We start from the raw sequence: 144,179 nt of genomic DNA on the forward strand, positions 1-144,179 counted from the left end.
CTTTGTGATTTCTCTTTCCCCAGAAAAGGCCATAGGCTTGGGCCAAACCCAGTCCTCAGCCTGCTGTTGGAATGGGCAAATGTCCTTAGTGGGGAAAATGACTGGAGGTCATCAGCTCACTTACCCAGGGCAATCCCTTCTCTGAAATTTTAACCTGGTTCCTGTTGTTCCCACAGAATCTTGCTACCATTCTGAAGTTAATCTTTCTGTCTTCTGAATAATTTCCTGATATATATATATATATATATATATATATATATACACATATGTATATGGCACATATATGTATATATACATATTTTACAATTTTTGTCATACTGTTTTACAATTTATTTATGTCTATGTCTCTTAGTGATTATTCATGGGGATATATTATATCATTTCATTTTCACAACACCTAGCATAGTGACTGCTTTCAGTACATAATTAATAAATTTTGTTGAATTGAAATATGTTTGGTTTATGGACTAATCTGCCACTTCCTTAATCCTGACTAATTTTGGAATGTATTTTCTTAAGTTAACACATATTTTAAAAATAAGATAGAATACAAGACAGTGATGAATCAGATATGAAAACTTCCTTAAGACACTTAAAGTCTAGGGTAGAACAAAAGGCATAATGACACCTCTGAAGTGTCTCCATTCACAGAGGGTTTTTTATTAATTGTCTGAGGGGTGAGGAGTTTCTGGGTGGTACATTTCCATTTCATAACTCTCTTCTACCTCTTTCTCCTGGATTCCATTTCTTCTGGTATTTTTCCCATCAGGCTTGAGAATTTCAGAAATGTAGAGCAAGCCCGCTAGCTACATGTTTACTTAAGAAAAAGTTCTATATAAGATTGTTTCTCAAACTTGACTAAAATATAAACCTCCCTTAAAAGGAAAATATTTTCATGGATTTCTAGTGTTGTCTTAACTTGTTTTTATTATAATGTTAATAAAATATGTTTAAGAATAAAAGTAGGTATAAACTCACTAGCTCTTTTAGAACTAAAACACCAAAACACATTTATAGATTATATACATAAATGTAGAACTTATTTTATTAGAATTAAAATATTAATTAAATGTGAAAGATGATGTCAGTTTTGAAATTTAAATGCCAATTTTGAATTTAATAGCACAAATACGCATTTGCTCGTTTTATATTTTACTTTGTTTTCTTTTCTATTTATTTTATTATTGAAGTATAGTTGATTTACAATGTCATGTTAGTTTCAGGTGTACAGCACATTGATTCAGTTTATATATATATATATATATTATTTTTCAGATTCTTTTCCCTTATAGGTTATTACAAAATATTGAGTATAGTTCCCTGTGCTGTGCTATACAGTAGGTCCTTATTGGTTATCTATATGTTTTACTTTCTGTTTACTTGATTTTATTCTTTTGAACAGCTCAGACTAATTTTTGGATATTTTCCCTATCCCTACCATTTTAATTTCATTTTTAATAGAAACATGTTTGTAACTACCAAAACATTATTTTAGTGGGCCAATTAAATTAATGTTGCATTGTAAAGTGTAATACTGGAAAAATTAAAGGACCAGTTAAAAAACTCTTTATTTTATATTTACTACTATACATAGTGCCAATGAACTTGTATAAGTTGGTATGTAGAAACAAATGATCTGCCCAATATATTTGCTTGCAACTTGATTTGACTGTTTGGGCACAGATCAGGGTGCGTTCAAGCCCAAGTCTAAGTTTTTTATTGCTGACATCCAGTCAAAATTGCCAGCACCCAACATGTTCTCTGTGCCCCTATAAACATTGTTGAGCTTTGCTCTGGGATGATGTTATGTTAGAAACAGTTTTACCCTTTGGGATTTACTTTTAATATTTGTTTGGAAGAACTAGAGAGCATTTAGTTTCGAGCTAATTTAGTCCTACTGCTGAGACAAGAGCCTTCTGAAAACTCTACCTAATACCCCATGAATTATGAGATTTTTCAGCCTAGCTGGTGAGAAGACACACTAATTTCAGCCCTGTGTGAGCTCCAGGTACTGTGCCTTCTAGAACATTCTTTTTCCAGGCCCAAATAGTTTCCTTACACTTGCTTATCAGTACTTTGCTGAACACTCAAGGGGTTCCCTCTGTATATCTCCCAAGGTCTTTCTCTTTGGGCAGCTCTGCCCTTTATAGTACTTTATCCTGGGAACTCTAGCTTCCTTGGTCCCCCCAGACTTCCATGCTCCACTAGACAGTGTGCTGGGCCCTGCCCGAAGTCTCACTGCCTGAGCCATGTCCCAGAACCTCTCCCTCGATGGTTGTAGGGGCTTGCCTTACTTACAGTTTCTCAGTGATCACTGTTCTTCACTGCCTGATGTCTATGACCAATGCCTTGAAAACCATTGTTTCAAATATTTTGTCCAATTTATTGATTGTTTCAGGAAGGAGGGTAAATCTAGTCTCTTAACTTCATCCCAGTTAGAAGCGGAGGTGCCCAAGCTCCTTACATCTCGTGGCTCCTCCATTCTCAGTATAAAGCTTGCAAGATCTCTGTGCTCTTTTCCATCAAGCCATGGAAAGAGAAAGAGCATGGAGGATCACATGCAAGTAATTTTTATGAGTCACGTCTGAAAGGGGTTGCTCATGTCTGTGCCATCCCCCTGGCCAGACATCGATCACATGGCCAAACTGAAAAAGGAAATGGTTTTTGGTGAACGGCAAGCCGGTTTCTGCCACATTGCACTTTTATGGGCACCACATACCCATTTTACTCTTCCTTCCACATAATAGAAGACACTTATTCTGTGTCAAGGGAGATAGCCATCCAGGTATTTATGATCTTTAGGTAATGCTCTTTATTCTCCATTGAGTCTGAATATACCTTTAATTATCTTGCAGCATATGAAACAACAAATTAAATTATTTGCTCCCCCACGCCCACCCAATATAAAGTATTGGAGCAGAGATGGGTTAGCTACAGCTCAAGCTTCCGTTCAGACCAAGAAAAGAGTGGGATTCTACTAAAGTCAGTGGCCCATAGCGATGGTGAACATTCTGTCAGGCAGGCTTGAGGAGGCCCCTTTCCCCTAACAAATGGGGGAGGTTCCTTGACTAGATTTTATTCTTCTTTCTGAAAAGAACTTTTTCAGCTGTTGTTTCCTGCAGGCCCTGAGTCCTCCTTCTGGAAGGTACTTCCCTATTAATTATCCTCCCTGACCTTTTACGGTGACAGTTGAAATTAGTCTGGGAGCAGTCCTTTCTCAGGGGTTGCATAGATTTCATACTTCTTTTCTGTTCTTGAGATTTTGGAGCCTGTATGTGTTGGAGGCATGTGTGGTCAAGATATCTTTAGTATTAGTTCATGACTTCTTCTGTGTGTAGCCCATGCATGATTCTGCATGCTTTCTTCTTCCACAAGCTATTATATTTTTGCTTCTTCTTCTTGGCCAGAACTCAGTCACATGGCCAAACCTAACTGTGAGGAAGGCCAGGAAATCATACAGTCCACTTGCATCATCAGGAGAAAGAGCTAAAAACTTTGGTGAACAGCTAACCCGTTTCTGCACAGACATCAATGCTGTGGAAGGTAGAGTAGGAAGATTGGAAGAATGGAATCCTTGATATCCTTGAGCTACTCAATCAAGTGTCACTGTATCACCAGAGTTTTCAGTGATGTTAGCTAACATTCTTTTTATTGCTGAAGAGTTTTAGTTGTATTTTCTACTACTTGCCGTGCCAAATATTGTAATTCATACAGTCGCCAGTTGAATTTTCCATTGACATCATCTAACAAACACCCCCTGATGACTTCCTGTTATCTATTTGTGTAAAGCACAGTCAGAATGTTTAATGCTTGGGTTTCCAATAAAGTATCTGATGTATCAGGCTTGGATCCTGGGAGATTCAGTTTGGTCCAAGGGATGAGGCTTCAAAATACATAAGACAGGAGTTTGGGGGCAGGCTAATTCCAGGTTTGAGAGTTAATCTTGCAGTAGAAATGTGGTATAGGATGTTCCACTAGGGTCTCAGAATCTATAACCACATCTTTGAACTTCCCTAGAGCAGAAGAAAATCTACAGATTAGTCTCTGGTGCAAAGTTGACTTCAGTTTTTTGTCTGTTTGCTTTTTCCATCTGAGAGATCACCTGAGTCCTAATCACACTTCTTGGTGATACCCAATCTGAACTCATGTCTTAAACTAATTTCAAACAACCTTACTTTCCAAGGCCAAAATAGAGCTAAGCATAGTTTCACTTTCTGGTGTCTGCCTCCCTTTGTTTCCTTTAAAAGAAGAGAAGCTCACTTTCCCATTTCCTTTTTATGCTTTTGGGAATCATTCATTCATTCGACAAATGCTTACTGAATGTCTACTGTGTATCAGACTCAGCAATGTAGAGAAAAGCCACATTGAGCAACTTCCATAAATCAGGAAGCAGAAAAGCTCATAGAGCATTCGGGCAATATCTAGCATGGTACAGCGATATTAAGGGAAAAACAATATAGGCTTTGAAGTCAGGTACTATTGAGTTTAATCTCCAATTTAATTACTTACAAACTGTGTTAATTATGAAATTAAGCTATCCTTTTCTGTGCTTCAATTTCTTCATTGTAAAAATGTGGATAATACCGTTATTTCAAGGTTAGATTAACAGCTAAATGGTACAGATTTAGTGAAAATGCGTGAAAATGCTTGGCACAGAGTAGGAGTACAATGAACCCTCTCTTTTTTCCTCTTTTTTTTCTTTCTTCTCTCTCACCTTCCCTCTATTTTCTTTTACCTTCTCTTCCTAATTTTCTGTTTTCCTTCCTTCTTTTCCAACACCCTAATTTCCTAACTACCTTTTGCAGGTAAACATGCTAATGGCAAGATTTCCACTCTCCAAGATTAAACTGAAATCCCAACAGATACTCCTCAGCACAAATACTCTGGATTATATGCCCTTTAAATATCTAATCAAGACTATAAATAAAACTATCCCTTATGAAATCTGTACTTCCTTTCCTTCCTAGACTACTGCATGGATAGTTTTTTCTTCTGACTCTAAAAGTAACACATCACTGGCCAGATGGGATGATGTCTATTGCTACTTCCCAGACATATCATGGGAGGGTTACTGTAGAGAGCAAACAGACATCCAAAATAATAATCACAAAGGGCTAAAAACTAAAAAAAATGGCAATGCAAAACATTTTATTGGAAGACAGAAAAGCATGAGGATTTAGCAAAGTTTCTAAAGCTGTTTATTTATCTAATTGACCATACTTGATAAAAAAATTACTATTTGGATCTACTTCATTTTAACAAATAATTATAATAGGTGAATAATGAAAATAAATAGGTTTGATTCTATTTGCTGTATCTTCATCTTGAAATACAGTATTCATTTTAGTGCTCTAGAAATTGAGTATATCATATATTATCATATATTACATGTAGCATTTTATAAAGGATATTTTTGTGTCATTTATTTGTTGAATATCACCCCAAATTCAATCTTTAACTAAAAAAACCTTTTAGTCTTTATTAAAACGTGTGAAATGCTTTGATGCATTCAAGATAAAGAGTGCTAAGTACTAAGTATAATTAGATGTAGAAAATTTGCATGTGCTAAAAATTATGTTCAAACACCACATTGATTTTTTGTAAAATTCACATTTTGGATGAACTCCGAAAATATATGAAAGATAATTTATATAGCTCAAGAAGACTATTTTTATTACTCCCTATTTAATTTTGAAAAAAAAAAGCAGAGGTTTTATTATCTTTTGGAAACAAAATGATATTTTCTTAACATGTCATTTCCTGTGATACATCCCTTCCTACGTAATATGTTAAAAATAAGAAAAAACCTCATTAAGACTCTAGTGATGTTATATTTAACGAGCTCTATTTGGGTTGAAAAGTGATAATTTGCTAAGCTTCATCTTAGATATACTTTTAAGGGACAGTGATCTGATTGTTTGGAAAAAATGTATTTCATAAAGTTTGAAATGAAGGAAATCACCATTATGTAAACAAGTAGAATTAATAAATCAAGGTATATATATAGTATTGTTATAACTGTATTTATATATCTACATATTACATATACATTCCAAAAATAGAAATTAATAATAAAATAACATGCAATATAATGTTGGCAGTGATTGTGTTAGATGATGAAATTTTGGCTGATTTATTTTTTCTACTTTCTATATTTGCCAAACTTCCTAAAAAATGCACCTATATGAATGTATAATAGAAAAGGAAAAATAGCTACTATTTGTCTCAGAGAGTAGTGAATGAAAATTCAACATTTAATATATGTATTAGCAGAAGCATTTATGATTTGCTAGTAACTCTCCAAAAATAAATTTTCTTTTTGGTAATTATATTTTGTTCCTTCAAAAGGTGGACAGTAGTATGTTACAGATTTGTGAAGAGAAGTTCAGAAAATTATTACTATTAAGCAATAATAGTTCATATTTTTTGAGCACCTACTACTTTAATGCATTAATGTAGTACTCAGAACAACCATATAAACTAGCACTATTTTTATCTCCATTTTACAGGGGAAGAAACTGAGGCACAGAGAAGTTAAGTGTCTTGCCCATGGTCACACAGCTAATAAATGGCAGCAGCAGAATGAACCCAGGTGGTTTGGCTCCCGGGTCAAACTGAACCAGTATCCTCTGCCTGCAGGTACCAAATGTCTGCTCTGTGCTCTTAAGTTTTGATTTTGCATCATTGCTTAATGGAAAGGATGAATACTTCAGATCTAGACGGTTCTGGGTTTAAATCCCAGTTCAAGTATTTACATGTACTATATTTTTGGAAAAGGTATCTAGCCTCTCAAGCTGGATTTCTTCATAAATAAATGGCAATAATGGTACTAGTCAGCCATAAAAAAGAATGGGCTTGAATTACATACTGGATACAGACATGAAAAAATCTCCAAGACACATTGTTAAGTGACTTCCCCACGATTATACAGGTAGCAAGTGGTAGAGCCACAGTTCAAACTTAGGTCTGCTTGAGGCAAAAGCAGTGTTTTAGACTTACAGAGGGGCTGGGGAATCAATTCTAGTTGGCAGAGTTCAGTGATGCTTTCTTAGAGGAAGTTGAATTCTTTTTGTCCTTTAGGTTTACCATATGAGCTATAGAGTTCTTTTAGCCCTATAGCGTAAGCCTTATATTTAGTTTTACAGTAGAGTATTGGTATTCAGTCTTATAGCAGAGTTCTTTTCCTCTTATAGTATGGGCAATAGGAGTACCAAGAAGTTATAACTTACTTTTGTATAGAGATCTCTTCAATTTCCTAAACGATTGCTTAGTCATTTATCTGATTTGATTTTTACAGCCAGGGAGGATGATAATATTCATCACATTTTACTGCTAAAGCATCTGAGGCTCAGAGAGATCCAATGATAGCTCAAGGTCACACTCCTAGTGAGTTATAGAGCTGAGACTAGACCCAGTAATTTGTCTTTTTCAGTGGAATTTGAAGAAACATGAATGCAAAGTTGAGAGTTACCACTGGCCTCCCAACTTAGTATGCCCCAGGGATCTGTTATGTATGTTTCCTTCTTTCCGCTGAAATGACCATTACTTTCCTTGCTGGGACCCATAAATATAACCTTTTTAATAATGCTTGTCAGCCCAGTGTTCCAAATCTTGTTTTTCCTAGTCTGTATAATAAATGCCAGGTGGCACTAGCTAATTAGCAAACAGCAGACAATGCACATTGATACATAACTCTTATTCTTCCAAGGCCCCTATTTACTGCCAGTGACTTGTGACCTCACTGTGAACCCAGATGCCATAAAGCTACCACTGTGATTGGGGTTAGAATACATGTAATCTTCTTAGCCTTAGTTGAAACTGTGAAAATCCCTTTCATCTTCAATTATTATTTATTTGGCCCATTACTCTAGAGGGCAAGGGGCTGTCTAATCCTCCAGGCTGAGCCTCAGGAGTCGGTTTTAGTAGGAAAGAATGCCAGCCTTGCATACCAGGAGCTTGGAAGACTGGGCCATGGAGCAGAGAGGCCACGACCCCCATGGGGCAGGAGATGGGGAAGCTTCAGGGCCTTGCTTGTCTGATGGATATTTTCCAAGGGAGCTCCTTTAAAAATGACTCAAGAAAAGCTCCTAGCAATGTAAAATTTTCCTAAATGGAAGAGAATTCACAAAATGTAAAACCTTTTATTAAAATAACAAATAATAAACTGAGGTGCTAAGAGTGACCCAGGAGGCACTGGTTCAGGGGATTCAGCTGATTGAAATACTGCCTTCCCAAAAGATCTCAAGTCGGCAAAGCCAAGGTGTGCTCGTTGAAGATGCACAGACTCTATCCCAGAACAGCTGAGAATGTTGGAAGATGTGTTTAGCAAGACCATATGCCCAGATTGAATTACCTCAGAGGAACTCAGCTTTAATGAGTCAGTGGTAAAGGCTTGGCTGAAGTACTGTTTCATCAAATGGAGGAAGCTGCAGCAAAAAACCTAACACTTGCCCTATGGGGCCTGGAGTTTTAGATGTATACGGCCCTGATCTTCCTGAGACTTCTGGAGGTCCTCGTGCCATTTTATTTTTGGAATTTATCATGGAATTATCAGCTTCAAGAAATCTAACAGGCAAGTCTGGGGGGCCTCTGATCTTCCTTGTGTCTCTGTTCCCTATAGGATAAGCCAATTTGTGCAACAGTATGCCTTACCTGGCGAAGATAATCCCAGCTGTCTAGATAAGCATCTCGTCTCCGAGGCTCACTGGCTGAAGGAGGCTGCCACCAGTCTGTATGACTTCTGACTCAGGAAGACTGCTGCTGACAAAGATCTGGAATTCAGACGCTGATCAACAGAAAGATATTTCCAAACAACTCTACTGGTTAGACTTAGTCTAAACAGACCAAAGCTAAGAGTTTTTTGTTGTTGTTTTTTTTTTTTTTGGTAAGAACAGCAAAAACAAGCTCCCACCTTTCCTCATTGTCACATTTTCTGTATTTCCTTTGAGTTCTTCCTAACCCAACTTTCTGAAATAAAGATGGTCATTTGATGTGGGGTGGGGGGGCGAGGGATTATTGGGGAGCAGCAGAAACAAGTCACTTTCTCCTGCCTCCCAGCTTTCCTCAAGTGAAGTTTACCTCAACGAAAGGGTCTTCCAACAATAATACAATTTAAGAATTCCTGCTCCCCACAGGCCATCTATTACCTGTTTCACAAAACACCTAGGTTATTGCTGAGGCCTGGGCATGTTAGGGCTTGCACGTCTATATGCAACCTACAATTCCAGTGCTGTTTAAACACTTCCAATGTGGTGCACTGGTGGGTGGGAAGTGCTGGGTAGTAAATTTTCCAATAATTCTCAGGAAGCTCCCATGAGATTGTTACGAGAAATCAACTTAATTGATCAAGCTGTATATTTATGTTTTAGGAAGCTGTCACATTTCTTAAAAAAGTAGATAAATAGATCTAAACATCTCCTGGAAATCGACTAATAAAATACTCTCAATGGAAGACTTGGAAAAGCAAGCTGAGGAAATCTTCCAGAAAGCAGAATAATGAGACAAAAAGAACAAAACAGTAATTGTAAAAAGTCTTAATAATAGTAACAATGCTTCTGGAAAATCACGTGCATGGGTATCTAGGTGTCAGAAATTACTTAGTGACTTAAACAAAGTATATTATGTAAAATTTCAAAATGCCAAAAGTAAATAAAAATAAATAGTAAATCCTAAAAGATTTCCAAAATAATTATACATTAAGTTTCACCAATTTTTAAGTCAGTATATGTATATTGTAGAGAATTTAGAAAAGCATAAAGAACAAAAATCACCAATAAGTCTATCATTCATATTTCGTTGTTTCCTTCCAGCTATATGTATAATCATGCACATATGTTAGCAAAAGAGGGATGAATATATATATGTATATATACATATTTGTTTCATACGTAATTTTATACTTTGCTTTTTCCAAAATAATGTTATATTCTAAACATTACATGGCTCTAAATATTCTTTATAAACATGACGTTTAATGGCTGTAAATATTAAATTTTATGGATATGACATTGTCTTTTAACCAATTTTCTATTCATTGGTACTCAGATTGCTGCTAAAAATAGTGCCGCTTTAAATAGCTAGTGCATAAACCTTTGAAAGACTGTCTGATTATTTCTTTAGGATGGATTCTGACAAGCAGAGTAACTGTTTAAATGGCATTAACTATGCGTTGGATAATTATGCCTATATTTAGGACTCAACGCATATGGCCAGGTTATCTTGGAGAAGGTCTAAACAATTTAGAGAAGATATTCAAAGGGGGTTGCAGGGGTGTGAGGTGAAGTGACCAGGTTGACTTGGGAGTTAGTAGCAGAATCACAAATGGAACACAGTCCTTAAAACTTCCAGTCCAGCAGACTTTGGACCCCCCACCCCCTTCCCATTGCTTTCTGTAGAAGCTGGCAGCAATGCTCAAGTTCCTTGTAGAAAAAGACAGGCAGCATATAGCACCCAGGACTCAGAGTGTTTGGCAGTAATATAAGACATGGTTTCACATCGTTCGTATTTTCCATTCTCACTGAAACATTTACTGACAGTCTGTGCCAGTCAGCTTGTAAATGAAAGTGGGGTCCGGCTGCTCGCCGCTCAAAAGCCAATGAAGAGGACAGGCTGGTTGACTGACTCCTGAGGAGGACCTTCAAGATGGTGGAGGAGTAAGACATGGAGATCACCTTCCTCCCCACAAATACATTAGAAATACATCTACATGTGGAGCAACTCCTACAGACACCTACTGAACGCTGGCAGAAGACCTCAGACTTCCCAAAAGGCAAAAAACTCCCCCACGTACATGGGTAGGCAAAAGAAAAAAGAAGAAACAGAGACAAAAGAATAATAATGGGGACTGCACCTCTGGGAGGGAGCTGTGAAGGAGGAAAAGTTTCCACACACTAAGAAGCCCTTTCACTGGTGGAGACAGGGTGTGTGTGGGGGGGGAAGCTTCAAGCCACGGAAGAGAGTACAGCAACTGGGGTGCAGAGGGCAAAGCAGAGAGATGCCCGCACAGAGGATCAGTGCCGACCAGCACTCACCAGCCCGAGAGGCTTGTCTGCTCACCCGCCGGGGCACGTGCGGCTGGGAGCTGAGGCTGGGGCTTTGGAGGTCAGATCCCAAGGAGAGGACTGGGGTTGGCTATGTGAACAAAGCCTGAAGGGGGCTAGTGCGCCACAGCTAGCTGGGAGGGAGTCCAGGAAAAACTCTGGAACTGCCTAAGAGGCAAGAGACAAGTGTTTCAGGGTGCATGAGGAGAGGAGATTCAGAACACGGCCTAAATGAGCTTCAGAGATGGGGCACGAGCCATGGCTATCAGCGCAGACACCAGAAACGGGCATGAAATGCTAAGGATGGTCCTGCAGCCACCAAGAGTCCTGTGTGCAAGCACTGGTCACTATCCACACCTGCTGTCCCGGGAGCCTGTGCAGTCCGCTACTGCCAGAGTCCCGTGATCCAGGGACGACTTCCCCAGGAGAACACACGGTGCACCTCAGGCTGTTGCAATGTCACGCCAGCCTCTGCTGCCACAGTCTCACCCTGCATTCCGTACCCCTCCCTCCCCCCAGCCTGAGTGAGCCACAGCCCCTTAATCAGCTGCTCTTTTAACCCCCTTCTGTCTGGGCTAAGAACAGACACCAGAGGGCGACCTACATGCAGAGGCGGGGCCAAATCCAAAGCTGAACCCCGGGAGCTGTGCGAACAAAGAAGAGAGAAAGGGAAATTTCTCCGTGCAGCCTAAGGAGCAACTGATTAAATCTCCACAATCACCTTGAGGTACCCTGCATCAGTGGAATATGTGAATACACAACGGATCATCCCAAAATTGAGGCTGTGGACTTTCGGAGCAACTGTAGACTTGGGGTTTGCTGAATGCGACAGACTAGTTTCTGATTTTTATGTTTATCTTAGTATAGTTTTTAGCACTTGTTATCATTGGTGGCTTTGTTTATTGGTTTGGTTGCTCTCTTCCTTTTTTTAAAATTACTTTAGTTTTTTATTTTAATAACTTTTATTTTATTCCTTTTTTTTCCTCCCTTTTCTTCTGAGCCACGTGGCTGACAGGCTCTTGGTACTCTGGCCGGGTGTCGGGCCTGAGCTTCTGAGGTGGGAGGGCTGAGTTAAGGACATTGCACCACCAGAGACCTCCTGGCTACACGTAATATCAATCGATGAGAGCTCATCCAGAGATCTCCATCTCAATGGTAAGACCGAGCTCCACTTAATGACCAGCAAGCTCCAGTGCTGGACACCCTATGCCAAACAACTAGCAGGACAGGAACACAACCCCACCCATTAGCACAGAGGCTGCCTAAAATCATAATAAGTTCACAGACACCCCAAAACACACCACCAGACACGGTCCTGCCCACGAAAAAGACAAGATCCAGCCTCATCCACCAGAACACAGGCACCAGTCCACTCCTCCAGGAGGCCTACACAACCCACTGAACCAACCTTACCCACTTGGGGCAGACACCAAACACAAAAGGAACTATGAACCTGCAGCCCAAGAAAAGGAGACTGCAAACAGAAAGTTAAGCAAAATGAGAAGATAGAGAAATACACAGCAGATGAAGGAGCAAAGTAAAAAACCCACCAGATGAAACAAATGAAGTGGAAATAAGCAGTTAACCTGATAAATAATTCAGAGTAATGATAGTAAAGATCATCCAAAATCTTGGAAATAGAATAGAGAAAATACAAGAAATGTTTAACAAAGACCTAGAAGAACTAAAGAGCAAACAAACAATGATGAACAACACAATAAATGAAATTAAAAATTCTCTAGAAGGAATCAATAGCAGAATAACTGAGGCAGAAGAAAAGATAAGTGACCTCCAAGATAAAATACTGGAAATAACTACTGCAGAGCAGGATAAAGAGAAAAGAATGAAAACAATTGAGAACAGTCTCAGAGACTTCTGGGACAACATTAAATGCACCAATAGTTGAATTATAAGGGTCCCAGAAGAAGAAGAGAGAAAGAAAGGGACTGAGAAAATATTTGAAGAGATTACAGTTGAAAACTTCCCTTATATGGGAAAGGAAATAGTTAATCAAGTCCAGGAAGCGCAGAGAGTCCCATACAGGATAAATCCAAGGAGAAACACACCAAGACACATATTAATCAAACTATCAAAAAGTAAATACAAAGAAAAAATATTAAAAGCAGGAAGGGAAAAGCAACAAATAGCATACAAGGGAATCCCCATATGGTTAACAGCTGATCTTTCAGCAGAAACTCTACAAGCCAGAAGGGAGTGGCAGGACATATTTAAAGTGATGAAAGGGAAAAACCTACAACCAAGATTACTCTACCCAGCAAGGATCTCATTCAGATTTGACGGAGAAATTAAAACCTTTACAGATAAGCAAAAGCTAAGAGAATTCAGCAGAACCAAACCAGCTTTACAACAAATGCTAAAGGAACTTACTAAGACAGGAAACACAAGAGAAGGAAAAGACCTACAATAACAAACCCAAAACAATTAAGAAAATGGGAATAGGAACATACATATCGATAATTACCTTAACTGTAAATGGATTAAATGCTCCAACCAAAAGACATAGACTGGTTGAATGGATACAAAAATAGCACCCGTACATATGCTGTCTACAGGAGACCCACTTCAGACCTAGAGACACATGCAGAGTGAAAGTGAGGGGATGAAAAAAAGATATTCCATGCAAATGGAAATCAAAAGACAGCTGGAGTAGCAATTCTCATATCAGACCAAATGGACATTAAAAGAAAGACCATTACAAGAGACAAAGAGGGACACTACATAATGATCAAGGGATTAATCCAAGAAGAAGATATAACAATTGTAAATATTTATGCACCCAACATAGGAGCACCCCAATACATAAGGCAAATGCTAACAGCCATAAAAGGGGAAATTGACAGTAACACAATAATAGTAGGGTGCTACTATTAGCACCCCAATTTCACCAATGGACAGGTCATCCAAAATGAAAATAAACAAGGAAACACAAGCTTTAAATGACACATTAGACCAGATGGACTTAATTGACATTTATAGGACACTCCATCCAAAAACAACAGAATACACTTTCTTCTCAAGTGGTCATGGAACATTCTCCAGGATAGATCATATCGTGGGTCACAAATCAACCCTTGGTAAATTTAAGAAAATTGAAATCATATCAAGTATCTTTTCCGAGCACAATGCTATGAGACTAGATATCAATTACAGGAAAAATCTGTAAAAAAATAAAAACACATGGAGGCTAAACAATACACTACTAAATAACCAAGAGATCACTGAAGAAATCAGAGGTAATCCAAAAATACCTAGAAACAAATGACATTGAAAACAGGATGACCCAAAACCTATGGGATGCAGCAAAAGCAGTTCTAAGAGGGAAGATTACAGCAATACAATCCTACGTCAAGAAACAAGAAACATCTCAAATAAACAACCTAACCTTACACCTAAAGCAATTAGAGAAAGAAGAACAAAAAAAACCCCAAAGTTAGCAGAAATCATAAAAATCAGTTCATAAATAAATGAAAAAGAAATGAAGGACACAATATCAAAGATCAATAAAACTGAAAGTGGTTCTTTGAGAAGATAAACAAAATTGATAAACCATTTGCTAGACTAATCATGAGAAAAACGGAAAAGATTCATATCAACAGAATTAGAAATGAAAAAGGAGAAGTAACAACTGACACTGCAGAAATACAAAGGCTCATGAGAGATTACTACAAGAACTATATGCCAATAAAATGGACAATCTGGAGGAAATGGACACATTTCTTAGAAAAGCACAACCTTCTGAGACTGAACCAGGAAGAAATAGAAAATATAAACAGACCAATCACAAGCACTGAAATTGAGACTGTGATTAAAAATCTTCCAACAAACAAAAGCCAAGGACCAGATGGCTTCACAGGTGAATTCTATTAAACATTTAGAGAAGAGCTAACACCTATCCTCCTCAAACTCTTCCAAAATATAGCAGAGGGAGGAACACTCCCCAACTCATTCTATGAGGCCACCATCACCCTGATACCAAAACCGAAGATGTCACAAAGAAAGAAAACTACAGGCCAATATCACTGATGAACATAGATGCAAAAATCCTCAACAAAATACTAGCAAACAGAATCCAACAGCACATTAAAAGGATCATACACCATGATCAAGTGGGGTTTATACCAGGAATGCAAGAATTCATCAATACACGCAAATCAATCAATGTGATACACCATATTAAAAAACTGAAGGAGAAAGACCATATGATCATCTCAATAGATGCAGAAAATGCTTTTGACAAAATTCAACACCCATTTATGATAAAAACCCTCCAGAAAGTAGGCATAGAGGGAACTTACCTCAACATAATAAAGGCCATATATGACAAACACACAGCCAACATCGTTCTCAATGGTGAAAAACTGAAACCATTTCCTCTAAGATCAGGAATAAGACAAGGTTGCCCACTCTCACCACTATTATTCAACATAGTTTTGGAAGTTTTAGCTACAGCAGTCAGAGAAGAAAAAGAAATAAAAGGAATCCAAATCGGAAAAGAAGAAGTAAAACAGTCACTGTTTGCAGATGACATGATACTATACATGGAGAATCCTAAAGATGCTACCAGAAAACCACTAGAGCTAATCAATGAATTTGGTAAAGTAGCAGGATACAAAATTAGTGCATAGAAATCTCTTGCATTCCTATACACTAATGATGAAAAATCTGAAAGAGAAATTAAGGAAACATTCCCATTTACCATTTCAACAAAAAGAATAAAATACCTAGTAATAAACCTACCTAATGAGAAAAAAAGACCTCTATGCACAAAACTATAAGACACTGATGAAAGAAATTAAAGATGATAAGAACAGATGGAGAGATATACCATGTTCTTGGATTGGAAGAACCAACATTTTGAAGATGACTCTACTACCCAAAGCAATCTACAGATTCAATGCAATCCCTATCAAACTACCAATGGCATCTTTCACAGAACTAGAACAAAAAATTTGACAGTTTGTATGGAAACACAAACTATCCTGAATTGCCAAAGCAATCTTGAGAAAGAAAAATGGAGCTGGAGGAATCAGGCTCCCTGACTTCACACTATACTACAAAGCTACAGTAATCAAGACAGTATGGTACTGGCACAAAAAGAGAAATATAGATCAATGGAACAGGATAGAAAGCCCAACAATAAACCCACACACATATGGTCACCTTATTTTGATAAAGGAGGCAAGAATGTACAATGGCAAAAAGACAGCCTCTTCAATAAGTGGTGCTGGGAAAACTGGACAGCTACATGTAAAAGAATGAAATTAGAACACTCCCTAACACCATACACAAAAATAAACTCAAAATGGATTAAAGACCTAAATATAAGGCCAGACACTATAAAACTCTTAGAGGAAAACATAGGCAGAACACTCTATGACATAAATCACAGCAAGATCCTTTTTGACCCACCTCCTAGAGAAATGGATATATAAAAAAATAAAGAAAGAAAGAAATGGGACCTAATGAAACTTAAAGCTTTTGCACAGCAAAGGAAACCATAATGGGACGAAAATGCAACCCTCAGAATGGGAGAAAATATTTGCAAATGAAGCAACTGACACAGGATTAATCTCCAAAATTTATAAGCAGGTCATGCAGCTCAATATCAAAAAACAAACAACCCAATCCAAAAACGGTCAGAAGACGTAAATAAACATTTCTCCAAAGAAGATATATACAGATTGCCAACAAACACATGAATGGATGCTTAATATCACTAACCATTTGAGCAATGCAAATTAAAACTACAATGAGGTATCACCTGACATTGGTCAGAAAGGTCATCATCAAAAAATATACAAACAATAAATGCTGGAGAGGGTGTGGAGAAAAGGGAACCGTCTTGCACTGTTGGTGGGGATGTAAATTGATACAGCCACTATGGAGAACACTGTGGAGTTTCCTTAAAAAACTAAAAATAGAACTACCATACAACCCAGCAATCCCACTACTGGGCATATACCCTGAGAAAAGCATAATTCAAAAAGAGTCATGTACCACAATGTTCATTGCAGCACTATTTACAATAGCCAGGACATGGAAGCAACCTAAGTGTCCATCGACAGATGAATGGATAAAGATGTGGCACATACATACAATGGATTATTACTCAGCCATTAAAAGAAACGAAACTGAGTTATTTGTAGTGAGGTCTATGGACCTAGAGTCTGTCATACGGAGTGAAGTAAGCCAGAAAGAGAAAAACAAATACCGTATGCTAACACATATATATGGACCCCCCCAAAAAAAAAAAAATGGTACTGAGGAACCTAGGGGCAGGACAGGAATAAAGACGCAGATGTCGAGAATGGACTTGAGGACACGAGGAAGGGGAAGTGTAAGCTGGGACGAAGTGAGAGAGTGGCATGGACATATATACACTACCAAATGTAAAATAGACAGCTAGTGGGAAGCAGCCGCATAGCACAGGGAGATCAGCTCGGTGCTTTGTGACCACCTAGTTTGCTTTATTTTGGATGCCAGCAACTGTCAGAGAGGGTGGACGCCTGTCCAAAGGCCAATTCCACCCCCCCACCCTTGACAATCAGCGGGCAAGAGCTTTTATAGACAGAGGGAGGAGGCTCAGACAGTCATCTTGAAACTGGTCGTCAGTGGTCTGACCAGCGTCATCTTGATTGTTTTAGGTACAGTTAATATGCAGTTCCAGGGTCGGTATGTTTCCATTTCTCTGAGGGCAGTTGTCGGAATTGTGGCAGCTTATGTCATGGCTACAGCCTGGTCATCATGTAATTAACTTCTTCCAGTTGGTGGGGGTTTCCGTGTCTGTAAGACAGCTCACAGGATATGGCTCAGAATATTACCTATAGCACTTAAGGAGGAACTAAAGCTCCTTGACTTTGCTTAATGACTGAACTATTTTTATTTGGTCTCCTTTTGCTGTTTTCCTTCGTTTCTGCATTTTCTCACTTCTCTGATTAAACTTATTCTTTGGTTAAAGTTTTTCCACAAAAGCAGGCTGAGGACTTGGGGTGGGGGGGGGGAGGAAGGACCATAGGGTCCTGCTCTGTTTCAAGGACATTTAATGCAGCCTAGCCTGAATGACAGAATGTGTCTTGAGCCCTCAGGTGGGGCATGGCAGGGGCTGTGCCAGGTGCTGGTAAGGAATCACATTGGAAGGATATAGACTGGGAAGAAATCTACAAAAAGAGTGCATACAGGACATAGACAGTGAGAGGGCATATATATAAACTGCTATTACATAGGTGTACTTGGGAGGGGGATGACCTCTTCCTGTCTGACTCAAGGAGATTTATCATTTAGGATTTGCTTTGGCTGCATAGAACAGAAAATGCAACTCACCAAAGGGTTATACCTCATTGTAGTTTTGATTTGCATTTCTCTAATAATTAGTGATGTAGAGCATTTTTTCATGTGCTTTTTGTCCATCTGTCTATCTTCTTTGGAGAAATGTCTATTTAGGTCTTCTGCCCATTTTTGGATTGGGTTGTTTGTTTTTTGGATATTGAGCTGCATGGACTGTTTGTATATTTTGGAGATTAATCCCTTGTCGGTCACTTTGTCTGTAAATATTTTCTCCCATTTTGTTGGTTGTCTTTTCGTTTGTTTGTGGTTTCCTTTTCTGTGCAAAAGCTTTTGAGTTTAATTAGGTCCCATTTGTTTATTTTTGTTTTTATTTTCATTACTCTAGGAGGTGGGTCGAAAAAGATCTTGCTATGATTTATGTCAGAGAGTGTTCTGCCTATGTTTTCCTCTAGGAGTTTTATATCCAGCCTTACGTTTAGGTCTTTAATCCACTTTGAGTTTATTTTGGGGTATGGTGTTAGGGAGTGTTCTAATTTCATTCTTTTACATGTAGCTGTCCAGTTTTCCCAGCACCACTTATTGAAGAGACTGTCTTTTCTCCATTGTATATCCTTGCCTCCTTTGTCATCGATTAGTTGACCATATGTGTGTGGGTTTATCTCTGGGCTTTCTATCCTGTTCCATTGATCTATTTCTGCTTTTGTGCCAGTACCATATTCAGAATGGCCATCATCAAAAAATCTGCAAACAATAAATGCTGAAGAGGGTATGGAAAAAAGGGAACCCTCCTACAGTGTTGGTGGGAATGTAAATTGATACAGCAACTATGCAGAACATAATGGAGGTTCCTTAAAAAACTAAAAATAGAACTACCATGTGATCCAGGAATCCCACTCCTGGGCATATACCCTGAGAAAATCATAATTCGAAAATATACATGCACCCCAACGTTCATTGCAGCACTATTTACAATAGCCAGGACAAGGAAGCAACTTAAGTGTCCATCGACAGAGGAATGGATAAAGAAGATGTGGTACATATATATGATGTAATATTACTTGGCCATAAAAAAGAATGAAATAATGCCATTTGCAGCAACATGGATGGACCTAGAGATTATCATACTAAGTGAAGTAAGTCTGACAGAAAAGGACAAATATCATATGATATCGCTTATATGTGGAATCTAAAAAAATGGTACAAGTGAACTTATTTACAAAAAGAAACAGAGTTACAGATGTAGAAAACAATCTTATGGTTACTGGGGGGAAAAGGGGGAGTGGGATGAATTGGGAGATTCAGATTGACATATACACACTACTATATATAAAATAGATAACTAATAAGGACCTACTGTATAGCACAGGGAACTCTACTCAATACTCTGTAATGGCCTGTATAAGAAAAGAATCTAAAAAAGAGTGGATATATGTATATGTGTAACTGATTCACTTTGCTGTACAGCAGAAAGTAACACAACAGTGTAAATCAAGTATACTCCAATAAAAATTTTAAAAGAAAGAAACAAAGTGTTAAATAAGATAGAATGTATTCCTCTCACACATAAAATAAGTTCAGAGGTTGTGAGTGGAGGAGTGCCCCACTGAAGAAGTACTTTATTTTTAATGACGATTGAGCTGGGAATGGTGACAGGTCCAAATAGGGAAGATAGAGTAAGGGAGATATCCTTAGGAAACAGCTGCTTGATGAGATATCAAGAAGGACTGAAATGAACAGGATAGGATGAATGCAAGAGATTCTGGAGGGAAGAATCAGATAATTGGTGTCTGAGTGGAAAAGTAGGGCACAGCAAGAAGGGGAAAAAATGACATCAAGGTTTGGGAGGGCCGCATCTTTGGGGGAAGATAAGTTTCCTTTCAGGCATATGGACCTTGTGGGGAAGGCTTCGATCAGTTTCTTGAGAGCTAAGCCTGGGCTGCTATGGCAGTCACTCCAGGACAGTGTAGGGACCTCGTGTGAGGTTCTGAAGTGTCAGCCTGATTATGCCGCCCGTGAAGTGGTGCTTTGGTTCTCTCAGGAAGGCACACCTCTCAGCACTGATAAGTGGAATCAGGATGAGAAATGTTTGGCTGGAAAATTACTGAAACCTAAAACACTGATACTCTGTATCAACTGGAGAGACCTAGAAAAAAATCGTTATGATGATTGCTGGGAATCCTCCTCTAAGACCCATTCAGTGCACATTCTTTTTTTTTTTTTTTTTTAGTTTTTTTTTTCTTCTTTTGAAAACAATAATGTTACCTGTAAAAATAAATGTGAAAATATATAATAAAACAAAGCAGTAACTTTATCATCCAGAGATCATCTCTGATAACATATTTCTATATCTTTATGTGTGTGTGTGTGTGTATGTTTGTATAATGGAAATTATGTATTTTATGCCAAACTGGGTATATATTTTGTAATTTTTTTTCCAATTTTAAAATGCTGTGAAAAAACATTGTGAATATCTTTCCAGGTAACTCAATATTTTTCTTAAACATCATTTATATAGGTTGTATAATATGCCATCACGTATTTAAAACATTATAATATTTAACCTGATACATATTTAGAAAGTGCCTGTTGTTTTCCAATGATAAGCAACGTTCATGAAGTTAAAGTTTTATAAATCTCTCTCTCTGTAATGATTGATTATCATAAATTCCTACAGATAGAATTTTTAGGTCGAGGGGCACATACATTTTTAAGGTTTTTGATACATATAACCAAATTTCTCTCTAACAGCTTTTTCTTAAATTATAATCCCACCAGGATCATGATAGTGTCCATTTCTTCGCACCCTCATCGCTATTGGATATTTTTAGTATTAAAACATATTTGTCAGTTTAAAAAGTGAAAAATGTCTCATTATTGTTTAACTCTTCTACTTCTGTTACTGTGAAAAATATTGTTTAAATAATAAAATATTATTATTGGCTTTTTGTGTGGTCATTTATTTGTATCCCTGTTCCTTTATCTATTTGGATATTTTAAAATATTTTACAAGAGCTTTTTTTAAATATATATAGTGTATTCTATTTTTGCCTGTCTTAAATGTCAGACATTTAAGCAGAAAAAAATCTTCCCCATTTTGCATTTGCTATTTGTCTTGCTTCTGGTGAGTTTATATATATATGAGTGTGTGTGTGTGTGTGTATCTAAAATTCTTTTCCTTTTTATGATTTCTTCCTTTTGCATAATGCTTAAAAATCCTTTGCCCACAATAATATTGAATGGATATTCACCTCTATCTTCTAATAGTACTTTTAGGGAGTAGAAGAAATGCACTAAGGGATCTGAGATAGAATCAGAAGACTCAGGCTGCAGGGATGTTTGGCAATAAGGAGGCAGGAGTCACGTGTGACTGAGTTTCCAGGCTTGGTAGACTTTGCGGAGGGTGGGACCAATGACTAAAACCAGGAATACAGGAAAAGGAACAAGTCTGTTAGGGTAGATAATGACTTCAGCTTTGCACATGTTACATTTGAGATGTCCTCCAGAAAGCCTGGTAGAAATGCCCAAAAGGCAGCTGGAACAAGGGTGTGAAATGCATGAGCGAGGCTGGGGTCTTAAGTACAAATATAGAAATCATCAGCAGACACTTGATAGTAGAACAGCATTTTCTTTTCAGTGCATATCCTGGGCCAAACACTATGCCGTGCACTTCACTGCATTACTTCCTTTAGGCTTCTGACAACTTTAGGAGGTAGAAGTTATTATCCTCATTTTATACACAAGGGGACAGGCTTACAGAAGTTAGATTACTTTACTGAGGTATTACGCCTGGTTAGTGGTGGGCCTCACATGTGAAATCAAATAAGATGGTCTGATTGCTGAGTTTAATCTCTAGCCCGGTTTTCTCTCCTGTCACGGGAGTGGATGAACTCAAGCAGGCAAAGTCGGAGTCCCAAGGGTGGAGAATTGCCCTCTGGAGTGGTGGTCAGCAAGGAAGGGGAGAAGCCAGTGAAGGAATCTGAGAGGGAGATGGAGGGATGGAGGGTCAGATGCACACGCTGACTGACAGTCTAAGCAGAATGCCCACAGTTTGATGACAGGGGCTTATATTTTATGTATTCCTGTAGATAAATGAGACCCCACTCCTGACCCTGACCCTCAGAAAAATCTGTCACAGTGCTTTATGCCGAAAATATTTCTTGATTGGACCCTGATGGTGTGTCAGTAACTTTCCTGAGTTATCCTCCGAGCGAGAGACCGTACCAGTCGCTGTGTCCCCACTTGTTATGAATGAGGGGCTCATTCACGGGAGAATCTCAGTATTATTAAGCGATTGACTTCTCTGAGAGTAACAGCGGTAGACTCCTAGGTTTATACCCTCTACACAGGCTGGGTAAGATCACTCCCACGAACGAATAGCATGCCACTTTTTACTTGTGCTGCCCTTCTCCCTGAGTTGTTGAATGACTGTGAGATATATCCTTATAACTTTGAATCATACATTTTTCTTTTCCTCCTTTATTAGATATTTCCCTACATACTTAGGACTTTGTAAAATATACAGTCAACCCCTTTTCCTTACAGCCTGAATATTTTTAGCAGTTTAGCAGAAACAAAGCTGGAGTAGAAGTCTGGGCCTGGAATTTATCACATGCAAAAGGAATGTGTTAGAGTAGGAAAAGCATAGATTTAGGAATTAGGAGTTATAATTTTCATTCTGTCACTTTTGGGCAAATTATTTAAACCCGTTGAGCCCCATTTCCTTTATTATAAAGTGGGGGTTTATACTAACAGAGTGATTGTGAGGTTTAAATAAATTAGCCAAGATAAGTGGCTTGGCACCCAATACAAGGAAACTGAAATTCTGAGTTCATACAGAATCATTTTGCTCCATGTTCTTCTCAAATGCTTGCCTTTTGCCCATTCCATAGCTCATTTCCACTCATTTCGTGTTAGGTGGGTTAGAAGGAAAATGAGTCCTAACTCACCATGTCTGTCCAATGCAAATCTAATGTGTGCAGCTACGGTACATGATTTCAGTTGTTGATAAATCTATTGCTGGCAATGATTTAGGGCATAGTCTGGTTTTCTTGGTTCAGATGAATGGAGGGTTCAGAAACTCCCTTGCAACCATTTTCTGATGATAATCAATAAATATCCTATTACAGCTTTTCTTTCTGGTGAAAAAGTCCAACATCAAAATTCTTGTAGACTGAAATGTACTCATTTCAAGCACTTCCCGTTCAGAATCCATCTTGGCCTCTTTCCAAATAATCTAAAAAGTGTTGTGTACTTCCAGACAACAGCTGCACCTCTGAATCAATACTGGATGTAACTCCCATGGCAAGTTAGCACGGGTTTTAGACAAGCCTACTAGATGAAAGGGGAACTCTTTGAAGATAAGAGAGAAATGAGCCTCAGCCTTAACTTGGCAGAGCTAGTTATTAAAATAGTGATTTAGGAGATTTTTCAAATGCCACTCTTAGTTGTAGATCTCATTTGAGAACTCTAACCCTCTGCTTCAGGTATGAACATTCTTTAGGACAGCCCTGGCTTGTTCCTGTGGTTTGGTGTAATTATTAATAGCGCCCCCATTCACTTTAAAGAATCTTGGTTTTGATGATAAAAATTTACGGTCTCCTCTCACAGGCCTTTTCAGAGTAAAGTCCATCTTTTTGAAGACTGCATTGATCTAAAAAAAATTACCTTACCTGTCCTACAACAGAGTATTTGGCACTCTGTCTTACAGTCATTTAAATATTTCTTCAGAACAATAATTAAGAACTACAAAAGCTAATGAATAACTCCTTATGGCTCTCATTGCTGAAAGCAAATAAGGTAACTTCCTAGGGGCTCACCTTACACAGCTGGTCTGGGAGGGAAACATGAGGATTTCAAGTTTATGTTTGCAAAGCCATTTCCAATGATTTAAATTAGTTTTTCCACTTCATATGTGTGAGTATATGTCCCCACACTGGACAAAAAGGAAACGGAGTCTTAGAGAAATCCGACTCTGCTGTCTGGAGTACCATTCATCCTTGAATTCTGAGCCTTTGTGGTCTCATTCCCCCTTTAGAGACTCGGGTCACCTGCCTTCCTGTTCTTCAGGAGAGGGTGTGCTGTGGTTTAGCAATTTGAGGGTAGTAAGATTGTCAAAACATCCCCGGAGATGCTTTTAGAGTTACTGCGGAAAGCAGGTTTCCATGGTGCAGGGCGGCTGCTGGGAGGAGTAGCCACATGGCACAAACCCAGGTCCTTTCTCTCTGGAGAGAAGGAGGGCCGGCTTGTCAGGATAAAGCCGGGCATCCTTGCGGACAGTCTGAGGCAGATGGAGTCGCAGGCTGAGACAAATGGGTTCTTATGAAGCCTCATAATCTGGGAGTACACGGAGGACAGAAAGACAAGGATGGTCTACCTGTTAGCTAATGCCCTTTTCATCTAAAGAAGCTCTAGCCTGAATCTAGTTTATATTCTGTTCCCACCTACCTGCCTTCCTGTTTGCAACCTAGCTCTGAGTAAAGGAAATAAGTTCAAAGCAAAGCAAGGGAGCACAGAAAGGTTTGCCCTCCAAAAACATGAGCTTGGAGAGCCCTTATCTTGGGGAGAAAATATACAGCAGCTGAGGAGAGAAGAGAGCCATGAAACCAGAAAGGAACTATGGCATAATGTTTGCTTTGAAATGGCCCTTCCACAGCCTTTCTCCCAAATCTCCTTAAGTGGGGCTGGTGGGGGGATGGAGTGCAGGATAGAAAACTCCACCTCTCGGGTAATGGTGCCATGGTGGAGGTAATTAGAAGGCTGGGGTATCACTCTTGCCGGAAGATGTCTAGAAGACCCAGAATTCTGAAATTTTAAAGTCAGAAGTACTCCCCAGAGATCTTGCAACCCAACTCCCTCATTTTACTTAGAGTCTTTCAGGATTTTACTGAACTGCTAGCCTGGGGTACTCACCAAGCTGCTTCAGTCTACAACATTTAAGAATTATAAACCGAGAGTCATTTCTTCCCACTGTGAAGCATGGTCATGAGACCTAAATGAGTGACTCTGGAAACAAACTGCAGTGCTTCCTGCCTAGCCAGGGAGCTCACTCACCATGCTTGGCGACTGTCCCCAGAGAGGCGGTGAAGGAAAGCTGAAACTTTAGGACCCGGTCCTTAATTTTGCATTCTTTTGCTTAAAGAGTCCCCTCCCCTCAAGTGTATAAGCTTCAGGTCCCAGAAAATCTGAATTTTGGTCTGCCTGCCCCACACAGTAAATCTAAACATCTGATGCTCCAACAGGCTCCTGATCAGAAGACGAGACCAGGTGAGAGAGGATGACTCAGCTGGATTGGCTGGGGAAACATGCTGGGGCCTGTGAAGAAGTTGGATCAGGCATAGCGTGGAGAGCTGGCTCACATGATGTCTCAAACTTCCACCCCCTCCTTGCTTCAACCACCATTAGCTTCTTTGCTTTCCTTTCTTTGTTTCTTTTTTTTGTTAACTTGTGAAAGCTTTACTGTTTTAAATTAATTTTTAAAAACAGACCCAATCTCTAATCAATGTACAATGAATGATCTAGTTTTTCCATTTTGGGGGGTCAATTTTGTTAGTTGTGTTTTTCAAGGAATTTGCCCATGTTGCTTAAATTTCCAAATTTATTCACAGAAAGCTGTTCATAATATATTTTCATTATTTTTTTTATGTCTATAAGAACTGATACTGACAATTTGTGTTTTCTCAAATTAGTTCTTGATCAGTGTACTAGGTGTTTGTCAATTTGTTATTTTTTACAAGGAACCACTTTTTGGCTTTGATGATTTTCTTTTTTATATTTGCTTTTAATGCCATTGTTTTGTACTCTCATCTTTATTTTTTTATTTTATTCTACTGTTAAAAATATTAGCTTCTTGCCCAGACCAAACTTGTCTTTCAGATCTACAGAACCAGAATTTTAGATCTGGTGGGGTCTTATTTTGCCATCACCCCTAGTTTTTTGCAGGCTCTCAAAATGGCTTAGGCACCTCAGGTTCCTGATCCACCCACCTGCTCCCATTCATGAAGCCTCAGTGTTGGCCAATGCTCTAAGCAGACAGACTACGTGGTCCACTTATTAGATATAACCTGCCTGGTGTGTCCCTGTGTGGGTAGAAATCAACTAATATATTACAAATTGTGTTTATTTTTCAGTTGTCTGTCTCTACTCACAAGAAGGTAATGCTTTTGAGACTAGGAATCTCTGTGTTATTCCTTATCATCCCAAGCACGAATATATATCTGTTAAAAGAATAAATGGGAAAAAAACCAAAACAAAACTCTTTCATACTGAAAGATTTAAGTCTGAATCTGGCTTTCTCCTCACTGGCTGTTTGACCCTAGGTACATTACTTAAAATGTCTAGGCCTTGGTTTCCTCATTTGTAAAATGGGAAGAATAATGGTATCTATTTGTTTTTTTTTTTTCGGTACGCGCGCCTCTCACTGTTGTGGCTTCTCCTGTTGCGCAGCACAGGCTCCGGACGCGCAGGCTCAGCGGCCATGGCGCGCAGGCCCAGCCGCTCCGCGGCACGTGGGAGCCTCTCGGACCGGGGCACGAACCCGCGTCCCCCGCATTAGCAAGCAGACTCTCAACCACTGTGCCACCAGGGAAGCCCACAATGGTATCTATTTTTAAGACTGCTGGGTCGATTAGGTGACATATGTATAAAACCTGGCACATAGCAAGTGCTGGATAGATGCTTGCTAGTATTACTACCACGTAAAATAATCTGACTAGTTGTTTAAATTGTCTTTCAATGCTGCTCAGAGCTTTTAGGATAGGAGAGGTGGAGGCTAAAAGCATGGATGCCCTCAGCATTTACAGCCCAATTATCTTCCTGGTTAGACGATTACTAGTTGAATAGGTGTGAAGGTGCTCAGTGTTCACACCCGCAGGCTGCTGACAGGTCAGGATTACCATTACCAGATCGCCAAGGAAGAAAGGAGGCTGGGGCAGCTGAAATGACTTGCACAAGGTCACTCACCTCGAAAACCAGGGCGTGCCGGACCCAAAACCAGCTCTATGCCTCTTGAAATTGTAGTACCTGCTGCCTTGCCTCCACGCTCTCTCTGCCATATGGGATGGTGGCGGGGCCCATGACCTCAAGAGCCCTGTGTTCAGCCAGGCTTTTTACTACCGTCTCGGCAATTCACTTAATTTTTTTGACGCTCTCGCTTGCAAAACTTGGAAAATAAAAACCACACCTCCAAGCTTTGTGGCCAAGATCACAGGCGAGAAAAGCACTTCGGAAACTGTAAAGTGCTGTACGAATAACCTCTGCAAAAGGCATTTGCCTTGAGGCCCCCTAACTTATCGGGCCCGGGAGGCGCTCGGGTCTCCACCCCTCTCCAAGGCCGCGCGGCGCGGGGTAGGAAGGAGGATTAACCCCTGGGCTCCTGTCTGGGCGTTTCTCCAGGCGGCCGCGGAGGAGTTCCGCCCCTCGCCCCGTCCAGTCCCGCCCCGCCGCCTCCGCTCTCTCTCGCCCGCACTCGCGCTCCGCTAGTCTCTCCCGCCCAAGGCCCAGCTGCGCTTCCCCGGCCCGCACTGCAAAGCAAGGCGCGGCTGGCGGGCCGCCAGGATGCAGGTCCCGCACAAGGAGCACCTGTACAAGCTGTTGGTGATCGGCGACCTGGGCGTGGGCAAGACCAGCATCATCAAGCGCTACGTGCACCAGAACTTCTCCTCACACTACCGGGCCACCATCGGCGTGGACTTCGCGCTCAAGGTGCTCCACTGGGACCCGGAGACCGTGGTTCGCCTGCAGCTCTGGGACATCGCAGGTGAGCAGCGGGGGAGGGGATGGGGGCGGGAGCGCTTCGCAGCGGGTCTCCAGTCGCTGGGCAGCGGCTTGCGGCCAAGTGGGAGACCCAGATCTCCTGGGCGCTGCGCCGCAAGAGAATTTTCCCGGTGGGCTGGAAACTTGGTGTCAAAGAAAACAGTTTCTCTCTCGCGCGCAGAAATTTCAAGTGCATTCACTGGAGCTTTGGGGCTGTTGCTTTATCTCCCTCCCACAGCCTCCCCTGGGATCTCTCGCCCCAGCGCGGGCCTCCCGGGGGACCCAGAGGGAGAATACCCGGAGTTGCATTCAATTCTTGGTCTCCAGCTCATTTTCCGGGCACGGGCAGTCCCGCCGGTGACGCGGCCCTGAGTGTCCTGCCCGCCCTTCTGTGCTTGGGCCATCGACGGGAAGCCCCTAGACCGGTTCACAGCGGGAAACAGGAGAGTTCCAGGCTAGAGGAGTTTACCAATTCCAGTTTCCAACCTCTCACTGCATTCCAACTTTTGCTACCCCCCTTTTCTACCCTTCAATCAAGCAAGTTGGACGTTCTCTGCTTTGAGAAAGCCGAGGAACTTTCTGTGTATGTATTGGGGGTAAAGTATTATTTCTCTCTCTCTTTCTTTCTGTCTCTTTGTCTGTCTGTCGCTCTCTCTCTCTCTGGCTCTCTGTCATCTATGAAAAGGAGACTGAGTATTATTTTAGGGCCATTTTTGTCTAAGGGTCTATGACATTAGCCACAGATTTCTTGATTTGTCCCTAAAGTTTTCACTGAGAGGTCTGGAAAATGAGAAGCATCTTTACAATGTTTGAAATCAGAATTTGATTCCTAGGGTTTGTACCAGAAGTTAGGCCTTCAGTCTAAGCTTGGGGTATAAAGAGTGAGTCCTTGGACAGAGGCTGTTGGCAACCTGGGCATGTCCAACCCCTCATTACAGTTACCGGCCCTGCCACTCACTTAACCTGCTCAGTGGCTCCAGAGAAGTCCCTTCAGCTCAGCTGCATCCCTGTTAAGTTGGAGAGTGGTTGGACAATGACATCTTAGGACCCTTCCTGCTCAGAAGTTTTAAGGTCCTCTGGGATTCCCTGTGAACCCCTTCAAATAGTCTGCTTCACTTCTGTCTATTTCATAGTCTGTGGCACTAGGAACCTTTATAAGTGCTGGACCCAAACTGACCGCTTCTCTTGCAGAAAACAGGTTCACTTTAGCTGGTGCGTTTGACTGGAAACTCTTTATCATGGCCTGAAGCGAGAACAAATGTGGAAATTTTTCAAAAAGGCGTTTCTGCTTCTGGGGACTCCAGTGCCTCTTTAATCATGAGCTTCCAGGTCTTCTGATAAAACTCTTGGCATCTGAACAGATTCATGCCTTTGGTGTCATTTTTAGCAGCTCTAGTAGCACAGGGGTTATCAGAGACCAGAAGGTGTCATTGGCCACTATCTGATTGGGCTTTATACCTAGAAAATCCTCTATGAGTCTGTGCACTTCGTTGCTGCTTGTTTCAGTGTCTGACAACTCTTTCGGCTGCATCAAAGTCTCTAGGACCGAGGTTCAGAATTAGCTTACTGTTTGAAGGGGATGTAGCTGTAATTTAGATTTTTATGTGAAAAGCAAATAATGATGTGACCTCAGACATGTTACATAATGTCTGTGGGTCTCAGTGTCATCACCTAACAGGGACAATAGTAGGGTATAAAGATGAAGAGCCTAAATTCCAGAGTCGAACTGCTTCTGTCTGGATCCCTGTTTTACCCCATGTGTCCTGGGCGATTTTAGGCAAGTTCCCTAACTTCCTGGTGTCAGTTTCCTTGTCTGTAAATAGACAGAATGCTTTCTCTCAACAAAGGAGCAAACAAGAGATGAGCAGCCAGCAAATGCTCGCTAAACCCCTTAGTACTTACTACCTAGGAGAGCTGCATGGATTGTTGTTAACACGAGCTACCAATTTTTCTGAACATGTATAAATGCTAGGCAAGAAGGACGTGATATAAATGTGCTCATTAAACCTTATTAAATGATAATTCCTGGTAAACAATGAGCACATATAATCTATTCCAAACATCCAGCACTATTTTTCAGCTTTGTCCATATTACAACATGCTGTCTTGAGCAATTTCATTCCCAGGGTTCGAAATACCTCCTGAGTCATGAGTCAGTTCTGAGGTGGCCATGGAGGCTATAGTCGCAGAAGTCTGTATAAGTAAGAAATCTGTGGAGCCTTGGAAAGTTAGTCCTACAGATACAGTGGCGTGCACCATCTCTGTAGGGAAGCTTCGTTTTCCCGGAGCTCTGATGTTCAGTGCTAACCTGTCTTTGGCAGCTTCCAGCCCAAAGGCCCTGTGGGCTGAGTTAGAAGTTGGGCAGCAGGCAAAGCTGGTTGGGGGGAAGTTGGGCCATTGCGGGAAAGGGTGACTGGAGCGCAGTACTGACATGTTTCAAGCTGCATAGCTGGTCCTGTGAGGAGTGAGTTCATAGGGAATCCAGCCTCAACTTCCCAGCCAGACTTCAGTCAGCTAAGTGTATCTTATAGCACCTTCAGATCAGCCTGTCTGTCCAACCTCGGGGAATGCTTCTCTGTCTCCTTCGTGCTCACTTCTGGTGTGTGTCTGAAAAGAACAGGTCGTGAAAGCTGGGGGACTCGCGTTGAGATTGCCGGGAGTGTGGATGAGGTAGAGGGGACATGCCCTGTCTTGATAGGGTATCACATCCATCTGCTGGAGAGGGAATTTTTGCTCAATTAGACTTTTAATATCCATTTGGTTAAATGCCAAGTGGGGTCCTATTTGTTCAGCTAATTCCCATGATGTGTGTCTTGTGGCCACTTAGACGGGCCAGTCTGCCCCTGAAAAAAACTCCAAGAAGTACTTTTCAGGGCTTGTGAAGTAGACCTTTTTTTTTTTTTAAACATCTTTATTGGAGTATAATTGCTTTAAAATGGTGTGTTAGTTTCTGCTTTATAACAAAGTGAATCAGCTACATGTATACATATATCCCCATATCTCTTCCCTCTTGCGGCTCCCTCCCACCCTCCCTACCCACCCCTCTACTTGGACATAAGTACCGAGCTGATCTCCCTGTGCTGTGCGGCTGCTTCCCACTAGCTACCTATTTTACATTTGGTAGTATATATAAGCCCATGCCACTCTCTCACTTCATCCAAGCTTACCCTTCCCCCTCCCCAAGGACTTGTGAAGTAGACCTTTAAACCAGCGTGATGAATCCCACAAACCCCATAGGGGACAGCAGTTGCCCTGTATCCCAGTGATTCTACCGTAGAGGAGCAGCTGAGTTAGCTCTGGGTTCAGAAACTCTTGATAGAGTCAGAGAAGTTAAGTCACTTTGCCCAAGGCCACCCAACTAATAAGTGGAAGAGCTGGCTTTGAAGCAGGTCTGTCTGATTTGGAATCAAGCCATGCTCTATAACAAAAGGCCTGTGAGTGCCTGGTGCAGAGGTGGCCCACTGGGGTGATGCTTTCTTCCTTTTTAATGGCACTGCTTCTTTAGTAGATAGATTATTCTTGCCTTCTCTCTCCTATTTCTAACATGTTTTTGGATGTTAATCAGTACCACTGTGCAGAGAGTGGAAGGAACTGGAATGAAAATCTATTTCTGAAAATTTGATTCTTGGTTATAGGGTTTTTTAACTTTATAGAATTATCAAAAAAAAAAGAAAGAAAAGTTCACACTTGAGACTCTCCTTTCCTGCTCCTCTCCAAATCCTGATGCTGTGATTACTCCATTAGCACTTTCAAAGAGAACTACACAATTTTGTCTAGAACTCTTGATGTGATTTGGGAACTGGCAACAAGAATTAGGACAGTGATAGTAATAGTAGCTAACATCTTTTAGGCATTTATTCTTACAATTATCTGTGCATATTTAATTTTTAATTTTCCAGTAAAATAGTTGGTTAAATGGTAGTGCTGGAATTTAAAACGTGGCCATTGAATCCAGCACCCAGGTTCCTAACAGCTTTGCTCTACTTCCCACAATTTAAAAATAGAATATTTTAGAATACTAATTAGAATACTAATAAACGTATTATTACTTATTCTATCCATAAATTGTGGATATTCTAAAACTGGAATACTTGACATTGGGCAAATCATGAAACCCTGCTGGATCTGAGTTGCTCCATCTTTAAAATGGCAACTGTTTCATTTTCCTGTGATATCACATATTCATGCTGTGTTATCTCTTGCAGTCTCTATCAGCTTTAATGTAGTCTTACTGTGCCCAGTTAGTACGTGGCAGCTTATTCCAACTTCTTTACTTACTAGCTTTGTGACTTGTGCAAGTTACTTAACTTCTATTCCTTGGTTTCCTGTCAAAAAACTGGGGACAATAGCAGAATCTGAATCTTAGCGTTACAAGAATGAAATGAGTTAATTCATATAAAGCTGTGCCCGACACATTCGGAATGTTAGCTATTACTCTTGTTTTAATCGCTATTACAAACTACTTTCACATACATTTTCCTGCTTGATCTTCCCAGCGTTGCTGAGGATATTGACAGAGCAGGCAGTGTTAAGCCTATTTTGTGTGAGATCAAGAATCAGAGACCCAAGGTCACAAGAGCTCGCACATGACGGAGGAGAATAGGAACAGCAGGTCTGTTTAACTTCATCTTTTATGCATATCTATGAGAGAAATGACCAGGTCTGTTGGTCATCAGAAAACCTGATGCTAGACTTAACAAATACAGTAGAAAATAAATTAAGTTGGCAGGTAATTTAGAGAATGCTTCTTCCCCATGTGAAAGTTTCACTGCAAGACTCTCCTAAATAATAAATTCCCCTATATAGCTAAAACAAGATCCAGAAAAATATTTCCCTGCAGGGCACATCTATACTAACTTTCCCCACCTAAGCTGTGTGACAAAGAAGCATTGGAGGACATTAATTATCCAACAGGCAGAGTGACAGCGGGGGGTAGCCCGGGTCTAGAGTCAGAAGCCTGGAGACGCTGACTGCCCACACCAGTGGCCGTGAGATTCATCTGGTTCACACTGGTGTGTTGTTTCAGTGTCTGTAAAGTGCTTCCACATTGTGAAATTCAACTGAGGGAAGGGATTGGACTTGAGCATCTCTTCAATATCTGTTTCTAAAAGACTAATTCTCCAGGAAGTGTTAGAAGAAGTGTTTTAAATATCCACGTAATTAGATCTAAAAATGTAGAAAGAGCTAAATTTGGCAAACACTGTGTCAGGCCCAAAAGTAAAAATGCATGGCAAGTCTGGGCCACTTTCTGGTGGGCACTTTATTGCCTTGTTTCTAGCCTGGCTAATTATAGATTTTCTAAATACCGTGTGGATTAACATGCTATGTGCTTACAAGTAAATAGTATGTACACTGAACAAAACAGTGAACTTTCAAAGTGAGGTGAATGATGGGTGGGCAACACACCTCAGGGCTTCTTGCAGGGAGGTCATTAGAATCTCCATGTGTCAGAGACACAGGGGCATTAGGCCTGTGGGACAAGTCCCCTCATCTAGGCTTTAGAGGACTAGTTCCTCTAGACAAGAGGGCACATAGCAGCCTGACCAAGGAAAGCTAAGTCATTTGAGAGAAGGAGGGAATGCAGGGAGCACTTCCTATGTGTGTGGTTGGTTTCTTGAGCAGATGTGTATATTAAATGCCTGGTATGTGTTAGGCACTGTGCTAGGTGAGGGGAAAACAAAGAAGGCTAAAGAACTGAACAAGACTTGATTCCTGACCTCAAAAAGTTCACGGTTTAGTGGGCACGACAGCACAGAAGCAAATCATTGTAACGGTGAGTAAAGTGTACTGATATCGGTAACTCCAAAATACTCTGGTGATTCAGACGGGGTCCTGTCCACACCGCATCCATCCATTCTCTGAGCAGGTTGAACAAAGCCTCTAGCTAGTGTGATATTTCCTGTGTTCTTACCTAGCACAAGTTACTCCCTGTGAGGGACTTCAGGGCCACATGACGTGAGACAGAAGTTCATCCTCTGGCCCTTTTTAATTCCGTCTCCTTCTCCTGGGGAGCTCATGCATTCCCGAGGCTTTAAACTCTATGCTTATAACTACAAAACTGTGCTTATAACCTTGCCTTCTCACAAGCTTCAGGCCTACAATTTCGTCTTCCTGCTGGACATCGTCTTTATGATATCTCATATATATTGCAAGATCAGTATGTCATAGCCAAGTTGCATTAAAAAAACAAGATGGTTGGTTTTTTCTCTTAATAAAGTAATATATGCTCAATGTAGCAAAAATGGAAAGTGCAAAAGAAAACAACAATACAACAACAAAGGAATACAAGCAGAGAATATCTACCATCACACCATCACCCCCCTTTTTTTTTTTTTGCGGCAGGCGGGCCTCTCACTGTTGTGGCCTCTCCCATTGTGGAGCACAGGCTCCGGACGCGCAGGCTCAGTGGCCATGGCTCACGGGCCCAGCCGCTCCGCGGCACGTGGGATCCTCCCAGACCGGGGCGTGAACCCGTGTCCCCTGCATTGGCAGGCGGACTCTCAACCACTGTGCCACCAGGGAAGCCCCCATCACCCCTTTTAATGAAAGTAGTAAATGATGCTATTTGTAAACCTCAACTAGACATATCTTTCCACATACTGGTCTTCCTAGTTTATGTGAACTATACTACTTTTTACCCAGTCACTCAGACTTGAAACCTCTGCCGTCTTTTCTCCTTGTCTTTTGAGCCACACATGCTATCAATCTCCATGTCAGTTAGTGATTATGCCTCTCCTGTCACAGCCTTAGACCAGGGACAGCACTATTATTATGTACCTGTTTTGCTGTCATAGCCACCTGGCTAGTTCTAGTTTCTTCCTCCAACAGTTCTTATGTGTGCTAAGGTCAAGTTTATCTTCCCAGAACATCACTTTGGTGGTTCCCCATTGCCAATAGATTATAAACATCATGGTGGAAAGAATTAAAGTGGTTGGGATGAGGTGATTGGAGGGATGGTGACTAGAAGGAAGATAGATTCTAAGTTGTAGAGCTATAGAGGGAGGAGTTCATGGGCTCCTAGAAAGAAGGAGTAAATGGAGCCCTTGAGGCCCACCCAGGTCAAAAGGAAACCCAGGATCTGTTTCATTCTGGCTTTGTCAGAACACAGGTACTCTCACTGAGGGTCAAAATGGTACTTAAATATTTTGTTCTATTTTACTGCATTTCATTTAAAAGTCTTTTTATTTTTAATTTATTTTAATTTTTTAAATTTTATAGCATCTTTATTGGAGTATAATTGCTTTACAATGGTATGCTAGTTTCTGCTGTATAACAAAGTGAATCAGCTATATGTATACATATACCCCCATATCCCCTCCCTCTGTGTCTCCCTCCCACCTTCCCTATCCCACCCCTCTAGGTGGCCACAAAGCACCGAACTGACCTCCCTGTGAGATGCAGCTGCTTCCCACTAGCTATCTATTTTACATTTGGTAGTGTATATATGTCCATGCCACTCTCTCACTTTGTCCCAGCTTCCCCTTCCCCCTCCCCGTGTCCTCAAGTCCATTCTCTATGTCTTGCGTCTTTATTCCTGTCCTGGCCCTAGGTTCTTCAGAACCTTTTTTTTTTTTTTTTAGATTCCATATGTATGTGTTAGCATACGGTATTTGTTTTTCTCTTTCTGACTTACTTCACTCTGTATGACAGACTCTAAGTCCATCCACCTCACTATAAATAACTCAGTTTCGTTTATATTATGGCTGAGTAATTTCCCATTGTATATATGTGCCACATCTTCTTTATCCATTCATCTGTCGATGGACACTTAGGTTGCTTCCATGTCCTGGCTATTGTAAATAGTGCTGCAATGAACATTTTGGTACATGACTCTTTTTGAATTATGGTTTTCTCAGGGTATATGCCCAGTAGTGGGATTGCTGGGTCATATGGTAATTCTATTTGTAGTTTTTTAAGCAAACTCCATACTGTTTTCCAAAGTGGCTGTATCAATTTACATTCCCACCAGCAGTGCAAGAGGGTTCCCTTTTCTCCACACCCTCTCCAGCATTTATTGTCTGTAGATTGTTTGATGATGGCCATTCTGACCGGTGTGAGATGATATCTCATTGTAGTTTTGATTTGCGTTTCTCTAATGATTAATGATGTTGAGCATCCTTTCATGTGTTTGTTGGCAGTCTGTATGTCTTCTTTGGAGAAATGTGTATTTAGGTCTTCTGCCCATTTTTGGATTGGGTTTTTTTATTTTTTAATATTGAGCTGCATGAGCTGCTTGTGTAGTTTGGAGATTAACCCTTTGTCGGTTGGTTCGTTTGCAAATATTTTCTCCCCTTCTTGGGGTTGTCTGAAAGTCATTTTAAAACCTCAGGATTTGAGAGTTGTAAGATCTTGCCTGGGAAATTTATTCATTCAGCTGATAGGCATAGGGCTTTAGGGGGGAATGAAATGGGCATTGTTATGGAGTCTGATATTCTGGTGGAGCATAAAGATATTTAAAGATAATCATGGAGATAATTATTGACTGTTTTGATAAGTGCCCTGAAGGAGAAATGTCAGGTGCTGAAGAAGGTCAAAACGTGGCATCTGCCATAGCCATGTGTGGAGGTGAGGGGACGTGGTGAGGGCTGTGGGTAGTCCGGCATTGCCGGAGATTACAATGTAAGGAGGGAGGTGGTGAGAGGGAACGGCAGTCAAATTAGGAGAGGATGTATTTGCTAAGCCAATGGTTAAGAGTGATAGCTCCTTACATTTATCAATTTATCAAAGTAAACTTTGCAGTTTAAACAGCACAATGATCCTGCCAAATGGGTCATATTATTTCCAGTTTTATAGGTGAGGAAACTGGGCCAAGGGTAAGTAGAACATGGTGCCTGGTACATTATAGTTGCTCAGTAAAAGTGGTTTGGTGTTAAATAGCCAGTGGGGTTGGACCTTAGAGTCATTGCTCACCTGAACGCATTTTGAAGAGAGTTGTCTTGTGGTAGGTTTAGAGCCCGATTGCTCCCTCTTCTGAGAATTCGCTTTGGGAAGCCCTGCTTTCAAACCATTGAGAACCCTTTTTATTATTTTACTCTCTTTGATTCTGGGAGGGATATTCCCAGATGGATATGGTGGCTCCTGGGGTGGAATTTGGGTTTATTCTATCAAGGAAAGATCCTCACCTTCTAGGTGGGTGTACTAGAGTAGTCTCCATCAACTTGGCAAAGTCAAGTCTGAGACTCTAGCCTGGGGTTCCAAATTATTGAGTTCCCCTATTTTTTTTCAGCTGTTCAAGAGCTTCATTGAGAAGTTATGTTATCTTAAACTATTCATTGAAAATAACTCAGGTTTTTGTTTTTTGTTTTTTTTTTTCCGGTACGCGGGCCTCTCACTGCTGTGGCCTCTCCCGTTGCGGAGCACAGGCTCCGGATGCGCAGGCTCAGCGGCCATGGCTCACGGGCCCAGCCACTGAGCGGCATGTGGGATCTTCCCGGACCGGGGCATGAACCTGTGTCCCCTGCATCGGCAGGCGGACTCTCAACCACTGCACCACCAGGGAAGCCCTAACTCAGGTTTTAAATTTCACCATTCCCCACTCCCTTTAGTTTTCCATTCTTACATATTAATCAAATCCTGTCTTTTCTACCTTGACAAATAACTCTATCTTATCCCTCCTTTCAGTAGCCATGTCTTCTTCACAACTTATCTGAACTACTGTAGCATCATCCTGATGCCCATCCCTTCCTCAGGCTTTCCCACCCATCAGCTTGTCATCTACAGAGGTGAGGCTTCTTAGCATGGCATCATTCTCCAGTTAGGTGTTCTCCAGTTTGGCATCCTTCAGTGGATCCTCATCACTTTCGGAATGAAAGACTAAACATTTCAGCATGAAATTCACGGCCTTTCACGATCCGGCCTCTGTCACCCATTCCAGTCTCATCTCTCATATGTATGATTCTTGACCATTTTGGATATCGTATAATGCCTTCAGTTCAACCACCTTTCCCTTTATACTGTGGCTCATACAATTGCCTCTGGCTAACTACACTTTCCCTCTTATTTACTTAGATAGCTTCTATGGATCCTCTGTCACTTACCCGTCTCATCTCCTTCAGGAAGTCTCTTTTGAGTCCCTGTGACTGAGGGAGATACTGTTTATCTCCTCTCATAATATACCATGCTTACTTCAGATTAGAAGTCCTCTACTACTGCATTGGAATGCTTTTTCCTTCCAGCTGTAACCCTAGTACTTGGTACTAGTGGGTACTTAATGAGTATTTGTTCAATAAAAATTTTTAGTCAACTATTTCATCATTGCTCTAAAAATTTCTTTAATAAACAAAAGAAACTTTTTGTTTATGAACAAAATACAAGCTTTTTCATGCTTGAAAGACTTTGTAATTTTATGAACATTGACATATGAAAAATGCATACGTTTTAGAATCGATAAATATGGTGATCACTTTTCTTAAGTTGGCATTCATTTTATTTTTCACCATAAAAACTGGAGAGTGACCTTAAAGACCATTCTTAAAAACTGTGCTTCTTCATTTAACAAAATCTTCATAATTTGGAGTAAAATGTCATTCATTTGGAGGTCAAATGACAAAACTGTTTTTCTTTATGATTTTTGGATAGATTAGATGAAGTAATATAGGTAATTTTCACAGAGTTAAAACCTTGAGGGTTCATCAAACCAAATCCTTCATTTTACAGATGAGGAAGCTATGCTCTGAAAGGGGGTTCGTATTAGTTTCTCAGGCTCAGAGAGCTAGTTAGTGGTAGAACTAGAACCAGAATACAAGCTTCTCTGGTTTATTAATGATGGGATTTGAAGAATTAAAAACTACTTTTTAACACCAGATGTCTTGCTGTTGTCTCAAGTACTGGGGCACAAAAAAAATGAACTTCGCATTCATCCAGCTATGGGAGTTCATGCCATAAAGAAGAGAGGATGGGGTTTCCCTGGTGGCGCAGTGGTTGAGAGTCCGCCTGCCAATGCAGGGGACACGGGTTCGTGCCCCGGTCCGGGAAGATCCCACATGCGGTGGAGCGGCTGGGCCCGTGAGCCATGGCCGCTGAGCCTGCGCATCCGGAGCCTGTGCTCCGCAACGGGAGAGGCCACAACAGTGAGAGGCCCACATACCGCAAAAAAAAAAAAAAAAAAAGAAGAGAGGATGGTGGTATGGAATTGGGGTGAACCAGTCACCCACAGTTTGGCTTCAAATGACATGCCTAATATAATTTCCTCCAGTGCTCCCTTATGAGGCTTCCAATGTGGCCATTTGGACTCCTTGCTCTTCCTTACTCACACCCCGTGTTTGTTGCTTCCGTGCCTTTGCTCCTGCCCTTCTTGCTAGTTCACGTGCCCTTCCATTTATTTCAACGTATCCAAAACCTACTTGATGTTTAAGACCCACCTGAAAGGGCAACTCCTCTACAAAGATTTCCTGAATTCTCTCCTTCCAGTGGTAACCTCTTCCTCCCTTGAATCCGACACGACTCTACTCCCTTCTGGCACGTCTCCCTTTAGCAATTCATTAGAGTTATGTTGTACTTCTCCAGATATCCTTTCCGATTTTTAGCAGAGCTTGACACAATTACTTGTTACATAATTTCATGAAATGACTGTGGAGTTAGCAAAGAAGTAGAAAAGGAGAAAGTACTATGGAGGAGGAGAACGAAGCAAAAGCAGGTTTTGGATGCAAAGGGAAGAGAGCTCAGGAAGAGGATAGTCAATCATTTCAAATGTCTGGGAGAAATCAGAATTATTACTCTTTGCCCCAAGTCGCTACTTTTTGTAGTCTGTGTTATCCTGATACATGATTTAACCTTTCTTCCTCATCAGCCTTACATACATCTGCTCTCTCAGGAAGAACAATGGAAAACTTAGCTTCTTGTGAACTCCTCAGCCTATTGGAGACCAAGAAATTATGTGCAGTGTGAGGGATTCAAACACATTTCAATCTAATTTGTAGGGTGAAGTTGAAAACAAATTGATTTAAATTACTTGTTGGGAGGACTGTTTTTCCCCTGCAATATAACGTGTTATTAATAGCCACCATTTATTGGGTGTTAGGCATGGTGCCGTGCATTTTTATGTATCATTTTATTTACTGCTCACAAGGAACTGATCTGTAGGTACTGTTACTAACCCTATCATAAAGAGGAGAGAGCTATGCTTATACAGGCTAGAAAACAGATAAACGCTCAAAAATTTTCAAAAGTCACACAGAAGGTAAGAGATGATGCTAGGATATGAACTGAGATTTGTCTAGTTACAAATTCTATTTTGTAACCACTCCACTCTACTATTTCCTATTGTGTAATATAACAATGCAATTGTTTTCACATATCATGGATTAAGTTGCATTTTGAAGATGCACATTATTTATTTTAAAGGAATATTTATTATTATTTTTAGCCTTTCTACTTTGGACAGGGCTAAGAGTTGGGTGAGCTGAGTTCTTTGCATACATCATTGCTTAGACTATGTCGTTGGTTTGGCTTAATAAGAACCATACTAATATACTACTTAAGACAGGAAAACCACAGTGCCTAAGGGACACAGTCTCTTGTTTGAGAATTAAAGATAAGAATGGCTATGATGCTTGATGTTATTGGAATAAAAATTAAGTCTTGTACGGTGGTAGAGTTGTGTGTGTGTGTGTGTGTGTGTGTGTGTGTGTGTGTTTTAAACTTAAAGAAAACAATCCTCCAGACTAGGCTTGGGAGAGGTTCTCAAACTTCCACCGTTCACAAAACCTTTGGCGTCAAAGTAATTTTTTCATGGTACCTCTAAGACAATAGAAATACCTAAAAGCTCTGTTTATTAAATAGTTAGCACCGAACAATTTAATAAGTATTATAGTTTAATAATTAATAGGCCTTTGGAAAAAAATGGAAGACATAAATTAAAAGAAAATGATTTTTATTTCACTTTTAATAACTATATTTATTATTGGCATATGCACTGCTTTGGGCCATAGAATAGTATCTCAAAACTTTGAGTCAGAGTGGACACCACCACCCTCATTTCCTGTTTCTCATTGATTTTCACATGACTCTTGCTTTTTATCCCACAAACTGCAAAAACCCCAGCTTCAAAAAGATATGATCACATCAAAGGGGATGTAGTACAACCTAATGTTAAAATTGTGAACTGCCTCTAGCTAGTAGTTCCTGAGGTGTCTAATTGATCTTGAGCACCACTGTGCTTGCCTTAAAATTTAAAATTATCTTGTTGCAACCCTGTGAGTTCACTGAGGCACCCCCAAAGCACCTGGGCACACATTTGGGGAATTTTACCTCTGAAGGAATCAGGAAATTCTTTAAGAGTGAAACCCTTAGAGTCCAGGGTCCCTTTTGAGTTATTTATAAAAGTATCTTTAAAGGTTACTTAGAGGTGATGTCTCAAATGGTAAGTAATTCAAAGATAGCTTTTTATTTAATACATTTGAGCTTGTAATTCAGTGAACGTATTTTTAGGTTGTTTGCTAGCTGTTTGTTTAGATTGTAATTGGTTTAATTAAAAACATGAGATGCTGATCCTTCTATCGTGATTCTTGCCAACCTCTCTTCTGTGACATGGTTTCATTCCCTTCCTCCATCCAATATTGCACACTGCATTACTATATGATCTTGTTTCTTCTCTATCCAAGTGAGTTATTTCATTTAAACTGAGTAGTGTCAGACCCCAGTCAAAAATAATTCTATCTCCTGAGGTACTGGGATACTTATTTTCACACACACACGCACACATGCACACACACACACACGCACACACACAGCTTTAAATTTAAATACAAATTTAGAATTTAATGAGAATATTTTCAAAGTTTAATTTAAAAATAGATCACTATAACCCAGCCACCCTTGCTGTCTATAATGCTGTTACTTATGGACCCTAAGAAACCAATCGTTACTTTTTATGCCATCCTGTTCTCTTACACAATCTAGCTAAATTCAATACACTGCATCTGGCTTTACCTTCTTGTTAAGTAGAGACAAGACTTGCCTATAAGACGTGACAACCAGTAGTAAGATGAAATGAGAGCCACTGTTTATAGGGGAACTAAAGAAATTGTGGAGAGGCGCTTCTGAACTGGGGACAGATATTTTTCAGAGTGGATTTTAAGAATAAGCAGGAGTTTAGTAGGCATGGAAAGTGAATGAGTTGGATTAGAGATCTTGCTTTATTTGTTCCACTCCTCTCTCTGCTGGGGCTCCCTTTCACAAATAAGAAATCAATATTAATTGCTACTTTATTATGTAAAGAGTACTTGTATTACCAGTTCCATTTTATTTCGCAAGACCATTGTGAGCACCGACAAAGAGGCTCTCAGAGCGCATGTGCTAGGGAGAGATAGGGGACAGTTTTGGAGGAATTCAACAGTGGGCTCAAGGAGTCTACAGGGTAACCGGGGACATGGTCTGCAGAGGTTTGCGGCACGTAAAAAGCAGTATGAGGCAGGGCCTGACTGAATGGGCGAGCAAGGGCTACATTCAGTCAGCGCTGTGTGAGTATAGGGGAGGAAGGAATTGAGCCCGGGACCAAGTAGTCAGAAAACGCTACAAGAAGTAGGGTTTGGGACAACCTTGAAGAATAGGTAGGATTTAGTTAGGCAGAGAATCAGAGGTAGGGTGTGTTCCAGTGAGGATAGGAGTGCCGTGGAATGAGTGTGAATGAAAGCAAGAGGCAGAATTTAGCAGAGCCTAGCAAGGCATAGTTCGGGGCAGGACGCTGACCTCGGTCTGAGGATTAGCCTTTAACTTGTAGATCGAGGTGTGCAACCTTAAAAATCCCATAGGAGCCCAGAGGGTAAAATAAATGAACTCTTTTCTCTACCAGGCCAACATTTGTTTATCTTTCGAGGTCCTCTCTGAAAAATATCTGTTCTCACTCTGGACTACGCAAGCTACTGCTCCCTGTTTCCCTAGGAAATGGGCACAAAACTTCCCCTCAATCCTGGCTCCCATTTTGTTTTTCCACAAAACGTCACATCCAGCTAGAGGGATGTATGAAGAGTGAGGCCAAGTGTGTTAAAGAGTATTTTGATGCAAAGAAACAATCATGGGATCCTATGTAACCATCTATAAGAGACTTAGCATAAGAAAAATGGATCAATAGCAATGATTTATTTTAAAATAAAACTATATAAATTTCATTGAATTCTAAATATTTTCTTAGAATTATTTTATTAAAATGGATATAGATACATAAATTTAAATTTAGAGCAGTTTTTTGTAGTATCTAACAATGTCAAAAGAATAGTATCTCAGCCAGCTTTTTTTCTTTAACATTGAGTGTTTGGTACTGATCAGCGCACATGAACTTGATAACATTATTCATATAATGCAGACCCTGGATTTCTGAATATTCTGAGTTTTAAAGACATTCCCATATTTGTATTTATCTTCCAATTTATAACTGTTGGGAAATAGCTCAAATTGCTTTAAATCTTGTGTGGGTCACATAACATGTTAGCTGCCTAACCTCCAAATTTTGACAGCTGTTTTAGGCAGTAGTGGGTTTAAGTAGGCAAATGATAGGGTGAAAAGAGGACTTTGGGTGGTGAATCTGGCAGAGGTGTACAGAAATTAAAATACAAAGTAAATCTCCAGTCCTGACCCCCCGCCCTGGAACTTCAGACTCCTCTATCCAGCTGCCTATTCAACGTATCTATGTAACAGACATCTCAAACCTAACATGTCAGAGTCCCAGTCTACTTCCACAAAACCTGTGTCTCCGAAAGCCTACTCCATCTCAGCTAATGGCAACTCCATACTTTCAAAAATTCAGGTCAAAAGCTTGTGGGTCATGCTTGAATCATCTCATAATTTATAGCCCATCTATCTTCTCTATCTCCAAATATATCTGGAAAACAACCAATCTGGACCATCTTCACCACTACCACTTTGGTCCACATCATTATCTCTCGCCTGGATTATGGTTTCCCTACTTCCGACCTTGACTAAGTCATTCCTCAATGCAGCAGCCACAGTTATCCACTTGCTTCTGTCAGTTCATGTTTCTCATCTGCTCACAATCGTTCAGTGCTTTCTTCTTTCATCCAGAATAAAAGGCAGCATCAGTATAATAGCCTGAAACCGTCTACAGTCTGGATCCTGTGATCTGCCTGCCTCGTCACAGGCTACTCTTCCCCTTGTTCAGCCCTCTCCAGCCAACAGTCTCCTTGCTGTTCTCCACATGCTGGCCAGACACGTCTGTGACTCTGCATCTCTTTACTTGCCATTCCCTCTATCTAAAGCCCTCTTCTCCTAAACATCCATATGACTTGTTCCTTTACCTCTTTTTAGTCTTTACTCAAATGATACCTTCTTAGTGAGCCATCCATCCATCCTGCTTAACTTTACCTTCGCCTCCAGCATACCCGTTTCTCCTTTGCTGCTTTATTTTTCTCTGTAGTACTTTTTACTAGATAATGTAGTATTATATGTATCTTACTTTTTTGTTTACTGTTGATCTCTTTTTACTAGAATGTAAGCTTCATGAGGGCAACGATTTTTGTTTTTTCTTAGTTGCTGATTTTTTCTAGTTGCATGTTTCTAGTGTCTGGAAATTAATTGGAGTTCAAAAAGAAATGAAAGAAATGAGGTGAGATGAGACAAATTTCAAGTGATTTCACTGGGAGTGAAAAGAAAGTGATGATTGCTAGTGACATGACAGAGGATGACTCTTAAAGACTTGTTAAGCCAGCCAGTAATCATTGGGAGGGAGTAAAGAATTAGGGGTTATTTCTTCACTCAGCAAAGAGGTCTTACTGAACACTTACTGGGCACACAGGGCAGTGTTTGTCATGGGGCTGCAGAAACTTGGTCTGGCTAGGGAGAGAGGTTGGCAGTTTTGTAGGGGAAGATTACACAAGGTTAATTCTAGAATAGAAGCCTAGATGACTTGGAAAAATGGTGATCGATTGACACTTTTCTGTCGCTGGTTTGGTGGAGCAAAGAAGTAAGGAGAGAAGATGAAAATGTTTCAGAACCACTGCCAGAGGGTCAGATGGGCTCTTAAAAAATGGAGAAAACTTTTCTTACCAGGTTGTCGGCCTGACTCTGATCCTAGTCTGGTGGGTTTCCCTGAGCCTTCAAAACCAGCTTATGCCACTATAAGTTCAGTGGCCATTTGATCATCATAGCAATTGAATAGTTTTTTTTTTTTTCCTTCAGATCCTTGTTCAAAACTCATATTTACTTTTGGTTTTATTTTCCTGCTTTTCAGACCATTACTGTCTAGAAAGAAAGAGCATGCCTTGGTGGTACTTTTAGCTCTACTGATTGTGCCATGACCCCAAAAATCTATGTTTAGAATAGAGTAAACTGATTCCAAGAGATTATTTCTTAAGAGGATGAGAATGATTACAAAAGCATAACATTCCAGTCTGAAACTCGTTGCAACAGATATGCACATAACCTTGTTAGAATAATGTTAATTTTCTCCATCAGTGAACATCTATTGATTATTTGCTGAAAACAAGAGCAGAATATAAAGTGCATCAGTATGTGGCATTGGCTCATGAATACAAGACAACGCTGTATTTTAGAGGAAGGAGGAATCTTAATTTCAGTTTATTTCTACTGTAGTGTCATGAGCTATACCATATCCAAAAAGTGGAGAAATAGGCCGCGGATTTACAACCTTAAAATGTGACCAACCTGTTTTCCAGGTTTTTCCAATGCCAAGTTGGAGAGAGAAGTATGAAGACACAGCATGATAAGAGTGAATGGAATAGGATAAAGAAAATGCTATGGGGTCGTGAAAAAGGGAGCCATGGTTCCAGCTGGCAGGATGTGTGAGGTTTCAGGGCACAATGATAGGCTGCATAGGATTTGATTGAAGGTGAGAGGGGAGATGGGGAGGCAATTCAGGCTTTGGGAACAGAGCTGCAAAAAGGCAAGAAAAGCCAGGGAGTAATGCAGGATGTGTTTCAGGAAGGACAAGTAGTCCGGTGTGGCTTGCCTGTGGAACACTCTGAAGGAAGGGACAGGAGAGGAGTTTGGAAGGGTGGTTGGAGCCAAAGCCTCCAAATGTGTAGTCTTCATAGAAGTGTAATGTAAGAGTCATTGGAGGGCTGAAAGGGCAGAGCATCATGGTAATATTTATATATTATATTATATATAATATATTATATATATATAATATATATTATATTTATATATATATAATATTTATATTTTGAAAGTGGATTCTGATAGAAATAGAAATTTTAAGACTTCACCTAGGGAGGGCTTTAAAAAACAGTTTCCTGGGTCCCACACAAAACCAGTACAATAAGAATCTCTGAGGAGGATGCCCTGGGAATGGGTGGTCTGTAAATAGCTCAGATGAGTTCTTTTCCCCCCTAGCTCTATTGAGACATAATTGACATATAACTTTGTGTAAGTTTAAGGTGTACAACATGTTGACTTGCTATATGTCTATATTGTGAAACCATTACCACAGTGAGGTTAGTTAACATCTTTATCACGTCACCTAATTACCTTTTTGTATGTGTGTTTGGTAAGAACATATAAGACTTAGTCTTTCAGCAACTTTCTATTATGTAATACAGTATTGTTGACTATAGTCACCATGCTGTACATCAGATCCCCAGAATTTATTCATCTTACAGCTGGAAGTTTATACCCTTTGACCAACATCTCCCCATTTCTTCCATCCCCTAGCCTCTGGCAACCACTGCTCTACTCTCTGTTTTAATGAATTTTGACTGTTTATGGCATTTTTAGATTCCTCACATAACTGAGATTGTACAGTATTTTTCTTCCTCTGACTTATTTCCTCAACAAAATGCTCTCATAACATTTGCCCGTGTTGTTGCAAAAGGCAGGATTTCCTTCTTTTTTTATGACTGAATAACATTCTGTTGTACATGTATATAGTTGGTCCTCCGTACCTGCAGATTCCACATCTGCAGATACAGAGGGTGGGTGTACTAGGTCATTTTATCAGGGACTTGAGCACCCTAGGAATTTTGTATCTTTAGTGGGTCCTGGAACCAATCCCCCGTGGATACTGAGAGACGACCACAGCACATTTTCTTTACGCATTCATCTGTCGATGGACATTTACGTTGTTTCTATGTCTTGGCTATTGTCACTAATGCTGCAAAGAACATAGGTGTGCAGATATCTCTTCAAGGCAGTGATTTCACTTCCTTTATATATACCCAGCAGGTGATTTCTTATGCTGCCTGAATGGCAACTGTCTAAAAAAGCCTGTGTTATATTTACATTTATTTTGAGGGAAAGAGGGAGTGACAAAAATTAAGATGCTGAGAGTCCCAATTAGGAGCTTTCAGCGGTCCAAATGAGGAGCAATGAGGGCCTGAAGTGGATCAGTGGCAGTGCTGCTGGAGAGGAGGGGGCAAAGTCAAGAGCCCCTTTTGAAATGGAAGTGTCGATAGGATGTTGGAGACCCTTTGGATATGGGGATGAGGAATGAGTTGGAAGATGACTTGTAGGTACCACTCTGGGTGTGGATGGTGATGCTGTGAACCAGTGTGGAGAGCACAGGAGGAATGGGAGGTAGAGAGCTGGATGCCTGCGTACTGGGGAGGTTGATCAAAAGGGGTTGTCAGAGGTAATAATGAATTTAGTTTACGTATCCATTCCAGTTCCTTATTTTTACCAATGAGGAAACGGAGGCTCAGAATGGTGAAGTGGCTGATCTGAGGTCACAGAGTTAGCTGGTTAATAGAAAACCCTCTTGTTGTTTTTATGTTGTCTAGAAGGTACACTGCTTGGTTATACCCGCTGAGAGCATCTGGATAGTACTAATTATCAAGTGAAAAATATTATATACACGCTATGGCTATGTTGCTGGTGTATGTTTTTAGCTGAGTCCATGACACCAAATGGGCCACTTCATGCAGTTGGAACAGAAGACCAGATGTTGATTTAATGGTGGTATCATAGGGGTAGAAGGCATGAAAACAGAAAGGGGCTGTAGGGATCGGCCAGAATAACTTCATTTTACAGATGAGAAAACTGAGTCTCAGGGAGAGAACTATAGTTGTCTAAGACTGTACTGGTAACGAGGGATTAAAATGAAGATGCCCTGTCTTCTGACCCATCAATTTAGTGCCTCCTGTGGGAGGTTATGCAAATTATTACCACAAGCTTTGTACTAACGTTTGTGAGGCAGTTGATTGCTCTGTCGTTTAATATCCCTTGAGGCTGAGAACTGAATCACGAGCCGTATCTGCATGGCTATGGAGTGTGTGCTTAGAGACTACAAGAAATGGGGACTTACATGGTGACCTGGATCATTTTTGGTCCATGCATCCAGTATAACACTTCTTAGTTTAGAAGTTCCTCAAGGACAAAAATTCTGTAACTGCAGCACAAAGCACAGAACCTGGATCGTATTATTCAGTAAATGTGTGTCGAATCAGTGATTTAACTCCAATGGCGTTTTTTTGAACTACAGTCTTTTTCTTTCTTAACGTAAATCACCTATGATAGTTTCATCAGGTCTGTACTTTGTCCATATGTAGGCACTCATGAAGAGTCACATGGTTGTCGTTCTTTTCTTAAGAAACAGCAGACAGGGCTATCAGCTGACAAAGGCAGGATAAAATGAGTGCTGGAAAGGCCCTGGGCTGAATGTGACCTCTTGCTGGAATGCCAAAAATACAAACTTTCCAAGTCTCCTGGCCCAGTGACCTCAATATGCAAAGGTCTTTTCTTTCTAGAAACAAACTTTTTTCTTCCTGTTTCTGATCTGACACACATACCCTCACAAACTCACACACACGCACACAATCCCTATGAAGGTATAAGCCTATAGTGTGCTTTTTTGCATAGTCTTAAAAAGGACCTTTTGCCGTATATTTGAAATATAAAATCTTTCTTCTTGAGGGCTGCCTTACTCTACTATGAAAGCCCCTGGACAAGCAGATTATTGAATAACCCATGACTTTGCCCTTCATCTGATTAGTTCCCTGAAAGGGATCGTAAGACATCCTTAAAAAGCCTAGAGGCCTTCAGAGTTCTGAATGATAACAGAGGGCCTTTTTCCCCTGTCCTCCTGAAATGTCATGGCCACCCTGATCGGTATCAAAGGAAATCACTGTATGCATAAGGAACTAAAAAAAAGGAAAACAATGAAATTAAGAACTCATTGGAAAAAATGAAAGTTCATCTGTGGGTTTTGTGTCATATGAGGAGTATTATACCACTTTCTTTCATTGACTAGATGACTGTGGGAAATTTTTTTAAATGCTAGTATAACCCATGTAAGAAATATTTTCGGATGGACATGAGCTGGCCCTGACAAAGTGTTCTTCTTTCCAGTGATACATGCTTGAGCACACAGGCTCATGCACTAGGATAGGAAGCCTTGACCTTCATGCATTTTCATTAAGTGCTTACGGATCCGTTTCTCTTACAATCCACAATGCTAACGCCAGTGTGAACATGACCTACAAAAGAATTTGATAACTTGAATTAAAACTCACCGTCACGAACCCGTGAACACAAACTTAAGTATAAAGTGTTCTTAAAGGTTTGTTGACCTATATGTTCTTAGATACATGCCAGTTTCAGCATTTTATTTTTTAAGATAAGTTGACTTATTCAATACATACTTAACTTTGTTTTAATTTCTGAAACTTCATAAGACTCTGAACACAAAGAAATTCCCAAATCAGAATTAAAAAACCTTGGTCGTGCACTTCGGGAGTTTTGGGTTCAGAAAATATAAACCCAGTCTTCAACAGCTCCTGTCTTCAGCAACTCTTAGTGGATAGACTTATAAGCAATAGGATTTTGTTCATTTTGGTTGACCAGCTCAAATTCCTGTAATTTTCTTTCATAAACTCTGGTCTAGAACTCTGATTTCACTACCTTTGTCATATTGTCTTTCATAATTTTTAACATGCTGAAGAAAGGGAGGGAAAACTCAAGTACCAACGAGTTGTAAGGGACTGTGCTGGATGTTTCACATGGGTTAATTTAGTTCATCCACATAACAACCCTGTGAGGTGCATATTATTACTGCCATTTTGCAGAGGAGGAAAGCTAAACTTAGTGTGTTTAAGAAATTTGTCAATATTCATTTAGAAAATTAAGAATCAGAGCGAAACTGATTCTAGCTTTGGTCTAAGACTAATCCATTTATTTATTTCTTTGTTTGTTTATTTCTATGTCAGAGTGCTTTCCTTATCCCATAGACTGTAGACTAGTTAAGGGTATAGGCCCTCAAGTTCACTGTTGTAATCCTAGCATGTAGCTCAGAGACTGGCATTGATGTGTAAATATCTGTTATCTGTTCAGTTGAGTTGAATGGGACACTCCTGCTATATAAACTTGGGGGAGAGATAGTATTATAAGACTATGGCTCTGTGGTTAAGAGTATGCAATGTTGGTAAATGACTATGGGCTCTGGATTCAAAAAGCTCAGATTTGAATTGTAACTTCTTAAGCTTACCATCTGTATAAATTGAACAAGTTACTTAGCCATATTGGTCTCAATTTTGTCACTTTAAAATGGACCTAATAATTGTACCTTAGTGATTATTTATGGGAATCACATCACTGATGGTTAGTGAACATACAATAAGTGCTAGCTATTACTGTTATCCTTGATTAACGTTGACTGTGGATGCCTTTGTAACATACCAATCTATCGTCCCACTAAAATGTAAGCTCCATCATGGTAGGGATTTTCATGTTTTAATCATTGTATCCCAAGTATTTAGAACAATGTTGTCCAATAGAACATTCTATGATAATGGAAATGTTCTCTCTTGGGGTGTCTAATACTGTAGCCACTAACCACATGTGGTTATTGAACACTTGAAATGCAGCTAGCTAGTGTGACTGAGGAACTGAATTTTAAATTTTATTTAGTTTTAATTAATTTAAACTGAAGTAGCCACATGTGGCTAGTGGGATGCTGTATTAGCAGAGTTCTGGACTGTTACATGGTACACAGACATTTCAATAAATACTTATTAAATGAATGAATCCCCTTAGGACTCAAAGATCAACAACAGAGCTGCCTGACTTCATATTTAGTGCATTCTTTAGAGATAAGCAATGAAGCACTTTCTTGAGTGGTCTGCTCATATGAGGTCTTATTAGGTTCCCATGTATGATTCAGTTTACAAATGTAACGTGTTTTTGATTTCTGTTTCTTTTTGGTGATAGGTCAAGAAAGATTTGGAAACATGACGAGGGTCTATTACCGAGAAGCTATGGGTGCATTTATTGTCTTCGATGTCACCAGGCCAGCTACATTTGAAGCAGTGACAAAGTGGAAAAATGATTTGGACTCAAAGTTAAGCCTCCCTAATGGCAAACCAGTGTCAGTGGTTTTGTTGGCCAACAAATGTGACCAGGGGAAAGATGTGCTCATGAACAATGGCCTCAAGATGGACCAGTTCTGCAAGGAGCATGGTTTCGTAGGATGGTTTGAAACATCAGCAAAGGTAATGTGACCTTAAAGGATAAGCTTATTGTAGGCAAGATTCACAAAGAAAATGGCATATAATCGTCGTCCTTATCATCATGTTAATAGTGTGTGTTCGTTTAGCGATTTATAGTTCCCAAACTGCTTTAAGCTCTTTCTCATTTCAAGGGGATGAGTGGAACTATGATCCACCATTTAAGATGACTGTGGCTAAGGCGGCAAAGCAACTTGTGTGTGATCACACTGATAATGTTTAATAACCGTGTTCCTTTATTGAGGGCTTATTTTGCGTCAGGCATGCTTTTTGTGCATTTTCTCATTTAGTCCTCACAGCAACCCTGTTAGGTGAGTGTGGTTCTAGAGTCAATGAAAGAAAAGGGCCTCACATTCAGTGTCACTGCTTCATTCAAGTACGAATTAGTTTACCCCAGCAGCACTTACGTTCTTCTGTCTGCTGGGGATTGTGCTTGGCCCTAGAAATGAAAAGATGGCAAGAACACAGAACTAGCACGCTGGCAATACTGGAAGAGTGGGGTGAGAGAGTACATGGCAAATACCAATGTGAAGAGCATAGTGTGGCTTGGTACTATTCGCTCTCCCGGGTGGTAGAGGAGTAGCAGGAAGTGGGGCAGCCTCAGGGCTGGAAGATGCAGAATCCAGTGTGGCATGGTGAGGGGTCTTACACTTCCCATTAGGCCCCACGCTGTTATCTGACGTGTCGGGGGCACAATTTTTGCTCTACTCCCTTTTGTCTCTGTTTATATTTTTGTATCTCAGTGTCAGAGAGAAAAATAGTATCATCATACATTTGGAAAAGTTTTTTTAAAAGCACGAATTAAAAGTAAATGGTTTACTACATTTTTCTGAGATTTTCTGTGCACATATAAATATATATGCACATTTTACATTATTAAGATTGCATTCTGCATAGCTTTATATCACGATTTTTCCATTTTTATTTATTTGTGGAACACACATATTGAATACTTGTGGAGCACAGGCACTGCGCTCGTTGTCTGGGATTCAGCTGTGAATAAGATAGGCACTGTCTCTGCACTTATGGAAATTCACACTTAGGCCTTGTTGTGAACGTCTGTGTACATCACCAGAGAATGGTTGGAAAATATAGCTTGCATGGACATCATTCAGATAGGCTGGGGAGGAGCCTCTGACTGGTTTTACAGAGGGTAGAATGGGCAGATTTGCCCTGGGGACTCTGGAAAGGTAGATTGGAGGCAATTAAACCTGGAGACAGAGCCACATGGTAGTTATTGTATTCTTACGGGAAAATGACAAAGCCTTGAATTAAGGTAATGGCTTTAGAGATTACAAAGAAAAACCTGATATGAGAATATCACTAAAGTGTAAACACCAGCAGGAGTAAGCAGCCACTTGGGGTGGGAGGTGATGGAGAAGGAGGAAAAGGTGGTGGTCCCTCTTTATTTTGTCATAGTTGGGATGTTCCTTTGTTTCAGCTGTTTCATGGAGAGTCTCAGTGCCTGCCTTCTCTCAGTGCTGTCTCTAAATTGGCCTTATGTTTAGAAATTTTTACTTCTCCGTGCCTTGTTTTCCTTCTTGAGGCCCCAGTGTGCTTGTATGTTTTTCCCCTTCTTTCCTTTTAAAATCCTTTGTTTCCCCTGTTTTTTTAGGATTTTTTTCCCCTTTGATTCAGGACACAGTATCTGTCATTTTCTACTTCTTGGCTCTCGTTGAACCTTTTTGGTTTGTTTGTTTGAAGAATTTATTGTTGTAAAGAGAGATTGGTCAAGCAACATTCGCAGATATGATTAACTTATAGAAATTTAAGAAATATTACATTTTTAATAGACTGATTCTTAGATGTTAGTCCGGCTTTTTAAAATATTCCAAAATGTGGGTGAATTCATCCATTCACCTATTCCTTAGCCCCATACTTTGAAGCCTCCAGGCACAGGGGTAAAAGAGTAGAATTTTGGAGAACTCCTTTTCTTAATTGGTTATCTTACATCTGGAGGGCAGTCGGTATTGAATGACTCTTTTTTTTTTTTTTAATTTTTCTTGGAGTTTAGTTGATTTACAATGTTGTATTAGTTTCTGCTGTACCGCAAAGTGAATCAGTTATACATATATCCACTCTTTGTTAGGTTCTATTCCTATATAGGTCATTACTGAGTACTGAATAGAATTCTCTGTGCTATATAGTAGGTTCTTATTAGTTATCTATTTTATATATAGTATATAAATAGTATATATAGTGTGTATATGTCAATCCCAATCTCCCAATTTATCCCCTCCCTTCCCCCTTGGTAACCATAAGTTTGTTTTCTACATCTGTGATTCTATTTCTGCTTTGTAAACAGGTTCATTTGTACCATTTTTTTTTAGATTCCGCCTATAACCAATATTGTATGACATTTGTCTTTCTCTGTCTGACTTACTTCACTCGGTATGACAATCTCTAGGTCCATCCATTGAATGACTCATATTTATATGAGGAGGGGAGTCTTCCATCATTCATTCGTTCATTCATTCAACAAATGTAATGGAACACCTGTTATGTACCAGGCACTGGGAATAGAGAAACTTACAAAACAGACAGAATCCTGACTTCATGTATAACAGTAACAACAAAACATAAGTAAAATCTTGGGGCGGGGGGTGGGAAGGGGTTGGCGGATGGATAACCAGTAAATGCTAACAGGAAAATAAAAGGAAGGAAGACACCTATAAATTTGTGGGGAGGGTTGAAATTGCTTGTGGGGCAAAGGACGTTCTGGACATTTTCTTTCACCTCACTCTGACATTCCTTGCACAACAATTACAGTGTCAAACTCTGCTTAAGGGCATGATGGTCATTAACTTAAGGCCTGGCTGACCCGCCATGTACTTAAATACTGGATTTCTAATCCTCTAAATCCCTGCAAGTGTAAACTTTGAAGAGAAGCTTTGTATGGAGAGAGGGTGGAGGGAATTTCACAAGGCACTGAACTGCTAATATGACCAAGAGGGTACAAGGCCTCATTGTGAAAGGTAGAACCCACATTTCTCTTTCCTCCAAACATACTGCTGTTGAAATTGTCCTTCTGAATGTCTTAATAATGAAAATGGCTTCCCAGTGCCAAGTTAGTATTCAAAGTTGACACCTAGACACGCAGGAACAATACGGCAGCGTTGACAAGCTGGAGTGTAAAATGGTTCAAAAAGTCTTTTTTGAAAAAAGATCTCTGATAAAGCTCTACTTACTTTCCAAGGATAGTATTTCAGCATGTACAAAACAGAGGCCCAGATCAAACCGTCTGCCTGAAGCTAAGATGGCAGCATTCGGAGACAGCTACCAATTCATTTGTTGGTTACCTTTGGGATCAGGGAACATTTCCCATAAGATCTTTCTCTTAGAAAGTGAATCTCCTAACAACGAAAGTCCTCTTGAGTGACATCATAGTCAGTCTGGTGATAAACATCTGATTTCCTTTTTTTTACGTTTCCAAAACTTCTAATGAGCCAAAGTCCACAACGTCTGGCTTTGTCCTCATGGCCACATCCTGGAGAAACCCTGTGGGTATATCAGCTTGGCCATACCTGAAGCTGAAACTAGCAGGATGTTGAAGGAGTTTGTCACTGAGACCAGCCTCCTTCTTGCTGCTGACCCCACTGCCAAGGGAAATTCACCCTCTTGCTCTTCAATCTTCTAAAGAAACTTTCCACAAGAATTTTCCTGCCTGTGCTGTTGCTGGAATAATCGTGGTAGCCTCTAGCTGTGAATTAAGGAGAAAAAATAAAAAATAAATGTATGCTAGCATCTCTGATTTTTCACATCATCTCTTCAAATATTAAAAACCAAAGGAAAGAAAAGAAAAAGAGTCTCTCTTAAGTCAGGTTTTCTTTAGTTTTCAACCTTTGCATTCTTTCCTTTTCTTAGCCGTGTTTAGTTGAATACTGCCTGGGGATTCACTAGGGCCAGGAAATATATAACTGGGGTGATCGTATGTCCCATTTTATGGAACATTCCTTGTTTATGCCTGTGGTCCTAGCATACTTATTAATAACCCCCCCATTTCTGGTCTGTAAGTTAATTTACATGGTCAGCCTATAGATCAGGAGCTCTGATACGTCTATCTCACTGTCCACATCATATTTAACTCTAATAATGGCTCTTTTATGCATTCCTGTGCCCAAGCTCAGTCTTTATAATATGTTTTGGCAGATTTGTCTATTTAGAATGAGAGCCCTGGTCTTCCCTTGTTGGTGCATTCCCAAGATTGAGAATCCTGTCTTTCGGGTCCATCTTAATGGCTGATGGGGCCCCGAGACATTCTGACCCATTTACCTGGTGCTCTCTTGGTGCCCATTGCCTGAATCTCCACCAGCTGCTTCCTTTGGATTCACTCTGTGGCCACATCCAACTACCTTTGTGAGATTAAGTGACAGAATGTATGTGGGGTCCCTGATGTGTTACGTCTGATCCCACCACACACACATACCACATTATCTCTGTCACCTGTCCCCACAGCCCATCTGCCGGTCCGGGTGTCCCCATCTGTACCTGGCTCTGGTGCACACAATACATGCACTCAGAGGAAGAAGGGTCTGTTTCTGTATCTCAGCCGTTCCCAGGCTGCTCCATCCCGTTCTTATGCTGTAGGGTTCCCATGTGGTTGTGTTCAGAAACAGGACACCAGGAAAATGCCAGTGTAGATGGGAAGTAATGGGGCAAGTAGGATCTACCCAAGCGGTGATGAGAACAGCAATCACAGAGAGAACTGCAGTGCCCTCTAGCCATGCAGCCTCCACCTCATGCCCTACTCCAGGCAGATTTCCTTGTCTGTTTCTACCTTGTTTATAGTGACTTTTAGGCCCACCCTCTATCTCAGAATGTTCTAAGATCAATGGGTGCCCTAGAAGACACTTTCTAACATTAAACTCTATTGAAGTTTAGTCTCTTCCCTGGAGCTAAAAAGAAAGATGTTGATGTGTGTCCTGCTAAGGGAAGGAATATACCCACTAGTGTTCTCTGTAAGAAGTTATAGTTTTTAGACAGAGGAGTAGGTGTTTCACAGTGTAGTGGACATTTGTCATGTGTTTTGGGTTTCCAGTAACTGTTAAACACATTTGCTACCTTTGGGGAACTTCTAGTCATGGGAGGCTCCCCTCCCCAGGAAGAGTCCATAAAACTTTCTTCCTCTGCTTTATTTGCAGCTAGGGCACAGGCATATGACCTAGATTCCACAGATCATACTGATTCAGAAGTGAGCAACTAGAGGAAGAGGGTGCCATGCAGAACCCATTTTTTTTCTGGGGAGGACGGTGGCAGAAAAGACCTCCATCCTTGGGAGATAGTGGAGTTTGCTGAGTCCTATGCTTGACACAGAAACAGGATCACTGCTGGCCCCAGGAACAGTTGCATTCAAGTTGAATTCCTTGGAGCTTTGCAGATTACAGGACCTAGTGCTCAGTGGTAGCTGGCAGCAGTGTCCTCATCACACCTGTTCTATGTAGGATCTGAGTTTCTGGAAGCTTAGGCTCGATCTGGTTTCTCTAGACTACTGTTTCTGTAGCCTACTGAGTAATTTTGCAAGCTACCCAACATCCCTTGAATAAATGATTTCATGTTTAGCCAGCATCGGCTTCTGAATCTTGTGACTGAGAATCTGGATTAATATACATGGTCAAATACATTTAAGAAATCCAGCTTCAGGCTTCCCTGGTGGCGCAGTGGTTGAGAGTCCGCCTGCCGATGCAGGGGACATGGGTTCGTGCCCCGGTCCGGGAAGATCCCACATGCCGCGGAGCGGCTGTGCCCGTGAGCCATGGCCGCTGAGCCTGCGCGTCCGGAGCCTGTGCTCCGCAAAGGGAGAGGCCGCAGCAGTGAGAGGCCCATGTACCGCAAAAACAAACAAACAAACAAAAGAAATCCAGCTTCACTGTCCCCCTTGCTGTAGGACTTCTCAGGCCTTTGATATCCTATGTACATTCTGAATCTCCAGTAATAAAAATGGATATGTTTCTTGCTGTTTGCTGTACGTTAACTTTGTGTACAGATTTTTACGTGTATGAACTCATTCAGTCCTTAGCATTATCCTATAGAATAGGTTATTATTATTGTTACCATTTAAAAACAAGTTGAGACTTAGGGGATTTCCCTAAAGCCATAGAGTTACTACCTTATTTCTTTGATTCTAACTTATGCTTTTTGTTCCTTCCTACGTTAACATTTCAGAATCAAGGTAGGTCCTCTAGTCAGTGTGTATCTCTAAAATGATGGTGTGTCATACATATAATAGTTTTTTTCACCATCTCCTCCAAAAGGGGACTAAACCATGCAGCAGTTTGTAAATGTTTTTGGCCACATAGAACACTTAACAAACTAATAGAACACGCTTAGGAAATACTGGCCTAGAATTATCTTTTAAAGGGCAAGTTTTCTGTCTTCCATTGTTTAGTGAGCTTTTCCCATTATTATTATTAGTTTTAAATAGCTAAGAAAGCTAAAATATGCAGCAGTTAAGTAGCTAGTTTTCTATAAGCTGCTTGAAAGGTAGGATCACACATCATTTCTTCTTATAAGCTTTTAGAAGATATATATAATGCATTTATACAAACTGGGAATGCATAGATAATTGCACTTGAGTATGGGTAGACAGTTATTCTAAGTCCTTTTTAAATCATTTTTAAAAAATTTTTAAGTTGGGTAGTAGGCCATTTCTGGTTATTCCCAATTTTTAAATGTCAATCCATGAAAAAATTCTTAATAGTCACTGGTGCATTCATTGATTCAACACAACTTGTATTGAATGACTATTCAGGTCTGTGCTGTGAACAATGTGTATTAAGCCTTTTCTGGATTCAGAGCATACTGTTAGGTGCCTGTTCCTCTTAAAATGCCAGAATTCCCTAAGGGAAGTAGATAGGCCACGTTTTAGGCATCCATCTCCAAAGACTTTAGATGGGGTTGTAGGATGTGCCTCCCCTGACTTAACTGGGACACAGCACATTTAACCTTATTTTTTTAGCCGATCTGTTTAGAGCTAGTTGTACTTAGGAACATAAAAGGAAGGGCCCAATCTGAAATTGCAAAACCAGAGCAAAGTTAGAAGGTATCGTTAAAGGAAATGATGGCAATGGTTAATAGTCATGATCGTTTCATATAATGACCACTAGTGTTAGTACAATTGTTTGAATCATCGTTTTTGACAGATTCTTAATGCCCTGCATGAAAAATGGAATCATTTCTTGAAATTGAGAGTAGCTTAAGTTCAAGAGTCTCAAATTCAAGCAACTCACCTGCTTAGGAATCAGTATAAATTAAGAATAACCTTTTAATTTTTATCTTTAGCTAATTGGTTCTCCAGAGGTTTTCTAGGGCTATGCTAATAATTTGCTAAATAATATGAGATCCAATTATGACTAAGACATTGTAGGAAAATAGAAAGAGACCCTCAGAGGCTATAACCACAGCTTGGTGTGCAGGAGGCAGGAGTTGCATTTGTCATCCTCGCCTGCGTGGTTCACATTTTCATTACCTACAGCGCAGGTCCTTCCTGTTTCGTGCTTAGACAATTTTAAATAGTCTCCAGACCTCGCTCGTGGTAGTCTGTACAGCATGGTGCTAAAAACTCAACCTACCCAAGGAATCACTTTGATTTCATTACAGTCTAGTTCAAGAATCTTCTGTAAGCTCTACTTCTTGATTGAGATTTAGACACATAAGAATGTAAATTGATACAGTCACTATAGAGAACAGTATGGAGGTTCCTTAAAAAACTAAAAATAGAACTACCATATGACCCAGCAATCCCACTACTGGGCATATACCCAGAGAAAACCATAATTCAAAAGGAGACATGCACCACAATGTTCATTGCAGCTCTATTTACAGTAGCCAGGACATGGAAGCTACCTAAGTGTCCATCAACAGATGAATGGATAAAGAAAATGTGGCACATATATACAATGGAATATTACTCAGCCATAGAAAGAAACGAAATTGAACTATTTGTAGTGAGGTAGATGGACCTAGAATCTGTCATACAGAATGAAGCAAGTCAGAAAGAGGAAAAACAAATACCATATGGTGACACATATGGAATCTAAAAAAAAAATGGTACTGATGAACCTAGGGGTAGGACAGGAATAAAGACGCAGATGTAGAGAATGGACTTGAGGACACAGGGAGGAGGAAGGGTAAGCTGGGACAAAGTGAGAGAGTAGCGTTGACATATATACGCTACGAATTGTAAAATAGATACCTAGTGGGAAGCAGCCGCATAGCACGGGGAGATCGGCTTGGTGCTTTGTGACCACCTAGAGGGGTGGGATAGGGAGGGTGGGAGGGAGATGCAAGAGGGAGGAGATATGGGGACATATGTATATGTATAACTGATTCACTTTGTTATACAGCAGACACTAACACACCATTGTAAAGCAATTATACTCCAATAGAGATGTTTAAAAAAACAAAACAAAACAAATTTAGGCACCTGAAAACAGGAGTTAGCAAGCTATTACCTGTGGACCAAATGTGGCCTGCCCTTATTTCATAAAGTGTTATCAGAACACAGCCATGCTCATTGGTGCACATGTTATCTATGGGTGCTTTTCCATTACATCTACAGAGTTGAGTAGTTGCAGTAGAGGCCCAATGGCTTTCAAAGCCTGGACTCTTTACCATCTGATCTGGCCATCTACTCATTAAAGTTTGCCACTGATGCCTTACAATAGCATTAGCTTCTCTTTTGTGCTTGTGGCTTTACATGCAATAGCTCATCCTTGAAACAGTCTTGTAAGTACTTTTATTAGTCCTGTTTTACAGATGAGGGGATTAAAGTTTAAACTGGAGAACATAAATGACTAACTAAAGATCTCATAGTTGGTAGGTGGTAAAGTTGGGATTTCAAGGCAGATGTGCTCAGAGTACACCCAATCACCACACTGCACTATCGTATAGCCTTTTCCAATCTGGCCTAATTATACAATAACTATTTATGATAAACGGTTGACCAGGGATTGAGATAGACAGATAAGATAGATAAGGTAAAATGTAGCCCGGTCTCAAAGTTTAAAGTCTAATGACACATATAGAGACATGTAAATAGGTCTTCCAGGAAATGTAACAAAGTAGAGCAATTCACCTGGAAGTATTGAAGGGACTGAATAATGAAGGGGCCTTTTCTCGCATGTACATTGCCAGCCACTTGCCTTTCCCTCATCTCTGTGCTTTTGTCCTGATATTCCCTTTGTATGGACTGTACAAGGCAGAGGCAGTTGCCATTCTTTGTTCATATTGTTTTGTCCAAACACATCCAGCTCTGGGTGTGAGACAGGAAAGGGAGAAACACCCCTGGATTTAGCAGTAGGGAGTCTTTAGTAATTAATCATCGGTGGGCTCAAAGATGAGACACCTTACTTTCCGAATATCTTCTACCTCACAGAGATTCACGAGAACAAGCCTACAAGGAACCTTTGTTTAGAGACAGGATCAAGACAGAGCTCATCCCTCCTCCAGAAAAGACCGGGTCCAATAAGGCACAGACATATTTTTGTTAAATGATTGTTTTTAGTATTATTTAATTGTGCTTCTTAACAGGGGTGATCTTGTCAATGTCTAGAACTATTTTTGGTTGTCATAACTGATCAGGGAGAGGAGGGTGCTACTCATATCACGTGGGTAGAAGCCAGGGATGGTGCTAAACATCCTGTGTGCACAGCACACAGCCTCCCAACTCCCACCCCTCCAAAGAATGATTTGGCCCAAGATGTCAATAGTACTGAGGCTGCGAAACCCCAGATGTCATGCTTTATGTTAGAATTTTCTAAATCGTCTAAGGAAAAGGCACTACCTGAATAAAAGTTCCTGTTAGTTAGTTGGCAGTTTTAAGAAAAATCAAGTAGGGTGGTCTTTTGAGTTTTGTATGTTTACCAAGTATGCAATTGTATGAAAAAAGTTAGGAGTTAATTCTTGCCAAATGATGACTGTTGTTAGATTGTGGGATTCTGGGTGATTTTATTTTCATGTTTCTGGTTTCCATTTTTTTAAAATTTGATTATATTGCTTTTACAATGACAGAGATAAAATTATAAATAAAGATATAAACAAATAATAAAAAGGAAACTGTTGAGTCTTTGGGTTCAGGCTTCTCTAGTCTATTAAGGATTCTCTGCCCGAGGGTTTGATGCTAAGGGACATGGTTTGATACAAGGCAGAGTTTTGCCTTCTCTGTTCCCCACCCACCTAATACCTTAATCTCTGAATTTTAGCATTTCCAGTACTCATCTCCATGCCTTTTCACATGCAGTTCCTTCTGTCTAGATCCTTCTATGGTCTTCGCCTTAGGAAATTCCAGATTTTCCACATCTTTGTTCTCTTCCTACTCACACCATATAGCCCCTACAGATTTCCTTAAGGGACTTCCTCTCTCCCACCTACATGTCTGGGACACCAGTTAGATAGCTAACTGTTGGGCCGCCTTACATGATGTGGCTCAACCCTCTCTTCTAATGGATGGGCATTGCTTAGAGAGATGAGGCAGGGTGTGAGTCACTCTGAGTGATTGTGTCTTTCTGGTCCCAGAAAAACAACGCTGTCCTCAGCTGGACCCAGGCTCTAGGATCACCATGGATTTCTGAACCTGAGAAAGGGCCCTGAGAAGCACGGACGGGCACTTTGGCAGAGTATGGCGAGTGTGGGCTTGGATGCCATGTAGATAGGGGTCAGGCTCTTGCCTCAGACCCAAAGCTATGTGGCTTTGGGCCAAACCCTTAATCATGCTGAACTTCCATTTCTCATGTGAAAAGTGGAGATAATACTTTATGGGGTAGTTATAAGAATCAGTGCTAATAAGCGTGAAATGCCTGGAAGATTAGTATGCAGTAAATGACTGGTCTTTCTAAAGAAAATATACATGCATGCAAAAATTGCTCTCAGTTTCAGGGGCTTCCCAGACAATCCTGCCCACTGAAGCATGGACCCTGTTCTAAAGCCAGCCCATGTGCCTTCAATTGCTCAATTCCTCTCTAATGGTATCTTTAGAAAAATGTGTTCGAATTAGGGGATTCCTGGAGAAAAAGTTCTATTCAGCTAGAGCAGGAATTCTTTGTTGGGGTAGAGTGTCAGAACCAGGATGAAGGGACCAGGGAGCCTTTTCTCCTCAGATTTTTGCAAAATGCCTCTGTCGATGGTACATTGCTGTCCACCGATCCCCTTTGAGGATCACTGTGTGTGATGAGAGATGTTGCCCCTGGGAGTGTGTTGCTCTTCTGCATGGTCTGGAAACAGGAACCAAAAGCAGAAAAAATGATGGGCTTAGTTAGAGGAAATTGGAGACTGAAGGGAGGGCGGTATAAGCTCTATTCTGAAGGACAGAAGAAGAGTTCAGAAGGACTTGATGAGTTTCCTGGTGCGTCTAAGAAAGGGAGCCAAAATTAGAGGTAGGGAGAGTCTGAAATCTTTGTAAGATTTCCATGTTTGCACTTTTTTTTTTCTTTTATTTTCTTTTTGGCTGTGTTGGGTCTTCATTTCTGTGCGAGGGCTTTCTCTAGTTGTAGCGAGCAGGGGCCGCTCTTCATCACGGTGCGCGGGCCTCTCACTATCGCGGCCTCTCTTGTTGTGGAGCACAGGCTCCAGACGCGCAGGCTCAGTAGTTGTGGCTCACGGGCCTAGTTGCTCCGCGGCATGTGGGATCTTCCCAGACCAGGGCTCGAACCCGTGTCCCCTGCATTGGCAGGCAGAGTCTCAACCACTGCGCCACCAGGGAAGCCCCCATGTTTGCACTTTTAAAAAATCCTGTTCTAGCTCCCCATCATAATTATTTCTGTAAAAACCTTTTAAGGAAAAAAGGCCTATCTTTCAGAATTTCAAAGACGGGAGGATGCTTCTGAGGTTCTATCCTATCTTGAACTTAACCTGCAGCAGAGGTGAGCTGTATGGAAAAGTGTAGGTGAAGGAGGATGGAAAAAGCAAGTAGAATCCTGGTGCGTTTGGGAATGAAAATATTGCCTGGGTGCAGTGGAGTTCAGATCATGATGGAATATGGTCTCTGGTCTTCACTAGTAGACCACAGTTCCCATTCCCAGTCTCAGGGAATGATTAAATACAATCAGACTCTTCTTCTGGAGTCAGATTTCTTCCTGGATCTCTACCTGCAGCCGTGTCTTCCTTCCCAAACTTCAGACTTCCATGTCCCTCTGGATCTCTCCCTGGATCTCACCTAGATAACTTCAAATCCAATATGTTGGAAACTGAATTTATTAGCTCTTCTGCAAATCAGATCATCTGGTTAGGAGAACTTACATCCACCCAGACATCCAAGCCATATACCCATAGAAACAGGTTACTCATCCTTCAGAAACCCCAAGTTCCTGAGCACAGAAACCCCCATAGTGAGGCTCTTCTCTGCCTCTCCAGGTCTATCCCTGGCTACTTTGTCCCTCCATTCATCACCTAGTGATACCAAACTGCAGCAAGTTCACAGCTCGGAATTCCCCCTTCCTGGAACATGCTTCCTACACTTATTCACCTGTCTTTCACTCTTCCTTCAGAACTAGGCTCAAGCATCATCTGTTACTGGCTCTCAGGTAGTCTCTCCTATCTCTTGCCACATATGTTAAACTTCTTTCTTTATGGACCTGGTCCCTGCGCTGCACTGTGAAATCCTCCTGGTTACCCACCAGCACGTTGGCTTGTACATGGTGGGTGATCACATGATCAGTGTTTATTGGATGGAACAGAATGGTTTGCAGCACTGCTTTTCAAGCACTTATTCAGAAGATTCCTTTACCGTATTATACTTTTCCCTGCCCCTTGTGGAGTATTTCTGTCCTTAGAGAACTGTGAAGAAGCAGAAAACTTAATTTACTGCTGTATTTCCCAGGAGGACTCCACATTATGTAACTCCTTTTATCCAGAAAGCTCTCTAGACACTTTGCACAGCAGGGAGATTACAGTGCCCCACAGTGTGAAGCGGGAAGTAGAGAAGAAAAATGAAGATGAGGGAAGCAGTCCCCCTTAGTGCCTTGGGCCCAAACTGGGAACTGCAGGATTCTTTGCGTGGTGATTCCACATAGCATGCTGCAAGAGTCTGTCATCAGCCTGTAGATTTTATTAGCCAGCACATTCCTCCTTCACACCCGAGAACCGGAATTTAGTGGTTTCCTCCTCATTGAAATTCTCATCATCTTGTTTTACACGCACCTCTTGTTTCAGCTACTGTCATTTGAGCTGCACACAATATCATATTTGTCCTTTTTTAAAACTAATAAACAGAGTTCCAGAGAGGCTTTTCAATGATTTTCATTGCAGAAATGAGGCCTAGACTTCAGATCTGGTCTAGAACTCTATACAATGACGTGATTCTTGAACAGAGCTGTACATCAGGAACACCTGAGGAGCTTGTTACAATGCACTGCAGATGCCTCGGCCCTACTCTCGGAGATGTCTGGAGGGGCATAGATCGTATGTTTTTGCAAAACAGTCCTTTGGTGATTTTGATGTGCACAGTGGTTAAGATGCATTGTGTTAGACTTTGTTCACTCGCTCACTCATTCATTCATTTATTCATTCCTGGTGTATTCCTTGAATACCTACTGTGTATTCAGGTAGGCACTTTGCTAAGCACTGAGGCACTGGCGATAAAGGGCACAGTTTCTTCTCATTAAGAAGTTCTCAGTCTCCTGGAAGAAAACCCATAAAAATGAATAATTACAATACAGTAGGAAGTTCCATTAAAACTGGTGGATTCGCCATATGACCCAGCAATCCCACTACTGGGCATATACCCTGAGAAAATCATAATTCAAAAAGAGTCATGTACCACAGTGTTCATTGCAGCACTATTTACAATAGCCAGGACATGGAAGCAACCTAAGTGTCTGTCGACAGATGAACGGATAAAGAAGATGTGGCACGTATATACAATGGAATATTAGTCATAAAAAGAAACAAAATTGAGTTATTTGTAGTGAGGTGGATGGACTTAGAGTCTGTCATACAGAGTGAAATAAGTCAGAAAGAGAGAGACAAATACCGTATGCTAACACATGTATATGGAATCTAAAAAAAAAAAAAATGGTACTGAAGAACCTAGGGACAGGACAGAAATAAAGTCGCAGATGTAGAGAATGGACTTAAGGACACAGGGAGGGGGAAGGGTAAGCTGGGATGAAGTGAGAGAGTAGCATGTACATATATACACTACCAAATGTAAAATAGATAATAGTGGGAAGCAGCCTCATAGCACAGGGAGATCAGCTCGGTGCTTTGTGGCCACCTAGAGGGGTGGGATAGGGAGGGTGGAAGGGAGACGCAAGAGGTAGGGCATATGGGGATATATGTATACATATAGCTGATTCACTTTGTTATACAACAGCAACTAACACAGCAACGTAAAGCAGTTATACTCCAATAAAGATGTTAAAAAAACCAACTGGTGGATTCTATAAGAGCTGTGAGAGCACTTGAAGGAGAAGGTGTTACCTCTACCTGAGAATGAGGCAACTTCCTTGATATTTGATCTGAGTCACCCAGGCTAAGAGAGTCCCCAAAGGAAGATCCCAGGGGACCACTGGGAGGAGCTCCTTTTTAACAGGTTTGTGCAGAGGTGCATATGGAAGCCACCTTCAGGAATCGGTGGGTGTCTTAAAAAGCAAGGACAAGGCTTTTCATCTTTTTAAAACTTTTTCTTTTTAAGGTAGAGTTTATTAATTAATTTATTTATTTTTGCTGTGTTGGGTCTTCATTTCTGTGCGAGGGCTTTCTCTAGTTGTGGCAAGCAGGGGCCACTCTTCATTGTGGTGCGCGGGCCGCTCACTATCGCAGCCTCTCTTGTTGCAGAGCACAGGCTCCAGACACGCAGGCTCAGTAGTTGTGGCTCACGGGCCCAGTTGCTCCGCGGCATGTGGGATCCTCCCAGACCAGGGCTCGAACCCGTGTCCCCTGCATTAACAGGCAGAGTCTCAACCACTGCGCCACCAGGGAAGCCCGATGAGCTGAGTAGTTGCAACTACTCAGAGTTGAGTAGTTGCAACAGAGGCCTGATGGCTTTCAAAGCCTGAACTCTTTACTTTTACTTTTTTATTGAAATATAGTTGATTTACAGTGTTGTACTATTTACAATAGCCAAGGCATGGAAGCAACCTAAGTGTCCATCAACGGATGAATGGATAAAGAAGATGTGGTATATATATGCAATGCAATATCACTCAGCCATAAAAAGAATGAAATAATGCCATTTGCAGCAACATGGATGGACCTAAAGATGATCTTACTAAGTGAAGTGAGCCAAACAGAGAAAAACAAATATCATCTTTATCCTAAGATATCTAAGTAAGAACATGTCACTATTGCGGTTACCTAGCTTTATTAGTCATCAGAAAATTGTCAATACAAGACCACAGAGACTTACTATTATGAATAATAGTAAAAATGTATATTTATGAAATACATTCTTACTCTTCTTACCAGGCCTTGTTTTAAGTGCTTTACTGAATCATTTCACTTACTTTCCCCAAACCATTGTGAACTAGGTGCTGTTATTATGTCCATTTTACGAATTAAGGAGCTGAGGCTTAGAGAAGTTAAATAATTTATGCAAGACCGTATGGTTAGCAAGTGGCAGAGCCAAAATTAGAACCCAGATCCCTCTGTTCCTGTTATTTTTTCACTTCCATATGTCTACATAATAGTCTAATATTGCTATTCCTTGATGTGATACTTTTAGACATACCCACTGATAACCCACTATACTAAATGAGGATTTACCTTTCTTACTTGACTGCTAACTCCCATCCCATTTTACCAGTAGATTTCTATCACTTCCTGTAGCTGAATTATAACAAAAATCATAGTACGTATTATGAGATAGGAAAACATTATTCACTCACATAATTTGCCATCTTTCTTCCTTAGGGTTTTTGGGGAAATGTCCACCATATTATTTATTCTATCAAGACTACTTTTGTCCTGGTGGCCTCCATTCCAGAGTCCTCTATTTTCTTCATCCAATTTGACTGCCCTGGAGCCCCAACCCAGCTGTAATCCTGGGACTTTTCTTTGTCATTCTCCTGAGTAAGATAGCTTGCTGCCTGGGTCCCAGTTTTATATTCTTGTTTTACTGGAACATAACTTCCTGCAGCTGCTTAGGAAGAGCTGAATGGGCATTTCTGAGTCCTTGATATCTTCAAGAATGTGTATTTAACCCTCACACAATTTTAACTGTTTATATGGGTATAGAATTCTAGGTTGAAAATGATTTCCCCTATGCCTTGAAGGCATTGCTCCATTGTAGTATGGCATTTAGCACTGTGCTTTAGACATTTCAGACCATTCTGGTTCTTAAAGCTTTGTACGTATGCTGTTTTATTTTTTAAGGCAGTTTTGGGGATTATCTCTTTACTCCTGGTTATTTCTTTGGTAGTTTTCCCCCCTTCCTATTTGTTGTTGTTGTTGCTGTTCTTTCTTTATGGAACTCCTAGTTTGATGTAACTTTTTGAATTGAGTCTGTGAACCTACTACACTTTTTTTCTCATATTTTCAGCAGTTTGTAAGTTTTATTTTAGCCTTTATATATTTTGACTTAATTCCTATTCTTTTATTATAATTTTTTATTTCAGCAATCATAGTTTGAATTTGGAAGAGATTTCCTATTTGCTGATTGTTCTTTTTTGTAGCATCCTATTCTTAGTTAAGAATGTAATAGCTTCCTGTATTTGTGGAGATACCAATTAGTTTCTTAACTTTTTTTTGGTTTGTTTCTCACATTACCTATTTCAGTAGTTATTTTTCAGCCCATTTTGTTCTTTTCTTTTATGTTGATTGTTCCCCTTAAACATCTGATGATTCTTGGAAGAACATTCATGTTTAGAAACAAGACCATCAAAAGCAGATACCAAGCTCTGTGTGTATAAGTAGGCTTGTTGATTAGAGGCTACGTTGATTACTGACTAGTGGGTTTCACTTTAGGTTAGTAGTCACTGGGGACTCCTAGATGTCAGCTCTCAGAGGTCTTTTCTCAAAAGAACTCTTTTCTCTGCTAAGGGTGAAGATGCAAGAGTTCTGTGAGGGGAAAAGTAATAGCCCAGCTGCCATATTGACAGACTGTTAATTAATTCCTTTTTCAATCCCATACCACCCACATGGGGAAATTAGTTGGTATGTCTTTAGTCTCAAGTCTTTTCTCTTTGGTTTATTCAGAAGTTAAACCAGTATTTGAATTGGGGTGTCGATGACTAGCTGCTGGTATTCTACATGGAAGTATGGGGAAGGGATGTGGTTGACATTTCCCATTCTGACATTCAACTAGTCCTCCTGATTTCAACCACTCCCAATATTTGAGTCTTGGGACTCTTTTGGATTCTGTGGGAATTATTGAGTTCTCTGATTGTTCATATCTCCCTCTACAAACCCTATAGACCATGCTATGTACCTCCTAGTAAATCTACTACTCTCCGTTACTTTCAGATTTCTAAAAATGTGTTGAAATCTCTCGAATGCTTGTGTACATTTCCTCATTCTTTTAATTCCTGAGATTCTATTTGAAATGTTTTGCTTCTTTGAAATCATTTTTTCAGAATTTTGGTAAAGAAAATAAATAAATATATTCCCTCAGTCTGCTGTCTTTAACTGGAAGGTGCCCATGGTCTTTGACCTTTTGCTAATTGTTTATTTCTGACTCAATCTTAGTCATTATATAATTTAATTCATGACAGTTTCTTTTAAAATTAAGGTTATTTTATCTTCATTTTAAATGTGGAAACTGAAGTACAGCAGGATTTAAGTCACTTACCCAAAGGAGTACCAGAGCTAGGATTTAAACTCAGGTCTGATTGATTCTGGATCTAGCTGGTGCTTTCTATCCCAGCTTTCTCCTTCTAAAAGAAAAATCATGGCAAAGCCTCTGTCTCCTCTCTCAAAACCATTGTCAGAACCTTCTGGAAGGGGTTGCTTCCTTGTTTCAGGAGGGGTTTTGTTAATGAGACACGTTTGCTTTCTCCCTTCTTGTGCTTCTTCATTTTCTTCAGTGTTGATTTTGCTTGTCCCTGTTCGGTGGTCCTTCACCTTCTTTGACGTCTCTTGTGTGCCATCTCTGAAACACCCTTAGATTTGTGGGCAGCAGCCCTGCCTTTCCAAGGCCTTGTTTCACCTCTGTCTGCTTCACTGACTAGTGAGGTATTGATTTCTTGGGAGAGCTTTCTGGGATTGGCGGGTGGGAATCAATAGCCCATTAGACATAAGTGGAAAGTAGCAGCAGCCACTCAGCACCCTGCTCACTGACCTAACGTGCTGGGGTGCTGGTCAGAGATGAGGTTAGCCTGACGTGTCCAGGGGTATTCCGAAGTGATTAGATTGTTCTAGGAACACTGTAGCAAAGCCACTGACAGAAAAATCAAGAGCTTTAAATCCGTGTCCTTGAACTAAATGAAGAGGAATCATTTCTGAGAATAAATTTGCCTGTCACAGGTTGCTTCAGGGGAAGGAAGTTCTGTTGAGAACTTTTCTAATTCTTGGGTCACTTTGAATTTTCTAGTGTAGGCACAATCTTTGTGAATCGTAAGGCAAGTCATTTAGCTTTCATGTTCTTCAGGGTTTCCAAAATGAAAGAGAAGGTGGGTGTCAGTAGTGGATGCCTAGCATTACCTATACAGTGTGTTTCTGAAACATTGTGTGTAAATCCCATTTTTAAATGCAACCTCAAGGGGCTCATTATGGCAGCTCTCCCTGGGTGAGTCCCTTTGAAGAGGAAGAGTTCCTTTGGAAAGAGAATTATCACTGTCTGTTTTATCTGGTTATAAGTGTAGTTCTTATGTTTCAAATTTTTGTAAAGAAGGACATACACAAGCAGTAAATTCAAATTAGCAAAATCTGAAGAGGTCTTGTGTTACCACTGTCATAGAAACCCATACTCAGTTCCCCAATTATCATGTCATTATGTCTTCTACGTTGCATGGAAACACAGGAAAATTAGATTTGGAGAGTACTTCCAAATCATCTTGTCTAACTCCATATTTTATTGTTTCATTTATTCATTCTTTAAAGAATCACTGAGTAACTCTCCTCCATGTGACAGACACTGTGTTAGGCAGAAGGGCTCTACCTGGACAAAAAAAGATAAAATCCCTGCCTTCTTGGAGCCTGCATTGTAGTGGTGGACACAAGTAATAGAAAGATAAGTAAGTGCGATGTACAGTTTGTCTGGTGGAGCTAAGTGCTAGGGAGATCATTAATGCAGGGAAGGAGTCTAGAACTTAAGTGGCATAAATGCATCGGATCGTAGGGAGGAATTCACAGAGAGGAGAGCAATTTTAGACAGGTGACCAGGGAAGGTTTCACTCAGGTATTTTTAAAATTAAAGATTAGAAAGAGGGACAGTATTGAGTCATATAGATTCCTGGGAGGGGAATGGCCCAGGAACAGGGTAGAGCACAGGTAGAGGCACTGTGGCTATGCTTTACTAGGAAGACAGAGATGAGGTAAGATGTGATGGGATCCTGTTCAGTCTTTAGAACATTGTAACAACTTTGGGTTTTGCTCTGAATGAGAAGGGAAGACGTTGGGTGTGATCAGAGATATGATTTGATTTAAACAGTCATTCTGGTGGCTATATTGAGCTTGGATTATAGTGGGAAAGGTTGGAAGCAGGAGATTAGCTAGGACTCTATTGCATATCTAGAGAAGAAAAATCATGGGAAGTAGTCAAACCCTATATGTAATTTTGAACATATAGCAGACAGGATTAACTGACAATTTGGAAGAAGATTATGAAAGAAAGAGAAGATTTGGGAATGGCTCCACAGTTTTTGTCCTGAGCAACTGGAAAAGTTGAGTTGCCACTTTCTGAGCTAGGGGTCCTGAGATGTGGATGGGTCCATGGGGAGAATGATCAAGACTCAGTTTTGTGTATGTTAAAATCTGGACGACCTCTAAAAGCAGATGTCGAGTAGGTAGTTGTATATGATTCTGGAGTATAATAGAAAAGTCCAGGCTGCAGGTAAGAGGACCAAGGACTGATCTCTGGTCACTCCCAACATTTAGACAAGAAAATAAGGCCACAGAGAGAGGAAGGTGTAGAAGGAATACATACTTCAAAAAAGAGAGTGGACTCTTCTCAGAGTAGTATAATCCTAATAAGATTACATTGAACTAGCCTGAGTTTTCATCTTCTTTTCCTGTGCTACTCTTCTGGGTTAGTACAGTGGGAAGATGTTGGACAAGGAAAAAAACAAAAACAAAAACCAAAAAACAGATTGCACAGCATTGGTGCTCCCTCTATACATATATCATCAAAAATTAGATTTATTCACTGTGTTTCTGCTAGTTAGTGGGTCTGAAAATCAAAGTAGGCAAGTAAGATGACTAAGCGATTGTCTCCCTCTATGCTGTCAACCGTGAACTTCCTTTTAGGTATCTAAGGTATGATTGGAGCATGGCTTTCACTAGGTTTTAGACTGGCTGGAGTTATTCAAATCTAACTAAATCTAAATTCAAGTTTCAGGTCTATGAAAGGGCCAGAATATTTAGAAAGCTTGTAAATGAAATTCATCATGTAGATTGAAAGTCTGCTGTTATTTGCCAAGAATGTTCAAAATGATAATATTTAACATTTGTAGAGCACTTTGAAATTTAGAATGTTTCCAGCATCTACTTACTTGGCTTTCGCAAATGCCCAGCACAGAATGCTTTTTCACTCTTTTGTAAGCCTTCTCTTTGTTAAGAGCTCCTGCCTGTTCATGTGAAATGGCTTTAAAAACACTTACCATCTGGTTCTCCTACCTGTATAGTCTGTAATCTGTCCATATGCATTTTTTGAATGTAGTGTCCAGATCTGTTGACAACATACCAGACATAGAAGCATGGTATGATAAGGCTTTAACTTACCTTGCCTAAGTCACATTTCTATTTTTGATAGTATTGTACTGTAGTAATTTCTTTGAACAGCTGGATCAAACTGTTGACACATGATGCACTCATGGACATCTAAAAGTCCCCCCTTTTTTTGCAAATAATAGACTGTCAGGTAAGGTCTTATGCATTTAAGCTATTGATAATTTGAACCCAAGTGTAGGATTTTATATGAATGTCTGTTAAATTTTATTCTGAGGCTTCAATCTATGATTCCAGTTCCGCTTTTAATCTATTATTTTGCTTACCAAAGTAAAGTATGAATTTCAGGAAGGGTTATGTCCATCTAAATTTGAAAGAGACTCTAAGAACAATGACAGCTGGCTGTTGGCTCGGGGTTGCTTTTAGGTTCTAGAGGCTGACCTCAGTTCCTAGCCACGTGGCTTTTTCACAACATGGCAGGAGAATCTCTTTACAGTTGGCTACGGTGGAGTCTTATATAAGGTAACGTAATCAAGGGAGTGACGATTCCATCATGTTTACAGGTCCCATCTACACTCAGTGGTCATGTACCCCAGGAGGTAGAAATCTCGGGGATAGCCTGCAGTAATGGCTTCAAGGCAGTAATAAGTTTTCTGGAAAGACTGAGAGCAAAAGTCACGTAACAACTGTGTCTGCACTCCCCCTCTTTTTTGAAGTTCAGAAAATAAATTTTACTAGAAGCCCCACCCAGTTGACTTCTGCTTATATTTCATTAGCCACAACTACCCTTAGCACAAGGAAGACAGGAAAATCAAATATTGGTTATCTACAATCAGGATTCCGTCAGAAAGGAAGAGGAAATGTTGCATATTATGTAAATAGAATAGCCAGGGCAGGAATGGAAATGCCAAATGGAGAAAACAAATCTTGTCTAGTTTAGGAGAAATGGAAGTTAATGAAAAATATCACAAAAAAGCTCCCACACAGGATTAATCACTGTTAACATTATCATATTTCTTAACTACATCATATTATATGCAACTTTTAAATTTATCATGAGAACTTTTTCATGGTAAGCTTTTTGTAAATATAATTTAATAACTGAATAATGTTCCATCTTAAGAATACACCATAATAACTCTTATAATTAATCCCCAGTAATTAACCCTATCTTTGGGTAGCTTTAAACTTTCACTATTATAAATAATGTCATGATGCATACTTTTTACATAAAATAGTTTATACATTGAAGATTATTTTATTAGGCTTTATTCTTAGTAGAATTACTGGATCAAAGAGAATGGACATTTTTATGGTTCTTATTATATAACTTCATATCTTCTTTCCAAAACGATGAGCTAACTTATACTTGCCAACAATGAATAGAAGTGTTTGTATGAAAACACTCTAAAATCCCAATTTCATCATCGTGTCAGTCTGTTTCTTATCTTTAAGTCAAAGAAAACTTTGCTAAGTATGCCTTTTTTGACTTCCTCCAAACTTCTGATAAAAAAAATGAGGTTAATTCTTCATGAGGTCAGAGGTTTGAGCTATGCGCCACTACCTTAGAAGCTATTCTTGTTTAATGTAATTAAATAATTAGTAGTCCTCAGGCACCATTTGAGACAATTAAATTTACCCATTTTACTTTGGAGCCAACATATAGCCACCTTGTCCACAGGACATTATGGGGGCATTATACTACACCTAAGATGCGAAAGGCAGTGTTCTGATCATTCAATCTGAAATCTTTCTTACAGGAGAAAACGAAGTTAGTTTGCTGTGTTAGCTCTGCCTTCTCTAGGTCATCTGTTTGCCTCACACCACATCCTTCAAGCATTAGTCTTTCCCTTTGTGATAACACTTTGCTCTGAATAAACCCCAATACCGTCTTCTTCTGCCTTTAGCACCTTCTGCAGGCATGTCCTTAGACTTGGTTTGAGCTTCCTGACCCAATTTGGGTGAGTTCAGACCACCCTTGAATCTGTTCTGAGTTCACTTCCCTTCTCCTTCTAGCTTTTAGGCATGTTATTTTTAAACCTGATCTTACCTGAGATATTCCTGTAGTCAAACTGTTTTCTTAAGATCTCTTTCCTGTTTCTTTTTCATTGGGTTACTCATGATTGTATAGTTAGAATTTCTGTTTTTGAGCTTCCTGTCGTTTTTTTCTAGATTCAGTCTTATGGATAGTTTTTCATCTGTGAGGAAAACCTACATAATTTTCCATTCCTTTTTATATATTTCTATTTTATAGTTCATGAAATATTTATAGATGTTCTCTTTCCTTCCTGTTGTATGGGTAAAATAAAGATATTAAGACTTCCTACACTATTCATGGTTCAAAATTAATCACTCTCATTTTCTTTGTTCTGCACCTTTGAATGTGAATATTAAAAAATACATACTCCTTATGAGGAACTTTAACCAGAATTATAAAATTAAAATGATCTGTAATCAAACCACCAATTGATTTCACTTTTTAGCATTTTGTCTGTTTCCTTTCTAACCAGAAATGTGTATATATTAAACAGAATTCCATCCTATCCCTTTTAAGCCATATTTATCCTTAAAGTGTCAACCCACAGAATTGGCTTATTAGCTACAGACCTATAGCTACATATACATAATGCCAGCGGGAGGAGGGAAAAAAAAGTAAAAGGTACCCAGGTCAGCAAAAAGAGCTAAATTGTCTTCAGAATAATATTTTATGATGCAAGAAAGCATGTAATACATCTTAAGTAGTTCTCAGGAACAAAGTCAATATTTTTAAAGTTTACATTTGAACCAGAAACATCCTTTATCTGGAAAAGTTATTGTCCTTTTGAATCTATTTAATTCAGTAGAATTCTATGAAAAAAATAGAAAATCAGAACTGAGGTTAAGTTTTAAGCTCCGAGAAGCCTCTTTTGTTCCCTTTTCTTTCCAGAAGAAAATGATTAAGCAACTACTTTATACCTTTCTGAAGAGGTACTTCTTGTCAGGCCATTTATGGTTCAACTTCGCATTTCTCTTTTTGTATGTCCAATATAAGAGCCTCAATTGTCCACTTATTCTGCATATGTTGAAGTTATCAGACGCCACTAGATATATATCTGTTTGATAATGCACAACTTTGTGGAAAAATATTTTTCTATTCCTTTTATAAATCATTGCTTGTATCTGTCTAAAATGTTAATGCATATATCTGCATTGTTGTAGTTGATTGCAAATGTCCATAAAACGATAATAGTAAATACCACTGAGGGTTTCTTGATTTTTGCAGTGATTCCTCCGTGGCCAGTTTTCTTCTCTTACTCCCACCATTCCCCTTCAGCTCTTCCTAAAGTTTGTCCGAATGTAAGTTTCCATCTCCTACGTATTCTGTCTCTGAAATCACAGAAATTGGCCAATAGTGTCTACATGACCTAAATGGGGTCCCTTCTAGTACCGCTTCTCTCTGGGACTCAGAGTTGCTTTAGTCTCAAGCACGAACACGTGACTGAAGCCAAACTTATGAGCGTTCTTCCCCAGGATTCCTCCAACTGAGTTTGAGGGTAGGAGGCCTTTTCTCTTGGGTGGCAAAGGTGTGAGGATGTAAGCCCAGAGGCTGCTGGTAGCTATCTCCCTTTTTATATGCAAGAAGCTGCTGGGCAGATAGAGAAAATGAAGCTGACCTGATGGTGTTTCAGAGTCTAATTTCATTTTCTAGGTTCTCGGTGTGGCCTTAATCTTTTAGCAATTCTGTTACTTCTGGGAGCTACCCTTCAGAGGACCTGGGCAATTCAATGAGTTTCTGATTTTTGCAACCAAAAACTTATGGCTAATCATGTAGATGGAGCATACTCGCTCTAGTAAATGACTGGTTAAATAAATGCCTCATACTTAAACTTTCAATGTGAGAAACCTTTCTCATTAAAAGAGCATTATTCTCAGGACTCTCACGAGTTTAACTATATTGGTCAAGAGCTGGAGGTAGTCTCAAGAGTCACCTTCAGTCCTGTTTGGAACAAGGCAGAGTATAAATTCTATCCCTCTGCTCCTGATGAAACTGAGTCAGAGAGAAGACTTGATCTGTTTATAATGACTGAGCTAATTTGTAGCAACATCAAGGCTAGGACTCAGGTCCCTTAATTCTCTGTCTAAAGCTGTCCTGAGTTTAAAGGAACTTCCCTATAATAGATTTCCCTATACTAGAGCAGCTTACAATGTGTGTTTTGTGATTTTTAATTGGTATTAGTCCATTTTTCTTTCCCTTTTACCAGCCAGTTCATTCATAAGTTACTTGTTGAGCACGTACATCAACAGGCCCTGTATCGACTGCCGGTAATATTCCAAGTGCATAAAAGTGCCACTTCTGATTTCAAGAATTTTACTGTCTGGTGAGAAGGTAAATTTCTAGAAATCATTGCAATCATGCGTGATTAAAGTTACTATGGGAAACGGCTATGGAAGCACCTAAGAGAGCTATCCAACCCTACCCAGCTCTGAACCTGCCTTTTCTTGACTCACGTGTTACTGTTGCAGGTCTTTCTCTTCTGCTCCCAGTTCTGCCCTGTTGCTTTGGTTTCCCTCATGTCCAACCCCCATGATGCTAAAGTTCCTCTCCATTTAATGCAAGAAGTGCCATCACGTACCGCATTCTGTGACTGTCTAGGATTCTGAGATAAAGAAACATCTTGAATTATTTTTAATTCAAGAAACATTTTGAATTATTTTTAATTGTGATAAAGAAACATTTTGAATTTTTTTTAACTGAACATTTCTAAAATTATTTAACCATAGATGCTTTTCTTTTTTTCCTGTGCCATCTTATGAAACTTCGGAACCTGCTTTGAGATACCGTATTCTAACAAAGAAGGATGTTTGTCCCTCCAAACATTCCCATATAAAACTTTAGTAATATGCAATGTTGTTTTATTTCCTGAGTGTTGTATTTTCTTTTCAGGGCCTATTGTATGCCTACACTCTTGCTGAGTGCTTTTAAGTATCTCATCTCGTTTTATACACATTCACAACCACCTTGTGAAGTTGGCATTATTTTGATCACAGATTATAGGTAAAGAAACTGAGGCTCAGGGAGAGGTTATGGTGACTTCCCTGAGGTTACCCAGTAGGACTGGCAGAGCTAGGATAGTTCTGAGTCTTTCTTTTTTTTTTTTTTTTTTTTTTTTAACATCTTTATTGGGGTATAATTGCTTTACAATGGTGTGTTAGTTTCTGCTTTATAACAAAGTGAATCAGCTATACATATACATGTGCTCCCATGTGTCTTCCCTCTTGCGTCTCCCTCCCTCCCACTCTCCCCCTCCCAACCCTCCAGGCTGTCCCAAAGCCCCGAGCTAATATCCCTGTGCCTTGCGGCTGCTTCCCCCCAGCTATCTACCTTACTACGTTTGTTAGTGTGTATATGTCCATGACTCTCTCTCGCCCTGTCAAAACTCACCCCTCCCCCTCCCCATACCCTCAAGTCCGTTCTCCAGTAGGTCTGCGCCTCTATTCCTGTCTTATCCCTAGGTTCTTCATGACATTTTTTCCCCTTAAATTCCATATATATGTGTTAGCATACGGTATTTGTCTTTGTCTTTCTGACTTACTTCACTCTGTATGACAGACTCTAGGTCTATCCATCTCATTACAAATATCTCAATTTCATTTCGCTTTAAGGCTGAGTAATATTCCATTGTGTATATGTGCCACATCTTCTTTATCCATTCGTCCGATGATGGGCGCTTAGGTTCTTTCCATCTCCGGGCTATTGTAAATAGAGCTGCAATGAACATTTTGGTACATGACTCTTTTTGAATTTTGGTTTTCTCAGGGTATATGCCCAGTAGTGGGATTGCTGGGTCATATGGTAATTCTATTTGTAGTTTTTTAAGGAACCTCCATACTCTGAGTCTTTCTATTGCACCTTTCCTCTTCCATAAAGAAATATACAAACAGTAAAATTTCAAATTGACTAACAGATTCTAAAACTTGGGAATGTACCTGAGTTTCATCCAAAAATTCAAAGCGGGATTCAAATGAAATCCCAGTGAATCAGATAGATGTCAGCAGCTGAATACCTCCAAGTGAGATGCGTTTGCTCTGGACGGGCAGAAGACCTGAGATAGAGATGGAGTAAGAATAACCCAAGCAACGTACATTGAGGGGATGGCCTGAGGCTTAGTTTGGCTGGAACCTAGCCAAGTAAGGACAGCCAATGGAGATGAGGGAGGAGAGTTAAGTTGTGGCCGTGCTTGTTGGCCCTCAGTGTGGTGGTCTGCATTGATTCTGAGTAGGCAAGGTGAGGCAGCAAAGTTTTCTGAGCTGGGAATGGGGATGAGGTATGGCCATCACTACACTTTTATGAGAGTAGTCAGGAGACAGTTTGGCAGGAATATGGAGGACAATTGCCATGGGAAGAAAATGGAGGCATGTGATCAGAGAAGAGATTACACAGGGCCTGACTCAGGGTGAAATGTCAGAGTGATTGTGAGAAAGGAGGATATCACCATCATCATCTTGAAGCAGAGGTGGAAAAGACCTGGGCTAATGAGATAATCACAGCATGGCTGACTCCACAGTGTATGAAAACTCAGAGTGTAAAGACTTTGATGAATGGTGCCTGGTCCAGGGAAAGTGCTCGATGATTATTTGCTGAATAATGAATTATTTCATTTAGTTACATGATATTTCAATATTACACGATAGGAACTTCAGATTGATGTATCTCCTCTTTTTTTTCCTATTACAAGTTCGTAGAATGAAGAAAAGTTATTGCATCAGGAAGAAGTGTTATTCCACATCAGGAAGAAGAAAATTATTTAGCACATGCTAACTACTGCTTCAGGGAGGTTGCCCAGGCTAAGAATGACTTGATATGTGACTGAGGAATCTAGGAGTTAGACAACAGGGGTTAGTAGGGAGGAGTAGACATAGATTCTAGGGTTGGGGCCAGAGTTCTGGTAGCTAGCTAGCATCATGACATTCTAAATACAAAAAGGTGATTAAAAGATGAATTTGTTTAGTTTTATCAACACATTCACTTTCACTCATAGTTCTTGTTTCTATATGTTTTCACCCAAGATAACATTATTCTAACAACGGTGGCAGAATGTTGCCTACCACATCAGTAAACAAAGAATGTTGCAGCCATCAAGCCATCACATTACAGCTGCCCGGACAGTGAGCCCTGAGGGACTTCAGGATAGAAAAAGGACACCCCCCATCTAGCAGTCAGACACCGCAGCCGCCCCAGACTGTCCACCCTGAGGAGTCTCAGGATGAGAAAGCACAGGATACTGGCCCCAGACAGCTGAGGTGCATATCAAAGGAATGATTTCAGTGAGTCCAGACCCTTGCATCTTCCCAACATAGAAAAACGCTAAATTCCTTAACTTGAAATGTCTGATTTTCTTTAACTAACAGTAATCTTTTGATGTTCTGACTACTTGATCTTTGTTGCAAAAATTCCTGTGTATCCAGGCTCCACCTTTACCTCTTCAGAACAGTCCCTCGGAGCTATCCAAGAGGCTGTGTCCCAGGCTTAAGTTTTGTCCACAAATACAACATAATTCTCGACTTTTCGGTCAACAGTACTATCTGGAAAAGCAATGATTTCAAACTCTCTACTAAAAAGTTAGCTGAGGGCTGGGCAAAAGGATCATATATAAAGAAAAAACTAATGAAGTCGTTAAGCTAGAATTGACCTTTCATTCAGTTTCATAAAGTTCTTAAGAGGAAAGGATGATATTAAAATAATTATGTATAATATAGTCATAAAAATACATAATGTTACTCAGCTTCTACTTTTGCCCAAAATAAGATATTTCTAATCTTGGTAATTCTGTCAAGTGGGTGTTATTCTCTCTAAATTGTAGGTGAGGCGCAGAAAAATTAAGCATTTGTCTAAGTTCATCTAGTTATTAAAAAGCACAGGTCACCTGAAATCTTTTTTTTTCTTCATTTTTTACAACTTTATTGGAGTATAATTGCTTTACAATGGTATCTTAGTTTCTGCTTTATAACAAAGTGAATCAGTTATACATATACATATGTTCCCATATCTCCTCCCTCTTGCGTCTCCCTCCCTGCCACCCTCCCTATCCCACCCATCCAGGTGGTCACAAAGCACGGAGCTGATCTCCCTGTGCTATGCGGCTGCTTCCCACTAGCTGTCTGTTTTACGTTTGGTAGTGTATATATGTCCATGCCACTCTCTCACTTTGTCACAGCTTACCCTTCCCCCTCCCCATATCCTCAAGTCCATTCTCCAGTAGGTATGTGTCTTTATTCCTGTCTTACCCCTAGGTTCTTCATGACATTTTTTTTCCCTTAGATTCCATATATATGTGTTAGCATATGGTATTTGTCTTTCTCTTTCTGACTTACTTCACTCTGTATGACAGACACTAGGTCCATCCACCTCACTACAAATAATTCAATTTCGTTTCTTTTTATGGCTGAGTAATATTCCATTGTATATATGTGCCACATCTTCTTTATCCATTCATCCAATGATGGACACTTAGGTTGTTTCCATCTCCTGGCTATTGTAAATAGTGCTGCAATGAACATTTTGGTACAAGACTCTTTCTGAATTATGGTTTTCTCAGGGTATATGCCCAGTAGTGGGATTGCTGGGTCATATGGTAGTTCTATTTGTAGTTTTTTAAGGAACCTGCATACTGTTCTCCATAGTGGCTGTACCAGTTCACATTCTGACCAGCAGTGCAAGAGTGTTGCTTTTCTCCACACCCTCTCCAGCGTTTATTGTTTCTAGATTTTTTGATGATGGCCATTCTGACTGGTGTGAGATGATATCTCATTGTAGTTTTGATTTGCATTTCTCTAATGATTAATGATGTTGAGCATTCTTTCATGTGTTTGTTGGCAATCTGTATATCTTCTTTGGAGAAATGTGTATTTAGGTCTTCTGCCCATTTTTGGATTGGGTTGTCTGTTTTTTGTTATTGAGCTGCATGAGCTGCTTGTAAATTTTAGGGATTAATCCTTTGTCAGTTGCTTCATTTGCAAATATTTTCTCCCATTCTGAGGGTTGTCTTTTGGTCTTGTTCATGGTTTCCTTTGCTGTGCAAAAGCTTTGAAGTTTCATTAGGTCCCATTTGTTTATTTTTGTTTTTATTTCCATTTCTCTAGGAGGTGGGTCAAAAAGGATCTTGCTGTGACTTATGTCACAGAGTGTTCTGCCTATGTTTTCCTCTAAGAGTGTGATAGTTTCTGGCCTTACATTTAGGTATTTAATACATTTTGAGCTTATTTTTGTGTATGGTGTTAGGGAGTGTTCTAATCTCATACTTTTACATGTACCTGTCCAGTTTTCCCAGCACCGCTCATTGAAGAGGCTGTCCCTTCTCCACTGTACATTCCTGCCTCCTTTATCAAAGATAAGGTGACCGTATATGCATGGGTTTATCTGTGGGCTTTCTATCCTGTTCCATTGACCTACAGTTCTGTTTTTGTGCCAGTACCATACTGTCTTGATTACTGTAGCTTTGTAGTATAGTCTGAAGTCAGGGAGCCTGATTCCTCCAGCTCCGTTTTTTGTTCTCAAGATTGCTTTGGCTATTCGGGGTCTTTTGTGTTTCCATACAAATTATGAAATTTTTTGTTCTAGTTCTGTGAAAAATGCCAGTGGCAGTTTGATAGGGACTGCATTGAATCTGTAGATTGCTTTTGGTAGTAGAGTCATTTTCACGATGTTGATTCTTCCAATCCAAGAACATGGTATATCTCTCCATCTATTTGTATCATTTTTAATTTCTTTCATCAGTGTCTTATAATTTTCTGCATACAGGTCTTTTGTCTCCTTGGGTAGGTTTATTCCTAGATATTTTACTCTTTTTGTTGAAATGGTAAATAGGACTGTTTTCTTGATTTCACTTTCAGATTTTTCAACATTAGTGTACAGGAATGCCAGAGATTTCTGTGAATTAATTTTGTATCCTGATACTTTACCAAATTCATTGATTAGCTCTAATAGTTTTCTGGTAGCATCTTTAGGATTCTCTATGTATAGTATCCTGTCATCTTCAAACAGTGACAGCTTTACTTCTTCTTTTCCGATTTGGATTCCTTTCATTTCCTTTTCTTCTCTGATTGCTGTGCCTAAAACTTCCAAAACTATGTTGAATAATAGTGGTGAGAGTGGGCAACCTTATGTTGTTCCTAATCTTAGTGGAAATGCTTTCAGTTTTTCACCATTGAGGACGATGTTAGCTGTGGGTTTGTCATATATGGCCATTATTATGTAGAGGAAAGTTCCCTCTATGCCTACTTTCTGCAGAGTTTTTATCATAAATGGGTGTTGAATTTTGTCGAAAACTTTCTCTGCATCTGTTGAGATGATCGTATGGTTTTTATCCTTCAATTTGTTAATATGGTGTATCACGTTGATTGATTTGCGTATATTGAAGAATCCTTTCATTCCTGGTATAAACCCCATTTGATCATTGTGTATGATCCTTTTAATGTGCTGTTGGATTCTGTTTGCTAGTATTTTGTTGAGGATTTTTGCATCTATTTTCATCAGTGATATTGGCCTGTAGTTTTCTTTCTTTGTGACATCCTTGTCTGGATTTGGTATCAGGGTGATGGTGGCCTCGTAGATTGAGTTTGGGAGAGTTCCTCCCTCGTTATATTTAGGAAGAGTTTGAGAAGGATAGGTGTTAGCTCTTCTCTAAATGTTTGATAGAATTCACCTATGAAGCCATGTGGTCCTGGGCTTTTGTTTGTTGGAAGGTTTTTAATCACAGTTCCAATTTCAGTGCTTGTGATTGGTCTGTTCATATTTTCTATTTCTTCCTGGTTCAGTCTTGGCAAATTGTGCTTTTCTAAGAATTTGTCCATTTCTCCCAGGTTGTCCATTTTATTGGCATAGAGTTGTTTTAGTAATCTCTCATAAGCCTTTGTATTTCTGCAGTGTCAGTTGTTACTTCTCCTTTTTCATTTCTAATTCTATTGATTTGAGTCTTCTCCCTTTTTTTCTTGATGAGTCTCACTAATGGTTTATCAATTTCGTTTATCTTCTCAAAGAACCAGCTTTTAGTTTTATTGATCTTTGCTATCGTTTCCTTCATTTCTTTTTCATTTATTTCTGATCTGATCTTTATGATTTCTTTCCTTCTGCTAACTTTGGGGTTTTTTCGGTCTTCTTTCTCTAATTGCTTTAGGTGCAAGGTTAGGTTATTTATTCGAGATGCTTCCTGTTTCTTAAGGTAGGATTGTATTGCTATAAACTTCCCTCTTAGAACTGCTTTTGCTGCATCCCATAGGTTTTGGGTCGTCATGTCGCCATCGTCATTTGTTTCTAGGTATTTTTTAATTTCCTCTTTGATTTCTTCAGTGATCACTTCGTTATTAAGTAGTGTATTGTTTAGCCTCCATGTGTTTGTAGTTTTTACAGATCTTTTCCTGTAATTGACATCTAGTCTCATAGCATTGTGGTTGGAAAAGATACTTAATACAATTTCAATTTTCTTAAATTTACCAAGGCTTGATTTGTGACCCAAGATATGATCTATCCTGGAGAATGTTCCATGAGCACTTGAGAAAAATGTGTATTCTGTTGTTTTTGGATGGAATGTCCTATAAATATCAATTAAGTCCATCTTCTTTAATGTATCATTTAAAGCTTGTGTTTCCTTATTTATTTTCATTTTGGATGACCTGTCCATTGGTGAAAGTGGAGTGTTAAAGTCCCCTACTATGAATGTGTTACTGGTGATTTCCCCTTTTATGGCTGTTAGTATTTGCCTTATGTATTGAGGTGCTCCTATGCTGGGTGCATAAATATTTACAATTGTTATATCTTCTTCTTGGAGCGATCCCTTGATCATTATGTAGTGTCATTCTTTGTCTCTTGTAATAGTCTTTCTTTTAAAGTCTATTTTGTCTGATATGAGAATTGCTACTCCAGCTTTCTTTTGGTTTCCATTTGCATGGAATATCTTTTTCCATCCCCTTACTTTCAGTCTGTATGTGTCTCTAGGTCTGAAGTGGGTCTCTTGTAGACAGCATGTATATGGGTCTTGTTTTTGTATCCATTCAGCCAGTCTGTGTCCTTTGGTTGGAGCATTTAATCCATTTACATTTAAGTTAATTATCGATATGTATGTCCCTATTACCATTTTCTTAATTGTTTTGGGTTTGTTATTTTAGGTCTTTTACTTCTCTTGTGTTTCTTGCCTAGAGAAGTTCCTTTAGCATTTTTTGTAAAGCTGGTTTGTTGGTGCTGAACTCTCTCAGCTTTTGCTTGTCTATAAAGGTTTTAATTTCTCCATCAAATCTGAGTGAGATCCATGCTGGGTAGAGCAATCTTGGTTGTAGGTTTTTCTCCTTCATCACTTTAAATATGTCCTGCCAGTCCCTTCTGGCTTGCAGAGTTTCTGCTGAAAGATCAGCTGTTAACCTTATGGGGATTCCCTTGTGTGTTATTTGTTGTTTTTCCCTTGCTGCTTTTAATATGTTTTCTTTGTATTTAATTTTTGATAGTTTGATTAATATGTGTCTTGGCGTGTTTCTCCTTGGATTTATCCTGTATGGGACTCTCTGTGCTTCCTGGACTTGATTAACTATTTCCTTTCCCATATTCGGGAAATTTTCAACTATAATCTCTTCAAATATTTTCTCAGTCCCTTTCTTTTTCTCTTCTTCTTCTGCAACCCCTATAATTCGAATGTTGGTGCATTTCATGTTGTCCCAGAGGTCTCTGAGACTGTCCTCAGTTCTTTTCATTCTTTATTCTGCCCTGCAGTAGTTATTTCCACTATTTTATCTTCCAGGCCACTTATCCGTTCTTCTGCCTCAGTTATTCTGCTATTGATCCCTTCTAGAGTATTTTTAATTTCATTATTGTGTTGTTCATCGTTGCTTGTTTCATCTTTAGTTCTTCTAGGTCCTTGTTAAATGTTTCTTGCATTTTGTCTACTCTATTTCCAAGATTTTGGATCATCTTTACTATCATTATTCTGAATTCTTTTTCAGGTAGACTGCCTATTTTCTCTTCATTTGTTAGGTCTGGTGGGTTTTTATCTTGCTCCTTCATCTGCTGTGTGTTTTTCTGTCTTCTCATTTTGCTTATATTACTGTGTTTGGGGTCTCCTTTTTGCAGGCTGCATGTTCGTAGTTCCCGTTGTTTTTGGTCTCTGTCCCCAGTGGCTGAGGTTGGTTCAGTGGGTTCTGTAGGCTTCCTGGTGGAGGGGACTAATGTCTGTGTTCTGGTGGATGAGGCTGGATCTTGTCTTTCTAGTGGGCAGGTCCACATCTGGTGGTGTGTTCTGGGGTGTCTGTGGACTTATTATGAATTTGGGAAGCCTCTCTGCTAATGGGTGGGGTTGTGCTCCTGCTAGTTGTTTGGCATAGGATGTCCAACACTGTAGCTTGCTGGTTGTTGAGTGAAGCTGGGTGCTGGTGTTGAGATGGAGATCTCTGGGAGATTTTCACCATTTGATATTATGTGGAGCTGGGAGGTCTCTTGTAGACCAGTGTCCTGAAATTGGCTCTCCCACCTCAGAGGCACAGCACTGACTCCTGGCTGCAGCACCAAGAGCCTTTCATCCACACAGCTCATAATAAATTGGAGAAAAAGTAGAAAGAAAGAAAAAAAGAAAGAGGGTAAAATAAAATAAAATAAGATAAAATAAAGTTATTAAAATAAAAAATAAGAAAAAAAAATTTTTTTAAGTAAAAACAAAACAAAAAATGGACAGATAGAACCCTAGGACAAATGGTGAAAGCAAAGCTATACAGACAATATCTCACACAGGAGCGTACCCATACACACTCACTCACAAAAAGAGTAAAAGGGGAAAAAATAATAAATCTTGGTCTCAAAGTCCACCTCCTCAATTTGGGATGATTCGTTGTCTATTCAGGTATTCCACAGATGCAGAGCACATCAAGTTGATTGTGGAGATTTAACCGGCTGCTCCTGAGGCTGCTGGGAGAGATTTCCCTTTCTCTTCTTTGTTCGCACAGTTCCCGGGGCTCAGCTTTGGATTTGGCCCCGCCTCTGCGTGTAGGTCGCCGGAGGGCGTTTGTTTTTCACTCAGACAGGATGGGGTTAAAGGAGCCGCTGACTCGGGGGCTCTGGCTCACTCAGGCCGGGGGGTGGGGGCGATGCGGGGCGAGCCTGCGGCGGCAGAGGCCGTCGGGACGTTGCACCAGCCTGAGGCATGCCGTGCGTTCTCCCGGGGTAGTTGTCCCTGGATCTTGGGACCCTGGCAGTGGCGGACTGCACAGGCTCCCCATAAGGGAGGTGTGGATAGTGACCTGTGCTCGCACACAGGCTTCTTGGTGGCGGCAGCAGCAGCCTTAGCGTCTCGTGCCCGCCCCTGGGGTCCGCGCTGTTAGCCGCGGCTCACACCAGTCTCTGGAGCTCCTTTAAGCAGCGCTCTTAATCCCCTCTCCTTTTGGGAGGTCTGAGGTCTTCTGCCAGCGTTCAGTAGGTGTTCTGTAGGAGTTGTTCCACGTGTAGATGTATTTCTGGTGTATCTGTGGGGAGGAAGGTCATCTCCACGTCTTACTCTTCCGCCATATTCCCAGGACCTGAAATCATTTTTGAAGCAACAAGATATGAAGAATTATTTTTAAAAGAATGAAATCAGTACTCCAACGTAGGTCCACTCAATTGCAAAGCCTTTAGCAGTTCAGCTCAATTTTTATAAACTGGTTCAGTCAGTCTTCCTTCGTTTTACCTAAAAAGAATGGTGTCAGGGCTTCCCTGGTGGCGCAGTGGTTGGGAGTCCGCCTGCCGATGCAGGGGACACGCGTTCGTGCCCCGGTCCGGAGGATCCCACATGCCGTGGAGCAGCTGGGCCTGTGAGCCATGGCCGCTGAGCCTGCACGTCCGGAGCCAGTGCTCCGCAACGGGAGAGGCCACAACAGTGAGAGGCCCGTGTACCGCAAAAAAAAAAAAAAAAGAATGGTGTCAAATCATAGCTGGAAAACAAGATAAGAACAGGCAGTTTGACTTGTTAAGTAAATTCTGTTGTGAATATGTTTTCCTTTTCACTCCCTACAGAAATCACCCACATCTGAAATTATTTTTAGGTTGAAACCTGAACTTGTTACACTTTTGAGGACCTCATTGATTGGTTCATCCATCCATCCATCCATTCATTTATTCATTTGTTCAATCATTTACCCAGTACATTCCAGGTGCCTACTTCCTGCAGGCACTGCCCTAGACACTAGGCCCCAGCAGTAAGGCCCCCAGTAGCCCCCTGTGCTGTGAAGATACAGACAAACGAGCTGTTACATATTGCCCAGTGCTAGATTCCCGAATAGAGTGGTTCTTGTCACAGTCTGGGGGAGTTAGAGGCAACTTCTTATGAGAGGTGATTACTGAAGAATGACTTAAAGGGAGAAGGTGAAGAGAAGCAGACACAAGAAGGGAGCATGTATTCATCTGAGGATGTGTATGTAATGTCTAGGTGCTTCATCTGTGTGTAACATTTAATTCCAACACGTACCCTGTGAAGTGTAGCTGTCATTAACCTCATTTTACAGATTAAGCAGGGAAGTCTCAGGGTCTGGTCTTGCCCTTGGTCCTGCAGTGAGTGGCAACCAAGTTTCAAAGCTTGACTCCAAAGCTTATTCTCTTTCCGTCACTTCCTGGGACAGCAATGTTCTAGTCTCAGTTCTTGGATTTGGCACATAGAGGTGTCAGAATGAAAACATTTAATCACAGTAAAAATGAATTGTAAAGCGTACTTTCTTCTTGTAGTTAGCATTCCATAAATATGACTTTGGATTAAGTCCAGCCATTACTGTGACTAAGTAGCTTATCCTATATGTGTTTCAGTTTTCTAATCTGTAAAACAGGTTAATAGTATGCCCACCTCCCATGGTGTAGTAAGGTTGATGAGATTATTTATATATGAAGTGTACATGCATAGGACCTGAGTGAAGTTTCCATGGCAAGTGTACAATAAATGTCAGCAATTATTACTATTAACATTTTGTGTCTAGTGGGCCATTTATCTTCTCAAACTGATGAATGAGAAAGTATTTTGACTGAGGGCTTTTGTCTTTATTAATAGGGTTTATTAAATCAGGCTAAACGATAGTTTTTACACTTATGTTTATTCTTTACTCTCTTTTTGAGATGAGACTTCAGTCTTCATTCCTTCAGCAAACGTTTATAGAGAGGAGTATGACACAGTAGGATAAGAGCAGGGGCTCTGGGCTTGAGTCTTGCTTTGTCATTTAAGAGCTCTGGAACTTTCTGGGGTCATAGTAGTGGCTGAGCATGGGCTAGAGAGTCAGGTGCCAAAAGTTTGACTTGCTGGCTGTGTAGCCCTGGGAAAAAATTTTAACCTCTCTGTGCCTCAGTTTCTTCACCTGAGTTTTCATGAGGATTGACTTAGTTAATACAGTTAAAGCACTTAAAAGGTACCTGGCCTATAAAAAGTTATCAACAGGTATCAGCTAATTTTGGTAACGTTGTTTAGAGTTCTCTTATTACACTAGGCTCTGTACTGGGAACCGGGAACACAAACATAATGACAACAGGCAGTTATGAGTCAATGGTTAAGTGCCAGGTGGGTAGAAAGTGCCAGGGAGCATTTCAGATACATTTCAGAGTGCTGAGAGATGGCTACTCAGAAGACATAATGTTTCTAGAAGCAGCAAGAGCTAAGAGGTAGCCTATGTGATGCTAGGCAAGTCACTTTCCTTCTCTGTTGCCTTAACTTCCTGATGCATCAAAGATAGCAGGTTGAATTAGTGATGTCTAATTTCCCTCCCTCTTTAATATTGGGTGGTTCTCTCTAAGTTTGGAGATGCTTTACAGCTGAAGTGGGGTTCCAGATGCTGCTAGAGTGGTGAGAAGGAGATAAGGGAAGAGAGTTTTAAGGTAGGTGGCCCTGGGACTGTCGAGAAGAGGGGGAAAAGAGGGTGTGAGATGGACTTTGACATCTAGTGTGTAAAGGACAGGGGCTGAGCTAGGGCGATGGTGGGGATGGGGGAGGCATTGTCAGAGGGACACAGTCTTTGGAGTTGATTTTGTGAACTTTCCTCTTCCTTCCCATATCTCCATGCTGACAATGGGACTCTGTCCTGCGTTGAAATCAGAGACAATATGGCTCCATCTGTCCTTCCCAGTGCCTATTAGATAGACTGAAGTCTGGTAGCTTTCAGATAATAGGACAGGATTAGGACCTGGTTTGTCTGAATCACACTCTCCACGTCTCTCTTCCTTTCATGGAGAAGTGTGACAAAGTGCAAAACCATGGGCTCTGGATTTAGGTAGACCTTCGCTTGGGCACTTACCAACTGTTGGCCAGAGACTTTAAGACATCAGCAAGGAGAAGAAGAGAAAATATAGAACCTTTGAGGATTGGATTGGGAGCCCGATTTTGCCCCTTACTCTCGCTGAGACTTTGAGTCTGTCATTGGCTTCTCTGAACCTCACTTTCCTGTTCTGTCAAATAAGGGCAGTACCTCCCACCTTGGCTTTATTTTGAAGATTAAATGAAGTGCCAACTTCTGAGAACAATGTCTGAGATATAGGACTCAGTTTGGAGGAGCCCCAGTAGAAGCTCATGATTGCTAATGGGAGGAAGCAGTTACCCAAAGAAAAGGAGGAGTGATATGGGGGATAAGGAAGGAAAAAAGTGCCATACAGACAAAAATAAAGGTGTCCACTGTGCTTGCCCCTCATTAGACTTGAACTACGGTAAATGAGAGCTAGCAAAAGGTTTGGCACTTATGTGCTCCATAAACGAGTGCTGAATCTTCTTAGAGAAAGTATTTTCAAAACACCTGTTCTGTGTGAGACTTCTTACACTGGTGTTATTAACTAGTGGGCCACCTTCTCTAATTAAAATTTCACAGGGCTGAGGAATTTCGTGCCCTAACCTCAGAGCTTCTGGTACACTTGGTGTTATGTTGGAGGTTGATGTATTTGGAAAGATTACGGGAGGGTGAATTCTCTGCCAGCTTCTAACTAGGCAGATGTGAAGGTTTTCTGCTGGGATGTTTTTGCTGTCTGGCACCGGGGGTCAGAGACTAAATAATTTGCCACCAGACAGATGTTCTGAAGAGCTAATTAAAAAACTGACATGTACACAAGACCTCAGATAGATTTATATGCCTTCTTCTCTGGGAATATCCGAATCACCACAGCTTAAAATCACTGTATTAAATGTTATTTCCGGAGAGTTCACAATTGGAATAAAAAGGAGCATCTTTCAAGGCATTCTTTATATGAGTGTGTCTCAAATCTGGATGCACATTTTAAAAAATTTTTATTGAAGTATAGTTGATTTAAAATGTTGTGTTAGTTTCTGCTGTACAGCACAGTGAATCAGTTATACATATACCTATACTCACTCTTTTTTAGACATTTTCCATATAGGTCATAATATTGAGTAGAGTTCCCTGTGCTATACAGTAGGTCCTTAATAGTTATCTATGATATATATAGTAGTGTGTATATGTCAATCCCAAACTCCTAATTTATCCCTCCCCACCTCTTTCCCCCCGGTAACCGTAAGATTGTTTTCTACATCTGTGACTCTATTCCTGTTTTGTAAATAAGTTCATTTGTACCATTTTTTTAGATTCCACATACAGGTGATATCATATGATATTTGTCTTTCTCTGTCTGACTTGCTTCACTCAGTATGACAATCTCTAGGTCCATCCATGTTGCTGCAAATGGCATTATTTCGTTCTTTTTATTGGATGCACATTTTAAAGAAGTGGAAGATCTTTAAAAAAATGCTTATGCTGGGCCTCATCCCAGACCAATGTCTGGGAGGAGGGTCCTGGTAATAGATTTTTTTGAACTCTCCAAGTGACTTGAATATGTAGCCAGGACTGAGAACTACTGATTTAGAAATAAAAGTATTTTAATATCTGTTTTAATCCTTGGAGGTATGACCATGTAATGTATGGGAGCAGAATAGAAAGTGCAGTTAGGGCGCTCTTGGTTGGAATGACGGATTGACCGAGATCTTGTTTCGTTCTGGTTAAGTTACTCAACCTTGTTAAAGGTTAAAGTTTCCTTACCTTTAAAATATGACTGGGCTTCCCTGGTGGCGCAGTGGTTGAGAGTCCGCCTGCCGATGCAGGGGACACTGGTTCGTGTCCCGGTCCGGGAAGATCCCACATGCCGTGGAGCTGCTGGGCCCATGCGCCATGGCCGCTGAGCCTGCGCGTCCGGAGCCTGTGCTCCGCAATGGGAGAGGCCACAACAGTGAGAGGCCCGCATACCGCAAAAAAAAAAAAAAAAAAAAAAAAAAAAGATTCTGAGCAGAGACACAAACATGAGCACACATCAACCTAAAGTAGTCAGCACAATAGACCGTCTTGTCATATTGCAAATATGTAAATAAATCACAGTCAGATTCAGTCTAAGTGTACGTGTCTTGAAAGCCAGAGGATGTATAATTTACCTTTACAGCAAAAGATGCTCCTGGAGGTGTTATTACAGCTCTCTAGAATAAACATCAATAAAAATTCCCAGGTAGTATTTTGCACTTGTACCAGCAGCTCTGCTTCTTGACAGTCGCCTAGAAAATGTGGGCTTGGCTCTGTCTGCTTGGCTGCCAAGCAGCACAGTCAATTATATTGGGATCTAATTGCCCAAAAGGTCCAAACCTATAGTTTTTTCAGGCAGGGTTTGATTATTCATGCTCACTTTGCACAGAAGGGGAGAGGGAAGTTAGTTCTGTATTGCTGTTCCTTCTGGCCGAAGTCTTGGCTGTGATTTCAGCAGTGGTGTACAGAAAGACAGAAGGACCAGCAATGCAAAGTAGCCTTGCCTGAGGCCCTGACTGCAACTTCTTACCTTTTTTTTTTTTTTTTTGTGGTACGCGGGCCTCTCACTGTTGTGGCCTCTCCCGTTGCGGAGCACAGGCTCCGGATGCGCAGGCTCAGCGGCCATGGCTCACGGGCCCAGCCGCTTGGCGGCATGTGGGATCTTCCCGGACCGGGGCACGAACCCATGTCCCCTGCATCGGCAGGCGGATTCTCAACCACTGCGCCACCAGGGAAGCCCTTTCTTACCCTTTTAATGCTGGAAACACACACCCTGCCCATGCTGTGTTCCTTTATTTATTTGGGGGAAATATTTAGGGGGACTTGAGATAAGGGGCTCCAAGCATGTGCCCTAAACACTATAATCTTGCCTTTTTGTAATGAGTATATAGTAAAGATCACGGCAAATATTAGTGTTTACTGTTCTCCCTGGACACACACCTGGCCCTACCACTTACCAGTGTGTGTCTTGGGACGAGCCACTTATGCCTACTCAATCTCAGTTTCTTCAGCTGCAAAGTGAAGGAATAGAATACACACATTATCATGTTCTCCTGATAATTAATTGAGGAGAATATGTAGATAACATTTATTGAATGTATGCCCTATCCCCTTCACTGTTCTAAGTGTCTCACATGTTCTAAGTATTAACATGTATTAACTTTAAATTGCCTATAAAGTAGATCTCTTGATTCCCTTTTTACAGAGGAGGAAACTTAGGTGTGGAGTGGAGTGGTTGAAACAGTTTTCCCAAGGTCACACAAGCAGAAAGTGGGAGCTGAGACTAGAGTTTGGCTTCAGACCTGTCCTCTAGACACTATACATTGTACCCTTTTGTAGAAAGCATGTGATCAATATAAGTACTTGCTCCTCTTCCTGGCTTCCTCTTGAAGGTTCCAATCTGAAATAGGTATGCCATGGCAACCAGCACCACGGTACACATGATAGGTATTTCCTAAGTGCTCACTGAAAGATTAAGTAATTAAAAAGAGTGCTAAGGGTCCATATAGTTTTGTCTAGTATCGGATTGTGTTTATTGACACTTCAGTTGCAAAAAAGCCTCAGTGACTCTATCTGGCCAACTTAGCGTTCAAGGCTCTACAGTAACCCGGCTCCAGATGCCCTTTCCAACCATATACCTCTGCTGTTTACCTTGCTAGTATAAGCTCAGTCAAGGACAGAGCTTATTTTAACCTCTTTATCTTTGTATGCCTCATACTTAGTGGGACTCTAAATAATATTAATTGAATGACTGTGACTCAGTCATCATGGACTGCTACCCTGTTCCTATATAAAATCTAAAAGCAGGTACAGCTGCTCCTTGGTTCTGATGGTTTCCTTGGTCCAGAGCCCCAACCTGCATGATCTCCTGCCTTAGTCCTGACACCAGCCAGCCTTTACTCAGTGGGTTAAAGGTCACAATTTCACCAGCATCATCTTATCTTTTACTAAAATGATCCTGCTAGGCTGCCACTAATTGGGCTTAGGTTTTAGTTGTCCTTCCCATAATGATGATGGATTTTCATTCATTTGTCCACACTTCACCCTCTTCGTTAGTAGATTTTGCCAATTTGTACATTAATGAAAGAAAACCCTATTTAACTATGATGTTAATATTTGAGTGGAGGTATTAAATATACTACTGTCAAATCTAACTTGTATGTGAAGGAAGGCCCTTTTTGATGCTCAAAACTTGCTTTATGAAAGAGAGGGGGACTAAGATTTATTTTGCATCCACTGGGCCTAACCCTGTAGTAAGAACTTTTATTTGTTATTGCACTTGATTTTCAAAAGTCTTGAAAAGGAATATAGCTTGGTAAGAGCCAGGCTTTGATGTCAGAAACACCTGGGTGTGAGTTTTGGCCCTCAAACCCATCTGCTGCATGCTTTTGTGGGGGAGGTCTCTTAATCTCTCTAAACTTAAGTTTTCTTACCTGTAAACAGATACGATGATATCCTGTGTTTGGTATTTGGGGCTCGTTCCCCAACACACAAGCAATAGGCAAAAGAGAATCAAAGTATATGTTTATTAATGGCTAGGAAAACACCTTCATTAGTGAGATGTGCTGGCCCTAGCGGCCAAGGCCTGGGAGGCGAAGTGAGGCTACACTTCCCCACTCTCCTTGAATAAGAGGCAGTGGAAGACCATGGGCCAGGTTTCTAACTGATCACATAAACAAGTGGCTGGACCCGAGTGCAAAGCATTGACCTGGGTCTGTCCCAAAGATCCAGACTCTGCCTACGTCAGATTACTTCCTGGGAGCAGGTAGTTTCAATGTGATCCCTGGGCCTGATGCTAGGAAGAAGAAGAGTGACAGAAGGCATGGTGAGCATGGGTGATGGGAAGAGGGCAGAAGTATGGCTACTCTCTATGGACTGGTTTCCATGGCGTAAGGCAGATACTTCAGCTGAAGGGAGAAAGGTCACTCTCACCTCTACCCCAAAAATAACAATGGAATAAATAAGAACAAAAAACGAATCCTTGTCTTATAGGGCTTTAAATAGGTTTAAATAAGATTATGTATATGAAGTGCCCAGCACTGTGAAAGCACCAATAACCCCTGCATCCCATAAAGAAAAGCAATTTTTTATTAGATAAGTATTCTCATTGAGAACGTCATACAGATGAGGAAAGGGAAGCTCAGAGACGTGAATTCTGGTCTGGTATAAAAACGAGTAACAGCAACATCACAAACAAACAAAAAAGCAACCAGAGCTTCACCTTGTTTTAGATTTAGAAACCCTCAGAGGAATTTTTATTAAGGCTCTGTAAATGGGAGAGGTTTGTTATTTCTGGAACTTGAAAAGTTACCTTAAGCTTTCATAGCAAGTGAGCTCAGGGTTGGGTTTGAATGATCGGAAATGTGCTAATGAATATTTACACCTAATTGCATCAGCCACAGATACCATTTGGAAAACATCACTACCTCTTACATCTTCCATGTACTATGATTTCATGCAATGATCTCAAAAGATATCAGCAACGCTGACATACATACAAAAACCAGGTATAAATAGTTATACTTCAGATTGGGCAACAAGGCCTTGGGGCAAAACAGTTTGACAAAAATGTCCTTCTCTCTTTCCATTGAATATAAGGAGACACATCAGAGAAGTTCTACAAATTGTGATAAAGACAGTCAAATCTGACTTTACAAGAGAGCAAGGTTTTTTGTTTAGTATATTAGTAGTAAATATTCTGTATTTCTCAGTTTTCTGACTAGCAGAGAAAAGGCAACTTAATCTATAGTTACTGAATAAATATATATATATATTTGACCCAGTAATCTCATTCTTTTCCTATAACTCTATTGAGATGTAATTCATATGCCGTACAATTCACCCCTTTAAGGTGTACAATCCAATGGTTTTTAGTATATCCAGAGTTGTGCAGGCATCACCACAACCAATTTTAGAACATTTTCATCACTCCAAAAGGAAACGCCACCCACCCTGCATCCACTAGCAATCACTCCAATTCCCTACAACCCCTCTCCCCACCCGGCCCTAGCCAACCACCAACAATCTGTTTTCTGTCTCCTTGGATTTGCCTGTTTTGGACATTTCATGTAAATGAATCGTACAATATGTGGTCCTTCGTGACTGGCTTCTTTCACTTAGCATGATGTTTTCAAGGTTCATCCATGTTCTGTGATTGCATCATATTCCATATTGCGTGTATTCCATTCCTGTTCATGAGCGTCCTCAGCTTTTCCAGTTTTTCTGTTTTCTTTCTTTATTGGTTATGAAAATTTCTACAGTAAACATTCTTGTACATCTTTCCTGAGGCACAAATGCTTTTATTGCCATGGAATGGATTCCCAAGAATGAAACAATATATTTTATTTTTTATTTTATTTTATTTTTTAACATCTTTATTGGGGTATAATTGCTTTACAATGGTGTGTTAGTTTCTGCTTTATAACAAAGTGAATCAGTTATACATAAACATATGTTCCCATATCTCTTCCCTCTTGCGTCTCCCTCCCTCCCACCCTCCCTATCCCACCCCTCCAGGCGGTCAGAAAGCACCGAGCTGATATCCCTGTGCTATGCGGCTGCTCCCCACTAGCTATCTACCTTACGAAACAATATATTTTAGATTCAAAGGTTTGTTCCATATTTTCTCCAAGTTGAAGCTTAGTTCATTCTTGAAACTAGATTCATATTTCTGATTTCATATTTTTCTTTGAAGAGTTATGTCCACCTGGATTGTCTAAGTAATGTCACCGTAATAAACAACCCCAAATCTCAGTGGCTTAAAGTCATAATTCCCATTCATCCTACATGAATCATCATAGGATACTTGGTTCTTTTTGAACCTCATTCATAGACTTAGGCCAAGAGAATTTCCATCTCTGTGCTTTTTATGTTTGCAGAAGCAGGGAGAAAAGAACATGGTGAATTGAGCATTGTCTCTTATTGCTTCTACACGAAAGTGAAAGTGAGACACATCATTTATCCTCCCATTTCATTGTCCCATGAAAGTCACATGTCCATGCCTAACTTCAAAGAGGTCAGAGCAGGGCACTCCTACCATTTGACTGGAAGGCAGAGAGCCAGAAGTACTTGTGAAACCACTAATGACTGCTGCAAGAGGTGTCTTATTATTCCTATTTCATATCAAGTTCACAAAAGTAGTATGTGGGAGAGTGCAATTATGAACCTAATTTACATTGAAGACTTACTGTGTCTTCTACAGTATTATTCTATAATGTAAGAGTATGTCAAAATAAGACAATTGCCCTCTAACTTAAATTCAGTCTACTAAGTGAGCCCACCAAACACTATTCCTCCTAAGTGACAAAACAAATACATACTTCACTTTTGTGAAGGACTAAAGAGTAAAGTTCTTAGAGGTAATAAATGAGAGTGAAGGGAATAGAAAGAGGATGCATGGATAGGGTTTAGGAAGAGATATTTAAATACTGCCCTTTTGTCTCATATAAATCTCTGCCATAGCATCACTGTAGAATATTGAATAATAAGAGCTGTTTTCTCCCCTTAGGAAAATATCAACATTGATGAAGCTTCCAGATGCCTGGTGAAACATATACTTGCGAACGAGTGTGACCTGATGGAATCTATTCAGCCTGACATCGTGAAGCCCCATCTCACATCTCCCAGGGTTGTCAGCTGCTCCAGCTGTGCTAAATCCTAGTAGGCTCCTCTGCTGGCCTATGATGGAAGTGATCCAATCATCTCATGAATTGTGTCTCAGTTCCTACCATTTTGGGCAAATATCAGGATAGGGATACACCTGGGGCAAAGCCAAAGATCTGTGCCTGTATCTTTCCTCTAAGAGAAATAGCAAATGTTCTTCTTATGTTTTTCTCAGCATCAGCACAGTGTTTACAAGCTTTTAAAATATTTAGTTTGTTACAAAATTCTGTCTTGTAGCTGACCATAATTGTGCAGGGCCAGAGTCGGCCCGATTATTTGCTTCTTTGAGTCAGCCAAGGCCTCAGGTCTGAAAGAGAAGGGGGAGAAGAACAGGCTAGCTGTCAAGTTAAGCATTGGCTTTCACTTTGCCCCTGGTGTCTTTGTTCAGATTTCAGTACATCCTCTGCTGGTCTGACAGGCCTACTAAGTAGAAACAGTATTTTCTCCAGAGATGACCTCAATTCTCAACAGACCTAAAGTTGTCTCTGATTTAGCTCTTCAGAGTCATGTACACAGGCTTCCTGTGCTTTTGTTGCTTTTACTGTCCCTTGCCATGCCCTGAATGTTGGTTTAACTGAAAACTTTATGAAAAGACTGCCCCTGGTATGTGCCTTTCTTTTAGCTTTCTCTTTTAGTCCCACTCAAGCTGTGGGACTCTTCTGTGCGTGTAATACATATTATATATATTTTCACAAGTGAAAATAAAACATTAAAAGATGCTGTTTCCTTATTTCTGCAAGTGCTTTAAGTTTCTTAGTATTCTAAACTTTTTTGTTGACTGTGTGTCCATAGTTCTCAAGACCCATTTCTAAAATTTAATTTCCAAAAAGAGATGCGAAATATGCACTTAAAGGAATGGTACTATTAAAACGGAGATGAATTCAAAGCATCTATATCTACAGTTCACACTGGCATTTAGGTCAGGAAAGCAAGCAGTGCATATACACATTTTTGGTTAAGCAGAGGAATATATCCTCATGTATTCTGGTCAGGAAAGGTGCCAAGCTAATCAACATACAGAGAAACAACTAAACTATGCATGGTGATATCTTGCTTTACACAATGGCTGTGGTGCAGGTATGCTGCAGGTAGCTACTACTGTTTAAAGGCACTATTTTTCATTAATATTCATAATGCACTCACAGGAGCTTTGTAACAGATGTTTTTGGGTATCCTCTCCTTATTATCTTGGCAGTCATTGTTTCCATAAGTACCAGCCACACAGCTTCCTATTATTTGTCTTTGTGACCTTTTCCCTAAGGGCATTCTCTGGCCTCTGGAGCTCTTGACGCATGAGGCAGGCAGGCCAGTGAGTTAATGTCTCCAGAGCAGCCCAAAACCAATGATAGCAGGGACTGGGGGGTGAATACCTTAGGTTCTTTGTCTCTTGGGAAGACCAGTTCTGAGGCATGCTCTATGCAGCCTCTTAGACAACCCCAGTGGTACTAATAGTCCTTGGTTCCCACAGGGGAAACCTTCCCACCTGCTGCAACCTTTATTGGCTTCATTTCCTTCTTTCCTCACTTCCCCAATCCTCTACTGGTGCTTCCTAGGTCAGTTTCCAAATAAACTACTTTCACTCAAATTCTGTTTCAGGGTCTTATATGGGAACCCAAACCTCGCCTAAGTTAGTTGGGACAGAGGTGGTTTAGGAAGCAGATCCTCAATACCAGCGTTTGAACTGAATGATTCACTACCAGCTGGTAGCAGGGACCCCCTTGCTGGTGGATAATGTAGGGGAGCTAATCCCTGGCAGGCTATAGCACCATAATTACTAAGACTCTCATGAGGTGGATTGGGATGGACTACAGACAGAAGTAAAATCCTATTGCTCTTGTATTTGAAAGACATGAGATTGCAGAGCTAACTCCCATAAAACTCCATAGGGAAAAAAATTACAGACTTGGGTCAGCCAACGCTCAACTCAAGATCTGGTGTAAAAATTTAAAGACCTCCGAGCAACAATCAAAATGACCTTTGTTTCCTTCAGCTACAGGATAGACCATGCTGAAAATCAGGCCTAAGATTTAATTTTAGGAAAAGTGGATTTATAAAGGAGGCCGAATTCACAGAGCTAGCAAATCTTCTCCACTATAATCAGGATCTTTATAGGGAAAGAGTCAGACACTGAAACATTGGAGGAGATATTTGGGTAGATGCTCTTAAGAGTCTTGAACCCAGAGAATCTTCTGAAACTCTGCTCCAGAAAAAGAGGCCCTTACCCTTTCCGGTTGGAGAACAGTCGATTACCATGTTAAAGCCTCACCTCAGTAGAATGTTTTATATAGTGATATTTCCCTTCTCAAGCTCTGCTCCCATCTCCCCTCATTGCTTCTAGACAAATAATTAGGATCAAGTCTCAGTATGACTTGAGTAGAAAAGTATGATCTATGTTGTAGGATGAAATGGATGATTAATCAAGTGAACTACAGAACCTGGCTAATAAATGCTAGTAGTATCTGCAAAACATTCAGAGGAATTGGTCTTGAGATGCTAGATCAGGGAGGACAGAATGTAAGAGCAGATCATTATTTCTGTGAGAGCACTCTTTCATGAGTTAATATTTAACATTCTGGCAAGTACACCTGGAGCTGATCCCAATGTGCTACTGGAATAGCTCCTTGAAGCTTGGAAAGAATGTTGGCCTAAAATAAATGATGTGAAGTTGCCGGAACTACCTTGGCAAAGCACTGGAGAAGAGTAACAAGGTCTCAGAGAGGTGGGCATGTTATAATGTATTTATTCTGTAACGTCAGAGAAACGACAGGTTGATTATGTTTCCCAGGAGAGTCCAGAAGACACTCCCTTCGCTAAAGCAATAAGGAATGTCCCCAGAGAGGTATGGCAGCTTCAGTGAGAAGCTCAGTGGTGACTGTTCTCTGTAGACCAGGTTTGAGATTGTAAATATGTTGTTGTGTTTTGCTGGGAATGACACCCTACATGGTTAAGGTTCAAGACGTGGTTGTACTATTAAATGACGTTAGTATATGTAGTGCTGAGTCCTGAATAGCTGTCATCGAAAGGTGGAAGTAAGAATGAAGCCTCCCACTTAAGCACATGGGCCTCCCACTTAAGCAAATGGGCCTCCCACTTAAGCAAATGGGCTTCCTGTCCTACTGTAGAGCCCAGGGAACTATATTCAATATCCTATGATAAACCATAGTGGAAAAGAATACGAAAAAGAATGTGTATGTATTATATATGTATAATGGAATCACTTTGCTATACAGCAGAAATCAACACAACATTTTAAATCAACTATACTTCAATAAAATAAATTTAAAAGAAAAAGAAAGTGGCCTTCCCCTTTTTACAGCTTCCAGTTCTGCAGAGTTAGAAGTCTTGATACGTCTACCAGGGCACACAGTAAATTTACAGCTTCAGCTGCTGCCTGATTCTTCTCGGCTCTTATGCCCACAGGCCAGCAGTCAGAGAAGGCAGTTACTATACAGACAGGGGTAATTCATCCTGATTATGAGGAGGACATAGGGTTGCTGCTAAATAATGGAGCAGGGAGGAATATGTCTGGAAATCGTGCAACTCACTGGCCTGTCTGTTGATGCATCCCTGGTGAGAAACAAAAGGGCAATGGCAGCAACAATATCTTAATGAGGACAAGTAACCAGGGACTCAATCTCTCAGGGATAAAAGGCTGAGTTATTGCATCACACGATGAACCTAGACGAGAAGCAGTTTGGTTGAGGGCATGGAGGTAATAAAGGAGGGAAACGACAAATATCGATTATGGTTTCAAGATTAACTACAACAGTTGAGGCTATAGGCCTCCTCTTGTGGAATTGTGACAAGTGACCTCCTAAAATAATCAGTGAAAGGACAGGATGAACTTAACCTGCAGCATGAGTGAATCTGGGTAGTGCAAAGTATGGGCTATGGTAGGCCATAGCAAAGGAAGTGTCCATACGCCCTCAGCGTATGGCCTCCATTGCAATCCCCTGAAATCCCCACAGCTCTGCCTTAAAATGTTCTCTGGGTGCATGAAGCATATTTGTCTTGCATGCTGGACAGGCGGGAGTGCTACAGAGTTAACACCTCCAGGAGCAGCCTCATCTGAGATAGACATAAACTGGTAGATAAATACTCCAGGTTCCTCACCCCTCAGGTAGGGTGAATCTGAGCCTTGCTCTATTCACTTAGAGATCCCCAGCAGGCGGGATTGGGGCAAAATTCCACACAGTGGTAACCTGCATTACCACACCCTTTTTGGTTTCCTTTCCTTCCCCGTCTCACTTCTCTACTCCTCTACCAGTGCTTCCAAAGATTAGGTAGGAGACTCAAACATGTAAACAATTGACCATGTGTCAAGAGAGAAGTCAAATGTTCAAACCAAGATATCTCTTCTGAAAACACGATTTGTTTCTAAATGTGGGGACTGCAGCTCCAATTGTATTTAAGGAAATAGAATATATGTTCCTACCATCTTCTTCCTGGATCACTGGGATCTAGCCACTTTGGACTACTTTGTTCAGCTACCTCTTCCTATTATTTGTGATATTCTTTTCTTTTCTTTGCCTGGGAACCCACCCATTCTTTAAGGATCAGCATCATGGCACAACCTTACAGCCTTGTTGATCTTTGTAGGTAATACCAATTTTTTCCAATTTGCACAGCTCTTGCTTGATTCAATCATCAAACACATGCTGCATTATAGTGATATATCAACTGTTATTTATTGAACACATACTGTGGGACAATCACTGATCTATAACTTTACCTTTATTATGTCGTTCAATTCCTTCAATGACCCACCACGAAAATACTCATCTCCTCAATTTATGTATGAAGAAACTGAAGTACAGAGATATTGAGCAACTTGGCAAAACTCGTGCAGAAACCAACCGGCAAAGCAAGGATTCCAACCCAGCAGCCTAATTCCTTAATTAGGGTGACATGTCTAGAGTGCAAATAAATAGGAATAAAGCTATGACAAGGAAAAAGTAAGGCCATAGGAGAAAGCAGTATGAGGTCCTTGTTTCCCCCATTGCAATATGTTAATCCCACTATGGAGTACAGTCCTGGTTTTATTCCAGAGGAGGGATCCTAGGAGGTACCTTTATACCACTGTTTTCATCCACCTATTAAGTCATCACTTCTCCATTCATGACTTGCACTCAGATGTTGGAACTAGCATTATACATGTGTTTAAATTCAGCTGCATCTCAGCTTTTTCTGTCTGAAAATATTCTTGTCTTTCTGGGATCTCCAAGCACCACAAACTCCCCAAAATTATAAGAGAAAAAAGCATGAGAAATCCCAATAAACAGGTCAGAAGTGCTGATGGACTAAGCCAAAGCAACTCTCAAAGATGAGGGCAAATAACTCTGAGAAGCGTACGTACATTATTTCACTGCATTGATGAGTCTGAAATTTCCCATTTCAACAAATCAACTTACCTTTTTCTATTTGATTGCTTTTTCAGAATATTAATCCCCAGGCACAAGCCTTAGTATAGTCCTAAGTGCAGTGTCCTCACTGAAACTGTAATGGTAGACATAAGACTCTGGAATTCAAATTTCCAGCTGGCCCAGATTATGCTTTCTATTAGGACAAAATTTGCTTTCAAAAGAATTTGGAGAAACCTGATGAAAGTTCTTTTTTTAATGTGAAATGTCAAAGAGTTGCTACTACTTGTAATACAATGCAGTGTGTTCTGCTTCGTCTTGAACTTTTAAGAAGTTACCTTATGCCAGATGTATAACATCAATCAATTTGCATTTACTGAACAAATAGCTATCAAATGACTGCTCTGAGCAAGTTGCTGTGTTTGGTGCATTTAAGTAGATCACATGTCAAGGTCTCTACTAAAATGCATAGTGCTTAATATATGTTAGTTTCTTTCCTTTCTCTGTGTTAGTTGTCATGGAAACATGAGGAATAAAAGTCATGGGTCTCTGCTCTTTAAATTTGCTCTTTCCTTGGGGAAAGGGAGGTGGGTTAACAAGACAAGCAAAAGATCTGTCTAGATCAAGAAAAGAAGGTTGTTTCTGTTTCTACTACATAGCAGTCTTCATTTTTATTTTACTGTTATAACTGTTAATAGTTATCATTTATTGCTCAGTTCTATAGTATATCTTTTCCAAACATAATGTCATTTCATCATCACTACCACCCTATTGAGGGGAGAGTGATTTCCCATTTTATGGATAAGAAAACAGAGTGATAAAAAACAATATCCACACGTATTATGTGATTCTGGCAGGATTCCTAGTCCACGTATCTGCCTTTTTGGTCTCCTAATCAAAGGACCTCATTCCTCCCAGCTAAAGTGACAGATCTAGAGATGAGCTTGTGATCCAACTGAACCATGCAGAGTCCTCTCCTGTGCCTTCCCCCATCCCCCACCAACACTTTAGGAAAGGGGTCATAGGAAATGGCCATTATTTTCTTACCCCATGTGGCATGTGACAGTTAGATGGGCACACACCAATACACAGAGAGATGAAGAGGCAAGCTTGAGAGAGAGAAGGGCAGGGAGAAGTGAAAAAGAAAACAACCCATGTGACTTAGATGGGACTTGGTCCAGCTCTATGTGATTCCTGATTTAACTTTAACTTGCTAGTTTACATGAAGCAATAAATTCCTCTTTGGTTTCTTTGTTCATCGGTTTAAGGCATATTGAGTTGCTTTTCTGCCACGTGAAATTCAGACTCTACTGACTAATACAGCCACACAATTAAAAGTGGAGTTAGATTTGTACCCATGTATCTCTGTACATGGTCCTCAAGGTCCATGGTTTTTTGAACCATTTTTTAATTGGGTTATAACATATAAGTTTTATGTATACAGTATTATACTTTTATTTCTGTATACACTACAGTGTGCTCATAACCAAAAGTTTAGTTTCCATTTATTATCATACAGTTGACCCTCATTACCCATGCCCTCCCCCCACCCCCTTCTTCTCTGATAACTACTATTCTGTTCTCTGTATATATGTGTTTGTGTTGTTTGCTTTGTCCATTTATTTTAAATTATTTTTAGATTTCACATATGAGTGAAATCATGCTGTATTTGTACTTCCCCATCTCCTGATTTATTTCACTTAGCATAATGCCCTCAAGGTCCATCCATGCTGTTGCAAATGGCAAGATTTCATCTTTTTTAAATGGCTGATTAGTATTACATTGTGTACATAGTATTATATTGTGTCTGACACATCTTTATTGATTCATCCATTGATGGGCACTTAGGTTGTTTCTATATCTTGGCTGTAGTAAATACTGCTATGATGAACACAGGGGTACAGATATCTTTTCAAATTAGTGTTTTCATATTCTTTGAGTAAATACCCAGAAGTGGAATAGCTGAATCATATGGTAGTCTTATTCTTAATTTAAAAAAAAATATTTATTTATTTATTTGGCTGCATCGGGTCTTAATTGTGGCACGCGGGATCTTTCATTGCAGCGCGTGGGCTCTTTGCTGTGGCATGAGGGCTTCTCTAGTTGTGGCATGTGGGCTCTAGAGTGTGCAGGCTCAGTAGCTGTGGTGTGCTGACCTAGTTGACCTGCAGCATATGGGATCTTAATTCCCCGACCAGTGATCGAACCTGCGTTCCCTGCATTGGAAGGTGGATTCTTAACCACTGGACCACCAAGGAAGTCCCTATTCTTAATTTTTTGAGGCAAAACCATAGTGTTTTCATAGTAACTGCACCAATTTACATTCCCACCGAGAGTATATGAGAGCTCCTCCAGGTCTGTAAAGTGTATTTACAATAATAACTCCCACTTAAATAGGAGATTTTTATAAGCATTGGAGGCTTTACTTCAAATATTCTCAAATATTCTATTAGTAGGGAAATATGTAAAGACATGACTGATAGAAGAACGATGTTTTATGCTAATAGTAACTAAACAGTCAGTAACTCCAAAATAAATAGGTAAATAGTGACAAGAGGTTTAGAGAATAAAAATAAAGCTTACAAATGTTTTTTGGTAATCGATGACATTGTGAAGTTACTATAGAGGAAGTTCTAATAGGCATATCATACCACATGTAGTATTTAAATTAATGTTTAAAAATTAATACTAAAATGCTCTTTTTTAAAAGTTTCTAATTTAAATTAGGAATTTGGGATTAACAGATACACACTACTATATGTAAAATAGATAAACAACAAGGACCTACTGTATAGCACAGGGAACTCTATTCAATACCTTATAATAACCTATAACGGAAAAGAATCTAAAAAAGAATATATATACATATATATATACACATGCATATATAAAACTGAATCACTTTGCTGTACACCTGAAACATTGTAAATCAACTATACTTCAATAAAAAATTAAGTTTTAGGGTTTCCCTGGTGGTGCAGTGGTTGAGAGTCCGCCTGCCGATGCAGGGGACACGGGTTCGTGCCCAGGTCCGGGAAGATCCCACATGCTGCAGAGCGGCTGGGCCCGTGAGCCATGGCCGCTGAGCCTGCGCATCCGGAACCTGTGCTCCGCAACGGGAGAGACCACAGCAGTGAGAGGCCCACGTACCGCAAAAAAAGAAAAAAAAATTAAATTAAATTTTAAAAAGTGCTTTAACCAGACGGTGTTTTCAATCAAGAATCAGGAGATAGTTATTCCTAAAATTCCATAAAGTTGTGGGAATCTCTACTTTAGTGAGAGAGAGAGAGAGAATACTGAGAGGGATCCAAAAAAGATGGAAAATAAAAATTTTGGAAAGAGGAAATAAAAATAAAAGATGGAAAATAAAAATTTTCCTCCAGCTCCGTTTTTCTTTCTTAAGATTATTTTGGCTCTTCAGGGTCTTTCATGTTTCCATACAAGTTGTAAAATATTTTGTTCTAATTCTGTGAAAAAATGCCATTGGTAATTTGATAGGGATTGCATTGAATCTGTAGATTGCTTTGGGTAGTCTAGTCATTTTCACAATATTGATTCTTCTAATCCAAGAACATGGTACATCTCTCCGTCTGATTCTTTCATCTTTGATTTCTGTCATCAATGTCTTATAGTTTTCTGAGTACAGGTCTTTTGCCACCTTAGGTAGGTTTATTCCTAAGTGTTTTATTCTTTTTGTTGTGATGGTAAATGGGAGTGTTTCCTTAATTTCTCTTTCTGATTTTTCATTGTTAGTGTATAAGAATGCAAGAGATTTCTGTGTATTAATTGTGTATCCTGCAACTTTACCAAATTCACTGATGAGCTCTAGGAGTTTTCTGGTAGCATCCTTAGGATTTTCTAGGTATAGTATCATGTCATCTGCAAACACTGACAATTTTACCTCTTCTTTTCCCATCTGTATTCCTTTTATTTCTTTTTCTTCTCTGAGTGCCATGGCTAGGACTTCCAAAACTATGTTGAATAACAGTGGTGAGAGTGGACATCCTTGTCTTGTTCCTGCTCTTAGAGGAAATGCTTTCAGTTTTTCACCATTGAGAATGATGTTTGCTGTGGGTTTGTCATATATGACCTTTCTTATGTTGAGGGAGGTAGGTTCCCTCTATTCCTGATTTCTGGAGGGTTTTTATCATAAATGGGTTTTGAATTTTGTCAGAAGCTTTTTCTGCCTCTATTGAGATGATCATATGGTTTTTATTCTTCATTTTGTTAACATGGTGTATACAGTCAACCAATTTTAGAGGTCAGAGACATTTAGAGACTCTTCCCAGGACCCACAGCTGGCAAGTGACAGAGCCAGCCCTCAAACTCAAGACTGGCTGACTTAAAGGACTTTGTTTCACCATGATTCTGTGTGACCATAGTTTAGATGGCACCAATTTTTAAGATTGTATATTTATTTTGTGTATGTATCAGTTAAGGTTCAGTAGAGAGATAGTCATCATACAGTAAACAAGTAACATTTAATACAAAGAATTATTAGCTAGCAAAAAGGATTAATTAAAGTTAAAAATAACCTTAAAGAATACAGGACTAGCAGGTGCAGGGTAAAGCCGCCACTTCTGTGGCAGAGGAAGAGCGTCCGAAGAAGGAAAACATTTGTCAGAGCCTCCCTACTTCCCGCCCTTGCCCTTTCTGCCTTGTGAGGTTGCAGTGAGAAGTGGACCATCAGTGAGGAAGTGGGCTCTCACCAGATGCCGTTTTGGATGACACCATGACCTTGGACTTCCTAATCTCCAAAACTGGGAGAAATAAATGTTTATTGTTTACAAGCCACCCATTTTATGATATTTTTGTTATAGCAGTGCAAATGCCTAATAACTTTCTCTCCTTCTTCCATGAGAGTATATATTTTTGCTGGGCATTTGGACACTCAGATAAATACATTTTCCAGCCATCCTTGTAGGTGAGCACGGCCACGTGATAAAAATTTGGCCCATATAAAGTCAACAGAAATTATGTAGGTAACTTCTGAGTGTTGTCTTTCAAAGAAAAGAATGTGTTTTCCCCTTCATCTCTGGAATGTAGACATGAAGTGGGGAGCTGGAGCAGTCACCTTGAGCTCCAAAATGGAAGCCTCATATGGAGAAGAGAAGAGTAAAATGATAGAAGGATTCTGGGTCCCAGGTAATGTTGACTTGCCCTAAGAATCGTGAACCACCTACCTGAGTATTGTTAGAACAGGGAAACATTCTATTCTGTTGAGACTCTTCAAGGTGTCTGGTAAACGCTACCATGTGTTCTTATAATCCTCTGCTTTTTCTAATCTTTAAAGTTGAGATGATGATAATAGTACCATACTTGAATGTTCTTTCTTGTAAAGATTCAACGACAGCAACAATAGCTGTGTCAGATGTTTACATGACACTTCCTCTGTACCAGGTACAGTTCTGAGAGCTCTACTTGTAGAAAAACGTCTGGCACATAGTAAGTGCAGGTGTTTGCTATTGTTATTTTCTTACTTTCTCCATGATCCCCAGGTTAACCACTGCAATTTATATTTCATTCTATTTTCTCTGAATCTCATGGGGAATTATAATTGTCAGTGTCCAATTATTTCTATATGGGCAGAAATAGAAATAGTTATATAAATAAATAACATAATTAAAAATATGACTATAGATCATATAATTTAAAGAACAGAATTATATATATTCTTAAATTTCTTTATTGGTCACCTGATAACCAGCTGTTGAAAACATTAGCAAGCTTGTGTCCATGAGAGTCAAAACATTTTTTGCTGTATGAAAGATAGCAATCTCTTTATAACATATTGTCTCTTATAATGAAATTAAACATATCTATTATAGAAAATAAGTAAAACTAATATAAAAATCATGAATGATTCCACTACCCACTACATAGGATTGTTTTGAATATGATGTTTTGTGTCCTAGATTTCTTCTCTTAATAATTGGTAGTAAATACTTTTAAGTTCATTAAATATTTTATACAGCATACATTTTGAGGATGAATAAATATTCTGTTGTATTACTATATATCATGTGTTTTTTTAACCAAACCATTAATGATGGACATTTAAGTTATTTCAGTAGCTTTGCCTTTAAATAGTGCTACAAAGATAAATTTTTATGCACACCCATGATCAGTTCCTTAGAATAAATTCCTAGGAGTGAAATTGCTGAATCAAAAGTTAAGCAAAATTTTAAAGCAATCTTAAAATTACTTTTGGAAAGCGTGTACCAATTTCTTCTCTCATCAGTGATGTTTTGAAATATCCAAAGGGCACAATAAGATATGATCATATCTCCTATTTAAACTCACAAGCATAGCAGATCCCCTGCAGAAGGTCTTCCAACATATTTGGGGGAAGGGTGGTAAATATATGAAAAGAAGAGAAAGCTTTGCAGACACGAAACACGTGATGTCAGATTACAGCAATGTCACTTTCAGTTGGAGGAGATCAGATTAAATTCAAATGTGAGTCTCTTCTCTTCCCCTCTTCTGCAATACCCTTGAGAAAAATCAGTTTGCTCTATAATAGTTGAAGAAAAGTGTTAGGGCAGCAAATAAAAATAAATTTAAGAGAAAACAGGGTTTCCTAAGAACTGTTTTGTCTACTTGAAAGATAAAACCTGGGGGCTCTTGCAAAACCTGCTTGCCCATAATATCAGTATTACTAAAATGAATAAGTCATCTTTGTGATTTATAGTTAGTGTTATAGTACATCTATGCTACCAAAAGTGCCATTACAATTTTGACTACTGAATTATCTTAGTTTGTTTTAAATCCATGGCCATAAAAGGTACTTCCCAAGACTACTGAGGTTGTTCATACCTTAACTTTCCAAAAACTAGAATTCTGATAACAGAATAAATACAGACATGACAGTTTCCTCCCCCGAAATGCTCAGTCTTCTATTTTAATTAAAAAGGAAACCAAGGGGCTTCCCTGGTGGCGCAGTGGTTGAGAGTCCGCCTGCCGATGCTGGGGACACGGGTTCGTGCCCCGGTGCGGAAAGATCCCACATGCCGCGGAGCGGCTGGGCCCGTGACCCATGGCCGCTGAACCTGCGCATCCGGAGCCTGTGCTCCACAACGGGAGAGGCCACAACAGTGAGAGGCCCGCGTACCGCAAAAAAAAAAAAGGGAATCAGGTTCTTTGATATATTGCATTCGTGGAACATAAAATATGAAATATCAAGGACTATTGTGCTGTGGATTATAATTTTAACATGCCATTTTAAAATACTTTCTTATACTATTTTTTTAAGGTTACATGCCATCTCATTCCCTTCTTTCATTTCTTTTGTTCCCTCCGAAGAACGCTAGACTCCCATAAAAGAGGCATTCTATAACTGCTTTTTAATTTACTTTGACCTTAAATTAGAGTTTAGGACATTTGTCAGTACTGTGCTATCCTCATTCTTGGGGATTTGGGTTAGAGGATGGGGTGGGATTTTTACCTTAAATACTTTCTAATAAAACAGTAAGAATAAAATTCTTAATCATGGAGTTGCTGAATGTATTGAATGAGAGAATCTATTTGAAGTAGAGTCCCTGAAATCTTGAACTAAGGGAATGTTAACTATTATTATTCTGATATGAATTAAAATTCAAATTATCACAAGGCAAAAGTAATACCTTGACCCTATGTGTCAAGGGTCTGTTCTGTGGCAACCATATATTTAGATTTAGAGAGATCAGACCCCATCATTCTTGTTCTAAGAGAATGTGAAGCACCACAAGTGTTGGAGGAGAATCATCTGGCATATCTTAATGTATGCCTCCATTCATTAAGCTCCCTAGATGGGAGCTCTGTGTTTGTGAGGTGTATGTGTGTGTATGGGTGTGTGTGCCTGCACGTGTGCCGCTGTATTGTGTTTTAATTCAGCTATGCTTACACTTTGGATTCGTTTGCTCACCTTAGGAGATTCTAACTGACAGCAATGGAATGTTAATGTGATTTAAACAGAATTTCCACCTGTGTCCATTTGAAGGTCTCTTTCTCCCTCCCTTCATGTGATTTCTGGGATGTCACACACACACAAAACTTGAGAGACTCAGGTGGAGGTAATGAATTCTGTGAAAATTGAAAAACAAAATAATATAACAAGGAACAGGATTTCCTTGAACTCTAGAGCATAAAAGTCACTGAATATTTAATAATAAACCAGCCTTCATTTTAATCCCAGATTCTATTTTTCATCATGTTATTGCACTTTTATATATTACACATTATCAGTTTGCATAAGAGAAAATTACATAGACAAATTTCTTATTCTATTGATATGGCATTTGATTTTTTTAGATCTATTTGGTTTTTAATAATCATTAAAACAAATAGAAATTATTAAAGATCTTTATTTGAAACAGAACAAAGACTTAGGGAAGCATTTTCATTTCTATTGTTCCACTCTATGCTCAATTAAAAACAACCACCACAAAAAGATGTAGGAGAGAGTTAGCTTCTCTACAAAGAATCTATTTTCTTACAAAGAAAATTTTTTTTAGTATCATGCCTGTTAAGAAGACACAAATTGAAGATGGACTATTTTTAAACAATGTAGGGGTCTGTTCTGTTCTCTAGGACATGATGGAGATGCTAGGAATAAATACAATGCATAGGATGCCCTGAGTCATTAACTGCTAAGTCAGAATTCTAATAGGAACAGCCTACTGAGGTCAGCTAAAAAGTACACTAACGGCCCTGGCCTTGGATTTGATTCTCTTGTTGCATCCCAGAGGTGCTTTTGTAAGACATTAGTAAAAATAGAAAACCCAACCTTTTTTACACATCATCCCCCAAACGAGGCTGCTTTAAAAACTTTGAGTGAAAATGTCTTTAGGTTTTTATCCAAGCCACTCATTTTACAGATGAAATTGAAGTTCAAGGAGGTTCAGTGACATATGTGAGGTCACGCAACTAGCTAAGATATAGAAAGATGGCTAAAAGCTACATCTCCACTGTTCCACTAATAATATCTCCTTCCATTGAGAGTCTGTTAGGTACCAGCCATTCTACTAACATTAGTTTACTTAATTGGCATTGCAAACTTGCAATGTAGATTTAAATTCACGTTTGACAAGTATAGGAGCATAGGCTTAGAGAGGTTACTCACTTGCGTGAGGTCACACAAAAGTAAAAATGGGTTCAAATCCAGTTCTGACCCTTAGCATAGAGTCTTTCTGGTACTCTGCTCTAACTCCTTCATAACAGCCCCTTGATTCCATCCTGCTCTCTCTAGTATTGAAATAATATTTCATTGTGCTCCTGGCTGGTTTGCTGTGTACCAAATTTCTGATAAGAAGTCAGGCAGGCACTATCAAATATGAATGTATATATGATACCTATATATAAAAAACATACATACATATAAAACATATGTATTATACAGTAATATGTATTACATATAATATCCACATCTGCATCTCTAACATAGCTGGTCTATACAGGCTCAGAAGTGGCTCAAGGCAAATTCCAAATGCGCTTAGCCATTCTCCTTGATAAGTCAAATCGAAAGGAAAGTTGATGGCTGCGTAGAGGGGCTGACTCCGCAAAAGAGGGTCCTGAGCAATAGGGTACTGATAAAGTGACAATATTTTGTTAAATGCTTTTGTATCTTTATTCAATTTTCACAAGCAATGATTTCTTTTTCTTATATAAATAAATAACTTATTATTCATCTCTAATAACAATAGAATCAATTTCAGCATAACAGTATTCCAAATATCTACATCTTGACATCTTAAAGTTAACAATCCTATGTATCATCATTTAGAAGGCTTAATATGCTCTAACATATTTAAAATATTTTTGCTTGTTTCTTTTTTGTTCAGGTTCATTGAGAAATAATTGACATACGTCACTGTATGTGTTAAGGGGTACAGCAAAACTGTTTGATTTACATATGTTGTGAAATGATTACCACAACTGTTTTAGTTAGTGTGCATCATCTCATATAGATACAATAACAGGGAAAAAATTTTTCCTTGTGATGAGAACTGATAGGATCTATTCTCTTAACAAGTTTCCTATATATCACACAGCAGTGTTAAGTACAGTCATCTATGTTGTACATTACATTTCTAGTACTTATTTATCTTATAACTGGAAGTTTGTAATTTTGACCACCTTCCTCCAATTTCCCCTCCCCTCCCACCTCTGGTAGCCATAAATTTGATCTCTTTTTCTATGAGTTTGCTGGGAATTTTTTTGTTTTTTTAGATTCCACCTGTAAGTGAGATCACATAGTATTTGTCTTTGTCTGATGTATTTCACCTAGCAAAATGCCTTCAAGGCCCATTCATGTTGTTGTAAGTGGTAGGATTTCCTCATTTTTTTAATGGTTGAATAATATTCTGTTGTATATGTATATCAAAACTTCTTTATCCATTCATCCATTGATAGACACTTACGTTGTTTCCATGTCTTAGCTATTATGAATAATGCCACTATGAAATGGATGTGCAGATATCATTTCAAGTTAGTGTTTTCATTTTCTCAGGTTATATTCTGGGAAGTGAAATTGTTGGATCACATGACAACCACTTATTTCACTGATAAGAAAATTAGCCCTGAGATTCAAATGTAATTAAGGTATCGGTTATTCAGAAGCATAATCAGAACTTCTCCTCCTCCTTCAGAAGCCCATCACTGCTTTTCTAATTATTCAGGCCTTCTATTAGTGTACGAATTTCTTTAAATGTGGACGTGGTATAGGTTGGCTATGAAAATGTAGAGCCAACAGAGGAAATGAAAGGATGAAGGAACTCAAATCTTAAATGCCCATCGACAGACAAATGGATAAAGAAGTTGTGGTACATATTTACCATGGAATATTACTCAGCCATAAAAAGAAACGAAACTGAGTTATTTGTAGCGAGGTGGAGGGACCTAGAGTCTGTCATACAGAGTGAAGTAAGTCAGAGAAAAACAAATACCATATGCTAACACATATATATGGAATCTAAAAAAAAAAAAAAGAAGAAAAAAAGAAAATGAATTTTTAAAATATGGGGATCCAGGTCTTATTCTTTTAAAAAAATTTTTCTGTTTAAAATTTTCACAGGTAAAATTCTGTTTTTTATTTTAAAAATACAAAATAACAGACTAAAAGAACAGACAGCCCCCACCAAAAAAACCCACCTTCATCATATTCACACTACTGAAAGATATACTCTGTTGATATTTTGATACATATATATATATTTCTAGACTATCTCCTATGTATACACATTTTTCTTTTCTTTTAAAAAAATTTTAAAACTTAGTATCAAATTATATATACACTGTTACCCTAAATAATAAGATAATTTCTTCTATGTACAGAACCTTTTTTTTTTTTTTAAACATCTTTATTGGGGTATAATTGCTTTACAATGGTGTGTTAGTTTCTGCTTTATAACAAAGTGAATCAGCTATACATATACATATGTTCCCATATGTCTTCCCTCTTGCGTCTCCCTGCCTCCCAGTCTCCCCATCCCACCCTTCCAGGCTGTCACAAAGCACCGAGCTAATATCCCTGTGCCTTGCGGCTGCTTCCCCCCAGCTATCTACCTTACTACGTTTGTTAGTGTGTATATGTCCATGACTCTCTCTCGCCCTGTCAAAACTCACCCTTCCCCCTCCCCATATCCTCAAGTCCGTTCTCCAGTAGGTCTGCGTCTTTATTCTTGTCTTACCCCTAGGTTCTTCATGACATTTTTTTCCCTTAAATTCCATATATATGTGTTAGCAAAGACAAAAAGCATTTGTCTTTTTCTTTCTGACTTACTTCACTCGGTATGACAGACTCTAGGTCTATCCATCTCATTACAAATAGCTCAATTTCATTTCTTTTTAAGGCTGAGTAATATTCCATTGTGTATATGTGCCACATCTTCTTTATCCATTCATCCGATGATGGGCGCTTAGGTTGTTTCCATGTCCTGGCTATTGTAAATAGAGCTGCAATGAACATTTTGGTACATGACTCTTTTTGAATTTTGGTTTTCTCAGGGTATATGCCCAGTAGTGGGATTGCTGGGTCATATGGTAATTTTATTTGTAGTTTTTTAAGGAACCTCCATACTGTTCTCCATAGTGGCTGAACCATTTCACATTCCCACCAGCAGTGCAAGAGTGTCCCCTTTTCTCCACACCCTCTCCAGCATTTATTGTTTCTAGATTTTTTGATGATGGCCATTCTGACTGGTGTGAGATGATATCTCATTGTAGTTTTGATTTGCATTTCTCTAATGATTAATGATGTTGAGCATTCTTCCATGTGTTTGTTGGCATTCTGTATATCTTCTTTGGAGAAATGTCTATTTAGGTCTTCTGCCCATTTTTGGATGGGGTTGTTTGTTTTTTTCTTATTGAGCTGCATGAGCTGCTTGTAAATTTTGGAGATTAATCCTTTGTCAGTTGCTTCATTTGCAAATGTTTTCTCCCATTCTGAGGGTTGTCTTTTGGTCTTGGTTATGGTTTCCTTTGCTGTGCAAAAGCTTTGAAGTTTCATTAGGTCCCATTTGTTTATTTTTGTTTTTATTTCCATTACTCTAGGAGGTGGGTCAGAAAAGACCTTGCTGTGATTTATGTCATAGAGTGTTCTTCCTATGTTTTCTTCTAAGAGTTTGATAGTTTCTGGCCTTACATTTAGGTCTTTAATCCATTTTGAGCTTATTTTTGTGTTTGGTGTTAGGGAGTGATCTAATCTCATACTTTTACATGTACCTGTCCAGTTTTCCCAGCACCATTTATTGAAGAGGCTGTCCTTTCTCCACTGTACATTCCTGCCTCCTTTATCAAAGATAAGGTGTCCATATGTGCGTGGGTTTATCTCTGGGCTTTCTATCCTGTTCCACTGATCTATCTTTCTGTTTTTGTGCCAGTACCATACTGTCTTGATTACTGTTGCTTTGTAATATAGTCTGAAGTCAGGGAGCCTGATTCCTCCAGCTCCTTTTTTCGTTCTCAAGATTGCTTTGGCTATTCGGGGTCTTTTGTGTTTCCATACAAATTGCAAAATTTTTTGTTCTAGTTCTTTGAAAAATGCCAGTGGTAGTTTGATAGGGATTGCATTGAATCTGTAGATTGCTTTGGGTAGTAGAGTCATTTTCACAATGTTGATTCTTCCCATCCAAGAACATGGTATATCTCTCCATCTATTTGTATCATCTTTAATTTCTTTCATCAGTGTCTTATAATTTTCTGCATACAGGTCTTTCGTCTCCTTAGGTAGGTTTATTCCTAGATATTTTATTCTTTTTGTTGCAATGGTAAATGGGAGTGTTTTCTTGATTTCACTTTCAGATTTTTCATCATTAGTATATAGGAATGCCAGAGATTTCTGTGCATTAATTTTGTATCCTGCTACTTTACCAAATTCACTGATTAGCTCTAGTAGTTTTCTGGTAGCATCTTTAGGATTCTCTATGTATAGTATCATGTCATCTGCAAACAGTGACAGCTTTACTTCTTCTTTTCCGATTTGGATTCCTTTTATTTCCTTTTCTTCTCTGATTGCTGTGGTTAAAACTTCCAAAACTATGTTGAATAAGAGTGGTGAGAGTGGGCAACCTTGTCTTGTTCCTGATCTTAGTGGAAATGCTTTCAGTTTTTCCCCATTGAGGATGATGTTTGCTGTGGGCTTGTCATATATGGCCTTTATTATGTTGAGGAAAGTTCCCTCTATGCCTACTTTCTGGAGGGTTTTTATCATAAATGGGTGTTGAATTTTGTCAAAAGCTTTCTCTGCATCTATTGAGATGATCATATGGTTTTTCTCCTTCAATTTGTTAATATGGTTTATCACATTGATAGATTTGCGTATATTGAAGAATCCTTGCATTCCTGGAATAAACCCCACTTGATCATGGTGTATGATCCTTTTAATGTGCTGTTGGATTCTGTTTGCTAGTATTTTGTTGAGGATTTTTGCATCTATGTTCATCAGTGATATTGGCCTGTAGTTTTCTTTCTTTGTGACATCCTTGTCTGGTTTTGGTATCACGGTGATGGTGGCCTCGTAGAAGGAATTTGGGAGTGTTCCTCCCTCTGCTATATTTTGGAAGAGTTCGAGAAGGATAGGTGTTAGCTCTCCTCTAAACGTTTGATAGAATTCACCTGTGAAGCCATCTGGTCCTGGGCTTTTGTTTGTTGGAAGGTTTTTAATCACAGTTTCAATTTCAGTGCTTGTGATTGGCCTGTTCATATTTTCTATTTCTTCCTGATTCAGTCTTGGCAGGTTGTGCATTTCTAAGAATTTGTCCATTTCTTCCAGGTTGTCTATTTTATTGGCATAGAGTTGCTTGTAGTAATCTCTCATGATTTTTTTTATTTCTGCAGTGTCAGTTGTTACTTCTCCTTTTTCATTTCTAATTCTATTGATTTGAGTCTTCTCCCTTTTTTTCTTGATGAGTCTGGCTAGCGGTTTACCTATTTTGTTTATCTTCTCAAAGAACCAGCTTTTAGTTTTATTGATCTTTGCTATCGTCTCCTTTATTTCTTTTTCATTTATTTCTGGTCTGATTTTTATGATTTCTTTCCTTCTGCTAGCTTTGGGTTTTTTTTGTTCTTCTTTCTCTAATTGCTTGAGGTGCAAGGTTAGGTTGTTTATTCGAGATGCTTCCTGCTTCTTAAGGTGGGCTTGTATTGCTATAAACTTCCCCCTTAGAACTGCTTTTGCTGCATCCCATAGGTTTTGGGTCGTTGTGTCTCTATTGTCATTTGTTTCTAGGTATTTTTTTATTTCCTCTTTGATTTCTTCAGTGATCACTTCATTATTAAGTAGTGTATTGTTTAGCCTCCATGTGTTTGTATTTTTTACAGATCTTTTCCTGTAATTGATATCTAGTCTCATGGCGTTGTGGTCAGAAAAGATACTTGATACAATTTCAGTTTTCTCAAATTTACCAAGGCTTGATTTGTGACCCAAGATATGATCTATCCTGGAGAATGTTCCATGAGCACTTGAGAAAAATGTGTATTCTGTTGTTTTTGGATGGAGTGTCCTATAAATATCAATTAAGTCCATCTTGTTTAATGTATCATTTAAAGCTTGTGGTTCCTTATTTATTTTCATTTTGGATGATCTGTCCATGGGTGAAAGTGGGGTGTTAAAGTCCCCTACTATGAATGTGTTACTGTTGATCTCCCCTTTTATGGTTGTTAGTATTTGCCTTATGTATTGAGGTGCTCCTATGTTGGGTGCATAAATATTTACAATTGTTATATCTTCTTCTTGGATCGATCCCTTGATCATTATGTAGTGTCCTTCTTTGTCCCTTTTAATAGTCCTTATTTTAAAGTCTATTTTGTCTGATATGAGAATTGCTACTCCAGCTTTCTTTTGGTTTCCATTTGCATGGAATATCTTTTTCCATCCCCTTACTTTCAGTCTGTATGTGTCTCTAGTTCTGAAGTGGGTCTCTTGTAGACAGCATATATAAGGGTCTTGTTTTTGTATCCATTCAGCCAACCTGTGTCTTTTGGTGGGAGCATTTAGTCCATTTACATTTAAGGTAATTATCGATATGTATGTTCCTATTCCCATTTTCTATATTGTTTTGGGTTCGCTACTATAGGTCGTTTCCTTCTCTTGTGTTTCGTGTCTAGAGAAGTTCCTTTAGCATTTGTTGTAAAGCTGGTTTGGTGGTGCTGAACTCTCTCAGCTTTTGCTTGTCTGTAAAGGTTTTAATTTCTCCATCAAATGTGAATGAGATCCTTGCTGGGTAGAGTAGTCTTGGTTGCAGGCTTTTCTCCTTCATCACTTTCAGTATGTCCTGCCACTCCCTTCTGGCTTGTAGGGTTTCTGCTGAGAGATCAGCTGTTAACCTTATGGGGATTCCCTTGTGTGTTATTTGTTGTTTTTCCCTTGCTGCTTTTAATATGCTTTCTTTGTATTTAATTTTTGACAGTTTGATTAATATGTGTCTTGGCGTGTTTCTCCTTGTATTTATCCTGTATGGGACTCTCTGTGCTTCCTGGACTTGATTAATTATTTCCTTTCCCATATTAGGGAAGTTTTCAACTATAATCTCTTCAAATATTTTCTCAGTCCCTTTCTTTCTTTCTTCTTCTTCTGGAACCCCTATAATTCGAATGTTGGTGCGTTTCATGTTGTCCCAGAGGTCTCTGAGACTGTCCTCAGTCCTTTTCATTCTTTTTTCTTTATTCTGCTCTGCAGTAGTTATTTCCACTACTTTATCTTCCAGGTCACTTATCCGTTCTTCTGCCTCAGTTATTCTGCTATTGATCCTATCTAGAGTGATTTTAATTTCATTTATTGCACTGTTCATCGTTGCTTGTTTCATCATTAGTTCTTGTAGGTCCTTGTTAACTGTTTCTTGCATTTTGTCCATTCTACTTCCAAGATTTCGGATCATCCTTACTATCATTATTCTGAATTCTTTTTCAGGTAGATTGCCTATTTCCTCTTCATTTGTTAGGTCTGGTGGGTTTTTATCTTGCTCCTTCATCTGCTGTGTGTTTTTCTGTCTTCTCATTTTGCTTATCTTACTGTGTTTGGGGTCTCCTTTTTGCAGGCTGCAGGTTCATAGTTCCCGTTGTTTTTGACGTCTGTCTCCAGTGGCTAAGGTTGTTTCAATGGGTTGTGTAGGCTTCCTGGTGGAGGGGACTAGTGCCTGTGTTGTGCTGGATGAGGCTGGATCTTGTCTCTCTAGTGGGCAGGTTCACATCTGGTGGTGTGTTTTGGGGTGTCTGTGGCCTTATTATGATTTTAGGCAGCCTCTCTGCTAATGGGTGGGGTTGTGTTCCTGTCTTGCTAGTTGTTTGGCATAGGTTGTCCAGCACTGTGGCTTGCTGGTCGTTGAGTGAAGCTGGGTGCTGGTGTTAAGATGGAGGTCTCTGGGAGATTTCCACCGTTTAATATTATGTGGAGCTGGGAGGTCTCTTGTTGACCAGTGTCCTGAAGTTGGCTCTCCTACCTCAGAGGCAGAGCCCTGACTCCTGGCTGGAGCACCAAGAGCCTTTCATCCACACAGCTCTCTTCAATTTGGGATCATTCCTTGTCTATTCATGTATTCCACAGATGCAGGGTATATCAAGTTGATTGTGGAGCTTTAATCCACTGCTTCTGTGGCTGCTGGGAGAGATTTCCCTTTCTCTTCTTTGTTCTCACAGCTCACAGGAGCTCAGCTTTGGATTTGGCCCTGCCTCTGCGTGTAGGTCGCTGGAGGGCGTCTGTTTTTTCGCTCAGACAGGACGGGGTTAAAGGAGCCTGTGATTCGGGGCCTCCGGCTCACTCAGGCCAGGGGTTGGGGGATGGGGGAAGGAGGGGCACTGCGTGCGGGGCGGGCCTGCGGCGGCAGAGGCAGCGTGACGTTGCGGCAGAGGCCGGCGTGCGTTGTCCCGGGGAAGTTGTCCCTGGATCCCGGGAACCTGGCAGTGGCGGGCTGCACAGGCTCCGCGGAAGAGGGGTGTGGAGAGTGACCTGTGCTCGCACACAGGCCCCTTGGTGGCGGCAGCAGCAGCCTTAGCGTCTCCCGCCCGTCTCTGGGGTCCGCGGTTTTAGCCACGGCTCGCGCCCGTCTCTGGGGTTTGCACTTTCAGCCGTGGCTCGCGCCCGTCTCTGGAGATCCTTTAAGCAGCGCTCTTAAACCCCTCTCCTCGCGCACCAGGAAACAAAGAGGGAAGAAAAAGTCTCTTGCCTCTTCGGCAGGTGCAGGCTTTTCCCCGAACTCCCTCCCGGCTAGTCGTGGTGCACTAACCCCTTCAGGGTATGTTCAAGCCGCCAACCCCAGTCCTCTCCCTGAGCTCCGTCCAAAACCAAGGCCCGAGCCTGAGCTCGCAGCCCCGCCCGCCCCGGCGGGTGAGCAGACAAGCCTCTCGGGTTGGTGAGTGCCGGTCGGCACCGATCGTCTGTGCAGGAATCTCCCCGCTTTGCCCTCCGCACCCGTCGCTGTGCACTACTCCGCGGTCCCGAAACTCCCCCCTCTGCCTCCCGCAGTCTCCGCCCGCGGAGGGGCTTCCTAGTGTGTGGAAACTTTTCCTCCTTCACAGCTCCCTCCCACTGGTGCAGGTGCCGTCCTTATTCTTTTGTCTCTGTTTTTTCTTTTTTTCTTTTGCCCTACCCAGGTACGTGGGGAGTTTCTTGCCTTTTGGGAGGTCTGAGGTCTTCTGCCAGCCTTCAGTAGAAGTTCTGTAGGGGTTGTTCCACGTGTGGATGTATTTCTGGTGTATCCGTGGGGAGGAAGGCGATCTCCGCGTCTTACTCTTCCGCCATCTTCAAGGTCCCCCCCTACAGAACCTTTTTTTAAAAAACAGTGCTCACTCCCTTTCTTCCTTCCTTCCCCCCTTCCTTCCTTCTTCACTTTCTTCCTTTCTTTATTATTTTTGTTGTAATAGAATTCTTTCTTCAAAAGCAATTTATTTATTCAACAAGTTGTCAGCAGTATGGAGTTGCTGTGGATAAAGCAGTGAGTAAAGCAAAGTCCCTGTTCTCATGGCGGTTGCATTCTAATGGTTAATAATGAACAATATGCAAATATATATATGTTAGATGTTAATGAGTTTCAAGGAAAAAAAATAAAGACACGTAAGAGGGAGACAGAATGTTCATTGGGGTCCCATTTATATAAATTAGTCAAAGAAGTCTTCTATAATGGGGCAACAATTGAGCAGAGATCTAAGCAGAGTTTCTAACAGAAATTAAGCCATGAAAATGCCTGAGAGAAGAAAATTCCAGAAGGAAAGAATGAGAAATGCAAAGACACTGAAGATTTGCACATACTTGGAGTGTCTAAAGAAACCTCAAAGAGGCGAGTGTGACCTGAAGACACTGAGCAAAGGGAGGACAGTAGCATATGAGGTAAGAAAGGAACTGCGGAGACAGAAGAAGTTGTAGTACTTTTTACCTTGACTTTTAATTGGAATAAAATAGGGAGTGATTAGATGGTATTGAGAAGAAGAGTGACATGATCTAATTACATTTTAAGAAAACCCCTCTGGATGCTGAATGGGCAAGAGTTTATAGGGTCAGAGATAAGCAGAGAGACCAGGTAGGAGATCACTGTGATGATTCAAGGGAGTGACGATGTTGGCTTCAGAGCAGCAGTGGAGGAAGATTTGAGAAGAAATGAAAAGATGTGAAATAAAGAAGGAAGGAAGATGACTTGATGAAAAAAATATAAATTGCCTGCCAGCACAAAGAACTCATTTGAAGTTGGTGGTTATGAATTTAAAATGAGATCAGCAAGTATAGTTGCTTCTTTTTCTCAGTCACATTCTGCTGTGCAGGTTCAGGTTCAAGTAGGAAGAGATTTAGATTCAACCTGAATTGGTGATTTAATAAGAAAGTACAACCAAGGAAAAGAGGCAAAATGGGAATGGGAGTGCATGTAAGAGAGTTAATATAGTAACTGACAATGGAGTTTAAGTGGATAAGGTGGAAAGTGAAGATGTGAGGAGATGAGGGACAGTAAGGAGGTGGTACTATAGGTTTAGATGGGGTCAAAGGATTGTTTATGGAAAGTGAAACTCGTTACTAGTAACAGCGGGGCTAGGGGAGACCTCAGAGGTGAGTGGCTGAGGTAGGTAGAAGGACAAGATCACTAAAGAAGATGAGGTCCATGATATTAGAAAATTTATCTATGTGCCTACTGAAGTCACACACAAAAAAGATAATAGCACAGGTGTAATCAGAAAATGGTGGCGAGCCGCAGGACAAAATCTTTAAATAAAGAGGAAGAGCGTTGTTTTGGAAGTTTTGTGTCTCTCCAGGAAGGGGAGAGAATAGTGGTATGTTGGAAAAACACTCAAGCTGGCTTCATTCATTGACTCATTCACTTGGTCTTTATTGAGTCCTCCAATGTGTCAGGGAGTGGTGATATCAAAAAGTATAAAAGAAAGATTCGGCTTCCCCGGGCTTCTGACTAGTGAAAGAGACAGGAAACAGATCATTAAAGCTGTGTTCTATGTGATCATGAACATGTAATCACTAGTCATGAAAACAATAACGAAAGAGTCAGGGGAGTTGGAGTTGGAGAAACCTTCTCAGGTGAGGTAGCAAGGAGCCCTTTGAAAGACAAGTGTATCTTTCAAGACAGATAAAGAGGTTAGGACATCTGGCAGAGTCAGAAAGTGTATTAAAATGAAGTGAAATGTGAGGGGAGAGTTAATTGGCAGATCACTTACTGTGTAAGTAGTATAGAAGCTGTCAAGCTGGGTCTGAAACACGAGTCCAAACCACGGTAAGGATGTCTTATGTTGTGAGCAGTTGGAGTCACCATCGGTTTTAAACAAAGGAGTGACCACCAGGTCTAGATTTTAGAAAGCTCTGCCTGTCGTATGGAAGATGGATTGAAAGCAGCACTGGGGGTGGAAGACAAATTAGGATGTTATTATAATAATCCAAGTAAGAATTGGTAAGGGCCTCAGTCAGCAGGAATAATGGCTGTGAGTGTATAAAGTTGCAACAGATATTTTTTTAAAGTGTATCATTAAATGTTTTTCAGTATATCCACAAAGTTGTCTGACGATGACTACAATCAGCTTTAGAACTCTGTCATTACCCCTGAGAGAAACCCCATAACCATTAGCAGTCACCTCCAATTGCTAACCCCCTCCCCATTCCTTAGCAATCACTAATCTACTTTCTATCTCTGTGGATTTGTCTATTCTGCACATTTTTTATAAATTGAAACATACAATATGTGGTCTTTTGTGACTGCCTTCTTCACTTAGCATTCATGAGCAAGTTCTTTTGTGCACATATGTTTTCAGTTCTTTTGGATATATACCCTAGGAGTGGAATTTTTGGCTCACACAGTAACTTTATGTTTAACTTTTTGAGGTACTGCCAAATTCTTTTCCAACATGGCTGTACCATTTCACATTCCCACCAGCAACATACGAGGCTTCCAATTTCTCAACATCCTCATCAACAATTCTTAGCCTCTCTTTTGGACTGTAGCTCCCCTAGTGGATGTGAAGTGGTAATTCATTGTGGTTTTGGTTTGCATTTAACTGATTTCTAAGGATATTAAGTATCTTTTCATGTGTTTATTGGCCATTTGCATATCTTCCTTGAAGAAATATCTATTCAAATCACTTGAGCACTTTAAATTGGGCCCCTTGTCTCTCTATTATTTAATTATAAAAGAGTTCTTTATATAATTCGATATAAAAATCTCTTATTGGGTATATGATTTGTAAACATTTTCTCCTATTCTATGGGTTGTCCATTTACTTTCTTGATGGCATCCTCTGAAGCGTAAAAGTTTTTTATTTTGATGACATATGATTTGCTTATTGTTTCTTTTCTGTCTTGTGTGGTTGATCTCATATCTAAGAAGGTCTTGTCTAACTCAGGGTCCTGAAGATTTATTCCTATTCTTTTTTTTCCTAAGAGTGTTTATACTTTTAGCTCTTATGTCTAGATCTATCATATATTTTTAGTTAATTTTTGAGTATGATATGAGGAAGGCATCCAGCTTCATTCTTTTGCATGTGGATGTCCAGTTGTCCAGCATCTATTGTTGAAAAGACTATGCCAGCACTTGATTTTGCCTGAGAGACTAAGCCTCCATGGAGGGTGACCCCTAGAGCTGGGACTCATTGCATAAGCAGCCTCCATGCCCTCAGAGGCCACCCGCCTCTGGTGGCTTAAGGGGATGCTGTTGCAAGGAAATGTTGGAAGAAAGAAGAAAGGGGTTAATGCAGGCATCCCTGACCCCCGGGCCATGGACCGGTACCAGTCTGTGGCCTGTTAGGAACTGGGCCACACAGCAGGAGGTGAGTGGTGGGCGAGTCAGCGAAGCTTCATCTGTATTTACAGCCGCTCCCCATCACTCACGTTACCACCTGAGCTCTGCCTTCTGTCAGCATTATGGTAAGTTGTGTAATTATTTCACTACATATTACAAGGTAATAATAATAGAAATAAAATGCACAATAAACGTAATGTGCTTGAATCGTCCCAAAACCATCCCCCCTTCCAGTCTGTGGAAAAATCGTCTTCCATGAAACTGGTCCCTGCTGCCAAAAAGTTTGGAGACCACTGGGTTAATGGAACAGAAAAGGAAGCACTTCAGAAGTAACCCTCTCCCTATTTCCCTCCTCCCTCTGGGTTAGGGGGTTGCAGAAAGCACTGGCCCAGGAGATAGATGAATATGGGAGAAAATGGACACCAAGGTGACCATATAACACTTGGACACATCAGTGGAGCTAGTGGAGCAAACTCAAGCTCCAATGATCTTCTATCCCTTCTGAGATGGGGAAGTTTTCTCTAAGTAGGAGAGGATAGTCTTGGGCCAATGGGGTAAAAGAGACCTCCTGGACTGGGTCCTTGCTGTTACTGTTTCTTTTTCTTGTTTCTCTTTCTGGCCCTTATTTGGCCCAAGTTTTAATTGTTTGTATTCTGACTTCGGAGTTGTAAGAGTGCTTGAAATACTCTGAACACAAGTCCTTTATCAATTTGATGAATTGCAAATATTTTCTCCTAATATATGGCTTGCTTTTTCACATGATTTTTAGTGTTTTTGGAAGAGTAAAAGTTTCCAATTTACTTGAAGATCAATTTATATTTTTTTCTTTTATGTTTCATAAGTTTTATAACCAAAGAAATGTTTGCATAGCCCAATTTCATAAATATTTGTTTTTCTATGTTTACTAAGAGTTTTAGCTTATATTTTTAGACCATGATCTTTTTCAAGATAATTTTTGCCAAGGGTGTGAGGCAAGAGTGGAGAGGAAGAAAAGCAAGTTTGTGACAAAAAAGTCTTTGCTACAATAGACAATCAAAAGAAAACATTCTATAAGATGTAGTGCTGTACATAGATGATAGAAACCCTGCTGTTTTTGCCTGAGGAGGTGGAAGGGGTTTCATCAGGCCAGGTCAGCTGGTGTCTCTTGGTGGGAAAGTGATGCAGTGGAGTTCCTCTACCAGTGCCCCTAATATACGCGGATGTTCATAGCAGCCTTATATGTAATAGCAAAAATCTGGAATCAACCCGGATGTCCTTTAGGTGAGTGTTTAACCAATCTGTGGTTTAGCCATACCATGGAATACTATTCAGCAATAAAAAGGAAACAACTACTGAAACATAGAACAACTTGGATGAATCTTCAGGGAACATGCTGAGTGAAAAAGTCAATCACAAAAGGTTACATAGGGTATGATTCCAATTATATAACTTTTATATCTTTTATTTTATTTATTTTATTTTTGGCTTGTGAGATCTTTGTTCCCTGACCAGGGATTGAACCCAGGCCCTTGGCAGGTAAAGTGCAGAGTCCTAACCACTGGACTGCCAGGGAATTCCCCAATTATATAACTTTTAGAAAGTTATTTTAGAAATGAAGGACAGATTAGTGGTTGCCAAGGGTTAGGGTCAGACATGGGAGAGGTGGAGGTGGGAGAGGCAGGAGTGATTATAAAAGGGCAAAGGAATGATGGATACACGAACCTACACCAGTGATATAACTGTACAGAATTTCACACACACACAGGGGAAATCTGAATAAGATTGGTGGATATATCAATGTCAATATGCTGGTTGTGATATTAACTATAACTTTGCAAGCTGCTACCGTTATTAGAAACTGAGCAAATTTTACAAGAGATCACTATGTATTATTTCTTACAACTGTATGTGAATCTATAATTATCTCAGTACAAATTTCAATTAAAAATGAGAAAATTGAGCTAGGGATTTTAACAACCATTATCTCACCAAAGATATACATATGACATATAAGTACATGAAAAGATAGTTAACATCACTAGCTATTAAGAACATGCTAATTAAAACCACATGAATGTGTTGGAGAGAATATGGAGCAACAGGAATCCTCATGTATTGCTGTTTGAGATGCAAAATGGTACAGCCACTTTGGAAGACGGTTTTCTAGGTTTTTCATAAAGTTAAACATACAGCTGTTATATGAACCAGATATCTCACATCAGGGTATTTACCCCAACTGAATAAAACATGTCTAGGCAAAAAATTGTATGCTAATGGTCATAGCAGCTCTATGCATGATAGCCCCATTGGGAATTGGGAACCCAATTATCCACCTACTGATGAATCGATAGACAAAGCATAGCTTATCTATAGGATGAAATACTACTCGGCAATATACAAAACGAATGGACTGTTGATAAATGCATCAACGTGAATAGATTTGAAAATCATTATGTTAAATGAAGAGAGCCAGATGCAAAAGACCTCATGCTGTAATGATTTCATTTATACAGCATTTTAGAAAATGCAAAACCATATTGACACGAAGCAGATCAGTGGTTACTAGAGGCTGAGACTGACTACAAAGAGACATGGGGACTTCTGGGGCTGCTACAGATGTTCCGTATGTTGATCGCAGTGGCAGTTACATAGCTATATGTATATTTGTCAAGACGTATGAAACTGTACACTTAAAATGGATGACATGTGTTTTATGTAAGTTATCCCTCAAGAAACCTGATTTTATAACATCTTTCGGAAAACCATGAGTAGATTCTCCTACAATTAAATTGGAGATTTCTGAATGTTGTCTTATTGGCTTCGTTTGCTTTAAATCTCAGAATTGGAAGGGATCTTAGACATAGATATTTGGGTCACTCTCTTGCTTTACATAAAATGAAATTGAAATCTAGAGAAAAAAGTCTTTCTTAAGGTCTCACAGCTAGTTAATAAGAAGCTTGGACTGGAAACCACTCTTCTGAATTTCTAATGTGTATTCTGAGGTTTTTCATTATATAGCGGTTTCCTCTGAGGGTACAAACTACGCCTTATCAATCTTTTCTCTTGAACTCTATTTCCACCTGCAGTCACCCAGCCTGGGCCTTTTGTATATGGCACAGAGTGTTGTATTTACTTTTGAATTAACATCAAAGCCTGAGACACAGAAGCTGAGAGGAAGGACACTAAAAGGGGGAAAGGTTAGTGCATCATCATTCATTATACATCCAGTACCACAATTTCACTGCATACAAATGACAAGGAAGGTGTCTTATCAGTTCTATTTTTTAAATTTTGATTTAATCCAATCAATTTAATTTCATATATTATATGGGTCAATTCTAGAATTTTCATTTGATTGCCTTTTATAAGAGCAAATTTTAGCTAATTTTTAAAATCTTTTTGTCATTCCTTTTCTCTTCCTTAGTCGTGTTAATCAGAGTGAAGTTCCCATTACCTCACTCCAGCAGCTGAATGACTTGTGGGTCTGGTTCTGCTCTCTGATTTAATTATTCTATTGTTTTTAGTCATGCAGACTGTACTTTGTTGGTCTTATTAATTTTTAAAGAATTCTGATTGCCTATTAAAAAATACAGAGACTCCAGATGGTGTTATCTTTCACCTTTTTCTTCCTAGGCAGTTGGCGGTGTGTGGGGGGGTGGTTTAATCCAATCACGGGCAGTTCTAAGGAAAGGCTAGGTTGCAGCGCTATTAGGGGTTAATAATTTATCCCAGTTCTCCCTATTCCCCTAGGATCTTCAGCTGGGCACCAGATATATTTTTTACTCCTCCTTCTTGTGAGTACAGAAATCTCATTTCTGTTTTTGAGACTACCGAAATCCCCTGCTCAGCTTTTCAGACACTTTCCACGTGGGTCTTAGCCCCTGCCCCATGTAGCCTGGTATTCAGCACAAGTCTCAGGGGGAAAGCTGGAAGTGAGTTTGAAGCCCTTCAAGTCTCCTCCAAATACTTTGCCAGTTTTTCTGCGCCCTCCACAGTTTCAAAGCCTGAATTGTGAGCCTCCTGTCTGTGCCCAGAATCAACAAATGTCCCCCAGGGTAAAGGAAGTAAAAGAGGGTGAGTCCATGTGAATGAGGCTTTTTCATTCTACAATTTCAGTCCCTTTAGTTCTAGTTGCATCAGAAGCTTTCTAACAGACATTTGCTATATTTTATTGTGTGCTTTATTTTTTTTAGTTTCTCTTGTCAAGAGTCCTGCCCCACCATTAGCTAGTTCACTGCACCTCAAAATGCAAGTCTAACGCATTGAAGTAAAATTCAACATGTAAAATGTCTATAATTAAAGCACTTTAAAGAAATTTGCAGAAAACTGACTCTGGGATTCAGGATTTAGAAGATTAATATAGTGACTTTTCATGTTTTTACAAATCGACGTTTTGTTTACGTCTGTATTAGCAATAATATTTACCATTTCTGTTGACATTTATTGTACACCTGGAAGCATTCCAAGAACTTTATATACATAATCTCTAATCCTCTATCAATACCATGATGTGGGATAACTATTCCCATTTTACAAATACTGTTGTTGAGACATGGAAAGGTCACGCAGCTATTGAGAGAAAAAGCAGAGATTTGAGACTGAATCTTCTCCCAACCACTAAGTCAAACTACCTCACATATGAACCATTTTGACAATGAACTGCCTGTTGCGTGATTCACAATTACTTTCCTAATGACATCGTAAACTTCCCAAGACTCATTAATTTGTTGTTTGTCTTAGGTGCAGAGGGTTTCCTGCTACTCCCGCCGGGGTAGCAGAAATCTTTGTATTGGTGCAGGATCCTAAACCCTAGAGAATCCCTTGCCCCTTCCTTTCCCAAGGTTAGATGTTGTTTTCTTCTGCCACTGTTCCAGAAACAGCAAGTCTTGCCAGGCCTTGTTCACCTGAGGGTTTTCCATCCCTCCACCACGGGCAGATGGATTTTGCTTCTATCCCTCTCTATGGAGTAGTATATCTCTGCGTGAGCCCAGGTGGGCTGTGCGTATATGTATGTGCATATGTATGAAAAGTTTTTTTCTACCCCTCTCTCAATGATTTAAAGCTTTTGCCTTCTATGGGGGACGTGTCCTGGAAGACAGGAAAGATTTTGTGCTTATCCTTCAGGGGCAGCGAGTGTGACTTTCATGCCTGCACCACCTAGCAGGGCTGTTTCCACTCTCCTGCACTACTTCCTTCTTTCTTTTGAGCATCTAGTCAAGGCCCATGAGAAAGAGCTTTCAAGTGTGTACTTGTGAATTCTTCTTGAGTCTTTTGGGCTCCGAGGTATTTTAAACTTTCATGCTAGCCCACGTTTGGCCTTGAAAAATTCATTTAAAATTTAGCTGAAGTTTTCTTACCCGTTTTATGGCAGCCACTTCTTCCTCCCATATTCTATAAACAGTGACATAGTTCCTGTGTCCTGTCTCTCCTTGAAGGAGCTTCTCACTCTTCGAAATTCAATCCAGGTCTTACGGTCTCGGAACCTCAGCTATCTGATGGGCTTGAGAGAAGTTATAATTTTGTATATTGCTTGTTTTTTTCTGGTTGTTTGGGTGGGGGGAACATTCTTTTTCAGCTTTCTCCACCCAGAGTGAAAGAGGAATTTTTGTCCATTGTACTCATCTTGATATCCTCATGTCTGGTAACCAGAGATGACTACTATGTCGTTTTTTATCTTAATCTTCAGTGTTTTTTTAAAATTCTCTCCCTCTTTCTATCTCTTTTTCTCAGGTGATATTAAAACTTAGGAAAACATTGCCTGTCATATAGAGGACATTCATACTTTTAATTTCTGGAGAAGTTTTTTAAATGGGTCTGGTCCATGTTGCTTCCTAGTACCCTACTCAAGAGATCCTTATATGAACTGAACTGAATTGCCTCAATATATATATTTTCATCAAATTTAGAATGAATTTGTGCCAGAGTTAAAGGTATTTGATTTTAATTGGTCCCCCCAATTTATTGATTTTATAATTCCCTGATACAGACAGCATTATTTTGTTTAGCCAGCCTGATTAAAAATGTTGAGTTGCCATTTTAGGGGAAGCTTATAGTAATATAAAGGGCTGATTTGGGTCAATGTACTTCTGTAATAGCTTTACAAAATTTTTTGACTTTTGATATAAAAAGTGTCACTCTGTTTGGTTTTGTTCATATATTAGTTGAATGAAAAGGAAGAAACTTAAAGCTTAAATATAATGACATCTCATAGGGTCTGGAAATCCCTAATTTTCTGTTTCAATCCTAGTTTGCGTCCTAGCCTTAAAATTTACTATTTTAAGATGAGGTTCCTTAAGGTTATATAAGTTGTTAAGTTATTGATTGCTTTATTTCTAGGTCACAATATCAGACAATGCCTTTATATATTAAAGAAATAACAGAATTTTTAAAACAGTTACAAAACACTCAGAGTATATTATATTACACTCAGATGATATATTATCCAAAGTAAATATGACTCAGTTAGCAACACATAGATATTTTATGCAGACCCATGCATGGCTTAAAATGTGTATACAATAAGTAACGGTATATCTGTCTAGACCTGGCATCATACCATAGTTGACATCATACCATATTTTTCAACTTTAGTCTTGGATCACATTCTTTAACCTCCAATCTAAATACTGAGATTTCAGTTGGCCCTTTGATTGAGTGTTTTGGGAGATTTGGGAGATTTAGCCCAAGTCTTCTTTCTTTTGATACACAGTGGGAAGATACTGCCATTTGAAGTTAGACTAAAATTTTAACTCTGATTCCTCAAAAGTAAAGTTGGGAAGGGAGTGGAAATAACCTCTCTGAGGATTAGATGAGATAACGTGTGAAAAGCATGGAGGTTAATATGTGGCCATTTTAAGACTCGATGTTATTTTCCTTTCCACTTACCTGTCTTTAATATAGGGATCACAGTGGTCTATGAGAACAAGTATAGCTCTAGAGTTGGACAGAGGCTCAAATTCTAGCCCTATTACTTAGTAGTGCTTTGTGTTATTAGGAAGCTACCTAACTTCCCTGAGCCTCTATTTCCCCATTTATTAAGGGGGTGTAAGGAGGAATATTGTCTATCTTAGAGTACTGTGAAGATTAAATGACAAAGTCTTGGCACAGTATATAGAAGGCATTCAATGAATGTTAAAGAATACCCTGCTTTTAGATATTTATTCCAAATTTTCTCCTTCCCTTTTCTTAATTTTTAGATACAATTCATCCCCTGTCAATTTGGACCTTTCTCTTCTAGCATCTTCTGTGATGTCAGCCCAACCATAACTTTGTATAGAAATATTAATAATAATAATTGGTTCAACTTTTTGAATACTTATTAGATACCCAAAAATATTTTAAGCACTTTATATACATTATTTCAAATTTAGCCCTCCTAAAGGAAAACTTAACTTCTAATAAAAGAAATCAGTATGGTGTTTGCCTCTGGGATGAGGAAGGCAAGAATTAACTGAAAAGGAACTTTCTTCTTTTTTTTTAATGAACTTTCTGAGGTAATAAAAATGTGCTATATCTTGATGGAAGATTATATGCGTTTGAAAAACTCATCAACTGTACACATTAAATATGGCTATTTCATAGAAGACAAATTACACTGCAATGAAAAATTGAGAGGAAAAATTAATCTTCTTAAAAACATCCTAAGGAATAGAAAATTTTATATCTACTTTTTCAGATGCAAACACTGAGGACCTGAATGTTCAGGTAATTTCTTTAAGTTCACATTTACCGGTGGCTGTACTGAGGTCAAATCCAGGTATGTTTAAATGCACAGCCCAGAAACTTAACCAACAGGCTCCACTTCCTCCAGGGAGACTGGCACATCCTGCCATGTTTCGCAATTCAAACTGTATTATTTTATCCTTAGTAACTGTATCACACAGACTAAGACAGAGCAAGATTCTTAAAAATATCCTGACTTCTTATAGGGATATGTGTTACACAACACTCTAGAAAGAAAACATACCTGTTCCAAAATGTTTGTGTAGGATGATGAGACCCAGGATACATCTAGTGGAATCAGTTTCTCTCCCTCATCAGCATGCATTTCCAAGCATTTTGAGAGTACTAGTTTGGCTGCGGTAACCTCAAGCAGCATATTCTGCCCAGGTCTGCTGTGCAGTGAGCCAGCAGGAGTCAGGAGGATCTCAAAGACGGGGCTTTAGCAATCAAGTAAACCTGTTATCTCACCGTCTGTTAGAAAGCATATATTTAAATTTCCAAGTCAGAAATGTCAGCAAAAGTCCTTGGCTGCTTCGGTGATTACAAAACAAAGCAGGCTCCATGACTGTGCAGGGCTTAGGTCACTTCAGGGTTATTTTCTTCCTTAAATGAGGCAGCAACTTCTAAATTTACAATCACCTTGCTCGATACTTCTCCTTCCGACTTCCCATTAAAATGCCTATAAAAAGATACAGAAAACTGAACCTGAAATGTAAATTTTCAAAAGGACAATTGATCAGATCAAAGGGACATATGATTCAGTTATACGTACATATATATTATTTTTCAGATTCTTTTCCTTTATTAAAAGATATTAAATATCGTTCCCTGTGTTATACAGTAGGACCATGTTGTTTATCTACTTTACATATAGTAGTTTGTATCTGCTAATCCCAAACTCCTAATTTATCCCCACCTCCCCATTCAGGCCTTTTTAGCTACTCATTTTCTCCCACTACCAAATATTCTATCTTGTCCTCACTTAAATTAGAAAAACTTGTTTATCTATTGTCTATACCTGTTTCTGAGGCTGCATTGACCCAGGTCAACTAGCTTGCAAACTATCCAATAAGACTGAGAAAATAAATGTATTCAGATTCTCTAGGGGCATATGTGATATTCAAGATTAACTAGATAAAAATACTAGATTGAAATATTCTTAGCCGCAAGTGTACATATTATAGTATAAAATTTTTCAAAAACATTTTAGAACATAATTTAATATAACTTTTTAATTTTCTTCAATTTTATGAGATCTTTCTAAAGCTACAATTCACAAAACATGTGCACAAGTCACTTGTTCTACTAAAGATGATTTATGAAAACATGATTCTGTAGTTAAGTAAGATTAGAAGTCAGTGCACCCTATAGTTTTCCTATGAAAACTAACATTGAACGTCAGTAAATAATAGCTCTGGTAAGTACTGCAGTAAAAGGATCTGTTTAATGCTTAACCACAGTTTCTCTAACTTGCTTGAATACAAAATTTTCTTTTTCAGGCAACACCTGTCAAAATTCTATAGACACATAGAACATAGAATTCTATGTTCTAAATGTTTAAAATGCATAGTATTTTGAACATATTGGATTATCACCAAATGGACTTATCATTTCAGTGGGTCCTCCTTGGGCTCTATATTTCAGACCTTTTTTCTCTTCATGGCAAAACAATTATAATTCCATTATTTATTTTTGTTCTCTCTCTCCTCAATATTTGCAACATAGGTCAGAAACCACATCTCTCTGTTTTCATCATCATGTCTTAGGGCCTAGAACAGTGGTAAATATATAGTAGGTGTTTCATAAATGTATACTTAATTATTTTCTTGCTGGACCCAAATATCTGAAAAAAAAAAATACAGAGATGCTGCTGGAGTGCCAGTATTGGCACTTTTCCGCACATTTGTCGGGAATAATATACATGGAAATGGTATTTCCTCCTTACTTTTGCACTGAAATCATCTTTCCTCATATGATCCCATAATTAGGGAGGAGGGAAAATGTTAAAAAGTGATAGAGGTCAAGGTTGCCACTTATATTAAAATCTTTTTAATAGCACTATCACTATTACTGATGCTACTAGCTGCCATTTATTGAGCATGTTGTATGGGACAGTCTTTAAGTCACATGGCAACCCTATGAGTTAGGTACTATTATTCTTGGCATGTAACTGCTGAAGGAATTGGAGTTAAATAAGTTTAAATAAAGTCTAACAGCTAGGATTTGACCAACTTCTGTGACTCCACAGCCCTTCTGTTACTGTTGACTTAGGGGAAATCGATTATGTGTGGAATTGTAGAATTTTAACTTTAATTTGTCTAACACTCATTTAACAGGTGAGGCAAATGCAATCCAGAGGAGCTCGGTGACTTGCTGAAGATCACCAACCTATTTAGTGTGAAACTTGGCCCTAGAAGCCAAAGTTTCTGAATTCTTAGTCCAGTTCTTTTTCTGCACAGCACTTTTTATCTTGCTCAGGTTAATTAAGAGCAGTTAAATTAAACAGCTACTTTTTAGGGAAAACATCCTTACCTTCCATATGGAGATTAAAGATGCTTCTCGAGAGATGAGATTTACAGAACAGATATAATTACAAAATAGATTCGATTGAAGCACTGCAAAGTTAGTATTTAATTGCAAAATCTATTTCTTTAAATATTTTTACTATACTTTTCTTTGTTTATTGAAGTTTTTCCCTCTTTAAAATTATATTTAGTAATGGAAATATATGAGGATATATTTATCTGACAATTCCAAGGAAGTGGGAATTTGAAATGAAAAAATATTCTAGAACAGCAAGATTGATGAGGGCATTTAAACAGAACAAAAACACTGTTTTGTCTCATATATATATATATACAAGTATATGCATGTATATATGCATGTAAGTATGTAAATATATGTAATTATAGCAAGATAATAAGTAGAAAATGTATCTCATTTTAATTTTTAAAATTTGTGATGGTGAACATGTTTTTCTTATATTTATTGGCCAACTGCATTTCTTTACATGAAATGCCTTCTTGTATATTTTATCTATTTTCCGTTGAGTTAATCATCTTTGTCTTCTTGACGTATGAAAGCTCTTTACATTTTAAATACCTTAGGTCCTTTTCTGTCATAAGTATTAGAAATATTTCTCAAATATTTTATATAATTTCATGTCATTTTCCCCAGTACATTAAACACTTTTTATGACATCTATCTAAATGATAAAAAAGATCTTCCCCTCACTGGAACTACAAGAATTTTTCAAAAAGAAAAAAAAGACTGTTGCAGAGTGGACTGAATCAAGTCATCCTGCAGTCACTGAAATGAAGACTTGCAGCCATATGAAGGTGGCAACACAGTGAGCCTGATCGTTTGCTCTCACTGTGACAGCTCTGCATGACGCCAGATGGGCTCCCAGTGGAGTGACTTGGCAGGTCTTCCTCATGTGCTGCTAGTAATCACAGGAGAGGAAATCAGGCCTCACACCTGTGCTGAACCATTCAGAGGCGTTCTCTAAAGCCTGCAGAAATGTCTCATAGACACAAAGGGCAGAAAAGGCTCCAGAGTGGGTTCAGTCTACGAATAAGCTAGGCTAAAATATTATGTCGTTTGAGTTTCTTTTCCTGTGGGCAATTAGGGTTATGTTTAAAAAAAGAAAAAAAAAAAGAGTGTCTTTCCATTGTCCCAATGCTCCTAGTTTGCCGTAGTTAAATATGTTACCAGTTAGAAGCAGCTCTCTTTTTAAGGCAAACACATATTGCAATTTGATTCTTAAATTATTATTAAACAAAGCAATGACTTCATTTATGATACACAAACAGGCTAATGTCTCTCGACATCTGGAATGTCTTTTCCAAATGTGTATGATTAATATTCTCATTTTACTCAGCACTGCAACTCATGCTTAATTTGCTATTTTCACATTACTTCTGAAGCTTCTGCCAACTGCTTGCACTTGGGTCTTTCGCAGCATCTGTGACTGTCCGCCCTTGGTGATCCCATGAATGCCCGTCTGAACCAGACAGAAATGAATGCTCATCCTGGCATTTCCTCTTCACAGCTGCCTGATCTGAGGCAGGCTACTTTATTTCTCTGTTTCAGTTTCCTTGTTTGCAATATCAATATCACAAGTTTGTTGTTATAACTGTGATTATTACTATCCATGTTATCATCACCTCATTATAGGGTATTGATAACGTTGGACAGATCAGTGAATAAACAGCAATTCTTTAATAGCTCCCTCCCCTGATAAAGCAAATTATTGTCCCCACAAGCAATCCCAACTTCTTTTCCTTGATTCTACAGGCTTTTTATTAAGCTCCTTAAAGGTAAATGCTTCATGCTTCTTTGCAGTGCTGTAGTCCCTAACGTAGTGCCTTATGTAATTTGATCTTTCAATAATTTGTCAGGAGGAAGGACCACTTAGGTTGGGTAAATGGTTTCCCTTAGTCTATTGCAAGGCAGTGGCTTTTAATGCAGGGACATTTGGCAATGTCTAGAGAAATTTTTGGCTGCCACAAATGGGGAGTGCTACCAGCAGCTGGTTGGTAGAGGTCCAGGATGCTGCTAAACATCCTAAAATATGTAAGACATGCAAACGACAAAGAACTATCTGACCCCCAAGGGTTAATAGTGCCAAGGCTGAAAAACCCTGATATAACAGAAAATATGGCTTTGGAGTCAGAGTTAAGTTCCAGTCCCAACTCAGTTGTTCTCTTGCTTTGTGGACTTGGACAAGTTGCTTGACTTCTCTGCACTCCCAAAGTTCTGTCTGATGTAAAATGTTATAAGAATCTAGATCCAGAAAGTTAGATGGGAGCAGAAATTCTTATTTTAGTAAGACCCAGAGATCTTTGTGTTTTTTAAAATTTTTGTTAGAGTATATTTGATTTACAATGTGGTGTTAGTTTCAGGTGTACGCAAAGTGAATCAGTTGTACATATACATATATCTACTCTTTTTTAGATTCTTTTCCCATATAAGCCATTACAGTGTATGAGTAGAGCTCCCTGTGCTCTACAGTAGGTCCTTATTAGTTATCTATTTTATATATAGTAGTGTGTATGTGTCAATCCCAATCTCCCAATTTATCCCTCCCTCTTTACCCCCTGTTAACCATGAGTGTGTTTTCTACATCTGTAACTCTATTTCTGTTTTGTGGGTAAGTTCATTTGTACCCTATTTTTAGATTCCACATATAAGTGATATCATATGATATTTGTCGTTCTCTGTCAGACCCAGAGATCTTTGGACCTTAATAAGACTCAGGGATCTGGCTATCCTTTGGAGACAGAAAGTAGGGCGGTCCTGATCAAAGCGTGTTTACAGAAAGAGAAGGAAAATGAATATTGTGCTTTCTCCCTTTTGTAGCCCCTCTGAATAACCGTTGCTTTTGCCTTTCAAAGGCAGACCACTTTAGTAGAAGCTGAAGCATGCCACAGCACTAACAGAGAGGATGTCGGTTCTGTCCATCTGCTGAGCTCGGTGAGTAACCACACAGTTCAGTGTTTGCCTAATTGACTGCATAGAATCACAAAGGCTTACTTTTACCAAGATTATTATAGTGAGGCTAGGGCCTCCAAGGAGACCGTGAGCATCCAGAAAATCAGGGCACAGACTTGGGGGGAGGGACAGGTAGCACATGTGCACCCACTGTAATTCACTGGCCAGTCTTCAAGCTCAGGCCCAATGCTGGCTGGCAGTGAGCCAGGCCAGGCTCTTGGAGATACATCAACCATGTGTCCGGTCTGTGTGTCCAGTTGTGTCCAGACTTGCTGACAAAAACGACATGACTTCAGGGAGGCATTGACACCCGTGGCACCTGGGCAAGCCGTGGGGCAGTTCTGTGGGTGGAACACATTTTCTACACAGAAGGGCCCTGATGAAGAGTCTGCAGTGAAATGAGACCAACTCAGGCGGATGAGACGTTGGAGGGACCACCGGATCCCTTACCATTCGTTTGAGGTTTCAAACAGTAAGGGGGGTTTCCATTTTTAAGGCAAGATCTAAAAGCTCTTTTAAAATAGATTGTATTTTAGAAAACTTTGAAGTATGTGGGGAATAGAAGCCAAGGAGCCTATCCAGGGGCTGTGTGAGCAAGGATGCCATCTGTTCACTATAATAAACTCAGGAGCAAACATGGCACATAGTAGGTGCTTAATAAACGATTACTGAATGGCCCCACAGAAGCCCTGAAACAGAACACTCTTGAGTGAGTCTAGTAACATTTGACTCTGAACTCTGAGGGGAACACTCTGGGCAGAGACGAAGGCAGCCTCCTCCCTTGAGGGTATGTGGCCTGTGTGGAGGCCTTTGAGCTACGTGATTCATAACCATTTTAGGAACATTCCTGAAAGATAATACCTCTTTCAAAGAAGAGAGGCTTAAGTTTTCACATAAAAGAGGTAACTGCAAAATCCAGTGGATTCCTTTCCTCACGTTAGCAGAGGCACTGCAAGGAAACCTCTATTGGAAATGAGTAAAAATTATAAGCCAGAGTGAAATGTAACCAGACTCAACTGAAGGAAGTGACGAGTTAGGAGAGTTAATGATTTTTCCCTTCATAGCATGTGTTAGTAACTAACATTTATTAAATGCCTACCATGTCCCACACATTGAGCTAAGTGCTTCTCCCACATTTTATTTTGTGCTCACAACCACCCTATGACATGGATGCTATTGTTATCCCCATTCTACAGATGAGAAAATCGAGGCTCAGGGAAGGTAAGTGATTTGCCCAAGGTCGCAGAATTAATAGTAAGCAGTTGGGTAGGTATGGGTCTAGAACCTGGATTCTTAACCGCCATGCAATGGCAGTGCTGCAGCTGTACTGTTCAGTGAGCTCGTTCTCAAAGTCACAGATGCTCTGTGCTTATCAAATTGGCTCTGAGAAAACAATGTTTGTGCAGGACTATCTAAAGATTATACTGTCCATTTGTTCCTCTAGGTACTGTAAAATCTATTTCTAGATTGCAAATGACCAACGGGAATGTCCCTAGATTTCATGGTTACGGCCCTTTTGTAGCGTGCTGTATTTACAGCAAAGATGCTCTTGTGGGCATTGTTAATTACACAGTGTCCTCTGAGGCCCCAGAGAAATGATTCACTGGTTTTAATATCAGAGATGATTGTGCTTTTCCTAATGCCTTCAGTTTGCCTTCCTCTTTTGCACATTGAATCATGTAAATATTCACAGTTCCTTCTTTGTTTTGGCTGCAAAAATGTATGGCCACTCACCTGTAAATTCATAGGACATTGCACTGCAGGTAAAAACATCTGGCTGAGGCAGAGATTTGCCGAGTAATATTTTCCATTTGAGAGGATGCTCCAAGGTATTCCCTGACCTCCTATTGTTTCCATCTCCTGTTAATGGGAAGAGTCATGGTAAACGTCATGCAGAGGGTGAAGGCGGAGAGCAGTTGAAGGGCTCCAAGCACTGAACTAGGATAGGGGGCTATGCAGAAGACATATTCCCTAGCCTCAAGCAGTTTGTAGCTTAAGGGGAAAACATGCAAATTCAATTGTTATAAAATTGCATTCAAGTTATAGAAATTCTATAGAGAATTTCTATATAGAAATTCTACATATATTCTATATACTAAGATATTTCTCATCATAGTCACTAATCATTTTGAAAGTGATTCAAAAATGTCTTTTCATACCTATCTCAATTCCTAGAACATTTTAGTGGTAATCATATCCTATATATTAATATTATTTGGAGCACTGTGTATTTGTTGCTTTATAAATATAGCTATTTTAAATTATTATAATATGGGTGATTTATAAATGATCACATCTAAAGTAATATCCATAGTAATAAACATCGATAGAGATTTACAGTTTAAAGAATGCTTTCATATTAGCAAATCACCACAGTCATATGAAGTAGCAGTGATCTTTAACCCATTTCATAGATGAAGAAACCAGTGCTTAGAGTCATTTGTCCAAGATCAAACGGCCAGCCTAGGTCTTTTGCTACATATTATTCCTTGCATTATATCACTTGGGTGAAATTTAGAACCAGACAATCCTGTTTCAGGGGAAAAGTTCCTCATTCCAACTGTTTTGTTCCAAGAGCATGATAAACCTGATAACTCCCTGAAATCACTTGGTTCTGTGCTTTTGTACAAGCTGTTCCTCCTGCCTGGAAAGTCTGTTCCCAGGTCCAACCTGAAAATCCTACAGACTGGGAGAAAATATTTGCAAACAATGCTACTGACCAGGGATTAGTTAAACAACTCATATAACCTGATATATAAAAAAAAACAAGCAACCCAATTAAAAAGTGGGCAGAAGACCTAAATAGACATTTCTCCAAAGAAGACATAAAGATAGCCAACAGGCACATGAAAAGATGCTCAATATTGCTAATTATTAGAGAAATGCAAATCAAAACTACAATGAGGTATCACATCACACCAGTCAGAAGCGCCATTATTAAAAAGTCTACAAATAATAAATGCTGGAGAGGGTGTGGAGAAAAGGAAACCCTCTTGCACTGTTCGTGGGAATATAAATTGGTGCAGCTACTATGGAGAACAGTATGGAGGTTCCTTAAAAAACTAAAAATAAAGTTACCATATGATCCTGCAATCCCACTCCTGGGCATATATCTGGAGAAAACTCTAATTTGAAGAGATACCTGTACCCCAATGTTCATAGCAGCACTGTTTACAATAGCCAGGACATGGAAGCCACCTAAATGTTCATCAACAGATGAATGGATAAAGAAGATGTGGTACATATATACAGTGGAATATTACCCAGCCATAAAAAAGAGTGAAATAATGCCTTTTGCAGTAACGTGGATGGACCTAGAGATTATCATACTGAGTGAAGTAAGTCAGACAAAGACGAATATCATATGATATCACTTACATGTGGAATCTAAAAAAATGATACAAATGAACTTATTTGCAAAACAGAAATAGACTCACAGACATAGAAAACAAACTTATGGTTACCAAAGGGGATAGTGACGGGGGCAGGGCGGGGAGATAAATTAGTTTGGGGTTAATATATACACACTACCGTATATAAAATAAGCATATGAAAGGACCTACTGTATAGCACAGGGAACTAAACTATACTCAGTATCTTGCAATAATCTATAATGGAAACAATCTGAAAAAGAATATATATATATACATACATATATGTATATATGTATGTATGTATAACTGAATCACTTTGCTGTACACTTGAAACTAGCACAACATTGTAAATTCACTATACTTCAATTAAAAAAAGCCCTATCTATCTTTGCATTCAGGTACCACATTCTCTGTGAAGTATACCTGTCTTCCTTAACAAAGTTAGCGGCCTCCTTCATGTTCATTCTGTTCCTTGTATATCTTTCCATTACCAGATTTATCACAAGAGGATGTCCAGTGAGATTTCTGTCCACCCAGGTATGCTTATCAGCTAGAGGGCAGAGAACATGTCATATCCAATAGGTGCTCAGTGAATCCTATTTGAGCTGAACTATCAATAGGGTTCTTAGCTTTTAAACTGTGTTTGAGGCATTCTCAGATGATATGTATTACACTTTTGCTTTTGTCTAAAATTCATACTGATATTCCAGGTGACCTACTTGCTTCACCGAGGTGTTTCAAAGCCAGGAAGTTGAAGTATTATGTATTTTATTTCTCCATCTAATATATAAAGCTTGGAGGCTGTTGGAATGCAGAAAATTATCCAGTGATATAGTTAACTCAGAGATCTGGTTTTATCCTGGCCTGGTTCTTCAAGCCTTACAGAACATGATGAAGTTGGGAGGCCTTTCAAATGAATGTTACTGCCACTACAAATGCAAGGAAAGTGCTTCCTTCCAAATACCCAAGCTCTCAGAGATGCGGCCTGGCATGTGCAAGACACTTTACATGCAGTAATTCTTCCAACAGTCATGTGAGGCCCTATTATATCTTCATCCTCCACAGTTAATGAAAGCAAGGTCAAGAAAGAGGTATAATGACCTGCCCACATACAGTGGGAGATGTGAAATTTATGAAGAGTTGTGATTTCAAAATGGGTGCACTTTATACTATACCACATGGAATAGGATACTTGCTCTATGAGATACGATACTTGCTCTATGAGAAGCAATGGCATAAATAAGAATGCTTTTCTCATTTAGTCGTTCATTCAGATTTGTTTTTCCTAACCAGTGGCTTTGTTAAGCATTCTCTAACAGTGCACCTGGTTGAAAACTAAATTGGCTATTTGTCCTTGGCAAACCTCTGTGTAATTAAAGCTTTTGATAAAACTCATTTAAATTCTCAGGCTTGGTCTCATGGCCCCAACCTCTTGATCTCATTTGGTTTTAACTTTTCTTTACCATTGTGAGTGAAACTCCACTTTTCTCACTGGACACCACTGTCTGGTGACTTTCATGTTTGTTTGTGTGATGGATTTCTCAGAGGTAGTGGTGGAAAGCATATAATATACACATTAACCTCCCCCTCCCTTTTTCTTTTGTCAGCTAAAGGCCCAGCAAATAAAGAGACCCCACACACTGAAGGCATGCCACGCTGATTTTCAGAAGGGTGGCCTCAATTTCTTTTAGGCCACTGGATATTTTCATCTATCAAAAAAACTGGCTTTGAGGGAAATTGCCCGAGCATAGTTGTTAATGCAGTATTGATAGATCAGTGTCAGGAACTTCTGAGGATGGAGGAAATTGCGAGGGCCAAATACTAATACCCTTCCCTGGATATTTTTTAAAAGAGCATATCTGTTTGGAAAGTTCAAATGCAGACCTCACGAAGCACATGAATGGATCCGAATAAGCTTTTGAGTACTAGGTTTGAAATCCAGTTTGCAGCAGTGGTTATATGATTCATTAAAATCTGTTAAAATTTGTCATTTTATATGATTTTAAATATATTTTAAATATATGATTTTTAAATCATATAAATTTATCAATTTATATGATTCATTAAAATCTATTAAAATTTATCAAACTGTGTAGCAAAAACCTGCAAGTTTTTAGCTATTATTTCATCAACTATTTTTTTCAGCACCAAACTTATCACTGGGACTCTGATGACACAAATATTAGACTTTTTATTGTCCTGCTTGTTTTTTCTTTTTTTCCCCAATATTTGTTTTTCAAACTGGGTTATTTCTCTTTATCTATCTTCAAGTTTTCTGGCTCTTCTCTCTATTCTCCTCAATTCATTTCCATTTCACTGTTGAGCCCAACTAGTGAATTTTTTATTTCTTATTTTTTCAAGCTTTATTGAAATATAATTGACACATAACACTGTGTAAATTTAAGGTATAGTGAATTCTTTATTTCTGTTGTTGTATTTTTTAGCTTAAAGATGTCTGTTTGGTTCATCGTTACATCTTTTAATTCTTTGCTGAGACTTTCTATATTGCCATTTGTTTCAAGAGTATTCATAATAGTTTGTTGGATTGTTTTACAATAGCTGCTTGAAAGAGCTTGGAAGAGTGTCAGATAACTCCAACATCTCTGTCATTTTGGCCTTGACGTCTGTTGATTTTCTTTTCCAATGTAAGTTAAGATTTTCCTTTATTCTTCATATACTGCCTAATGAATAGTGTTGATATTTTGTTTCAGGTAGGTTCAGGCTGCAAGTCAATCCCACCTTCTGTGGGATGGTCCATCTGTGGTTCTAATGTCAGTTAAGTTTTCAAAGCCTTTGCTTCTGTCTGTCCTGTGTACTACACCTCGTGGCCAGTCTGTGTCCTGGGCAGTGGTGTATCTTGGTTCAGTACTAAAGATTTTGGTTTGCTGGTTAGCATCAGAGCTATGCCTGCACAACTTGGGGTTTAGCCCAGGAGTTTATATACAATTTTCATAGGGTCAGTTTCCTGAGCTCTTCTCTATTCATCTCCTTGGCAGATTCCAGTTTTCTGGGGCTCACTTTTCTGGTCCTCCAGCCAGAAAGCTGGGGTTTTAGTTACCCCACCTTACTACAGGGCCGGGACTAGGGTGAAACAAGTGAGGTACATGCCACAAGTGCAAAATTTAAGGGGGCACCAAAAATCAATAATAAAGTCAAAGAAAACTTTAATGTATCATTTAAAAAATCAAAACTAATACACGGCTTCATAATGGACAAAATATTACAATTTTAAATAAAGACAGGCTCTGGCTCTGCACTTTATAACCGTGCATCACTCATCTCACCTTAATTCCAGCCCTGCTCTGCTGTGTGTTTCCACACCTGCGCCTCCACCTGACACCAAGTGGCAGGAAGAGCAGTGGGAAAAAATGGTAAGTACAACAGTTTGGTG

General features: G+C 39.7%; 1 protein-coding gene across 1 annotated transcript; it reads left to right on the plus strand.

The window, feature by feature from the left end:
- The first annotated feature begins 27,793 nt into the window (after positions 1–27,793).
- On the plus strand, positions 27,794–97,898 carry RAB38 (RAB38, member RAS oncogene family). The gene is made up of 3 exons (XM_032640520.1): positions 27,794–28,098; positions 51,207–51,487; positions 97,014–97,898. The coding sequence occupies exons 1-3, from the start codon at positions 27,897–27,899 to the stop codon at positions 97,164–97,166; spliced, it is 636 nt and encodes a 211-aa protein (XP_032496411.1). The 5' UTR covers positions 27,794–27,896; the 3' UTR covers positions 97,167–97,898.
- The last annotated feature ends 46,281 nt before the right edge of the window (positions 97,899–144,179 follow it).

The sequence above is a fragment of the Phocoena sinus genome, chromosome 8 (assembly GCF_008692025.1).
Source record: "Phocoena sinus isolate mPhoSin1 chromosome 8, mPhoSin1.pri, whole genome shotgun sequence".
Taxonomy (NCBI): Eukaryota; Metazoa; Chordata; class Mammalia; order Artiodactyla; family Phocoenidae; genus Phocoena; species Phocoena sinus.

Bases quoted from the DNA above. Each gene is read 5' to 3' on its own strand.
- RAB38 (XM_032640520.1), top strand. From the start codon at position 27,897: ATGCAGGTCCCGCACAAGGAGCACCTGTACAAGCTGTTGGTGATCGGC. The intron at 28,099-51,206 runs GTGAGCAGCGGG...TTTTGGTGATAG, and splicing joins GCAGCTCTGGGACATCGCAG to GTCAAGAAAGATTTGGAAAC. The intron at 51,488-97,013 runs GTAATGTGACCT...TTCTCCCCTTAG, and splicing joins GGTTTGAAACATCAGCAAAG to GAAAATATCAACATTGATGA.